General features: G+C 51.2%; 1 protein-coding gene, 1 long non-coding RNA gene and 1 pseudogene across 6 annotated transcripts in view; 1 reads left to right on the top strand and 2 right to left on the bottom strand.

Annotated features, from left to right (window-relative positions):
* LOC142908245 (uncharacterized) overlaps positions 1 to 28,397 on the bottom strand; it is a 55,699-nt gene extending 27,302 nt beyond the window's left edge. For all 5 annotated transcript variants that reach the window (XM_076058632.1, XM_076058635.1, XM_076058633.1 and 2 more), the window contains exons 1-5: positions 28,136 to 28,397; positions 22,129 to 22,194; positions 20,730 to 20,835; positions 17,856 to 17,981; positions 13,355 to 13,459 (exon numbers count right to left, since the gene is read on the bottom strand). In XM_076058632.1, the coding sequence (XP_075914747.1) occupies positions 13,355 to 13,459; positions 17,856 to 17,981; positions 20,730 to 20,835; positions 22,129 to 22,194; positions 28,136 to 28,360 (628 nt within the window). In that variant the 5' untranslated portion in view covers positions 28,361 to 28,397. The remainder of the gene's footprint in view (positions 1 to 13,354; positions 13,460 to 17,855; positions 17,982 to 20,729; positions 20,836 to 22,128; positions 22,195 to 28,135) is intronic.
* An 18,497-nt stretch (positions 28,398 to 46,894) lies between these two features.
* On the bottom strand, positions 46,895 to 118,759 carry LOC142908249 (splicing regulator ARVCF-like; annotated as a pseudogene).
* Positions 85,240 to 86,730, top strand: LOC142908251 (uncharacterized). The gene is made up of 3 exons (XR_012931661.1): positions 85,240 to 85,496; positions 85,661 to 85,754; positions 86,659 to 86,730. It is a non-coding gene; the product is annotated as an uncharacterized LOC142908251 (long non-coding RNA).
* Positions 118,760 to 130,000: the final 11,241 nt, after the last annotated feature.

Below are 130,000 nucleotides of genomic sequence, written 5' to 3'. Positions count from 1 at the left end.
CACACCAACACGTAACAACACACACACACCAACACACACCTACACACAGACACACACACACCAACACATAACAACACACACACACCAACACACACACCTACACACACACCTACACACACACAGGTACTCGTCATCAACTCGCGCACCTACACACAGACACACACACACCAACACATAACAACACACACACACCAACACATAACAACACACACACCAACACACACACCTACACACACACCAACACGTAACAACACACACACACCAACACACACCTACACACAGACACACACACACCAACACATAACAACACACACACCAACACACACGACACACACACCAACACATAACAACACACACACCAACACACCTACAAACAGACACACACACACCAACACATAACAACACACACACCAACACACACACCTACACACACCAACACATAACAACACACACACCAACACACACACCAACACATAACAACACACACACACCAACACACACACCTACACACAAGACACACACACCAACACATAACAACACACACACCAACACACACACCTACACACAGACACACACACACCAACACATAACAACACACACACACACCAACACACACACACCTACACACACACCTACACACAGACACACACACACCAACACATAACAACACACACACACACCAACACACACACCTACACACACAGGTACTCGTCATCAACTCGCACACCAACACACAACAACAACAACCGCCATTCGCCACTAAGTGGCGGTGACGTCACCACGACGCTTGTGCCAGGCTATGTGCACCCTGAGGCCACGTGAAGTGTCGAACGCCCGCTGGCAGGAGGTCACGGGGCAGACCCAGGTGCCACGGGTCGACTGACTGAGATGACTGGCTGGTGCACCACCTGTGCCCCCTACTGTGCCAACCTGCTGTGCTTTAGCCACCCGGCGCTCCGCTCGTTGTTGTGAGCGTCGCTCCTCCGCCCTCCGTTGTTGTTGGAGGGCGACTGCCTCCAACTGCCCAGTAGCATCCTTCACGAGCCTCCTCCACAGAGGCCGATCTTGACACCGCTGGTACCAGTCATCGGCAAGTCCACTCAGCTCCACGTCCTCCTGTACCACATCACTCCATCTCTTCTCTAGCCCGTGCCGCGCCCGCTTAGCCCCCTCAATCCGGCCAAACAAAAGCTGTTTCGGCATGCGGTGGCTGGGCATGCGGGCTACATGACCCAGCCATCGCAGCCTTGCCTGCCGGAGGAGCTCACCGATGGGACCCTGCCCAGATCTTTCAAGGATTTGTGAGCTCCTCACACAATCCAGTCTGGTTAAACCCAGGATGGATCGTAGGCAGGCCACACACACACAGGTACTCGTCATCAACTCGCACACCTACACACAGACACACACACACCAACACATAACAACACACACACCTACACACAGACACACACACACCAACACATAACAAAACACACACCAACACACACACACACCAACACACACACACCAACACATAACAACACACACACCAACACACACACCAACACACACACACAGGTATTCGTCATCAACTCGCACACCTACACACACACACACCAACACATAACAACACACACACCAACACACACACACCAACACACACACACACACACAGGTACTCGTCATCAACTCGCACACCTACACACAGACACACACACCAACACATAACAACACACACACCTACACACAGACACACACACACCAACACATAACAAAACACACACAGGTACTCGTCATCAACTCGCACACCTACACACACACACACACCAACACATAACAACACACACACCAACACACACACCAACACACACACACAGGTATTCGTCATCAACTCGCACACCTACACACACACACACCAACACATAACAACACACACACCAACACACACACACCAACACACACACACACAGGTACTCGTCATCAACTCGCACACCTACACACAGACACACACACCAACACATAACAACACACACACCAACACACACCTACACACAGACACACACACACACCAACACGTAACAACACACACACACCAACACACACACCTACACACACACACAGGTACTCGTCATCAACTCGCACACCTACACACAGACACACACACCAACACATAACAACACACACACCTACACACACACATCAACACATAACAACACACACACACCAACACACACACCTACACACAGACACACACACCAACACATAACAACACACACACCTACACACACAACAACACACACACACCAACACACACACCTACACACAGACACACACACCAACACATAACAACACACAACACAACAACCGCCATTCGCCACTAAGTGGCGGTCCAGTAGTCCAGACTGTTGTTATGATGTCATATAGGGCAGTCTGTGCACAAACGCCACCCTCCCTCAGCATTTTGCTTGGGAGATCATCTGTGCCCGCTGCCTTTCCTGGTCTCAGACTCCAGATCGCCTTCAGTACTTCCTCAACAGATGGCACCTCAGCCAGCCACTCACAGGGGGTGACTTCTTCCAATATTTGAGGCACCGCAGCCTCAGCAGGGTCATCCTCACTTTGTGCCACGATGTTTTCCTGGCTGAGGGGTTTCCCAGCCCTCAGGACCTCACAGAAATGCTCAGCAAATCTGCAAACCTGTTCCTGGGGGTCGGAGATTGGAACACCGTTTTTTCCCCTAATGATGGTAATAGGTGTGGCGCTGGAGGTTACTTTTTTGATGGAGTCAAATAGAGGCTTGTGATCGCGGGCCACTGAGGCAGACTCCATCTCCTCAGCGACCCACGACCACCACCCATCCTTGCAGCGCCTCACGGCTCTCCGAACCTCCGAGCGAAGGCTGCGGTAAGCCTCCTCATTCTCTGACGTGGGATTCTGTAGCCGATGACAGTGGGCCTGTCGCTTTTTCTCAACTATTCTGAAAACCTCCTCTGTCAAACAGGGTCTCTGTGGAGGTCTGGACCGCGTACCCAAAGCAGCCAATGCAGCTGCATGAGTGACAGTCCTAAACCTCGCCCATTTACCCTCGACATAAGGAGGAGTGGGGGACGATGCCAACCCCAGCCGCAGGCGATGATGAAATTCTCGCTTGCAACTTTCATCAGATAACTGAGACCAGGCCACTTTATGTTGGAATGGGGTCCTGGGTGTACACCCACCACCGGAGCGGAAGAATGGCAGACGCATCTTACAGATGACAAGTCGATGGTCAGAGGGCAGATCAGCTCCACGGTAGGGCCTGGTGTCAAGGACATGGGCTCGCATCCGCTGGTCCATCACTATGTAGTCCAACAGATGTTCTTGCTTGGACCCGGCATGCATCCATGATGTTGTGTGGATGCGCCGATGCCGGAACAGCGTGTTGGTAATTACAAGCCCATGGGCTGCACAAAAATCTAGCAGCCTCCTACCGTTGTTATTGAGCTGATCTGGCCCATGCCCTCCAAACACTCCAGACCAGGTGCCAGCATCATGACCAACTCGGGCATTGAAGTCACCCAACAAGATGACTCTATCCCGAGAGGCCACTTTAGCCAGCACCTATGACAGGAGGTCATAGAAGGCATCTGACTCATCGGCTTTGCCTGCATCCCTCCACGAATGTTCGTCTTCGGTGGGGGCATAAGTAACCACGCCCACCACTCCTTGCCTCCGATTGATGGGAAGGCGAGCCCAAAGTAGCCTGGGGCTTACAGGTTCCCACACTTCACTGCCACGCTCCCACGTCCCCTTCATTCTTTTGTTTATAAGAACAGCCACACCCTGTTATTTGGCAGTCTGCTGCCCCGAGTAGAGGACTGTCCACCCCTCATGGTGGCAGGAACCAGAACCGGTCCACCGGACCTCCTGAATGCCACAGAGATCCAGGCGGTACCGGTCCAGCTCCTGACAGAGGAGTGGCAGCCTCTCCTCCGCAGTGAGCGTTCGAACATTCCACGTGGCCACACGTAGTGGTTTTTCGTTGTTTCTGGAGGAGCCCCGAGGGTAGAGATTCAATCTCCTGGCTCCGCCAATTGGGGTTTGGCCAGGAGACGTCATAGACGCCTGTCCCCCCGGGGCCTCCGGCACAAGCTTATTAGTTAGATATTTTAGACGTGGTTTAGTGGTAAATTTTTGAAGGTGGAGGGGTTACCAGCCCCCCGCACCCGTCCAGAGCCCCCGTTTAGCCCCTGTGGTGGTCACAGATGCCATGAGGGGAGGAGCCAATCGGAATTGGACCTCCCCCCACAGCACTGTCCACGACAGAGTTGCCCGTCCGGCACCGTGAGGAGGTAGGGGGTTGTTTTGCCAGACTACACACACATACACTACTACACACACACACTACTACACCACACTACACACACAGACACACACAACACTACTACACCACACTACACTACTACACCACACTACTACACCACACTACACTACTACACACACACTACTACACCACACTACTACACACACACTACTACACTACTACACACACACACTACTACACTACTACACACACACACTACTACACTACTACACACACACTACTCTATTACACACACACTACTACACCACTACCCCACACTACTACACACACTATTACACCACACACACTACGACACACACACTACTACACCACACACACCACTACACACACACACACCACTACACACACACACTACTACACCACACACACTACTACACACACACTACTACACACACACTACTACACACACACTACACTACTACACACACACTACTACACCACACATGGACAGCTGACACCCACAACTGCGGTGTGGCAGTGCCCCCTAGTGGCTGCGTGGGGTCAGGGATCACCAAAGACTTCATCTTGTGTGGTGAGTCTATGGGTCTCTGTGCGGTGAGTCTATGGGTCTCTGTGTGGTGAGTCTATGGGTCTCTGTGTGGTGAGTCTATGGGTCTCTGTGTGGTGAGTCTGTGGGTCTCTATGTGGTGAGTCTATGGGTCTCTGTGTGGTGAGTCTATGGGTCTCTGTGTGGTGAGTCTATGGGTCTCTGTGTGAGTTTATGGGTCTCTGTGTGGTGAGTCTATGGGTCTCTGTGTGGTGAGTCTATGGGTCTCTGTGTGCTGAGTCTATGGGTCTCTGTGTGCTGAGTCTATGGGTCTCTGTGTGGTGAGTCTATGAGTCTCTGTGTGCTGAGTCTATGGGTCTCTGTGTGCTGAGTCTATGGGTCTCTGTGTGAGTCTATGGGTCTCTGTGTGCTGAGTCTGTGGGTCTCTGTGTGGTGAGTCTATGTGTCTCTGTGTGGTGAGTCTATGGGTCTCTGTGTGCTGAGTCTATGGGTCTCTGTGCGATGAGTCTATGGGTCTCTGTGTGGTGAGTCTGTGGGTCTCTATGTGGTGAGTCTATGGGTCTCTGTGTGGTGAGTCTATGGGTCTCTGTGTGGTGAGTCTATGGGGCTCTGTGTGGTGAGTCTATGGGTCTCTGTGTCGTGAGTCTATGGGTCTCTGTGTGGTGAGTCTATGGGTATCTGTGTGCTGAGTCTATGGGTCTCTGTGTGCTGAGTCTATGGGTCTCTGTGTGGTGAGTCTATGAGTCTCTGTGTGCTGAGTCTATGGGTCTCTGTGTGCTGAGTCTATGGGTCTGTGTGGTGAGTTTATGGGTCTCTGTGTGGTGAGTCTATGGGTCTCTGTGTGGTGAGTCTATGGGTCTCTGTGTGGTGAGTCTATGGGTCTCTGTGTGGTGAGTCTATGGGTCTCTGTGTGAGTCTATGGGTCTCTGTGTGGTGAGTCTATGGGTCTCTGTGTGGTGAGTCTATGGGTCTGTGTGGTGAGTCTATGAGTCTCTGTGTGGTGAGTCTATGGGTCTCTGTGTGGTGAGTCTATGGGTCTCTGTGTGGTGAGTCTATGGGTCTCTGTGTGAGTTTATGGGTCTCTGTGTGGTGAGTCTATGGGTCTCTGTGTGGTGAGTCTATGGGTCTCTGTGTGCTGAGTCTATGGGTCTCTGTGTGCTGAGTCTATGGGTCTCTGTGTGAGTCTATGGGTATCTGTGTGCTGAGTCTATGGGTCTCTGTGTGCTGAGTCTATGGGTCTCTGTGTGGTGAGTCTATGAGTCTCTGTGTGCTGAGTCTATGGGTCTCTGTGTGCTGAGTCTATGGGTCTGGGTGGTGAGTTTATGGGTCTCTGTGTGGTGAGTCTATGGGTCTCTGTGTGGTGAGTCTATGGGTCTCTGTGTGGTGAGTCTATGGGTCTCTGTGTGGTGAGTCTATGGGTCTCTGTGTGAGTCTATGGGTCTCTGTGTGGTGAGTCTATGGGTCTCTGTGTGGTGAGTCTATGGGTCTGTGTGGTGAGTCTATGAGTCTCTGTGTGGTGAGTCTATGGGTCTCTGTGTGGTGAGTCTATGGGTCTCTGTGTGGTGAGTCTATGGGTCTCTGTGTGAGTTTATGGGTCTCTGTGTGGTGAGTCTATGGGTCTCTGTGTGGTGAGTCTATGGGTCTCTGTGTGCTGAGTCTATGGGTCTCTGTGTGCTGAGTCTATGGGTCTCTGTGTGGTGAGTCTATGAGTCTCTGTGTGCTGAGTCTATGGGTCTCTGTGTGCTGAGTCTATGGGTCTGTGTGGTGAGTTTATGGGTCTCTGTGTGGTGAGTCTATGGGTCTCTGTGTGAGTCTATGGGTCTCTGTGTGCTGAGTCTGTGGGTCTCTGTGTGGTGAGTCTATGTGTCTCTGTGTGGTGAGTCTATGGGTCTCTGTGTGCTGAGTCTATGGGTCTCTGTGTGGTGAGTCTATGAGTCTCTGTGTGCTGAGTCTATGGGTCTCTGTGTGCTGAGTCTATGGGTCTGTGTGGTGAGTTTATGGGTCTCTGTGTGGTGAGTCTATGGGTCTCTGTGTGAGTCTATGGGTCTCTGTGTGCTGAGTCTGTGGGTCTCTGTGTGGTGAGTCTATGTGTCTCTGTGTGGTGAGTCTATGGGTCTCTGTGTGGTGAGTCTATGGGTCTCTGTGTGGTGAGTCTATGGGTCTCTGTGTGGTGAGTCTATGAGTCTCTGTGTGCTGAGTCTATGGGTCTCTGTGTGCTGAGTCTATGGGTCTGTGTGGTGAGTTTATGGGTCTCTGTGTGAGTCTATGGGTCTCTGTGTGCTGAGTCTGTGGGTCTCTGTGTGGTGAGTCTATGTGTCTCTGTGTGGTGAGTCTATGGGTCTCTGTGTGCTGAGTCTATGGGTCTCTGTGCGGTGAGTCTATGGGTCTCTGTGTGGTGAGTCTGTGGGTCTCTATGTGGTGAGTCTATGGGTCTCTGTGTGGTGAGTCTATGGGTCTCTGTGTGGTGAGTCTATGGGTCTCTGTGTGGTGAGTCTATGGGTCTCTGTGTGGTGAGTCTATGGGTCTCTGTGTGGTGAGTCTATGGGTATCTGTGTGCTGAGTCTATGGGTCTCTGTGTGCTGAGTCTATGGGTCTCTGTGTGGTGAGTCTATGAGTCTCTGTGTGCTGAGTCTATGGGTCTCTGTGTGCTGAGTCTATGGGTCTGTGTGGTGAGTTTATGGGTCTCTGTGTGGTGAGTCTATGGGTCTCTGTGTGGTGAGTCTATGGGTCTCTGTGTGGTGAGTCTATGGGCATCTGTGTGGTGAGTCTATGGGTCTCTGTGTGAGTCTATGGGTCTCTGTGTGGTGAGTCTATGGGTCTCTGTGTGGTGAGTCTATGGGTCTCTGTGTGGTGAGTCTATGGGTCTGTGTGGTGAGTCTATGAGTCTCTGTGTGGTGAGTCTATGGGTCTCTGTGTGGTGAGTCTATGGGTCTCTGTGTGGTGAGTCTATGAGTCTCTGTGTGGTGAGTCTATGGGTCTCTGTGTGGTGAGTCTATGGGTCTCTGTGTGGTGAGTCTATGGGTCTCTGTGTGGTGAGTCTATGGGTCTCTGTGTGGTGAGTCTATGGGTATCTGTGTGCTGAGTCTATGGGTCTCTGTGTGGTGAGTCTATGGGTCTCTGTGTGGTGAGTCTATGGGTCTCTGTGTGGTGAGTCTATGGGTATCTGTGTGCTGAGTCTATGGGTCTCTGTGTGCTGAGTCTATGGGTCTGTGTGGTGAGTTTATGGGTCTCTGTGTGGTGAGTCTATGGGTCTCTGTGTGGTGAGTCTATGGGTCTCTGTGTGGTGAGTCTATGGGTCTCTGTGTGAGTCTATGGGTCTCTGTGTGGTGAGTCTATGGGTCTCTGTGTGGTGAGTCTATGGGTCTGTGTGGTGAGTCTATGAGTCCCTGTGTGGTGAGTCTATGGGTCTCTGTGTGGTGAGTCTATGGGTCTCTGTGTGGTGAGTCTATGAGTCTCTGTGTGGTGAGTCTATGGGTCTCTGTGTGGTGAGTCTATGAGTCTCTGTGTGGTGAGTCTATGAGTCTCTGTGCGTAAGTCTATGGGTCTCTGTGCATGAATCTATGGGTCTCTGTGTGGTGAGTCTATGGGTCTGTGTGGTGAGTCTATGGGTCTGTGTGGTGAGTCTATGGGTCTGTGTGGTGAGTCTATGGGTCTGTGTGGTGAGTCTATGGGTCTCTGTGTGGTGAGTCTATGGGTCTCTGTGTGGTGCGTCTATGGGTCTCTGTGTGGTGAGTCTATGGGTATCTGTGTGCTGAGTCTATGGGTCTCTGTGTGGTGAGTCTATGGGTCTCTGTGTGGTGAGTCTATGGGTCTCTGTGTGGTGAGTCTATGGGTATCTGTGTGCTGAGTCTATGGGTCTCTGTGTGCCGAGTCTATGGGTCTGTGTGGTGAGTTTATGGGTCTCTGTGTGGTGAGTCTATGGGTCTCTGTGTGGTGAGTCTATGGGTCTCTGTGTGGTGAGTCTATGGGTCTCTGTGTGAGTCTATGGGTCTCTGTGTGGTGAGTCTATGGGTCTCTGTGTGGTGAGTCTATGGGTCTGTGTGGTGAGTCTATGAGTCCCTGTGTGGTGAGTCTATGGGTCTCTGTGTGGTGAGTCTATGGGTCTCTGTGTGGTGAGTCTATGGGTCTGTGTGGTGAGTCTATGAGTCTCTGTGTGGTGAGTCTATGGGTCTCTGTGTGGTGAGTCTATGGGTCTCTGTGTGGTGAGTCTATGGGTCTCTGTGTGAGTTTATGGGTCTCTGTGTGGTGAGTCTATGGGTCTCTGTGTGCTGAGTCTATGGGTCTCTGTGTGCTGAGTCTATGGGTCTCTGTGTGAGTCTATGGGTATCTGTGTGCTGAGTCTATGGGTCTCTGTGTGCTGAGTCTATGGGTCTCTGTGTGGTGAGTCTATGAGTCTCTGTGTGCTGAGTCTATGGGTCTCTGTGTGCTGAGTCTATGGGTCTGTGTGGTGAGTTTATGGGTCTCTGTGTGGTGAGTCTATGGGTCTCTGTGTGGTGAGTCTATGGGTCTCTGTGTGGTGAGTCTATGGGTCTCTGTGTGGTGAGTCTATGGGTCTCTGTGTGAGTCTATGGGTCTCTGTGTGGTGAGTCTATGGGTCTCTGTGTGGTGAGTCTATGGGTCTGTGTGGTAAGTCTATGAGTCTCTGTGTGGTGAGTCTATGGGTCTCTGTGTGGTGAGTCTATGGGTCTCTGTGTGGTGAGTCTATGGGTCTCTGTGTGAGTTTATGGGTCTCTGTGTGGTGAGTCTATGGGTCTCTGTGTGGTGAGTCTATGGGTCTCTGTGTGCTGAGTCTATGGGTCTCTGTGTGCTGAGTCTATGGGTCTCTGTGTGGTGAGTCTATGAGTCTCGTTGTGCTGAGTCTATGGGTCTCTGTGTGCTGAGTCTATGGGTCTGTGTGGTGAGTTTATGGGTCTCTGTGTGGTGAGTCTATGTGTCTCTGTGTGGTGAGTCTATGTGTCTCTGTGTGGTGAGTCTATGGGTCTCTGTGTGCTGAGTCTATGGGTCTCTGTGTGCTGAGTCTATGGGTCTCTGTGTGAGTCTATGGGTATCTGTGTGCTGAGTCTATGGGTCTCTGTGTGCTGAGTCTATGGGTCTCTGTGTGGTGAGTCTATGAGTCTCTGTGTGCTGAGTCTATGGGTCTCTGTGTGCTGAGTCTATGGGTCTGTGTGGTGAGTTTATGGGTCTCTGTGTGGTGAGTCTATGGGTCTCTGTGTGGTGAGTCTATGGGTCTCTGTGTGGTGAGTCTATGGGTCTCTGTGTGGTGAGTCTATGGGTCTCTGTGTGAGTCTATGGGTCTCTGTGTGGTGAGTCTATGGGTCTCTGTGTGGTGAGTCTATGGGTCTGTGTGGTAAGTCTATGAGTCTCTGTGTGGTGAGTCTATGGGTCTCTGTGTGGTGAGTCTATGGGTCTCTGTGTGGTGAGTCTATGGGTCTCTGTGTGAGTTTATGGGTCTCTGTGTGGTGAGTCTATGGGTCTCTGTGTGGTGAGTCTATGGGTCTCTGTGTGCTGAGTCTATGGGTCTCTGTGTGCTGAGTCTATGGGTCTCTGTGTGGTGAGCCTATGAGTCTCGTTGTGCTGAGTCTATGGGTCTCTGTGTGCTGAGTCTATGGGTCTGTGTGGTGAGTTTATGGGTCTCTGTGTGGTGAGTCTATGGGTCTCTGTGTGAGTCTATGGGTCTCTGTGTGCTGAGTCTGTGGGTCTCTGTGTGGTGAGTCTATGTGTCTCTGTGTGGTGAGTCTATGGGTCTCTGTGTGCTGAGTCTATGGGTCTCTGTGCGGTGAGTCTATGGGTCTCTGTGTGGTGAGTCTGTGGGTCTCTATGTGGTGAGTCTATGGGTCTCTGTGTGGTGAGTCTATGGGTCTCTGTGTGGTGAGTCTATGGGTCTCTGTGTGGTGAGTCTATGAGTCTCTGTGTGCTGAGTCTATGGGTCTCTGTGTGCTGAGTCTATGGGTCTGTGTGGTGAGTTTATGGGTCTCTGTGTGAGTCTATGGGTCTCTGTGTGCTGAGTCTGTGGGTCTCTGTGTGGTGAGTCTATGTGTCTCTGTGTGGTGAGTCTATGGGTCTCTGTGTGCTGAGTCTATGGGTCTCTGTGCGGTGAGTCTATGGGTCTCTGTGTGGTGAGTCTGTGGGTCTCTATGTGGTGAGTCTATGGGTCTCTGTGTGGTGAGTCTATGGGTCTCTGTGTGGTGAGTCTATGGGTCTCTGTGTGGTGAGTCTATGGGTCTCTGTGTGGTGAGTCTATGGGTCTCTGTGTGGTGAGTCTATGGGTATCTGTGTGCTGAGTCTATGGGTCTCTGTGTGCTGAGTCTATGGGTCTCTGTGTGGTGAGTCTATGAGTCTCTGTGTGCTGAGTCTATGGGTCTCTGTGTGCTGAGTCTATGGGTCTGTGTGGTGAGTTTATGGGTCTCTGTGTGGTGAGTCTATGGGTCTCTGTGTGGTGAGTCTATGGGTCTCTGTGTGGTGAGTCTATGGGCATCTGTGTGGTGAGTCTATGGGTCTCTGTGTGAGTCTATGGGTCTCTGTGTTGTGAGTCTATGGGTCTCTGTGTGGTGAGTCTATGGGTCTCTGTGTGGTGAGTCTATGGGTCTGTGTGGTGAGTCTATGAGTCTCTGTGTGGTGAGTCTATGGGTCTCTGTGTGGTGAGTCTATGGGTCTCTGTGTGGTGAGTCTATGAGTCTCTGTGTGGTGAGTCTATGGGTCTCTGTGTGGTGAGTCTATGGGTCTCTGTGTGGTGAGTCTATGGGTCTCTGTGTGGTGAGTCTATGGGTCTCTGTGTGGTGAGTCTATGGGTATCTGTGTGCTGAGTCTATGGGTCTCTGTGTGGTGAGTCTATGGGTCTCTGTGTGGTGAGTCTATGGGTCTCTGTGTGGTGAGTCTATGGGTATCTGTGTGCTGAGTCTATGGGTCTCTGTGTGCTGAGTCTATGGGTCTGTGTGGTGAGTTTATGGGTCTCTGTGTGGTGAGTCTATGGGTCTCTGTGTGGTGAGTCTATGGGTCTCTGTGTGGTGAGTCTATGGGTCTCTGTGTGAGTCTATGGGTCTCTGTGTGGTGAGTCTATGGGTCTCTGTGTGGTGAGTCTATGGGTCTGTGTGGTGAGTCTATGAGTCCCTGTGTGGTGAGTCTATGGGTCTCTGTGTGGTGAGTCTATGGGTCTCTGTGTGGTGAGTCTATGAGTCTCTGTGTGGTGAGTCTATGGGTCTCTGTGTGGTGAGTCTATGAGTCTCTGTGTGGTGAGTCTGAGTCTCTGTGCGTAAGTCTATGGGTCTCTGTGCATGAATCTATGGGTCTCTGTGTGGTGAGTCTATGGGTCTGTGTGGTGAGTCTATGGGTCTGTGTGGTGAGTCTATGGGTCTGTGTGGTGAGTCTATGGGTCTGTGTGGTGAGTCTATGGGTCTCTGTGTGGTGCGTCTATGGGTCTCTGTGTGGTGAGTCTATGGGTATCTGTGTGCTGAGTCTATGGGTCTCTGTGTGGTGAGTCTATGGGTCTCTGTGTGGTGAGTCTATGGGTCTCTGTGTGGTGAGTCTATGGGTATCTGTGTGCTGAGTCTATGGGTCTCTGTGTGCTGAGTCTATGGGTCTGTGTGGTGAGTTTATGGGTCTCTGTGTGGTGAGTCTATGGGTCTCTGTGTGGTGAGTCTATGGGTCTCTGTGTGGTGAGTCTATGGGTCTCTGTGTGAGTCTATGGGTCTCTGTGTGGTGAGTCTATGGGTCTCTGTGTGGTGAGTCTATGGGTCTGTGTGGTGAGTCTATGAGTCCCTGTGTGGTGAGTCTATGGGTCTCTGTGTGGTGAGTCTATGGGTCTCTGTGTGGTGAGTCTATGAGTCTCTGTGTGGTGAGTCTATGGGTCTCTGTGTGGTGAGTCTATGAGTCTCTGTGTGGTGAGTCTATGAGTCTCTGTGCGTGAGTCTATGGGTCTCTGTGCATGAATCTATGGGTCTCTGTGTGGTGAGTCTATGGGTCTGTGTGGTGAGTCTATGGGTCTGTGTGGTGAGTCTATGGGTCTGTGTGGTGAGTCTATGGGTCTGTGTGGTGAGTCTATGGGTCTCTGTGTGGTGCGTCTATGGGTCTCTGTGTGGTGAGTCTATGGGTATCTGTGTGGTGAGTCTATGAGTCTCTGTGTGGTGAGTCTATGGGTCTCTGTGTGGTGAGTCTATGGGTCTCTGTGTGGTGAGTCTATGAGTCTCTGTGTGGTGAGTCTATGGGTCTCTGTGTGGTGAGTCTATGGGTCTCTGTGTGGTGAGTCTATGAGTCTCTGTGTGGTGAGTCTATGGGTCTCTGTGTGGTGAGTCTATGGGTCTCTGTGTGGTGAGTCTATGGGTCTCTGTGCATGAGTCTATGGGTCTCTGTGCATGAGTCTATGGGTCTCTGTGTGGTGAGTCTATGGGTCTGTGTGGTGAGTCTATGGGTCTCTGTGTGGTGAGTCTATGGGTCTCTGTGTGGTGAGTCTATGGGTCTCTGTCTGTTGGCTGGGTGTGGAGTCGAACCCAGGCCACCCCCCTCACCTCGCGGCTTCTCGGGGGCTTTGGGCAGCGGCTCGGAGTTTGTGGCCTGGCTCAGGCTGAGCAGCGCTCGCGACGCTGAGTCCTCGTCCAGCCACACCACGTTGCCTGAGCACAGGGCAAAGGCAGAGACAAAGCTCCCCCAGGTAGCCTCTAGCAGGGCTGTAGGGGCAAGTGCTGCTAGTAGCGAGTAGCAGCGGGGCCTATGAAGGCAGGCACTGTGGCACACACTGAGACTCCCACAGGGTTCAGTGTTAATCACTGAGACTCACAGAGCCAGACTAAGGCTCCCACAGGGTTCAGTGTTAATCACTGAGACTCACAGAGCCAGACTAAGGCTCCCACAGGGTTCAGTGTTAATCAATGAGACTCACAGAGCCAGAGTAAGGCTCCCACAGGGTTCAGTGTTAATCACTGAGACTCGCAGAGCCAGACGAAGACTCCCACAGGGTTCAGTGTTAATCAGTGAGACTCACAGAGCCAGACGAAGACTCCCACAGGGTTCAGTGTTAATCAGTGAGAATCACAGAGCCAGACTAAGGCTCCCACAGGGTTCAGTGTTAATCACTGAGACTCACAGAGCCAGACTAAGGCTCCCACAGGGTTCAGTGTTAATCACTGAGACTCACAGAGCCAGACTAAGGCTCCCACAGGGTTCAGTGTTAATCACTGAGACTCACAGAGCCAGACTAAGGCTCCCACAGGGTTCAGTGTTAATCACTGAGACTCACAGAGCCAGACTAAGACTCCCACAGGGTTCAGTGTTAATCACTGAGACTCACAGAGCCAGACTAAGGCTCCCACAGGATTCAGTGTTAATCACTGAGACTCACAGAGCCAGACTAAGGCTCCCACAGGGTTCAGTGTTAATCAGTGAGACTCACAGAGCCAGACTAAGGCTCCCACAGGGTTCAGTGTTAATCAGTGAGACTCACAGAGTCAGACTAAGGGTCCCACAGGGTTCAGTGTTAATCAGTGAGACTCACAGAGCCAGACTAAGACTCCCACAGGGTTCAGTGTTAATCAGTGAGACTCACAGAGCCAGACTAAGACACCCACAGGGTTCAGTGTTAATCACTGAGACTCACAGAGCCAGACTAAGGCTCCCACAGGGTTCAGTGTTAATCACTGAGACTCACAGAGCCAGACGAAGACTCCCACAGGGTTCAGTGTTAATCAGTGAGACTCACAGAGCCAGACTAAGACTCCCACAGGGTTCAGTGTTAATCACTGAGACTAACAGAGCCAGACGAAGACTCCCATAGGGTTCAGTGTTAATCATTGAGACTCACAGAACCAGACTGAGGCTCCCACAGGGTTCAGTGTTAATCACCGAGACTCACAGAGCCAGACTAAGGCTCCCACAGGATTCAGTGTTAATCACTGAGACTCACAGAGCCAGACTAAGGCTCCCACAGGGTTCAGTGTTAATCAGTGAGACTCACAGAGCCAGACTAAGGCTCCCACAGGGTTCAGTGTTAATCACTGAGACTAACAGAGCCAGACGAAGACTCCCATAGGGTTCAGTGTTAATTATTGAGACTCACAGAACCAGACTAAGGCTCCCACAGGGTTCAGTGTTAATCACTGAGACTCACAGAGCCAGACTAAGGCTCCCACAGGGTTCAGTGTTAATCACTGAGACTCACAGAGCCAGACTAAGGCTCCCACAGGGTTCAGTGTTAATCAGTGAGACTCACAGAGCCAGACTAAGGCTCCCACAGGGTTCAGTGTTAATCACTGAGACTCACAGAGCCAGACTAAGACTCCCAACAGGGTTCAGTGTTAATCACTGAGACTCACAGAGCCAGACTAAGGCTCCCAAATGGTTCAGTGTTAATCAGTGAGACTCACAGAGCCAGACTAAGGCTCCCACAGGGTTCAGTGTTAATCACTGAGACTCACAGAGCCAGACTAAGGCTCCCACAGGGTTCAGTGTTAATCACTGAGACTCACAGAGCCAGACTAAGACTCCCACAGGGTTCAGTGTTAATCAGAGAGACTCACAGAGGCAGACTAAGACTCCCACAGGGTTCAGTGTTAATCAGAGAGACTCACAGAGGCAGACTAAGACTCCCACAGGGTTCAGTGTTAATCACTGAGACTCACAGAGCCAGACTAAGGCTCCCACAGGGTTCAGTGTTAATCAGTGAGACTCACAGAGCCAGACTAAGACTCCCACAGGGTTCAGTGTTAATCACTGAGACTCACAGAGCCAGATTAAGACTCCCACAGGGTTCAGTGTTAATCAGAGAGACTCACAGAGCCAGACTAAGGCTCCCACAGGGTTCAGTGTTAATCACTGAGACTCACAGAGCCAGACTAAGGCTCCCACAGGGTTCAGTGTTAATCAGTGAGACTCACAGAGCCAGACTAAGACTCCCACAGGGTTCAGTGTTAATCACTGAGACTCACAGAGCCAGATTAAGACTCCCACAGGGTTCAGTGTTAATCAGAGAGACTCACAGAGCCAGACTAAGGCTCCCACAGGGTTCAGTGTTAATCAGTGAGACTCACAGAGCCAGACGAAGACTCCCACAGGGTTCAGTGTTAATCACTGAGACTCACAGAGCCAGACTAAGGCTCCCACAGGGTTCAGTGTTAGCCACTGAGACTCACAGAGCCAGATTAAGGCTCCCACAGGGTTCAGTGTTAATCACTGAGACTCACAGAGCCAGACTAAGGCTCCCACAGGGTTCAGTGTTAATCACTGAGACTCACAGAGCCAGACTAAGACTCCCACAGGGTTCAGTGTTAATCACTGAGACTCACAGAGCCAGGCTAAGGCTCCCACAGGGTTCAGTGTTAATCACTGAGACTCACAGAGCCAGACTAAGACTCCCACAGGGTTCAGTGTTAATCAGTGAGACTCACAGAGCCAGACTAAGGCTCCCACAGGGTTCAGTGTTAATCACTGAGACTCACAGAGCCAGACAGGCTCCCACAGGGTTCAGTGTTAATCACTGAGACTCACAGAGCCAGACTAAGGCTCCCACAGGGTTCAGTGTTAATCACTGAGACTCACAGAGCCAGACTAAGGCTCCCACAGGGTTCAGTGTTAATCAGTGAGAATCACAGAGCCAGACTAAGGCTCCCACAGGGTTCAGTGTTAATCACTGAGACTCACAGAGCCAGACTAAGGCTCCCACAGGGTTCAGTGTTAATCACTGAGACTAACAGAGCCAGACGAAGACTCCCACAGGGTTCAGTGTTAATCACTGAGACTCACAGAGCCAGACTAAGGCTCCCACAGGGTTCAGTGTTAATCACTGAGACTCACAGAGCCAGACTAAGGCTCCCACAGGGTTCAGTGTTAATCACTGAGACTCACAGAGCCAGACTAAGACTCCCACAGGGTTCAGTGTTAATCACTGAGACTCACAGAGCCAGACTAAGACTCCCACAGGGTTCAGTGTTAATCAGTGAGACTCACAGAGCCAGACTAAGGCTCCCACAGGGTTCAGTGTTAATCAGTGAGACTCACAGAGCCAGACTAAGGCTCCAACAGGGTTCAGTGTTAATCACTGAGACTAACAGAGCCAGACGAAGACTCCCATAGGGTTCAGTGTTAATCATTGAGACTCACAGAACCAGACTGAGGCTCCCACAGGGTTCAGTGTTAATCACTGAGACTCACAGAGCCAGACTAAGGCTCCCACAGGATTCAGTGTTAATCACTGAGACTCACAGAGCCAGACTAAGGCTCCCACAGGGTTCAGTGTTAATCAGTGAGACTCACAGAGCCAGACTAAGGCTCCCACAGGGTTCAGTGTTAATCAGTGAGACTCACAGAGTCAGACTAAGGGTCCCACAGGGTTCAGTGTTAATCAGTGAGACTCACAGAGCCAGACTAAGACTCCCACAGGGTTCAGTGTTAATCAGTGAGACTCACAGAGCCAGACTAAGACACCCACAGGGTTCAGTGTTAATCACTGAGACTCATAGAGCCAGACTAAGGCTCCCACAGGGTTCAGTGTTAATCACTGAGACTCACAGAGCCAGACGAAGACTCCCACAGGGTTCAGTGTTAATCAGTGAGACTCACAGAGCCAGACTAAGACTCCCACAGGGTTCAGTGTTAATCACTGAGACTAACAGAGCCAGACGAAGACTCCCATAGGGTTCAGTGTTAATCATTGAGACTCACAGAACCAGACTGAGGCTCCCACAGGGTCCAGTGTTAATCACCGAGACTCACAGAGCCAGACTAAGGCTCCCACAGGATTCAGTGTTAATCACTGAGACTCACAGAGCCAGACTAAGGCTCCCACAGGGTTCAGTGTTAATCAGTGAGACTCACAGAGCCAGACTAAGGCTCCCACAGGGTTCAGTGTTAATCACTGAGACTCACAGAGCCAGACGAAGACTCCCATAGGGTTCAGTGTTAATTATTGAGACTCACAGAACCAGACTAAGGCTCCCACAGGGTTCAGTGTTAATCACTGAGACTCACAGAGCCAGACTAAGGTTTCGAGGCCCCCCCCATCGCCCTCCTGTCACTCACAGGAGGAGTCGTTGATCCACTCAATGGAGGCTGGAGCGTAGTTCTGGAAGAGAGTGAAGATCTCTTCGGTGCTCATGTCGTCCACCCCGGCCAAGAACAGCGCATCCAGACGCACCTCCGGCACAGCTGGGAGGGAGGGGGAGAGGGAGGGAGACCAGTCCCATGGTTTTCTGGGTTACACGCACACCAGACCAGGTACTCATTTGCGGCTGAGTCAACCTAGGGGAGGCCCAGTACCGGTTGAGATAATCGTCACTGGTACAGCACACCAGGTGTGTGCTGGAGAGCCAAGCCACAGCATTGACAATCTGAGTACTGTGACGTGTCGCCAGCAACTACAACGAGCTGACGGAGCGAGTTGTAGTTGCTGGCTCTCCAACACACAACCGCTGTGCCGTATTTCCCTGCATCATAACACCACGGGGTCGGCCACTTTCTACAAACAAAACAAGACCCTGCGGGGTATGTGGAGGTGCGGGCAATCCCAAAAATATTGTACACGTGTGACATGTCATGACTCGTTTGATGTTTTCATGGTAGGACTATCCACTACGCAGCACTGACCTTTGACTAAAGCACTGCTGAATAAACCACTCACACTAAAATTGCACATTATCACGTTTTAAATTACTCGAATTGTTCGTACAATAAAACGACAATGTTGGAACAAGTGGGGGCACTTTGTTTACCGCTACGGGAGAGCTGGGGGGAGAGAGAGATGGGGTGGGGTGGGCGTCACCGTAGTGCCGCTATTGTTTGCGCAGTGCACAATCTACCAGCGCTAAAACTGTACCTATCTACCAGTGATGTGTCACTTATTTATTGGATATTTACTTCTGTTACTTATTTACATTTTAAAGTTCACTCGTTTCCCCGTTAGTTTGTTGTCTTTGTGCACGTTATGATTTTAATGTTAACAATTGATAGTGGAATGTATTACAAATGTAAACTTCGTATTAAGCTGCGGTAACGACATTAGAGATATGAATGCATGCGGGGTGTATGGAGGTGCGGGCGATCTGAATATTTGTTTTACACAAAACGCTATTTTTGCGGGGTATATGCGGGAAAATCCGGTACTAGTGACGAATTGGCACGTTCTGTTGACGTGACAACCCTTACCAGTTGGCTGTGTCGGGTGGTGGCGGGTTTAACGACACAACATTTATATATTTACGCGTTCTAACTAAGAAAAACCTCTATTATGGTAGCGCTAACCACTACACTACCGCTCCCCACGTATGCACAAACAACAACAACCGCCATTCGCCACAAAGTGGCGGTGACGTCACCACGACGCTTGTGCCAGGCTATGTGCCAGTTGAGGCCACGTGAAGTGTCCAACGCCCGCTGGCAGGAGGTCACGGGGCAGACCCAGCAGGTGCCACAGGTCGACTGACTGAGACGACTGGCTGGTGCACCACCTGTGCCCCCTACTGTGCCAACCTGCTGTGCTTTAGCCACCCGGCGCTCCGCTCGTTGTTGTGAGCGCCGCTCCTCTGCCCTCCATTGTTGCTGAATAAAAGCTGTTTAGGCATACGGTGGCTGGCCATGCGGTGGCTGGGCATGCGGGCTACATGACCCAGCCAATTGCAGCCTTGCCTGCTAGAGAAGCTCACCGATGCGACTTTTTCCAGATCTCTCAAGGAATTGTGAGCTCCTCACACAATCCAGCCTGCAGGTTAAACCCAGGGTGGATCATAGGCAGTGCCAGCCTGAACGATTCTAACCGGTAAAGATGTTCCATTAGGTGGGTCCACGTTTCACAAGCGTAGAGAAGGGAGGGAATGACCGTGGCCGAGAAGACTTGAAGCTTAGTGCGGAGCGACAGACCAGGTAGCTTCCACACAGCAACAGCGTTACGCAGCCGATGAAAAGATATTGCCGCTCCACTGATTCAGAGCAAGACCTCCCGTGTCAAATCGGTCATAAGCACACTGCCCAGGTTTGGGAAATTCTCCACTCTCAACCACAACTGCCCCATCACCGATTGGGAGTTGTGGGGGTGGAGTGTCCGATGGTACAAAATACCCAGGCAGGTGCTTAGTTTTGGTGGGGCTGATGGTAAGGCCCCATCTCTTAGTGGCACGCTCCAGTCTCAGCAGCAGCGCCTCCAACTCCTCCTCGGAGTGAGCAGCAATCACCAGATCATCAACATACATAACGTGGTTAACCAATAGGGAGCCATCCCTTGACCGCACCCGGGCATCGATCAGCCTCCTGTTGTACCAGATGGAGATTCCTTCAGTACAGCCATCGAAGGCATCACAAACTATATGGTCTAAATAATGTGGGAGCCAGAGGACATCCCTGTCGCACCCCAAGGTGAACACGGAATCGCTCCGACTCCCGGCCACGTAGTTTTACCCGGGCCCGCTCACCATCATGAAGGTCCTTAATGATCGTGAGCAGAGGGTCAGGGACTCCGAAAGCACGAAGAACAACCCAGAGCCCAGGCCTACTGATGGTATCATAGGCCTTGACCAGGTCAATAAAGCAGAGATGTAGGTCTTGTTGGAATTCCCTACACCTCTGCTCTAGCAGACGGACAGAAAATATGGCATCTGTGCAGGACCGCCCTTTCCTGAAACCTCATTGGGGCTCCGCAAGCCTCTCCTCAGTGCAAACACACACCAACACACACGCACACACACATGCACATGTACACACACGCACATGTACACACACATGCACATGTACACACACGCACATGTACACACACGCACATGTACACACGCACACACACACGCGCACACACACGCGTACACACACGCACACACACGCGCACACACACACGTGCACACACGCACATGTACACACACACACGCACACACACACGCACACACACACGCGCACACACGCACATGTACACACCTTTCCTCAGCGCGTCCTTGTCAATGACGACGGCGCTGTGAGGTGTCTCCTCGTCGCCACGGAAGTGAAACCTCTTCGCTCGCTGCTCCTTCCTCTCTACAGCCTCCTGTAGCACGCAGACACGCACAGACACACACACACACACACGCACAGACACACACACACACACAGACACACACACAGTCACACACACACAGACACACACACACAGACACACACACAGACACACAGACACACACATACACACACACAGTCACACACACAGACACACACACACACAGACACACACACACAGTCACACACACACACACAGACACACACACAGTCACACACACAGACACACACAAAGATCCCCTGTGTAGCCTTAACAGACTGTAGGGGCAAGTGCTGTTAGCGAGCACCTATGAAGGCCGGAACAGTACACGAGGGAGTGGGTGGCCAGCACCACGCCCGACCGCCTTTGTCTCCCCAGTGCTAGCGATGTTTACTGCACACCACACCAGGTACTCATTTGAGGCTGAGCCGACCTAGGAGAGGCCCAGGACCAGTTCAGATAATCGTCACCGGTGGTGTTGGCCGTGAGCGGCAATTGAACTCGGATATTTAATCTCAAAGGGCTGCGTCCTCATGATTCCCTCACCACTCCCCTAATCACCATCACCACTCCCCTAATCACCATCACCACCAAAACCATCACCACCACCAATACCATGACAAGCACTGCACCACCGCTCCCCACACACATAACAACAACAACCGCCATTTGCCACTAAGTGGCGGTGACGTCACCACGACGCTTGTGCCAGGCCATGTGCCATACACATGGACACACAGACTTTCACGAAGACAACCATTCACCCACTCACCCACCTGCTCATTCACTCATTCACCCACCCACCCATTCACTCACTGTTTCACCCATTCACTCATTTACCCTCTCACCCACTCACCCCCATTCAACCACTCACCCAATCAACCAACCACCCATTCACCCACTCACCCACCCATTAATTGACCCACCCATCCATTCCCTCACTCTTTCACACATTCACTCACCCAATCACCCACTCAACTACTCACCCATTCACTTAATCACCCACCCACCCATTCACCCACCCACCCACCCATTCACCCACCCACCCATTCACCGACCCACCCACCCACTCACCCACCCACCCACTCACTCACCCACCCACTCACCCATTCACTTAATCACCCACTCACCCATTCACTTAATCACCCACTCACCCATTCACCCACCCACCCATTCACCCACCCACCCACCCACTCACCCACTCACCCAATCACCCACTCACCCACTCACCCACCCACTCACCCAGCCACCCACTCACAATCCGGACGTGTCTTTAGATTACGAAGCTCTTTTCCACCCACCCACCTTGGACGTGACATCCACCCCAGTGATGAAAGTCCCGGACTTGTTCTCGTACTTGCGACTCGTATCCTGCCGTGGGGGGGGGGGGGGGGTGCAGGCGTGGTCACAGATACGGAGTGGTCACACGTGAGTGGGTGGGTGAGCGGGTGGGTGAGCGGGTGGGTGCGTGGATGACTGAGTGGGTGGGTGACTGAGTGGGTGGGTGAGTGGCTGGGTGAGTGGGTGGGCGGATGAGTGAGTGGGTGGGTGGATGAGTGGGTGGGTGAGTGGATAGGTGGGTGAGTGGCTGGGTGGGTAAGTTAGTGAGTGGGTGGGTGAGTGAGTGGCTAAGTGAGTGGGTGGGTGAGTGAGTGGGTGCGTAGGTGGGTGAGTGAGTGGGTGGGTGAGTGAGTGGGTGGGTGAGTGGGTGGTTGAGTGACTGTGTGTGACTGTGAGTGACTGTGTGTGAGTATTCTAGCGAGCGAGTGGGCTTGTGAGTGCAGTTCAGGTTTGCAGCAACAGCAGCATGAACAGGAAGAGCATGAACAGCAGCATCAACAACAGAAGCATCAACAACAAGCATCAACAGCAGAGGCATCACCAGAAGAAGCAGCATTATCGGTAACATCAGCATCATCAGCAGCCAGTAGTATAAGCAGCAGCATCATCAACCTTCTCAGTATGTCTCTGTGGGTGTCTGTGGGTCTCTGTGAGTGTCTATGAGTATGGGTCTCTATGGGTCTCTGTGGGGCTCTGAGTATGGGTCTCTATGAGTATGGGTCTCTGTGGGTCTCTGTGGGTTTGTATGAATATAGGTCTCTATGGGTCCCTATGAGTATGGGTCTCTGTGGGTCTCTGAGTATGGGTCTGTGGGCCTCTGTGGGTTTGTATGAGTCTCTATGGGTCACTGTGGGTCTCTATGAGCATGGGTCTATGTGGGTCTGTGGGTTTGTATAAATGTCTCTATGGGTCTCTATGAGTATGGGTCTCCATGGGTCTCTATGGGTCTCTGTATGGGTCTCTGTGAGTCTGTATGGGTCTCTGTCTCTGTGAGTATAGGTCTCGGTGGGTCTCTATGGGTCTCTGTGAGTCTCTGTGAGTATAGGTCTCTGTGGGTCTCTGTGAGTATGGGTCTCTGTGGGTCTCTGTGAGTCTCTGTGGGTCTCTGTGAGCATGGGTCTCTGTGGGTCTCTGTGGGTCTCTGAGTCTCTATGAGTCTCTGTGAGTCTCTGTGAGTCTTTGTGAGTATATGTCTCTGTGGGTCTCTGTGAGTCTCTGTGGGTCTCTGTGAGTCTCTGTGAGTATAGGTCTCTGTGGGTCTCTGTGGGTTTCTATGGGTCTCTGTAAGTCTCTGTGAGTATGGGTCTCTGTGAGTCTCTGTGAGTCTTTGTGAGTATGGGTCTCTGTGAGTCTCTCTGAATATGGGTCTCTGTGAGTCTCTGTGAGTATGGGTCTCTGTGAGTATGGGTCTCTGTGGGTCTCTATGGGTCTCTGAGTCTCTGTGAGTCTGTATGAGTCTCTGTGAGTCTCTATGAGTATGGGCCTATGAGTCTCTGTGAGTATAGGTCTCTGTAGGTCTCTGTGAGTCTCTGTGGGTCTCTGTGAGTCTGTATTGATTTCTGTGAGAATGGGTCTCTGTGGGTCTCTGTATGGGTCTCTGTGAGTCTCTGTGAGAATGGGTTTCTGTGGGTCTCTATGGGTCTCTGAGTCTCTGTGAGTCTGTATGAGTCTCTATGAGTATGGGCCTATGAGTCTCTGTGAGTATAGGTCTCTGTAGGTCTCTGTGAGTCTCTGTGGGTCTCTGTGAGTCTCTGTGAATCTGTGTCTCTGTGAGTATGAGTCTCTGTGTGTCTCTGTGAGTCTCTGTCTCTGTGAGTCTCTGTGAGTATAGGTCTCTGTGTGTCTCTGTGTGTCTCTGTGAGTCTCTGTGAGTATGGGTCTCTATGGGTCTCTGTGAGTCTCTGTGGGTCTCTATGAGTCTCTGTGAGTATAGGTCTCTATGGGTCTCTGTGAGTCTCTGTGAGTATAGGTCTCTATGGGTCTCTGTGAGTCTCTGTGGGTCTCTATGAGTCTCTGTGAGTATAGGTCTCTGTGGGTCTCTATGGGTTTCTGTGAGTCTCTGTGAGTATGGGTCTCTATGAGTCTCTACGAGTATGGGTCTCTGTGGGTCTCTATGAGTCTGCGTCTCTGTGGGTCTCTGTGAGTCTCTGTGTGTCTCTATAGGTCTCTGTGAGTCTCTGTGGGTCTCTGTGAGTCTCTGTGGGTCCCTGTGGGTCCCTGTGAGTCTCTGTGTGTCTCTGTGGGTCTCTGTGAGTCTCTGTGGGTCTCTCTGTCTCTGTGTGTCTCTGTGGGTCTCTGTGGGTCTCTGTGGGTCTCTGTGTGTCTCTGTGGGTCTCTCTGTGGGTCTCTCTGTGTCTCTATGGGTCTCTGTGAGTCTCTGTGAGTATAGGTCTCTATGGGTCTCTGTGAGTCTCTGTGAGTATAGGTCTCTGTGGGTCTCTATGGGTTTCTGTGAGTCTCTGTGAGTATGGGTCTCTGTGAGTCTCTACGAGTATGGGTCTCTGTGGGTCTCTATGAGTCTGCGTCTCTGTGGGTCTCTGTGAGTCTCTGTGAGTCTCTATGGGTCTCTATGAGTCTCTATGGGTCTCTATGAGTATAGGTCTCTGTGGGTCTCTATGGGTCTCTGTGAGTATAGGTCTCTGCGTGTCTCTGTGAGTATAGGTCTGTGATTCTCTGTGAGTATAGGTCTCTGTGGGTCTCTGTGAGTCTCTGTGGGTCTCTGTGGGTCTCTGTGAGTCTCTGTGAGTCTCGGTGGGTCTCTGTGAGTCTCCGTGGGTCCCTGTGAGTCTCTGTGTGTCTCAATGTGTCTCTGTGGGTCTCTGTGGGTCTCTGTGAGTCTCTGTGGGTCTCTCTGTCTCTGTGTGTCTCTGTGGGTCTCTGTGTGTCTCTGTGGGTGTCTCTCTGTGTCTCTGTGGGTCTCTGTGAGTCTCTGTGGGTCTCTGTGAGTCTCTGTGGGTCTCTATGAGTCTCTGTGAGTATAGGTCTCTATGGGTCTCTGAGTCTCTGTGAGTATAGGTCTCTATGGGTCTCTGTGAGTCTCTGTGGGTCTCTATGAGTCTCTGTGAGTATAGGTCTCTGTGGGTCTCTATGGGTTTCTGTGAGTCTCTGTGAGTATGGGTCTCTGTGAGTCTCTATGAGTATGGGTCTCTGTGGGTCTCTATGAGTCTGCGTCTCTGTGGGTCTCTGTGAGTCTCTGTGAGTCTCTATGGGTCTCTATGAGTCTCTATGGGTCTCTATGAGTATAGGTCTCTGTGGGTCTCTATGGGTCTCTGTGAGTATAGGTCTCTGCGTGTCTCTGTGAGTATAGGTCTCTGTGAGTCTCTGTGAGTATAGGTCTCTGTGGGTCTCTGTGAGTCTCTGTGGGTCTCTGTGGGTCTCTGTGAGTCTCTGTGGGTCTCTGTGAGTCTCTGTGGGTCCCTGTGAGTCTCTGTGTGTCTCAATGGGTCTCTGTGGGTCTCTGTGGGTCTCTGTGAGTCTCTCTGTGTCTGTGTGTCTCTGTGGGTCTGTGTGTCTCTGTGTCTCTGTGGGTCTCTGTGAGTCTCTGTGGGTCTCTCTGTGTCTCTGTGTGTCTCTGTGTGTCTCTGTGAGTATGGGTCTCTGTGAGTCTCTGTGGGTCTCTGTGGGTCTCTGTGTCTGTGAGTCTATGTGGGTCTCTCTGTGTCTCTGTGTGTCTCTGTGGGTCCCTGTGTGTCTCTGTGGGTCTCTGTGAGTCTCTGTGGGTCTCTGTGGGTCTCTCTGTGTCTCTGTGGGTCTCTGTGTCTCTGTGTGTCTCCATGAGTCTCTGTGAGTCTCTGTGGGTCCCTGTGAGTCTCTCTGTGTCTCTGTGAGTCTCTGTGTGTCTCTGTGGGTCTCTATGAGTCTCTGTGTGTCTCTGTGAGTATCTATGAGTCTATGAGTCTCTATAGGTCTCTGTGGGTCTCTATGGGTCTCTGTGAGTCTCTGTGTGTCTCTATGAGTATAGGTCTCTGTGTGTCTCTGTGAGTCTCTGTGAGTCTCTGTGGGTCTCCGTGGGTCTCTGTGAGTCTCTGTGTGTCTCTCTGTGTCTCTGTGGGTCTCTGTGGGTCTCTGTGGGTCTCCATGAGTCTCCGTGAGTCTCCGTGAGTCTCTGTGGGTCCCTGTGAGTCTCTATGGGTCTCTGTAGGTCTCTGTGGGTCTCTGTGTGTCTCTGTGAGTCTCTGTGTTTCTGTGGGTCTCTGTGAGTCTCTGTGAGTATAGGTCTCTGTGTGTCTCTGTGTGTCTCTGTGAGTCTCTGTGAGTCTGTGTGTCTCTGTGAGTCTGTGTGTCTCTGTGAGTATGAGTCTCTGTGTGTCTCTGTGTGTCTCTGTGGGTCTCTATGAGTCTCTGTGTGTCTCTGTGAGTATCTATGAGTCTATGAGTCTCTATAGGTCTCTGTGGGTCTCTATGGGTCTCTGTGAGTCTCTGTGTGTCTCTATGAGTATAGGTCTCTGTGTGTCTCTGTGAGTCTCTGTAGGTCTCTGTGGGTCTCTGTGAGTCTCTGTGTGTCTCTCTGTGTCTCTGTGTGTCTCTGTGGGTATCTGTGGGTCTCTGTGTCTCTGTGGGTCTCCATGAGTCTCCGTGAGTCTCTGTGGGTCCCTGTGAGTCTCTATGGGTCTCTGTGGGTCTCTGTGTGTCTCTGTGTCTCTGTGTGTCTCTGTGGGTCTCTGTGAGTCTCTGTGAGTCTCTGTGAGTATAGGTCTCTGTGTGTCTCTGTGAGTCTGTGTGTCTCTGTGAATCTGTGTGTCTCTGTATGAGTCTCTGTGTGTCTCTGTGAGTCTCTGTTTGTCTCTGTGAGTCTCTGTGAGTATAGGTCTCTGTGTGTCTCTGTGTGTCTCTGTGAGTCTCTGTGAGTCTGTGTCTCTGTGAGTCTGTGTGTCTCTGTGAGTATGAGTCTCTGTGTGTCTCTGTGAGTCTCTGTGTGTCTCTGTGAGTCTCTGTGTGTCTCTGTGTGTCTCTGTGAGTCTCTGTGTGCCTCTGTGTGCCTCTGCGTGTCTCTGTGAGTCTCTGTCTCTGTGAGTCTCTGTGTGTCTCTATGGGTCTCTGTGTGTCTCTGTGAGTCTCTGTGAGTATAGGTCTCTGTGAATCTCTGTCTCTATGGGTCTCTGTGTGTCTCTGTGAGTCTCTGTGAGTATAGGTCTCTGTGAGTCTCTGTGTGTCTCTATGGGTCTCTGTGTCTCTGTGTGTCTCTGTGAGTATAGGTCTCTGTGAGTCTCTGTGTCTCTATGGGTCTCTATAGGTCTCTGTGAGTATGTGTCTCTGTGTGTCTCTGTGTGTCTCTATGAGTCTCTGTGAGTCTCTGTGTGTCTCTATGAGTCTCTCTGTGGGTCTCTATAGGTCTCTGTGAGTATGTGTTTCTGTGTGTCTCTGTGAGTCTCTATGAGTCTCTATGTCTCTATGAGTCTCTGTGGGTCTCTCTGTGTCTCTGTGGGTCTCTGTGTGTCTCTGTGGGTCTCTCTGTGTATCTCTGTGAGTCTCTATGAGTCTCTGTGAGTCTCTATGGGTCTCTGTGTGTCTCTGTGAGTCTCTATGAGTCTCTGTGAGTCTCTGTGTCTCTATGAGTCTCTGTGAGTCTCTGTGTCTCTATGAGTCTCTGTGGGTCTCTCTGGGTCTCTCTGTGTCTCTGTGTGTCTCTGTGGGTCTCTCTGTGTCTCTGTGTGTCTCTGTGGGTCTCTGTGTGTCTCTGTGGGTCTCTGTGTGTCTCTGTGGGTCTCTAAGTGTCTCTATGAGTCTCTGTGACTGTCCACGTGAGAGCCACGCTCGCTCGCTGCACTAAAGACTCCACAGGGCAGCTCAGCGCTAGCGGTGCCCCCCCGTGGTGGCGCCAAGCGAAACAAACGAAGTCGCCGCGAGTGGCCTGAAGGAGGCCATCGCCTCCCTCCTCCTCCTCCATCGCCTCCCTCCTCCTCCATCGCCTCCCTCCTCCTCCTCCTCCATCGCCTCCCTCATCCTCCTCCTCCATCGCCTCCCTGCTCACCGGGAGGAGATTCGTGAGAGTTCTTCTCACGCACACAGACGCTGCTGTCGCCTCTGTGTTGTCCACCTCCTCCTCGCCGCCGTCGTCCGCCACCTCCTCCACGTCCATCGGCTCCTCTCCAGCAACTCCACCACCACCACCAACAACTCCAACATCAACAACAACTCCAACATCAACAACTCCGCCGCCTTCAACGACTGCCGCCATTATCCCAACGGCGGCCATCGCTGTTGGCGGAACCGGAAACTACGTGGGGGGGTAGGGGGTGAGGGATGAGGGGGATGGTGATGGTGGTGATGGCGGTGATGTCGGTGATGGCGGTGATGGTGGTGATGTTGGTGATGGTGGTGATGATGGTGGTGATGGTGGTGATGGTGATGGTGGTGATGGTGGTGATGATGTTGGTGATGGTGATGATGGTGATGATGGTGGTGATGGTGGTGATGTTGGTGATGGTGGTGATGGCGGTGATGGGGATGATGGGGATGATGGTGGTGATGGTGATGAAGGTGATGGTGGTGATGGTGATGATGGTGGTGATGGTGGTGGTGATGATGGTGGTGATGGTGATGTTGGTGATGGTGGTGATGGTGATGATGGTGGTGATGGTGATGATGCTGATGTTGGTGATGGTAGTGATGGTGGTGGTGATGGCGGTGATGGCGATGATGGCGGTGATGGTGATGATGGTGATGGTGATGTTGTGATGGTGGTGATGTTGTGATGGTGGTGATGTTGGTGATGGTGGTGATGTTGGTGATGGTGGTGATGGTAGTGATGTTGGTGATGGTGGTGATGTTGGTGATGGTGGTGATGTTGGTGATGGTGGTGATGGTGGTGATGTTGGTGATGGTGGTGATGTTGGTGATGGTGGTGATGGTGGTGATGTTGGTGATGGTGGTGATGTTGGTGATGGTGGTGATGGGGATGATGGTGGTGATGGTGATGTTGGTGGTGATGGTGATGATGTTGGTGATGGTGGTGATGGTGATGGTGGTGATGTTGGTGATGGCGGTGATGGCGGTGATGTTGGTGATGGTGGTGATGTTGGTGATGGTGGTGATGTTGGTGATGGTGGTGATGGGGATGATGGTGGTGATGGTGATGTTGGTGGTGATGGTGATGATGGTGGTGATGGTGGTGATGTTGGTGATGGCGGTGATGGGGATGATGGCGGGGATGGGGATGATGGTGGTGATGGTGGTGATGGTGGTGGTGATGGTGGTGATGGTGATGATGTTGGTGATGGTGGTGATGGTGATGATGTTGGTGATGGTGATGGTGGTGATGTTGGTGATGGTGATGTTGGTGATGGTGATGTTGTGATGGTGGTGATGTTGTGATGGTGGTGATGGTGGTGATGGTGGTGATGTTGGTGATGGTGGTGATGTTGGTGATGGTGGTGATGGTGGTGATGTTGGTGATGGTGGTGATGTTGGTGATGGTGGTGATGTTGGTGATGGTGGTGATGTTGGTGATGGTGGTGATGGTGGTGATGTTGGTGATGTTGGTGATGGTGGTGATGTTGGTGATGGTGGTGATGGTGGTGATGTTGGTGATGGTGGTGATGGGGATGATGGTGGTGATGGTGATGTTGGTGGTGATGGTGATGATGTTGGTGATGGTGGTGATGGTGGTGATGTTGGTGATGGTGGTGATGTTGGTGATGGCGGTGATGGGGATGATGGCGGGGATGGGGATGATGGTGGTGATGTTGGTGATGGTGGTGATGTTGGTGATGGTGGTGATGGTGGTGATGGTGATGATGGTGATGGTGGTGATGTTGGTGATGGTGGTGATGGTGGTGAAGGTGGTGATGGTGATGATGGTGATGGTGGTGATGGTGATGTTGGTGATGGTGGTGATGGTGATGTTGGTGATGGTGGTGATGGTGGTGATGGTGATGTTGGTCATGTTGGTGATGTTGGTGATGGTGGTGGTGGTGATGTTGGTGATGGCGGTGATGGGGATGATGGCGGTGATGGTGATGGTGGTGATGGTGGTGATGGTAATGATAGTGGAGGTGATGATGGTGGAGGTGATGATGGTGATGATGGTGGTGATGGTGGTGATGGTGATGATGGTGGTGATGGTGGTGATGGTGATGATGGTGGTGATGGTGGTGATGTTGGTAATGGTGGTGATGATGTTGATGGTGGTGATGGTAATGATAGTGGAGGTGATGATGGTGATGATGGTGGTGATGTTGCTAATGGTGGTGATGATGGTGATGGTGGTGATGGTAATGATAGTGGAGGTGATGATGGTGGAGGTGATGATGGTGGTGATGGTGGTGATGGTGATGGTGGTGATGGTGGTGATGATGATGGTGGTGATGGTGGTGATGGTGATGATGGTGGTGATGGTGGTGATGTTGGTAATGGTGGTGATGATGGTGATGGTGGTGATGGTAATGATAGTGGTGGTGATGATGGTGGAGGTGATGATGGTGATTATGGTGGTGGTGATGGTGATGATGGTGATGATGGTGATGGTGATGTTGGTGATGGTGGTGATGGTGATGATTGTGGTGATGGTGATGATGGTGATGGTCGTGATGGTGATGATGGTGGTGATGATGGTGGTGGTGATGGTGGTGATGGTGGTTATCTGGTGATGGTGATGATGGTGGTGATGGTGATGGTGGTGTTGGTCATGGTGATGGTCGTGATGATGATGGTGATGATGGTGATGGTGGTGATGGTGGTGGTGGTGATGGTGGCGGTGATGGTGATGATGGTGATTATGATGGTGGTGATGGTGATGATGGTGATGATGGTGGTGATGGTGATGGTGATGTTGGTGATGGTGATGATTGTGGTGATGGTGATGGTGGTGATGGTGATGGTGGTGATGGTGATGATGGTGATGGTGGTGATGGTGATGTTGGTGATGATGGTGATGGTGGTGATCTGCTGATGGTGGTGATGGTGATGGTGGTGATGGTGGTGATGGTGATGGTGGTGATGATGGTGATGGTGGTGATGGTGATGGTGGTGATGGTGTTGGTGATGATGATGGTGGTGATGGTGGTGGTGATGGTGGTGTAGAGGAGTAGAATGGGGAAGTGGCGTCACTTGTGCCGTCCAGGGCGATGACGTGACGTCAGGCGCTTGGGGCAGCAGAGTGACGTCACGGCTCCTCAAGGATTAAAAGGGGGACCCCGTGACGTAAGCGGGATCGTAGCGGGAGAGTTGGGGTCTGAGAAGGGTGCTACGGGGAGCCAGGGGCAAGGGGGTAGGGATAGGGGAGAGGTCGCAGTGCCAGGCTAGAGGTGGCTGTGCTCCTCGCTCGGCCGTGTTGGCTGATCCCACGGCCGGGGCAGAGGAGACAGCACGGGGCAGCCGGCTGTGTCGGGACCTAGCCCGGGACCTCTAACCTCTGGGGAGTTTTGATTTAAAGCTTTCGTGACTGCAGTAATTCATATTCTTAGTTTTTTCGGTAAAGTCACGTTGAAGAGAAACAACAGAATAACAAAATATATATATAAAACAATAAAAAAATTCTCACGACGTTTCGACCATAACTCAAACGGTCATCATCAGGTGTGTCGGGGAGTTGTTCACACCCCCCCCCCCCCTCCGTGTGTGTGTTGTTAAAGATTTGTAATAAAACCTTGGCGGAAGCCCCCTTACCTTACCTTAGCCTCCGAGTGAGTCGTCGGGAACCCCCCCCCTTCACAGCTGGTGTCAGGAGTGGTTAGGCTGCCGTCGCGATGCCTAAATCTGGCGGGCGGCGCTGAGAATCCACCGGCGACGTCGGGGAGGCTCCGGCTGCGACCCGGGGGGGGCAGTCCGTCGCCGTGGAGATGGACTCGGCGGGGCAGGTGGTGTCGGCGGCCGGGGGTCCCAGCGCACTACCACCACTACCACCACCACCACCACCGGCGGCGGCGATGCCGAGGGGCGGTCGCAGCTGCTCCTGCGGGTTCGATGGAGCAGCTCGCCGCCGCCCTTACCGGGGTGGGAGCGCCGCTTTGCCGCCCGCCAGTTTGGAAGTTGGCGCCGTGTTTTTTTTTCACGCGCCGCCGCCGGAGGTGGCGGCCGCGGCGGCCGTGTTGGTGGGGGAGCCGCAAGCGGACGTCACTGCCGCTGCGACGCCGGAAGCGGCGGCCATTGCCGCGGGCCTTGGCGCCCAAAATGAGGTGCGTGAACTTGCATTTGTTCTCTGTTCCGCGTGCTGCTCTTTCTGTCGCTCAGTGAAAATCCCAACATGCATTTCACCATGCTTTTTAGTGTCCGTACCGTGCCAGGGCGGGCAAGATGCAGTTTAACAAAAATAAATAAAACACGTGTCAATTTTGCCACGATAGGAAATATTTTCAGCGAATCGGCCGTCGGGGTAAGTGTTTAGCCCCGCAGCATTTGTTAAAGCAGGCAAACCACCGACTAATTTCCGAATTTTGCCACCTTAAGTAACTGGATAACTGGCTAAACAGGATTTTCCGTGCAACGCGGCCGCGCCACGCCGTGGTTGCAGGGTGGCCCGCGGGAGCCGGGGGGGCTTCCACTCCTCGCCGCACCGCGCGGCCAGGGGCTGCGCCGGTTACCCCACATCGTGCCGTTTGTCACGAAAGTGGGCGACTGGTTGGCCTTCCAGGACCGCTTCGACGCGGCATATTTGTCGGTCGGCTGGTCCGTGGACGAGGCGTCGGGGGCCCTTCCGACCGACCTGGACGAGAAGGCGATGCAGGTCCTCAAGTCCATTCCCTTCCCCCCTCGGCCGATAAGGCCACGCTTCCGACGGCGTACCTCCGGATGGCCGACGTACTCGGAACCGCCGTCCAGGGCACGCCAGAAGTTTTCGCTACGGCGACGGGAGGAGGGGGAATCTCCATCGGCTTTCCTGGCCTTGGCACAGGCCGCATACGCTGATATACAGGGCAGGGCGCTGGACCCGATGGCCCTGGGACGGCTACTCGACCTGGCACGTGAGCTGGGGATCGCTTTGTCCATAGCTAGCGATCGCCGGATCACGTCGTTGGCGGTGGGCCGAAAACATCGAGGCGCACCTCTCCCTCCGCCAACAGCCCCGGATGGCGGCGTGCGCGGGGATCCCCGCGCCAGAAGAGGCGGCCGCCTCTCAGGGTGTGGACACCCTGAGAGGCGGCCCTGGCGATGCCCGGTCGTCGCGGGAGGCGGGCGGGTGGTCGCCGTCCGGAGCGGCGGGGGCAGCCGGGACCTTCCCGCCCCGCGGGACACCGCCACGGTGACCTGCTTCCGCTGTGGTCAGCGGGGCCACATTGAGCCGGGGTGTAGGAATGCCCCGGGGGCCTTCAGCAAGGGGGCTCCAACTCCTCCCGGACCCTCATCGGCATCGAGCCCAGGGCCCCGGGCGAGTCGCGACGCATCGCCCGCGCGGCCGCCCCCCTCGCCTCGTGCGTCTAGCGGGGGTGTAGGGCCCGTCGTCAGGGGGTTGTCCTCGAGGGGTCGGGTGCACCACCATTGTCACCCACTGGATGGCCCTGGCTGACCCGCCACTGGAACGCGCTGGCGCATCGGATGGTGGCGGCAGCTGCCGGCTCCTCAGCGTTGGCGGGTTGCGTGCAGGGGGTGCGAGTTCGCCTCTTAGTGGATGCGGGGGGCGTCTGCCACCATTATTTCAGAGGCCGTTTTTCAAGCTCCTACCCCGCAGCGTCGGTCCGTTAGGGCCGGTTCGTGGGGCTTTGTGTCGCCGCGAACGGCAGCAGTTTGGGCACATTGGGCCACGTTATAGCGTCGGTTCGGGTGGACGAGATTGAGTTGGCCGGGCCTATTTTGGTCTCCAAGACCTTGGCAGTTCCATGCCTCTTGGGGACCGACTTTTTGTCTAGAATGCCCGTTCGAATCCTCGTTGACCAGGGCTGTGTGGAATTGCCGTCAGGGAGGCGGCTGCAATTCCTACAATCGCCTACCGTCCTGTCTGCCTTGGTTGCCAGTGTGCGGGCCTTGAATAGGGCGTCACAAATCTTGCTGCTACCCCTTAGGTTGTGCAGACCGCTCGAAGGGGGCTCCACGGAGACAGGCATCCTCCTGTCCCCGTCGAGTTACTTTTCAAGGACGATGGGATTGGCGGGCGCCTTGCCGGCCGTGTCGGGGGGCCAGGACCTTTTTCTACAGGTCCTCAATTCGGGGTCCACGCCGATCGTGATCCCGGCCGGTGCCGTCCTAGCGCACGCGACCCCGGCTCCCCCACCCGAGAGCGCTGCCCCGGATGGAGGAGTCGTGGCGGGCGTGATGCGCACGGGGGACTCCGACGCATCGTGGGTCGCCACGTTGTGCGACGAGGACGCCTCGTTGTCCACCGGGAAGAGTCGGCAACTCCGCGAACTCATCGAGAGGTTCACCGACGTGTTTAGCCAAAGTAAGTCTGATCTGGGTCGCACTACTCTTTTGGAACACCACGTAGATACGGGCGACTCAGCCCCTATTCGGCTTAATTCCCACCGCTTTAGCCCCGCGGAAAAGGAGCATGTCCGCTCGGCTGTCGACGAAATGTTGCCGGCGGACATCGTCTCCCCTTCCACTAGCCCCTGGTGGTGCCCCCATTGTGCTAGTCAAGAAACGGGACGGGAGTCTCCGGTTCTGCGTCGATTTCCGTAAATTGAACAAGATCTCGGTGGCTGACGCATATCCATTGCCTCGCACGGACGATTCCCTGGACGCCCTCTCGGGCGCGCGGTTCTTTTCGACTCTAGATTTGCTCTCCGGCTTCTGGCAATTGCCGCTGGACGAAGCCTCTAGACCCAAGACAGCGTTCCGCACGCCCCAGGGGCTGTTCGAGTTCAATCGGCTTCCTATGGGTCTTCATTCGGCCCCAGCCACCTTCCAGCGTCTCATGGAGATGGTCTCGGCGGGGCTGCAGTGGGAGTCTTGTTTAATCCACTTGGACGACGTTGTTGGGCGTACGTTTGACGAGCACTTGCAACGCCTCGAGGCTGCGTTCGTCAAAGTGCGCGCCGCGGGCTTGAAATTTAAACCCCAGAAATGCCACTTGCTACAACCATCGGTGACGTTATTTGGGACACATCGTTAGTGCGTCAGGTGTCGCCGCGGACACGGAGAAACCTGCTTGTGTCCGAGACGTGGCCGACTCCCGCATCCGTCGCGGAGGTGCGTAGCTTCGTCGACTTCGCATCGTGCTATCGCCGGTTTGTCCGCAATTTTGCGGCGACGATTGCAAAGCCGCTGCACCGCCCTCTCCGCCAAAGGCCAAAGGTTTTGCTGGGGCGCGGAGGAGGAGGAGGAGGAGGAGGCTGCTGTTGCGACGCTTCGCACGGCCTTGGCGGACGCGCCGCCCTTGGGGTACCCCGGTTTCTCGAAGCCCTTTCGGCTTGACACCGATGCCAGCGACACGGGCTTTGGGGCAGTCCTGGCCCAGGTGGTCGACGGGGTGGAGAGGGTGGTAGCCTACGGCAGTCCGGTTCTGTCTCCGACGGAACGGCGATACTGCGTGACTCGGAGGGAGCTTTTGGCCATAGTTTTTTTTTGTTCGATTGTGTAGGCCCTACTTGTACGGTAGGCGGTTTACAGTCCGAACCGACCACGCGGCCCTGCAATATTCGCTGAGGATTGGTCAGCCCTCATCTTGCTACGGGTAAACGACCATCTTGTCACAGGTAAACGGTCATCTTGCTACGGGTAAACGACCATCTTGTCACGGGTAAACGGCCATCTTGTCACGTGTAAACGGTCATCTTGCTACTGGTTAATGAACATCTTGTCACGGGTGAACGGCCATCTTACTACGGGTAAACAACCATCTTTGTCAAGGGTAAGCGGCCATTTTGCTCAGGGGAAACGACCATCTTTATAAGGGTAGAAGGCCATCTTGCTACGGGTAAACGGCCATTTTGCTACGGGGAAACGACCATCTTGTCAAGGGTAAACGGTCATCTTGCTACGGGTAAACGACCATCTTGCTAAGGGTAAACGGCCATCTTGCTACGGGTAAATGAACATCTTGTCACGGGTAAACGGCCATCTTGCTACGGGTAAACGACCATCTTGTCCAGGGTAAACGGCCATTTTGCTCAGGGGAAACGACCATCTTAACAAGGGAAAAGGCCATCTTGCTACGAGTAAACGGCGATTTGGCTAGGAGGAAACGACCATCTTGACAAGGGTAAACGGTCACCTTGTCACGGGTTAACGATCATCTTGCTGCGGATAAACGGCCATCTTACTACGGGTAAGCGGCCATCTTGTCACGGGTAAACGGCAATCTTGTCACGGGTTAACGGCCATTTTTCTAAGGGGAAATGACCATCTTGACAAGGGTAAAAGGCCATCTTGCTACGGGTAAACGACCATCTTGTCAAGGGTAAACGGCCATTTTTCTAAGGGAAACGACCATCTTGACAAGGGTAAAAGGCCATCTTGCTACGGGTAAACGGCCATTTAGGTGTGTCGACCGTTTGTGTTATGGTCGAAACGTCGTGAGAATTTGTATTGTTTTATATATTTTTTATTATTTTATTGTTTCCCTTCAACGTGACTTTACCGAAAGAACTAAGAATATGAATTACTGCAGTCACGAAAGCTTTAAATCAAAATTAAACGACCATCTTGTCACGGGTAAACGGTCATCTTGCTACGGGTAAATGAACAATTTGTCACGGGTAAATGGCCATCTTGCTACGGGTAAATGGCCCTTTTGTCAAGGGTAAACGGCCATCTTGTCACGGGTAAACGGTCATCTTGCTACGAGTGCACGGCCATCTTGTCACGGGTAAATGGCCATCTTGTCACGGGTAAACGACCATCTTGTCACGGGTAAACGGTTATCTTGCTACGGGTAAACAACCATCTTGACAAGGGTGAACGGTCATCTTGCTACGGGTAAATGAACATCTTGTCAAGGGTAAACGACCATCTTGCTACGGGTAAACGACTATCTTGTCAAGGGTAAACGGCCATCTTGTCACGGGTAAACGGTCATCTTGCTAAGGGGAAACGACCATCTTGATAAGGGTAAAAGGGCATCTTGCTACGGGTAAACGGCCATTTTGCTACGGGGAAACGACCATCTTGAAAAGGGTAAACGGTCATCTTGTCACGGATAAACAGTCATCTTGCTTACGGGTAAACGGCCATCTTGTCACGGGTAAATGGCCATCTTGAAACGGGTAAACGACCATCTTGTCAAGGGTAAACGGTCATCTTGCTACGTTTAAACAACCATCTTTTCACGGGTAAACGGTCATCTTGCTACGGGTAAATGAACATCTTGTTACAGGTAAACGGCCATCTTTCTACGGGTAAACGACCATCTTGTCAAGGGTAAACGGCCATCTTGCTACGGGTAAACGCCATCTAGTCACGGGTAAACGGCCATCTTGTCACGGGTAAACGACCATCTTGTCACGGGTAAACGGTCATCTGGCTACGGGTAAATGAACATCTTGTCACGGTAAAGTCACGTTGAAGAGAAACAACAAAATAACAAAATATATATAAAACAATAAAAAATTCTCACGACGTTTCGACCATAACTCAAACGGTCATCATCAGGTGTGTCGGTTTGCATAAATTTATTTTGAAAACGGCATATTTATTTATATATATAAAAATAACGTTTGCGTCACGCGCATATAAATAAATATGCCGTTTTCAAAATAAATTTATGCAAACCGACACACCTGATGATGACCGTTTGAGTTATGGTCGAAACGTCGTGAGAATTTTTTATTGTTTTATATATATTTTGTTATTTTGTTGTTTCTCTTCAACGTGACTTTACCGAAAAAACTAAGAATATGAATTACTGCAGTCACGAAAGCTTTAAATCAAAATCTTGTCACGGGTAAACGGCCATCTTGCTACGGGTAAATGAACATCTTGTCACGGGTAAACGGCCATCTTGTCACGGGTAAACGGTCATCTTGCTACGAGTACACGAGCATCTTGACAAGGGTAAACGGCCATATTGCTAAGGGGAAACGACCATCTTGACAAGGGTAAACGGCCATCTTGCTACGGGTATACGGCCATTTTGCTAGGAGGAAACGACCATCTTGACAAGGGTAAACGGTCACCTTGTCACGGGTTAACGGTCATCTTGCTGCGGGTAAACGGCCATCTTACTACGGGTAAACGGCAATCTTGCTTCGGGTAAACGGCCATTTTGCTACGGGGAAACGACCATCTTGACATAGGTAAACGGTCACCTTGTCACGGGTAAACGGTCATCTTGCTACGGGAAAACGACCATCTTGACAAGGGTGAACGGTCACCTTGTCACGGGTAAACGGTCATCTTGCTATGGCTAAACGGCCATCTTGTCACGGGTAAACGACCATCTTGTCACGGGTAAACGGTCATCTTGCTACGGGTAAATGAACATCTTGTCACGGGTAAACGGCCATCTTGTCACGGGTAAACGGTCATCTTGCTACGGGTAAATGAACATCTTGTCACGGGTGAACGGCCATCTTACTACGGGTAAACAACCATCTTTGTCAAGGGTAAGCGGCCATTTTGCTCAGGGGAAACGACCATCTTTATAAGGGTAGAAGGCCATCTTGCTACGGGTAAACGGCCATTTTGCTACGGGGAAACGACCATCTTGTCAAGGGTAAACGGTCATCTTGCTACGGGTAAACAACCATCTTGTCACGAATAAACGGCCATCTTGTTACGGGTAAATGAACATCTTGTTACGGGTAAACGGCCATCTTTCTACGGGTAAACGACCATCTTGTCAAGGGTAAACGGCCATCTTGCTACGGGTAAACGCCATCTTTTCACGGGTAAACGATCATCTTGCTACGGGTAAATGAACATCTTGTTGCGGGTAAACGTCCATCTTGTCACGGGTAAACGGTCATCTTGTCAAGGGTAAACGGCCATCTTGTCACGGGTAAACGACCATCTTGTCACGGGTAAACGGTCATCTTGCTACGGGTAAATGAACATCTTGTCACGGGTAAACGGCCATGTTGCTACGGGTAAATGAACATCTTGTCACGGGTAAACGGTCATCTTGCTACGAGTACACGAGCATCTTGACAAGGGTAAACGGCCATATTGCTAAGGGGAAACGACCATCTTTATAAGGGTAGAAGGCCATCTTGCTACGGGTAAACGGCCATTTTGCTACGGGGAAACGACCATCTTGACAAGGGTAAACGGTCATCTTGTCACGGGTAAATGGCCATCTTGCTATGGGTAAACGACCATCTTGCTACGGGTAAATGAACATCTTGTCACGGGTAAACGGCCATCTTGCTACAGGTAAACGGCCATTTGGCTAGGAGGAAACGACCATCTTGACAAGGGTAAACGGTCACCTTGTCACGGGTTAACGGTCATCTTGCTGCGGGTAAACGGCCATCTTGCTACGGGTAAACGACCATCTTATCACGGGTAAACGGCCATCTTGCTACGGGTAAATGAACATCTTGTCACGGGTAAACGGCCATCTTTCTACGGGTAAACGACCATCTTGCTACGGCTAAACGGCCATCTTGTCACGGGTAAACGGCCATCTTGTCAAGGGTAAATGGCCATCTTGCCACGGGTAAACGACCAAAGGAATCAGAATATTTATACTGCAGGAGGAATCCGATGTACAGTAGATTCAACTCCGACCCTGACGTTGCCTGCTACTGCTGCTGTCGACAGGAGGTCTGTGTCTCTCATCATCATCATTACGGTGGATATGAGATGTTAACTACCTCGCCTGGTATACAGGAGGTCTGTGTCTCTCATCATCATCATCACGGTGACTATGAGATGTTAACTACCTCGCCTGGTCTACAGGAGGTCTGTGTCTCTCATCATAATCACGGTGACTATGAGATGTTAACTACCTCGCCTGGTATACAGAAGGTCTGTGTCTCTCATCATCATCACGGTGGCTATGAGATGTTAACTACCTCGCCTGGTCTACAGGAGGTCTGTGTCGCTCTCATCATCACCACGGTGACTGAGATGTTAACTACCTCGCCTGGTATACAGGAGGTCTGTGTCTCTCATCATCATCATCATCACGGTGACTATGAGATGTTAATTACCTCGCCTGGTCTACAGGAGGTCTGTGTCTCTCATCACCACGGTGACTATGAGATGTTAACTACCTCGCCTGGTCTACAGGAGGTCTGTGTCTCCCTCATCATCACGGTGACTATGAGATGTTAACTACCTCGCCTGGTCTACAGGAGGTCTGTGTCTCTCATCACCACGGTGACTATGAGATGTTAACTACCTCGCCTGGTCTACAGGAGGTCAGTGTCTCTCATCATCATCACGGTGACTATGAGATGTTAACTACCTCGCCTGGTCTACAGGAGGTCTGTCTCTCTCTCATCATCATCACGGTGGCTATGAGATGTTAACTACCTCGCCTGGTCTACAGGAGGTCTGTGTCTCTCATCATCACGGTGGCTATGAGATGTTAACTACCTCGCCTGGTATACAGGAGGTCTGTGTCTCTCATCATCATCATCACCACGGTGGCTATGAGATGTTAACTACCTCACCTGGCCTACAGGAGGTCTGTGTCTCTCATCATCATCACGGTGACTATGAGATGTTAACTACCTCGCCTGGTATACAGGAGGTCTGTGTCTCTCATCATCATCATCACCACGGTGACTATGAGATGTTAACTACCTCACCTGGCCTACAGGAGGTCTGTGTCTCTCATCATCATCACGGTGGCTATGAGATGTTAGCTACCTCGCCTGGGCTACAGGCCGCCTTTGTCTCCCCAGTGGCGATGTTTTTACACCGCACCAGGTAATTATTTGAGGCTGAGTCGACCAAGGGGCCGTACATGAATGACGTCACGCGACTTTTGACCCCCCCCCCTCGTCACACGGCGTCACAAAAAGTCAGACCCCCCCTCAACTATGACGTCACAAAGCTCTGCCCCCCCCCACCCAAGAAAAATAAAACATGTTTACATGTTGAAATTAAAACACGCCTCAAATCGCTTTAAACTGTTGTCATTGTAGTGCGTATTTAACGTGGCGCTGCACACTCTGATGCTGCAGGAGTGGTCTTATAACAAATCTAAATCTATATACTTACTTTTTTCGGTAAAGTCACGTTGAAGAGAAACAACAAAATAATAAAATATATATAAAACAATAAAAAAATTCTCACGACGTTTCGACCATAACTCAAACGGTCATCTTCAGGTGAAGATGAAGATGACCGTTTGAGTTATGGTCGAAACGTCGTGAGATTTTTTTATTGTTTTATATATATTTTATTATTTTGTTGTTTCTCTTCAACGTGACTTTACCGAAAAAACGAAGAATATGAATTACTGCAGTCACGAAAGCTTTAAATAAAAATTTAAATCTAAATCTCTTTAAATTTGCACATTTTGACGTGACGTCACATTTCTCAAACCCCCCCTCGTCACGAATCTGCTTTGGTTCTTTCGGTAAAGTCACCACGTAGAATGAGAATAAAATAATAAATTGATAAAATAAAATAACACAATAATATTCTCACGACGCTTCGGCCACAACACAAGCGGCCTACCAGACAGTCTCGTCCCTTCACCTGATGAAGGCCGCTTGTGTTGTGGCCGAAACGTCGTGAGAATTTTCATTGTGTTATTTTATTTGATCAATTTATTATTTTATTCTCATTCTACGTGGTGGTGACTTTACCGAAAGAACCAAAGAAGATGAATCATTGCAGTCACGAAAGCTTTAAATCGAAATCGTCACGAATGTCGGACACACCCACCCCCCAACCCCCCAGGTGCGTGACGTCATTTATGGACGGCCCCAAGGGGAGTCCCGGGACCGGGCCAGGTAATCGTCACTGGCGGTGGTGGCCGTGAGCGGGAGTCGAACTCAGGTGGCCGGGTTCGCAGCGCTAACCACTACACCCACCGCTCCACACAGACTCACACAACAACAACAACCGCCATTCGCCACTAAGTGGCGGTGACGTCACCACGACGCTTGTGCCAGGCTATGTGCACCCTGAGGCCACGTGAAGTGTCGAACGCCCGCTGGCAGGAGGTCACGGGGCAGACCCAGGTGCCACGGGTCGACTGACTGAGATGACTGGCTGATGCACCACCTGTGCCCCCTACTGTGCCAACCTGCTGTGCTTTAGCCACCCGGCGCTCCGCTCGTTGTTGTGAGCGTCGCTCCTCCGCACTACGTTATTGTTGGAGTGCGACTGCCTCCAACTGCCCAGTAGCGTCCTTCATGAGCCTCCTCCACAGAGGCCGATCTTGACACCGCTGCTACCGGTCATCGGCAAGTCCACTCAGCTCCACGTCCTCCTGTACCACATCACTCCATCTCTTCTCTAGCCCGTGCCGTGCCCGTTTAGCCCCCTCGATCCGGCCGAACAAAAGCTGTTTCGGCATGCGGTGGCTGGGCATGCGGGCTACATGACCCAGCCAACGCAACCTTGCCTGCCGGAGGAGCTCACCGATGGGACCTTGTCCAGATCTTTCAAGGATTTGTGAGCTCCTCACACAATCCAGCCTGGTTAAACCCAGGATGGATCGTAGGCAGGCCAGCCTAAATGTTTCTAACCGGTGAAGATGTTCCATTAGGGGGGTCCACGTTTCGCAAGCGTAGAGAAGGGAGGGAATGACCGTGGCCGAGAAGACCTGAAGCTTAGTGCGGAGCGACAGACCAGGTAGCTTCCACACAGCGTTACGCAACCGATGAAAAGATATTGCCGCTCGACTGATTCGGAGTGAGACCTCTGCTGTCAAACCGGAGCCGGTCATGAGCACACTGCCCAGGTATGGGAAACTCTCCACTCTCTCCACAACTGCCCCATCACCGATTGGGAGTTGTGGGGGTGGAGTGTCCGATGGTACAAAATTCCTTGGCAGGTGCTTAGTTTTGGTGGGGATGATGGTTAGGCCCCACCTCTTAGTGGCAATCTCCAGGTTCAGCAGCAGCACCTCCAACTCCTCTGTGTGAGCCGCAATTACCAAATCATCGGCATACATAACGTGGTTGAGCAATAGGGAGCCATCCCTTGACCGCACCTCGGCATTGAACAGATGGAAATTCCTCCGGTACAGCCATCGAAGGCCTCACGAATAACGTGGTCGAAATAGATGTTAAATAATGTGGGAGCCAGAGGACATCCCTGTCGCACCCCAAGGTGTACAGGGAATGGCTCTGACTCCCGGCCACGTAGTTTTACCCGGGCCCGCTCACCATCATGAAGGTCCTTAATGAGCAGAGTCAGGGACTTTGAAAGCACCAAGAACAACCCAGAGCCCAGACCTACTGATGGTATCATAGGCCTTGACCAGGTCAATAAAGCAGAGATGTAGGTCTTGTTGGAATTCCCTACACCTCTGCTGTAGCAGACAGACATAAAATATGGCATCTGTGCAGGACCTCCCTTTCCTGACACCACCTTGGGGCTCCGCAAGCCTCTCCTCAGCGTGCCTGGCAAGGCGATGATCCAGGCGGTACCGGTCCAGCTCCCGACAGAGGAGTGGGCAGCCTCTCCTCCGTAGTGAGCGTTCGAACATTCCACGTGGCCACCCGCAGTGGTTTTTTGCTGTTTCTGGAGGAGCCCCGAGGGTAGAGATTCAGCCTCCTGGCTCCGCCAATTGGGGTTAGGCCAGGAGACGTCACAGACGCCTGTCCCCCCCGGGGCCTCCGGCACAAGCTTAGCCAGATAGTTTTTCGTGGTTTTCGTGCAAAGTAATGGAAGGGGGGAGGGGTTACCAGAGCCCCCTTTGGCTGCTACAAACGCCATCAAGGGGAATGGCCAATCTACATTTGCCCTCCCACCCCCATGGCATTGCTCACCACAGAGTTACCGTCCAGCACCACGAGGAGGTCGGGGGTTGTTTTGCCCATCACCACAACCACACCACCACTCACAAGCACAACAATAAATACTTGTCTCATCGAGGCGACAGAAACAACGGTTTATTTTGGAATTTGACTTTTGAGAAACTGTGATTATTGTAATCATTATTATTAAAAAAGCATCAATCACCAAAACCCACCAAATGCATCCCAGCCAACGCTCCCACCTCTCTCTCTCTCGATCTCTCTCTGGATCGACCATACTTCACCATGCCGGCCAATGGGGGTTGGTGGTGTAGGGGAGTAGGGAGGGGAGTGGGGAGGAGAGTCGGCAGTGAGTGGAGTGGGGAGTGAGGGAGCAGGGAGGAGAGAGTGGAGTGGAGAGTGGAGTGAGGGGGGTGAGTGAGGGGAGTGGAGTGAGGGGAGTGGAGTGAGGGGAGTGAGGGGAGAGTGGAGTGAGGGGAGTGGAGTGAGGGGAGTGAGTGAGGGGAGTGAGGGGAGTGAGTGAGGGGAGTGAGTGATGTGGTGAGTGTGGTGAGAGTGGTGAGTGTGGTGAGTGTGGTGAGTGAGTGGTGAGTGAGTGGAGTGGAGGCACCACCTCGCCTAGCGGGCCACGTCCCCCCCAGATTGTTTAGATGCAGACAGCAGCGTCCTGACGTGCACAGAATGGCGGGGGGGTGGTGGTGATGGTGGTGGTGATGGTGGTGGTGGTGATGGTGGTGATGGTGGTTGACGGTGCTGATGGTTGGTGGTGGTGATGGTGGTGATGGTGGTGATGGTGGTGATGGTGCTGCTGATGGTGGTGGTGCTGATGGTGGTGGTGCTGGTGGTGGTGCTGATGGTAATTGATGGTGGTGGTGCTGATGGTAATTGATGGTGGTGATGGTGCTGATGGTAATTGATGGTGATTGATGGTGGTGATGGTGCTGGTGGTGATTGATGGTGGTGGTGATGGTGGTGATGATGGTGATTGATGGTGCTGGTGGTGTTTGATGGTGTTGATGGTGGTGGTAATTGATGGTGGTAATTGATGGTGGTGATTGATGGTGGTGATTGATGGTGGTAATTGATGGTGGTGATTGATGGTGGTAATTGATGGTGGTGGATGGTGGTGATTGATGGTGATTGATGGTGGTAATTGGTGATGGTAATTGATGGTGGTGATTGGTGGTGGTGATTGGTGGTGGTGATTGATGGTGGTGATTGATGGTGGTAATCGATGGTGCTGATGGTGGTGATTGATGGTGCTGATGGTGGTGATGATTGATGGTGGTGATTGATGGTGATTGATGGTGCTGATGGTGGTAATTGATGGTGGTAATTGATGGTGCTGGTGGTGGTAATTGATGGTGGTAATTGATGGTGGTGATTGATGGTGATGGTGATTGATGGTGCTGATGGTGGTGGTAATTGATGGTGATTGATGGTGCTGATGGTGGTGGTAATTGATGGTGATTGATGGTGCTGATGGTGGTGATGATTGATGGTGATGGTGATTGATGGTGCTGATGGTGGTGATGATTGATGGTGGTGATGGTGCTGATGGTGGTGGTAATTGATGGTGATTGATGGTGCTGATGGTGGTGGTGATTGATGGTGATTGATGGTGCTGATGGTGATTGATGGTGGTGATTGATGGTGGTGATTGATGGTGATTGATGGTGCTGATGTTGGTAATTGATGGTGGTGATTGATGGTGGTAATTGATGGTGATGGTGATTGATGGTGCTGGTGGTGGTGATTGATGGTGGTAATTGATGGTGATGGTGATTGATGGTGCTGGTGGTGGTGATTGATGGTGGTAATTGATGGTGGTGATTGATATCCATCTCGCCTGGGGGGGGGGCGTGCATGGCGCAGACCGCGTCACGGGGTAACCAATCAGATCGGACTTGGTCTGTGACAAGGGGGGCACTGACAAGGGATTGACAGCTGTGGAGAGTGGAGAGTGGGAGAGAGAGTGGGTGGGTGGGTGAGAGAGTGGGTGAGAGTGGGTGGGTGAGAGTGAGTGGGTGAGAGTGAGTGGGTGAGTGGTTGGAGAGTGGAGAGTGAGTGTGAGAGTGAGTGGGTGGGTGAGAGTGAGTGGATGGGTGAGAGTGAGTGGGAGAGTGGTTGGAGAGTGGAGAGTGAGTGTGAGAGTGAGTGGGTGGGTGAGTGTGAGTGGGAGAGAGTGAGTGGGTGGGTGAGAGTGAGTGGGAGAGTGGTTGGAGAGTGGGAGAGAGTGAGTGGGTGAGAGAGAGTGGAGAGTGAGTGGGTGAGAGTGAGTGGGAGAGAGTGAGTGGGAGAGAGTGGGTGGAGAGTGGAGAGTGAGTGTGAGAGAGAGTGGAGAGTGAGTGAGAGTGAGTGGGTGGGTGAGAGTGAGAGAGTGAGTGGGTGAGAGTGAGTGGGTGGGTGAGAGTGAGAGAGTGAGTGGGTGAGAGTGAGAGAGTGAGTGGGCGAGAGTGAGTGGGTGAGAGTGAGTGGGTGAGAGTGAGTGAGTGGGTGAGAGTGAGTGGGTGAGAGTGAGTGAGTGGGACAGAGTGAGAGAGTGGAGAGTGAGAGAGTGGAGAGTGAGTGGGTGAGAGTGAGTGGAGAGTGAGTGGGTGAGAGTGAGTGAGTGGGACAGAGTGAGAGAGTGGAGAGTGAGTGGGTGAGAGTGAGTGGGAGAGAGTGAGTGGGTGAGAGTGAGTGGGTGAGAGTGAGTGGGTGAGAGTGAGTGGAGAGTGAGTGGGTGAGAGTGAGTGGGAGAGAGTGAGTGGGTGAGAGTGAGTGGGTGAGAGTTAGTGAGAGAGTGGAGAGTGAGTGAGTGGGTGGGTGAGAGTGAGAGAGAGTGGGTGAGAGTGAGTGAGTGGGTGAGAGTGAGTGAGAGAGTGGAGAGTGGGTGAGAGTGAGTGAGAGAGTGGAGAGTGTGAGAGAGAGACGGATAGAGCTGTCAACCCCTACGGGTTACTCCCTCGTCTTGTGCAGGGGAACTGGAGTCTACAGATCTACAGCGGACCCGTCAAGAGATGTGACCACCACCACCACCACCACGCTCAGTTTGGCGGTCGAAAAACAACCATTTTTTTATCTTAAACCGTTATCGTTGTGTTTATATATTGATAGAAAACAATCATCCGAAAAGAATCTGCCACCTCTCCCCCCACACAGACAGACACAGACAGAGACACAGACACACAGACAGGTACACAGACAGACACACAGAGACACAGACAGACACAGAGAGACAGAGAGACAGAGACACAGACAGAAACAGAGAGACACAGAGAGACACAGACACACAGACAGACACAGAGACAGAGAGAGACACAGACACAAACAGGCACACATACAGAGACACAGACACACAGACAGAGACGCACACAGACAGAGACACAGACACACAGACAGAGAGACAGAGACACAGACAGAGAGACAGAGAGAGACAGACACACACACAGAGAGAGACAGACACACACACAGAGACACAGAGACAGACACAGAGAGACAGAGAGGGACAGACACACACAGACAGAGACACAGACAGGGAGACAGACACACACACAGATAGAGACAGACACAGAGACACAGACACACACACAGACAGAGACACACACAGACAGGGAGACAGACAGACAAACCAAACCCCAACCCACCACCCAGCCACCCTCGGCAGGGTAGAATTATTATCATCATCACACGAAGCTCTAAAAAAATTGATACGTCCACGCATTACAAAATTATTAGTGTCCGGTGCGCACACGATCGAGACAGAGAGACACAGACAGAGCGGAGACAGCGAGAGAGAGACAGCGCGAGCGACTAAGCCACTAAAACCCGCAGCAACTAACTCGGCGTGCCCACCACCACCACCACGAACCCAGCAAAATCCACGACCCACCAAAACCCCCCCCACACGTTCAGCACCGAATGGTTCTCTCCGTGCCCACCCCCACCTCGTATGGTCCCGCGATTAGTACGGCCCTAACCCCCCCCCCCCCCGTGTATTTGTGGCGAGTGGTACAGCCCACACACAGATAGCACGAAACTCCCCCAACCACCACCACACACCCACGGTTCGTGTGGTTATTGGTACAGCCCAGATATGGATATCAAACCACCCCCCCCCCCCACGATTGTGTGGCTGGTGGTACAGTCCAAACACACGTGGATTTCACGAACACTCCTACCCCCCCCCCCCGTGGTTATGTGGCTAGTGGTACAGCCCAATGATATCAATACCACTCCCTCCTCCCCCCCGTGGTTGTGGCTATTGGTACAGCCCACACGCAGTGATATCAAAACAAAACCTACCCCCTACTACCCCCTGTGGTTGTGGCTAGTGGTGCATTCCACACACGTATATCACTAACACACCCCCCTCACCACAGTTTGTGTGGTCATTGGTACAGCCCATAACGGGATATCACTGCCACCCCTACTACCACGTGTGTGTCTATCAGTGTGTCTATCAGTGTGTGTCTATCAGTGCGTGTCTAGCAGTGTGTGTCTATCAGTGTGTCTATCACTGTGTGTCTATCAGTGTGTCTATCAGTGTGTGTCTATCAGTGCGTGCCTATCAGTGCGTGTCTATCAGTGTGTGTCTAGCAGTCCGTGTCTATCAGTGTGTGTCTAGCAGTGTGTGTCTATCAGTGCGTGTCTATCAGTGCGTGTCTATCAGTGCGTGTCTATCAGTGCGTGTCTATCAGTGTGTCTATCACTGTGTGTCTATCAGTGTGTCTATCAGTGCGTGTCTATCAGTGTGTGTCTAGCAGTACGTGTCTATCAGTGTGTGTCTATCAGTGTGTCTATCACTGTGTGTCTATCAGTGTGTGTCTATCAGTGCGTGTCTATCAGTGCGTGTCTATCAGTGTGTGTCTATCAGTGTGTGTCTATCAGTGCGTGTCTATCAGTGTGTGTCTATCAGTGTGTGTCTATCAGTGTGTGTCTATCAGTGTGTGTCTATCAGTGTGTGTATACAATCAGACGTGTAGACACAAACGGAGCCCCCACCACCACCACCGCCTGTGACGTCCGCGGGATGAACGGCGAACACGTGACCACACGTAGCTCGATGAGCCGAAGGGATTTCCCCTCTCCTCTCTCCCGTCCCCTCCCTGTCCCCTCCCTGTCCCTCCCTGTCCCTCCATGTCTCCTCACTACCCCTCACTGTCCCCTCCCTGTCCCTCCCTGTCCCTCACTACCCCTCACTACCCCTCACTACCCCTCCATGTCCCCCATGTCCCCTTCCTCTCCTCCTCCTCTCGATCCGCTCCGAGCTGCACTCCACCCCGGCGTTCTCCTCCCACCGAGGCCACTCCTCAGTATTTGCGGCCTGTGGTGGTTGTGGTGGTGGGAGACAAAGACAAAGATCCCCCGTGTAGCCTTGACAGACTGCAGGGGCAAGTGCTGCTAGCGAGCGGCGCCTGTGAAGGCGAGCGGCACCACGGGACACACAGAGGGGGTGGGTGGCCAGCACCACCACGCCCGGCCGCCTTTGTCTCTCCCCAGTGCCAGCGATGATCACTGCGCTACACCGGCGACTCTTTTGCGGCCGAGTGGACCTAGGGGAGGCCCAGGACCGGTTCAGAGAATCGCTGTCACTGTGGTTGGCCGCGAGCTGGAATTGAACTTGGGTGGCCGGGTTCATAGCGCAGCGTAGCACTCACCACTACACTACTGCTCACACACTCACATACACACTCACACACATACACACACTCACTCACACACTCACACACACTCACATACACACTCACATACACACTCACATACACACTCACACACACACTCACACACATACACACACGCACACACACTCACACACACACACACTCAGACACACACGCACACACACATACACTCACACTCACGCTCACGCACACACATACACATGCTCACACACTGACATACACACACACACAGACACTCACACACGTACACACACATATACACACACACACTCACATACACTCACACATACACGCACACACATATACACACACACATACACATGCACGCACACACATACACACACACGCACGCACACACAGACACACGCACGCACACACACGCGCACACTCACAGACACATACACACACAGACACAAACAGACGCACACACACACAGTTGGTGGGTGACGAGTCACTGTGATTGTGAAGGGGGAGGCGTTTCCTCGTTTGAAGCTGCTGCTGCTGCAGTGAATGCAACACTCTGGTCGAGTCTCAGATGCCGAGACGTTAACTACCTCGCCTGGTCTACAGGAGGTCTGTGTCTCTCATCATCACGGTGACTATGAGATGTTGACTACCTCGCCTGGTCTACAGGAGGTCTGTGTCTCTCATCATCACGGTGACTATGAGATGTTAACTCCCTCGCCTGGTCTACAGGAGGTCTGTGTCTCTCTCTCATCATCACCACGGTGACTATGAGATGTTAACTCCCTCGCCTGGTCTACAGGAGGTCTGTGTCTCTCATCATCACGGTGACTATGAGATGTTAACTCCCTCGCCTGGCACGCAGGAGGTCTGTGTCTCTCATCACCACGGTGACTATGAGATGTTAACTCCCTCGCCTGGTACACAGGAGGTCTGTGTCTCTCATCATCATCATCACCACGGTGACTGAGATGTTAACTCCCTCGCCTGGCACGCAGGAGGGCGTGGGTTCGATCTCGGACCATGGCGATGTCTATGTGGAGTCTGCTTCTCTCTCTAACATCATCATCACGGTGACTATGAGATGTTAACTACCTTGCCCGGTACACAGGAGGTCTGTGTCTCATCATCATCATCACCACGGTGGCTATGAGATGTTAACTACCTCGCCTGGTCTACAGGAGGTCTGTGTCTCTCATCATCACCACGGTGACTATGAGATGTTAACTACCTCGCCTGGTATACAGGAGGTCTGTGTCTCTCATCATCACAGTGACTATGAGATGTTAACTCCCTCGCCTGGCACACAGGAGGTCTGTGTCTCTCATCATCACAGTGACTATGAGATGTTAACTCCCTCGCCTGGTCTACAGGAGGTCTGTGTCTCTCATCATCACGGTGACTATGAGATGTTAACTCCCTCGCCTGGTCTACAGGAGGTCTGTGTCTCTCATCATCACGGTGGCTATGAGATGTTAACTACCTCGCCTGGCACACAGGAGGTCTGTGTCTCTCATCATCACGGTGACTATGAGATGTTAACTACCTCGCCTGGTACACAGGAGGTCTGTGTCTCTCATCATCACAGTGACTATGAGATGTTAACTCCCTCGCCTGGCACGCAGGAGGTCTGTGTCTCTCATCATCACGGTGACTATGAGATGTTAACTCCCTCGCCTGGCACGCAGGAGGGCGTGGGTTCGATCCCGGACCATGGCGATGTCTATGTGGAGTCTGCTTCTCTCTCTAACATCATGATCATCACCATGGTGACTATGAGATGTCAACTACCTCGCCTGGTCTACAGGAGGTCTGTGTCTCTCATCATCACCACGGTGGCTATGAGATGTTAACTACCTCGCCTGGTCTACAGGAGGTCTGTGTCTCTCTCTCATCATCATCATCGCGGTGACTGAGATGTTAACTACCTCGCCAGGTCTACAGGAGGTCTGTGTCTCTCCCTCATCATCACCATGGTGGCTATGAGATGTTGACAACCTCGTTATGGTCATGATTGAGCATGTGATAGTGGTGGAAATTGTGGCAGTGGTGTTGGTTGTGGCGGTGGTTGTTGTGGTAGTGGTGGTAGTTGTGGTAGTGGCCGTGGTTGTTGTGGTAGTGGCGGCGGTTGTTGTGGTAGTGGTTGTTGTGGTAGTGGTTGTTGTGGTAGTGGTAGTTGTAGTGGTGGTTGTTGTGGTAGTGGTTGTGGTAGTGGTTGTGGTGGTTGTTGTGGTGGTGGTGGTTGTGGTTGTTGGGGTAGTGGTTGTTGTGGTAGTGGTAGTTGTAGTGGTGGTTGTTGTGGTAGTGGTTGTGGTAGTGGTTGTGGTGGTTGTGGTTGCTGTGGTAGTGGTGGTGGTGGTTGTTGTGGTAGTGGTGGTTGTGGTTGTTGTGGTAGTGGTTGTGGTGGTTGTGGTGGTTGTGGTAGTGGTAGTGGTGGTTGTTGTGGTAGTGGTGGTGGTTGTTGTGGTGGTTGTTGTGGTAGTGGTAGTTGTAGTGGTGGTTGTTGTGGTAGTGGTGGTGGTTGTTGTGGTTGTTGTGGTGGTTGTGGTGGTTGTGGTAGTGGTTGTGGTAGTTGTGGTGGTTGTGGTAGTGGTTGTGGTAGTGGTTGTGGTGGTTGTAGTGGTAGTGGTGGTTGTGGTAGTGGTGGTTGTTGTGGTGGCAGTGGTGGTTGTTGTGGTGGTAGTTGTGGTGGTTGTGGTGGTGGTTGTGGTGGTTGTGGTGGTGGTTGTGGTAGTGGTGGTTGTTGTGGTAGTTGTGGTGGTAGTTGTGGTGGTTGTGGTGGTGGTTGTGGTGGTTGTTGTGGTAGTGGTAGTTGTAGTGGTGGTAGTTGTGGTAGTGGTTATGGTAGTTGTGGTAGTGGTGGTGGTAGTTGTGGTGGTTGTGGTGGTTGTAGTGGTGGTTGTTGTGGTAGTGGTGGTTGTGGTGGTGGTGGTGGTGGTAGTTGTGGTGGTTGTGGTGGTGGTGGTTGTGGTTGTTGTGGTAGTGGTTGTGGTGGTGGTAGTTGTGGTGGTTGTTGTGGTGGTTGTGGTAGTGGTTGTGGTGGTTGTGGCGACTCACCAGGGGCTAAGTCCTCCAGGGGGATCTCCTCCAGCTGCTCTCTGCTGCCACGTGGTTGCCCGTCAGCTACACAAAGACAAAGGTGCCCCAGGTAACCTTAACAAACTGTAGGGGGCAAGTGCTGTTAGTAGCGAGTAGCACCGCCAACAACAACAACCACCGCCATTCCCACTAAGTGGCGGTGACGTCACCTGTGCCAGGCTAGGTGCACGAGGAGGAGTTCACGGGACAGACCCAGCAGGTTCCATGGGCTGACTGCTGTGCCAGGCTAGGTGCACGAGGAGGTCACAGGACAGACCCTGCAGGTGCCATGGGTTGACTGCTGTGCCAGGCTAGGTGCATGACTGGTAGATGCGTTTTATCCGCCCGGCGCTCCGCTCGTTGTTGTGAGCGTCACTCCACAATAATACAATTACTATATTATGTAATAATTATTACATAATGATTACAATAATTACAGTTAATATAATCATATTAAAATAATGTTATTAATACTTAGTTATACAATTACTGTAATCATAATTATTATATTACAACAATTTTTTTTTATGTAATTGTATTATAATTATTACATAATATACCAGATTCCATAAATTATTTATGAATTAGCATATCATGATTATTTATTAATTTAATACAATTACAATAATTATAATTCGTATACTATAATACAATAATTGTCATAATTACAATAATCACAGTTAATAAACTCATAATCACATATTATAATAATTATATTATAATACAATGGCAATCATATAATAATTATATTATAATAAAACGCCAATAATTATAATATAATTATTACAAAACAATGCCAATCATTAGAAGATAATTATTATATTCATAAGTAGTCTTATGCAATGATTATCATTGTATTATAAAATAATTATTATAATACAATAACAATGGCAGTCATTATAATATAATTATATTATAAGATATTAATTATTATAATTGATTAATGTTCTATGATATATTACTTCTTATAATCAAAATATATTATTATAACATAATACTAACTCTTCTAATTTAATATAATTATATTACAATATAATTCAATTATATTATGATAATTCCGCGTACGGTAAAACCTTGGGATTGTGAGTGACTTGGCCTGCGAATGTTTTGCAAGAAGAAAATCTTTTTTTTGTTTAAATAATAAACATTAACTTGATAAACGAGTGAAGTCTTGGAATACGAGCAGCAGGTGGACTCTTTGCCCTGCCAAGCGACACGTCATCACGACTGATGTACCCGTTCTTTGCATTACAAACACACCCATGCTCGCAATCAAAAGGTTTCACCCTAACACGTCAAATATAATGACGTCTTGATTTTTAAGCTTTCGTGACTGCAGGAATTCACTCGTTGCTAAGGCAACGTCAACAAAATCAACAGCAGCAGCAGCAGCAGAGATCACGGCGTTTCCGTAGCAACAACACAGGCAACGGTCTTCAACGATCGCGTCACAATATCATGGCCGATCAGAGATTGTTCACCGTTTTTTTCGGGCAACTAAACCGAAAACCTCCGGCCACGAGACACCAAGTCTCCATCAGCCGCAACAACGCTTGTGGGTTCTCAATGCAAACTCTGATCCTCTCCGGATGCATTGTCCTTGAAGCCGATTTGGGTCCACACCCAGGGGAGGCTTTATCCTGAGCCTCCCCGGTCTCGTGTCAGGGCGCAGAGGACGCCAAGAGGCGCTGCGAAATCGACACCAAAATCAATCGCCGCATCGATACCCATCAATGGCGCGAGAGGCGTTGCCGTGCCGGCCACAACTCACACTTCTTAGCGGTCCCCATGAGTGGCAGGGTGGTGTCGTCATGGTTACCGGCCTTGCCCCGCCCCACGGTACCCACGCTGCTCCCGGCGTTGCCCTGGAAACGGGAGGGGGAGGAGTTAGGGGGTCGCCCCTCCCCCCCACCACCACCACCACCGCAAGACTGCCGGAGTGGAGCACCACCCACCCCATGCTGCTGCTGTTACCACTAACCCACTACAATACTAATATACTACTAATATACTACTATATACACTACTAATATACACTACTATATACTACACTATACTACTACTAATATACTACTACACTACTATATATACTACTATACTAATATACTACTATACTACTATACTAATACACCACTAACCCACTACAATACTAATATAATAATACACTACTATACTACTATATACACTATACTACTAATATACTACTACTAATACACTACTATACTAATACACCACTAACCCACTACAATACTAATATACTAATACACTACTATACTAATACAATACTAATATACTACTATACTAATACACTACTATACTAATACACTACTATACTAATACACTACTATACTAATACACTACTATACTAATACACCACTAACCCACTACAATACTAATATACTAATTTACTACTATACTAATACAATACTAATATACTACTATACTAATACACTACTATACTAATACACTACTATACTAATACACCACTAACCCACTACAATACTAATATACTAATTTACTACTATACTAATACAATACTAATATACTACTATACTAATACACTACTATACTAATACACTACTATACTAATACACCACTAACCCACTACAATACTAATATACTAATTTACTACTATACTAATACAATACTAATATACTACTATACTAATACACTACTATACTAATACACTACTATACTAATACACCACTAACCCACTACAATACTAATATACTAATTTACTACTATACTAATACAATACTAATATACTACTATACTAATACACTACTATACTAATACACTACTATACTAATACACTACTATACTAATACACTACTATACTAATACACCACTAACCCACTACAATACTAATATACTACTAATTTACTAATACACTACTATATACTACACTATACTACTACTATACTACTAATATACTACTACACTACTATATATACTACTATACTAATATACTACTAATATATATACTACTAATATACTACTATACTACTATATACTACACTATACTACTACTAATATACTACTATACTAATACACTACTATATACACTACTAATATACTACTATACTAATACACTACTATATACACTACTAATATACTACTATACTACTACACTACTATATATACTACTATACTACTACTAATATATACACTACTAATATACTACTATATATACTACACTACTAATACACTACTATATATACTACTAATATACTACTACAAATACACTACTATATACTACACTATACTACTAATATACTATACTACTAATATACTACTACACTACTAATATACTACTACACTACTATATATACTACTATACTAATATACTACTACTATACTAATATATTACTACTAATATATAAATACTACTAATATACTACTAATATACTACTACTTATACACTACTATACTAATACACTACTATATATACTACTATACTAATATACTACTAATGCACTACTAATATACTACAATACTAATACATTACTAACATACTACTATACTAATATACTACTACTAATATACTACCAATAAACTACTATACTAATACACTATATAATACTATACTAATATACTACTAATACACTACTACTAATATACTACTATACTAATACACCACTAACCCACTACAATACTAATATACTACCACTAATATACTACTATACTAATACACTACTATATACTACACCATACTACTACTACTATACTACTAATACACTACTATATACTACAACTAATATACTACTATACTACTACACTACTAATATACTACTATACTACTACACTACTAATATACTACTATACTACTACACTACTAATATACTACTATACTACTACACTACTAATATACTACTATACTACTACACTACTAATATACTACTATACTACTACACTACTAATATACTACTACACTACTATAAACACTACTAATATACTACTACTATACTAATACACTACTATATACACTACTAATATACTACTACCAATATACTACTACTAATATACTACTACTAATACACTACTATATACTACTACTAATATACTACTATACTACCACTACACTACTAATATACTACCACTACACTACTAATATACTACTATACTACCACTACACTACTAATATACTACTACAATACTATATATACTACTACAATACTATATATACTACTAATACACTACTATACTAATACACTACTATATATACTACTATACTACTACTACACTACTAATATACTACTACTAATACACTACTATATACTACACTATACTACTACTAATATATTACTACACTACTATATATACTACTATACTAATACACTACTACTAATATACTACTACTATATACTACTACTAATATACTACTACTATACTACTACACTACTATATATACTACTATACTAATATACTACTACTAATATACTACTAATAAACTACTATACTAATACACTATATATATAATACTATACTAATATACTACTATATACTATACTACTACTAATATACTAATACAATACTAATATACTACACTACTACTGTACTACTACTAATACACTACTACACTAATACACCACTAACCCACTACAATACTAATATACTACTAATACACTACTACTAATATACTACTATATACACTACTAATATACCACTAATACACTACTAATACATAAAATAATATACTACTATACTAATACACTACTATATATACTACTATACTAATATACTACTAATATACTACACTACTACTAATATACTACTAATATACTACGCTACTACTAATATACTACACTACTATATATACTACTATACTACTACTACACTACTAATATACTACAAATATACTACTACTACTAATATACTACTAAATACACTAATATACAACTAATATTATACTAATACACTACATTACTACTAGTATACTACTAATATACTACTAATGCACTACTACTAATATACTACTAATACACTACTACTAATATACTACTAATAGACTACACTACTAATATACTACTAATACGCTACTACTAATATACTACTACTACGCTACTACTAATATACTACTACTACACTACTATTATACTACTACTACACTACTATATATAAAACTAATATAGTACACTACTAATATACTACTAATACACTACTACCACACTACTAATATACTACTACACTACTAATACACTACTAATATACTACTATAATACTACTACTATACTACACTACTACTAATATACTACTATATACTACACTATACTACTACTATAGTACTACTATACTACCACACTTCTAATATACTACTAATATACTACTAATACACTACTAATATACTACTAATATACTACACTACTATATATACTACACTACTATATATACTACTATACTACTACACTACTACTACACTACAAATATACTACAAATATACTACACTACTACCACACTACTACTAAATATACAAATATACTACTACACTACTAATATACTACACTACTATATATACTACTAATATACTACTACTACACTACTACTATACTACTACACTACTAATACACTACTACAACACTACTAATATACTACAAATACACTACACTACTACTATATATACTACTAATATACTACTACACTACTAATATACTACACTACTATATATACTACTAATATACTACTACACTACTAATATACTACTACACTACTAATATACTACTACACTACTAATATACTACTACAACACTACTAATACACTACTACTGCACTAATATACTACTACTACACTACTAATATACTACTACACTACTAATACTACACTACTAATATACTACTACACTAACACACCACTACTATACTACTACTATACTACTACTACACTACTATATATACTACTAATATACTACACTACTAATACACTACTACTAATATACTACTAATATACTAGACTACTCTATATACTACTACACTACTACTACACTACTAATATACTACTACACTACTACTACACTACTAATATACTACACTACTATATATACTACTAATACACTACTAATATACTACACTACTATATATACTACTAATACACTACCAATATACTAATACACTACTAATATACTACTAATACACTACACTACTAATATACTACTAATATACTACAAATATACTACACTACTACCACACTACTACTAAATATACAAATATACTACTACACTACTAATATACTACACTACTATATATACTACTAATATACTACTACACTACTAATATACTACTACACTACTAATATACTACTACACTACTAATATACTACTACAACACTACTAATACACTACTACTGCACTAATATACTACTACTACACTACTAATATACTACTACACTACTAATACACCACTACTACACTACTAATATACTACTACACTAACACACCACTACTATACTACTACTATACTACTACTACACTACTATATATACTACTAATATACTACACTACTAATACACTACTACTAATATACTACTAATATACTAGACTACTATATATACTACTACACTACTACTACACTACTAATATACTACACTACTATATATACTACTAATACACTACTAATATACTACACTACTATATATACTACTAATACACTACCAATATACTAATACACTACTAATATACTACTAATACACTACACTACTAATATACTACTAATATACTACACAACTACTAATATACAACACAACTACTAATACACTACTAATACACTACTGATATACTACTAATATACAACTTACCCACCACACTACCAATATACTACACTACTACTGTACTACTACTACACTGCTACTACATGACTAATATACTACTAATACACTACAACTACACTACTACTATACTACTAATATACTACACTACTACTATACTACTAATATACTACACTACTACTATACTACTAATATACTACACTACTATATTACTACTACACTACTAATATACTAATATACTACACTACTAATATACTACTAATATACTACACTACTACCACTAGTAGTAGTGTGTAGTAGTTGTAGTATGTGTAGTCTAGTAGTAGGTATTAGTTGTAGTATGTAGTAGTATAGTAGTGTGTAGTAGTAATAGTAGTAGTATAGGTAGTATTACTAATACACTACACTACTAATATACTACTAATATACTACACAACTACTAATATACTACTACATACACTACTAATATACCACTAATACACTACAGATACACTACTAATATACTACTATACCATTACACCACTAATATACTACTATACTAATATACTACTACTAATACACTACTATATACACTACTAATATACTACTATACTACTAATATACTACACTACTACTATACTACTAATATACTACACTACTAACATACTACACTACTAACATACTACTAATATACTACACTACTAAAATACTGCTATATACTACACTACTACACTACTAATATACTACTAATACACAACTCTACTACTACTATGTATACTACTAATATACTACACTACTAATATACTACTAATACACTACTAATATACTACACAACTACTAATACACAACTAATATACTACTAATATAAACCTAACCCACTACACTACTAATATACTACTAATATACCACACTACTAATATACTACTACTACACTACTAATACACTACACTACTACTAAACTACTACTACTAATATACTACACTACTACTATACTACTAATACACTACTAATATACTAATACACTACTAATATACTACACTGCTACTACACTACTACTACTATACTACACCACTAATATACTACTAATACACTACACTACTAATATACTACTAATACACTACACTACTAATATACTACACTACTAATACACGACACTACTACTAATATACTACACTACTACTATAGTACTAATATAGTACTAATATACTACTAATACACTACACTACTACTAGTATACTAATACACTACACTACTACTAATATACTACTAATACACTACTACTAATATACTACTAATACACTACTACTAATACACTACTACTAATATACTACACTACTACTAAGATACTACTAATACACTACACTACTACTAATATACTACTAATACACTACACTACTACTAATATACTACTAATACATCACACTACTACTAATATACTACTAATACACTACACTACTACTAATATACTAATAGTATACTACTAATATACTACTACCAGACTACTGCTGCTACTCACACCACTCCTCCTGCTACCACAAATACCACAACTACCACAACTACCACTACTACCACAACTACCACTCCTGCTACCACACCTACCACACCTACCACTCCTGCTACCACAACTACCACGCCTCCTGCTACCACAACTACCACAACTACCACTCTTCCTGCTACCACAACTACCACTACTCCTGCTACCACACCTACCACAACTACCACAACTACCACTACTACCACAACTACCACTCCTACTACAACTACCACGACTACCACAACTACCACTCCTCCTGCTACCACAACTACCACTACTACCACAACTACCACTCCTACTACAACTACCACTACTACCACTCCTACTACAACTACCACTACTACCACAACTACCACAACTACCACTCCTCCTGCTGGCGGCTGTGGTGTTGGCCGTGGTGTTGGCCGTGGTGTTGGCCGTGGTGGTGGTGGTGGTGGCCGTGTTAGTGGCCGTGTTAGTGGTCGTGGTGGTGGCCGTGGTGGTGGTGGCCGTGGCTGTGGTGGCCGTGGTGTTAGTGGTCGTGGTGGTGGCCGTGGTGGTGGTGGCCGTGGCCGTGGTGGTGGTGGTGGTGGTGGCCGTGGTGGTGGTGGTGGTGGCCGTGGTGGTGGTGGCCGTGGTGGTGGTGGCCGTGGTGGTGGCCGTGGTGGTGGCCGCGGTGGTGGCCGTGGTGGTGGTGGCCGTGGTGGTGGTGGTGGTCGTGGTGGTGTTGGCATGCCTGGAAGTGCATCTTGGTCCAGCCGTCTTTCTTGTAGCGGCTGTGCATCTCACGGTGAGACCACAGCGCTGTGAGCAGGGCAGACGCAGCACGCAGCTCACGACTCGTAGACGTCCTGAAACACACACAAACACACACACACACACAGACACACACAGAGACACACACACACACAGACACACACAGACACACACATCTCACGGTGAGACCACAGCGCTGACGCAGCACGCAGCTCACGACTCGTAGACGTCCTGAAACACACAGAGACAGACACACACAGACACACACACACAGACACACACACATACACACACAGACACACGGAGCACACACAGAGACACACACAGACAACAACAACAACCGCCATTCGCCGCTAAGTGGCGGTAACGTCACCACGACGCTTGTGCCAGGCTATGTGCACCCTGAGGCCACGTGAAGTGTCGAACACCCGCTGGCAGGAGGTCACGGGGCAGACCCAGGTGCCACGGGTCGACTGACTGAGATGACTGGCTGATGCACCACCTGTGCCCCCTACTGTGCCAACCTGCTGTGCTTTAGCCACCGGGCGCTCAGCTCGTTGTTCTGAGCGTCGCTCCTCCCGCCCTCCGTTGTTGTTGGAGGGCGACTGCCTCCAACTGCCCAGTAGCGTCCTTCACGAGCCTCCTCCACAGAGGCCGATCTTGACACCGCTGGTACCAGTCATCGGCAAGTCCACTCAGCTCCACGTCCTCCTGTACCACATCACTCCATCTCTTCTCTAGCCCGTGCCGCGCCCGCTTAGCCCCCTCAATTCGGCCGAACAAAAGCTGTTTCGGCATGCGGTGGCTGGGCATGCGGGCTACATGACCCAGCCAACGCAGCCTTGCCCGCCGGAGGAGCTCACCGATGGGACCTTGCCCAGATCTTTCAAGGATTTGTGAGCTCCTCACAAAATCCAGTCTGGTTAAACCCAGGATGGGAGTTAGGCAGGCCAGCCTAAATGTTTCTAACCGGCGTAGATGTTCCATTAGGGGGGTCCACGTTTCGCAAGCGTAGAGAAGGGAGGGAATGACCGTGGCCGAGAAGACCTGAAGCTTAGTGCGGAGCGCCAGACCAGGTAGCTTCCACACAGCGTTACGCAACCGATGAAAAGATATTGCCGCTCGACTGATTCGGAGTGAGACCTCTGCTGTTAAACTGGAGCCAGTCATAAGCACACTGCCCAGGTATGGGAAACTCTCCACTCTCTCCACAACTGCCCCATCACCGATTGGGAATTGTGGGGGTGGAGTGTCCGATGGTACAAAATACCCAGGCAGGTGCTTAGTTTTGGTGGGGCTGATGGTAAGGCCCCACCTCTTAGTGGCACGCTCCAGTCTCAGCAGCAGCGTCTCCAACTCCTCCTCTGACTGAGCAGCTATTACCAAATCATCAGCATACATAACGTGGTTGAGCAATAGGGAGCCATCCCTTGACCGCACCCGGGCATCGATCAGCCTCCCATTATATCTGTACCATATGGAGATTCCCCCGGTACAACTATTGAAGGCTTCATGAACTACGTGGTCAAAATCGATGTTAAATAATGTGGGAGCCAGAAGACATCCCTGTCGCACCCCAAGGTGTACAGGGAATGGCTCTGACTCCCGGCCACGTAGTTTTACCCGGGCCCGCTCACCATCATGAAGGTCCTTAATGATCGTGAGCAGAGGGTCAGGTACTCCAAAAGCACGAAGAACGACCCAGAGCCCAGACCTACTGATGGTATCATAGGCCTTCACCAGGTCAATAAAGCAGAGATGTAGGTCTTGTTGGAATTCCCTACACCTCTGCTGTAGCAGACGGACAGAAAATATGGCATCTGTGCAGGACCGCCCTTTCCTGAAACCGCATTGGGGCTCCGCAAGCCTCTCCTCAGCGTGCCTGGCAAGGCGATGCTGAATAATCCTTGCCAGGACCTTTCCCGGCACACTGAGGAGTGAGATGCCCCTGTAGTTGTTACAGTCTGTGCGGTCCCCCTTCTTAAAAAGGGGGACCACCAGGGCATCCTTCCAATCCTGCGGAACCCGTCCAGTGGTCCAGACTGTTGTTATGATGTCATATAGGGCAGTCTGTGCACAAATGCCACCCTCCCTCAGCATTTCGCTTGGGAGTTCATCTCTGCCCGCTGCCTTTCCTGGTCTCAGACTCCGGATCGCCTTCAATACTTCCTCAGCAGATGGCACCTCAGCCAGCCACTCACAGGGGGTGACTTCATCCAATATTTGAGGCACCGCAGCCTCAGCAGGGTCATCCTCACTTTGTGCCACGATGTTTTCCTGGCTGAGGGATTTTCCCTCCCCCAGGACCTCACAGAAATGCTCAGCAAATCTGCGAACCTGTTCCTGGGGGTCGGAAATTGGATCACCGTTTTTTCCCCTAATGATAGTAATAGGTGTGGCGCTGCAGGTTACTTTTTTGATGGAGTTAAATAGAGATTTGTGATCACGGGCCACTGAGGCAGACTCCATCTCCTCAGCAACCCGCGACCACCACCCATCCTTGCAGCGCCTCACGGCTCTCTGAACCTCCGAGCGAAGGCTGCGGTAAGCCTCCTCATTCTCTGACGTGGGATTCTGTAGCCGATGACAGTGGGCCTGTCGCTTTTTCTCAACCATCCTGAACAACTCCTCTGTCATCCAGGGTGTCTGGGGAGGTCTGGACCGCGTACCCAAAGCAGCCATTGCAGCTGCATGAGTCACAGTCCTAAACCTCGCCCATTTACCCTCGACATCAGGAGGAGTCGGGGACGATGCCAATCCCAGCCGCAAGCGATGATGAAATTCTCGCTTGCAACTTTCATCAGATAAGTGAGACCAGGCCACTTTAGGTTGGAATGGGGTCCTGGGTGTACACCCACCACCGGAGTGGAAGAATGGCAGGCGCATCTTACAGATGACTAGTCGATGGTCAGAGGGCAGATCAGCTCCACGGTAGGTCCTGGTGTCAAGGACATGGGCTCGCATTCGCTGGTCCGTCACTATGTAGTCCAGCAGATGTTCTTGCTTGGACCCGGCATGCATCCATGATGTTGTGTGGATGCGCCGATGCCGGAACAGCGTGTTGGTAATTACAAGCCCATGGGCTGCACAAAAATCTAGCAGCCTCCTACCGTTGTTATTGAGCTGATCTGGCCCATGCCCTCCAATCACTCCAGACCAGGTGCCAGTATCATGACCAACTCGGGCATTGAAGTCACCCAACATGATGACTCTATCCCGAGGGGCCACTTTAGCCAGCACCTGTGACAGGAGGTCATAGAAGGCATCTGACTCATCGGCTTTGCCTGCATCCCTCCACGGATGTTCATCTTCGGTGGGGGCATAAGTAACCACGACCACCATTCCTCGCCTCCGGTTGATGGGAAGGCGAGCCCAAAGTAGCCTGGGGCTTACAGCTTCCCACACCTCACCGCCACGCTCCCACGCCCCCTTCATTCTTTTGTTCAAAAGAAGACCCACACCCTGTTGTTTGGCAGTCTGCTGCCCCGAGTAGAGGACTGTCCACCCCTCATGGTGGCAGGAGCCAGAGCCGGTCCACCGGACCTCCTGAATGCCGCATAGATCCAGGCGGTACCGGTGCAGCTCCCGACAGAGGAGTGGCAGCCTCTCCTCTGCAGTGAGCGTTCGAACATTCCACGTGGCCACCCGTAGTGGCTTTTCGTTGTTTCTGGAGTAGCCCCGAGGGTAGGTATTCAATCTCCTGGCTCCGCCAATTGGGGTTTGGCCAGGAGACGTCATAGACGCCTGGCCCCCCGGGGCCTCCGGCACAAGCTTATTAGTTACATATTTCAGTTTAATTCGTGGTTTTGTGGTAATTAATTGAAGGTGGAGGGGTTACCAGCCCCTCGCACCCGTCCAGAGCCCCCGTTTAGCCCCTGTGGTGGACACATACACCATGAGGGGAGGAGCCAATCAAAATTGGATCTCCCCCCACAGCGCTGTCCACGACAGAGTTGCCCGTCCGGCACACAGACACACACACACAGACACACACACACAGACACACACACACATACACACACACACACAGACACACACACACATACACACACACACACATACAGACACACACACACACACAGACACACACACACAAACACACACGCACACAAACACACACAGACACACACACACACACAGACATACACACACAGACACACACACACACAGACACACACACACAGACACACACACACACAGACACACACATCTACACCACCCACCGGGATGCGCTGATGGAGACCGCCCGCTCGATGCCCCCGGCGCTCTGAAGGTGCCGGGCGTTGTCCACGCTGCCCGTGGCGAGCTCGGCCAGGGCCCCCAGCAGGGCGGCGACGCCGTCCTCGCCCACGGGGCCCAGCGGGACGCTCGCCGACGACGCGGGGGGGGGCGCCCCCCCGACCCCCGCCTCCGGCGACACCTCGGGCAGCCTCTGCACCAGGTTCCTGGTGCCGTGGGTCCCTGGCGCAGAAACGTGGGGGGAGGGCCGTCAGCTAACCGCTGCAGCTACTGCTGCCGCTGCTCCTGCTGCTGCTGCTGCTACTGCTGCCGCTGCTACTGCTGCTGCTGCTGCTGCTACTGCTGCTGCTGCTACTACTACTGCTGCTGCTGCTGCTACTGCTGCTACTACTACTGCTGCTGCTGCTGCTGCTACTGCTGCTGCTGCTACTACTACTGCTGCTGCTGCTGCTGCCGCCGCTGCTGCCGCTGCTGCCGCCGTTCTTGTTGTGTGGGAGACGTCAGTGTTGCAGCCTCAACGTCTCCCACCCCCCCCCGTGTCTCTCTCCCCCCCCCCGTGTCTCTCCCCCCCCCCGTGTCTCTCTCCCCGTGCCTCTCCCCCCCCCGTGTCTCTCCCCCCCGTGTCTCTCCCCCCCCCCGTGTCTCTCCCCCGTGTCTCTCCCCCCCCCGTGTCTCTCCCCCGTGTACTCTCCCCCCCCGTGTCTCTCCCCCCCGTGTCTCTCCCTCGTGTCTCTCCCCCCCCGTGTCTCTCCCCCCGTGTCTCTCCCCCGTGTCTCTCCCCCGTGTCTCTCTCCCCGTCTCTCCCCCCGTGTCTCTCCCCCGTGTCTCTCTCCCCGTCTCTCCCCCCGTGTCTCTCCCCCGTGTCTCTCACCCCCCGCGTCTCCCCCCCCCTGTGTCTCTCCCCCCGCCTCTCCCCCCGTGTCTCTCCCCCACCATAACGACCCCTCCACCACCCCCAGACCTATGAGAGCCTTGTTCTTGGGGTCGCGAGCGAGTCCACGCAGAGCGTGGGCGGACGCGCAGACCACTCGCTCGCGCTCGCTCCTCAGCTGCTCCACCAGCCGCGGCAGCCCCTCCTCCTTGCGCACCACCGCACGGGCCACCTCCGCCCACTGCCAACGACGACGGTGTCAACCACACACACACACACACAGTCACACACACACACAGACAGTCACACACACACACACACAGACACACACACACACACAGAGTCACACACACACACAGACAGACACACGCACACACGCAGACAGACACACGCACACACGCAGACACACACAGACACACAGAGTCACACACACACACACAGACACACAACACACACACAGACACACACACACACGCAGACACGCACACACACACACGCAGACAGAGTCACACAACAGACACGCAGACACGCAGACACACACACACGCAGACACACACACACGCAGACAGAGTCACACACACGCAGACACACACACACACAGACACACACACACGCAGAGTCACACACACGCAGACACACACACACACAGACACACACACACGCAGACAGAGTCACACGCACGCAGACACACGCACGCAGACACACACACCCAGACACACACAGACACACACACACAGACACACACACGCAGACACGCTCACACACACACACGCACACACGCAGACACGCAGACACACACAGACACGTGCACACGCAGACACGTGCACACGCAGACACACACACGTATGCACATGCGTATACATGCACACACATGTACACACACACATGCACAGATAGACACACATACACGCAAAGATCACCCGTATAGCCTTGAAAGACTGTAGGGGCAAGTGCTGTTAGCGAGTAGCAGAGCCTGTGAAGGCCGGCACGGCACACGAGGGGGTGGGTGGCCAGACACACACACAGCACACACACACACACAAACACACACACACATATAGATACACACACCACACACATACAGACACAGGCACACAGACAGAGTCACACACACAGACACACGCAGAGACACAGACAGACAGATAGATAGATACACACACCACACACAGACACAGTCACTCACAGAGACACACGCAGAGACACACACAGACATAGATAGATACACACACCACACACACACACAGACACAGTCACACACAGACACACGCAGAGACACACATACAGATAGATATACACACACCACATACACACAGACACAGTCACACACAGACAGATAGATAGATACACACACCACATACACACACAGACAGATAGATAGATACACACACAGACACAGGCGCACACACACACAGACAGATAGATAGATGCACACACCACATACACACAGACACACACACACACAGACAGATAGATAGATGCACACACCACATACACACAGACACAGTCACACACAGACACAAACGCAGACAGATAGATACACACAGACACACACACACAGACACAGACCCCCACGCGTGAGGGTGGGTGGCAGTGCGAGCTCGCGACAGTACCTGTCCGTCACCGCTAGCGAGGGTGTAGATGGCGCTGGTGGCCGCCTCCAGCGTGATTGGGTTCCTCGACTGCTTCAGCAGAGACACGAAGGGGCGGAGTGCTTCGGGCTGGTACAGCAACTCCCACCCTATACACACACACACACACATTATATACTACACTATACACTACACACACATTATACATTATACACTATACACTACACTATACACTACACTCTCAGAGACACGTAGGGGCGGAGTGCTTCGGGCTGGTACAGCAACTCCCACCCTATACACACACACACATTATACATTATACACTACACACTACATTATACACTACACTATACATTATACACTACACACCACATTATACACTACATTAGACACTACATTATACACTACATTATACACTACATTATACACTACACTCTCAGAGACACGTAGGGGCGGAGTGCTTCGGGCTGGTACAGCAACTCCCACCCTATACACACACACATTATACATTATACACTACACACAAACATACATTATACACTATACACTACATTATACACTACATTATACACTACACTCTCAGAGACACGAAGGGGCGGAGTGCTTCGGGCTGGTACAGCAACTCCCACCCTATACACACACACACACACATTATATACTATACACTACACACCACATTATACATTATACACTACACACCACATTATACATTATACACTACATTATACACTATACACTACATTATACACTACACTCTCAGAGACACGTAGGGGCGGAGTGCTTCGGGCTGGTACAGCAACTCCCACCCTATACACACACACATTATACATTATACATTATACACTACATTATACATTATACACTACACACTACATTATACACTACACACCACATTATACACTATACTCTCAGAGACACGTTGGGGCGGAGTGCTTCGGGCTGGTACAGCAACTCCCACCCTATACACACACACACACACATTATATACTATACACTACACACATACATTATACACTACACACTACATTATACACTACACACCACATTATACACTACACACCACATTATACACTACACACTACACTATACACTACACACTACATTATACATTATACACTACATTATACACTACACTCTCAGAGACACGTTGGGGCGGAGTGCTTCGGGCTGGTACAGCAACTCCCACCCTATACACACACACACACACATTATATACTATACACTACACACCACATTATACACTACACACACATTATACATTATACACTACACTATACACTACACACACATTATATACTATACACTACACACCACATTATACACTATACTCTCAGAGACACGAAGGGGCGGAGTGCTTCGGGCTGGTACAGCAACTCCCACCCTATACACACACACATTATACATTATACACTACACACTACATTATACACTACACACTACATTATACACTACACACACACACATTATACATTATACACTACAGACACATTATACTCTACACACTACATTATACACTACACACACACATTATACATTATACACTACACACACATTATACTCTACACACTACATTATACACTACACACACACATTATACATTATACACTACACACACATTATACCCTACTTACACACTACACTATACACTATACTCTTAGAGACACATAGGGGCGGAGTACCTCGGGCTGCTACAGCAACTCCCACCCTACACACACATTATACAAACACATTATACACTAAACACACTACACTACACACTATATTATACGAACACATTATACACTACACACACTACACACACTATACACTACACTCACTATACACTACATTATACGAACACATTATACACTACACACACTATACACTACACTCACTATACACTACATTATACGAACACATTATACACTACACACACTATACACTACACTCACTAACTACACACACTATACACCACACTCACTATACACTACATTATACGAACACATTATACACTACACACACTATACACTACACTCACTAACTACACACACTATACACTACATTATACGAACACATTATACACTACACACACTATACACTACACACACTATACACTACACTCACTAACTACACACACTATACACTACACTCACTACATTATACTCCCCTCTCCTGAGTCTCAGTGACTCAGGGCACGGGAGGAGAGGGGAGGGAGCTCACCTCTGACAGGCTCCTTGCGAGGAGGGATGTCCACTTCATCGCCATCAGTACCCCCTTGTTGCCTGGGAAGGGAACCATCACACACACACACACTACCATCACTCACACACACTACCATCACACACACACACTACCATCACTCACACTCACACACACTACCATCACACACACTCACACACACTACCATCACTCACACACTACCATCACACACACACTACCATCACACACACACTACCATCACACACACACACTACCATCACACACACACAAACTACCATCACACACACTACCATCACTCACACACACTACCATCACACACACACACTACCATCACTAAAACACACACTACCATCACACACACTACCATCACTAAAACACACACTACCATCACACACACTACCATCACTCACACACACACACACACTACCATCACTCACACACACTACCGTCACACACACACACTACCATCACACACACACACACTACCATCACACACACACACACTACCATCACACACACACACTACCATCACACACACACACTACCATCACACACACACACACTACCATCACACACACACTACCATCACACACACACTACCATCACTCACACACACTACCATCACACACACACACACACTACCATCACTCACACACTCACACTACCATCACACACACACACACACCAGCTAAGGCCCCGCACACAGCTGCCGTCGCTCTGTGTTCACAAGCCACGTGGCCATCAACAAATGATAGCAGCTCAACCACGTGGCTGATATCATCATCGTCGTCATCATCGTCGTCATCATCGTCACGTGGACATTGACAGCAGCAGCAGCAGCAGCCAAAGACTCTGACCGAGCGTGGCGACGTCGACTCTGAACGTGGAGGGGACAAACGGAGGAGGAGCCGGAGACAAAATCCACGCAGCGACCACCACGGGGAGAGAGACGCAGACTGCACAGAGACAGCAGCAGCAGCAGCAGGGTCGGGGTGGAACCCACGACCTCCTGTAGACCAGGCGAGGTAGTTAACATCTCATAGTCACCGTGGTGATGATGATGAGAGAGAGACACAGACCTCCTGTAGACCAGGCGAGGTAGCTAACATCTCATAGTCACCGTGGTGATGATGATGATGAGAGACACAGACCTCCTGTAGACCAGGCGAGGTAGCTAACATCTCATAGTCACCGTGGTGATGATGATGATGAGAGACACAGACCTCCTGTAGACCAGGCGAGGAAGTTAACATCTCATAGTCACCGTGGTGATGATGATGATGAGAGACACAGACCTCCTGTAGACCAGGCGAGGTAGCTAACATCTCATAGTCACCGTGGTGATGATGAGAGAGACACAGACCTCCTGTAGACCAGGCGAGGTAGCTAACATCTCATAGTCACCGTGGTGATGATGAGAGAGACACAGACCTCCTGTAGACCAGGCGAGGTAGCTAACATCTCATAGCCACCGTGATGATGAGAGACACAGACCTCCTGTAGACCAGGCGAGGTAGCTAACATCTCAGTCACCGTGATGATGATGAGAGACACAGACCTCCTGTAGACCAGGCGAGGTAGTTAACATCTCATAGCCACCGTGATGATGAGAGAGACACAGACCTCCTGTAGACCAGGCGAGGTAGCTAACATCTCATAGTCACCGTGGTGATGATGATGATGAGAGACACAGACCTCCTGTAGACCAGGCGAGGTAGTTAACATCTCATAGTCACCGTGGTGATGATGATGATGAGAGACACAGACCTCCTGTAGACCAGGCGAGGTAGCTAACATCTCATAGTCACCGTGGTGATGATGAGAGAGACACAGACCTCCTGTAGACCAGGCGAGGTAGCTAACATCTCATAGTCACCGTGGTGATGATGAGAGAGACACAGACCTCCTGTAGACCAGGCGAGGTAGCTAACATCTCATAGCCACCGTGATGATGAGAGAGACACAGACCTCCTGTAGACCAGGCGAGGTAGCTAACATCTCAGTCACCGTGATGATGATGAGAGACACAGACCTCCTGTATACCAGGCGAGGTAGTTAACATCTCATAGCCACCGTGATGATGAGAGAGACACAGACCTCCTGTAGACCAGGCGAGGTAGCTAACATCTCATAGCCACCGTGGTGATGATGAGAGAGACACAGACCTCCTGCAGACCAGGCGAGGTAGCTAACATCTCATAGCCACCGTGATGATGAGAGAGACACAGACCTCCTGTAGACCAGGCGAGGTAGCTAACATCTCATAGCCACCGTGGTGATGATGAGAGACACAGACCTCCTGTAGACCAGGCGAGGTAGCTAACATCTCATAGCTATCACTGGGCTCTGTGCTGTTAGTAGCGAGTAGCAGCAGCAGTGCCTATGAAGGCCGGCACGGCTCACAGAGCCAGACTAAGGCTCCCACAGGGTTCAGTGTTAATCACTGAGACTCACAGAGCCAGGCTAAGGCTCACACACGGTTCAGTGTTAATCAGTGAGACTCATAGAGCCAGACTAAGACTCCCACAGGGTTCAGTGTTAATCACTGAGACTCACAGAGCCAGACTAAGGCTCACACAGGGTTCAGTGTTAATCACTGAGACTCACAGAGCCAGACTAAGGCTCCCACAGGGTTCAGTGTTAATCACTGAGACTCACAGAGCCAGACTTATGCTCCCACAGGGTTTGATATTAATCACTGAGACTCACAGAGCCAGACTAAGGCTCCCACAGGGTTCAGTGTTAATCACTGAGACTCACAGAGCCAGACTTAGGCTCCCACAGGGTTCAGTGTTAATCACTGAGACTCACAGAGCCAGGCTAAGGCTCACACACGGTTCAGTGTTAATCACTGAGACTCACAGAGCCAGACTAAGGCTCCCACAGGGTTCAGTGTTAATCACTGAGACTCACAGAGCCAGACTAAGGCTCCCACAGGGTTCAGTGTTAATCACTGAGACCCACAGAGCCAGACTTATGCTCCCACAGGGTTTGATATTAATCACTGAGACTCACAGAGCCAGACTAAGGCTCCCACAGGGTTCAGTGTTAATCACTGAGACTCACAGAGCCAGACTTAGGCTCCCACAGGGTTCAGTGTTAATCACTGAGACTCACAGAGCCAGGCTAAGGCTCACACACGGTTCAGTGTTAATCAGTGAGACTCATAGAGCCAGACTAAGACTCCCACAGGGTTCAGTGTTAATCACTGAGACTCACAGAGCCAGACTAAGACTCCCTTAAAGTTCAGGTTTAATCACTGAGACTCACAGAGCCAGACGAAGACTCCCACAGGGTTCAGTGTTAATCAGTGAGACTCATAGAGCCAGACTAAGACTCACACAGGGTTCAGTGTTAATCACTGAGACTCACAGAGCCAGACTAAGGCTCACACAGGGTTCAGTGTTAATCACTGAGACTCACAGAGCCAGACTAAGGCTCCCACAGGGTTCAGTATTAATCACTGAGACTCACAGAGCCAGACCAAAGACTCCCACAGGGTTCAGTGTTAATCACTGAGACTCACAGAGCCAGACTAAGGCTCCCACAGGGTTCAGTGTTAATCACTGAGACTCACAGAGCCAGACTAAGGCTCCCACAGGGTTCAGTGTTAAATCACTGAGACTCACAGACCCAGACTAAGACTCCCACAGGGTTCAGTGTTAATCACTGAGACTCACAGAGCCAGACTAAGGCTCCCACAGGGTTCAGTGTTAATCACTGAGACTCACAGAGCCAGACTAAGACTCCCTTAGGGTTCAGTTTTAATCACTGAGACTCACAGAGCCAGACGAAGACTCCCACAGGGTTCAGTGTTAATCAGTGAGACTCATAGAGCCAGACTAAGACTCACACAGGGTTCAGTGTTAATCACTGAGACTCACAGAGCCAGACTAAGGCTCACACAGGGTTCAGTGTTAATCACTGAGACTCACAGAGCCAGACTAAGGCTCCCACAGGGTTCAGTGTTAATCACTGAGACTCACAGAGCCAGACTTATGCTCCCACAGGGTTTGATATTAATCACTGAGACTCACAGAGCCAGACTAAGGCTCCCACAGGGTTCAGTGTTAATCACTGAGACTCACAGAGCCAGACTTAGGCTCCCTCAGGGTTCAGTGTTAATCACTGAGACTCACAGAGCCAGGCTAAGGCTCACACACGGTTCAGTGTTAATCAGTGAGACTCAGAGCCAGACTAAGACTCCCACAGGGTTCAGTGTTAATCACTGAGACTCACAGAGCCAGACTAAGGCTCACACAGGGTTCAGTGTTAATCAGTGAGACTCACAAAGGCAGACTAAGGCTCCCACAGGGTTCAGTGTTAATCACTGAGACTCAGAGCCAGACTAAGACTCCCTTAAAGTTCAGGTTTAATCACTGAGACTCACAGAGCCAGACGAAGACTCCCACAGGGTTCAGTGTTAATCAGTGAGACTCATAGAGCCAGACTAAAACTCACACAGGGTTCAGTGTTAATCACTGAGACTCACAGAGCCAGACTAAGGCTCACACAGGGTTCAGTGTTAATCACTGAGACTCACAGAGCCAGACTAAGGCTCCCACAGGGTTCAGTGTTAATCACTGAGACTCACAGAGCCAGACCAAAGACTCCCACAGGGTTCAGTGTTAATCACTGAGACTCACAGAGCCAGACTAAGGCTCCCACAGGGTTCAGTGTTAATCACTGAGACTCACAGAGCCAGACTAAGGCTCCCACAGGGTTCAGTGTTAAATCACTGAGACTCACAGACCCAGACTAAGACTCCCACAGGGTTCAGTGTTAATCACTGAGACTCAAAGAGCCAGACTAAGGCTCCCACAGGGTTCAGTGTTAATCACTGAGACTCACAGAGCCAGACTAAGACTCCCACAGGGTTCAGTGTAAATCACTGAGACTCACAGAGCCAGGCTAAGGCTCCCACAGGGTTCAGTGTTAATCACTGAGACTCACAGAGCCAGACTAAGACTCCCTTAGGGTTCAGTTTTAATCACTGAGACTCACAAAGCCAGACGAAGACTCCCACAGGGTTCAGTGTTAATCAGTGAGACTCATAGAGCCAGACTAAGACTCACACAGGGTTCAGTGTTAATCACTGAGACTCACAGAGCCAGACTAAGGCTCACACAGGGTTCAGTGTTAATCACTGAGACTCACAGAGCCAGACTAAGGCTCCCACAGGGTTCAGTGTTAATCACTGAGACTCACAGAGCCAGACCAAAGACTCCCACAGGGTTCAGTGTTAATCACTGAGACTCATAGAGCCAGACTAAGACTCACACAGGGTTCAGTGTTAATCACTGAGACTCACAGAGCCAGACTAAGGCTCCCACAGGGTTCAGTGTTAATCACTGAGACTCACAGAGCCAGACCAAAGACTCCCATAGGGTTCAGTGTTAATCACTGAGACTCACAGAGCCAGACTAAGGCTCCCACAGGGTTCAGTGTTAATCACTGAGACTCACAGAGCCAGACTAAGGCTCCCACAGGGTTCAGTGTTAATCACTGAGACTCACAGAGCCAGACTAAGGCTCCCACAGGGTTCAGTGTTAATCACTGAGACTCACAGAACCAGACTAAGACTCCCACAGGGTTCAGTGTTAATCAGAGAGACTCACAGAGCCAGACTAAGGCTCCCACAGGGTTCAGTGTTAATCACTGAGACTCACAGAGCCAGACGAAGGCTCCCACAGGGTTCAGTGGGTTGAGGGTGCTGCATGGCGTACCTGATGAGAACCAGGCGTCTGGAAGAGCAGCAGGAGGAGGTAGAGGAGGTAGAGGAGGTAGAGGAGGAGGAGGAGGAGGAGGTGCAAGGAGGTGCAAAGAGGTGGGGAGAGAGCAGGAGGAGAAAAACGATGACGGAACACAGAGGTCAGAGGTCGGCACCTCCTGTAGGTGTGGTTCTGCAGGTGTGGTTCTGTAGGTGTGGTTCTGTATGTGTGGTTCTGTAGGTGTGGTTCTGTAGGTGTGGTTCTGTAGGTGTGGTTCTGTAGGTGTGGTTCTGTAGGTGTGGTTCTAAATGGGCGGTGTGGTTCTGTAGGTGTGGTTCTGTATGGGCTGTGTGGTTCTGTAGGTGTGGTTCTGTAGGTGTGGTTCTGCAGGTGTGGTTCTGTATGGGCTGTGTGGTTCTGCAGGTGTGGTTCTGTAGGTGTGGTTCTGTAGGTGTGGTTCTGTAGGTGTGGTTCTGTAGGTGTGGTTCTGTAGGTGTGGTTCTGTAGGTGTGGTTCTGTAGGTGTGGTTCTGTAGGTGTGGTTCTGTATGGGTGGTTCTGTATGGGTGGTGTGGTTCTGTAGGGGTGGTTCTGTAGGTGTGAGTCTGTAGGTGTGGTTCTGTATGGGCTGTGTGGTTCTGTAGGTGTGGTTCTGTAGGGGTGGTTCTGTAGGTGTGGTTCTGTACGTGTGGTTCTGTAGGTGTGGTTCTGTAGGTGTGGTTCTGTAGGTGTGGTTCTGTATGGGCTGTGTGGTTCTGTAGGTGTGGTTCTGTAGGTGTGGTTCTGTATGGAATGTGTGGTTCTGCAGGTGTGGTTCTGTAGGTGTGGTTCTGTAGGTGTGGTTCTGTAGGCGTGGTTCTGTAGGTGTGGTTCTGTATGGGCTGTGTGGTTCTGTAGGGGTGGTTCTGTAGGTGTGGTTCTGTAGGTGTGGTTCTGTAGGTGTGGTTCTGTAGGTGTGGTTCTGTAGGTGTGGTTCTGTATGGGCTGTGTGGTTCTGTAGGTGTGGTTCTGTAGGTGTGGTTCTATAGGTGTGGTGCGGTGTGGTTCTGTAGGTGTGGATCTGTAGGTGTGGTTCTGTAGGTGTGGTTCTGTATGTGCGGTGTGGTTCTGTAGGTGTGGTTCTGTATGGGCGGTGTGGTTCTGTAGGTGTGGTTCTGTAGGTGTGGTTCTGTATGGGTGGTTCTGTATGGGTGGTTCTGTATGGGCTGTGTGGTTCTGTAGGTGTGGTTCTGTAGGGGTGGTTCTGTAGGTGTGGTTCTGTAGGTGTGGTTCTGTATGGGTGGTTCTGTATGGGCGGTGTGGTTCTGTAGGTGTCGTTCTGTAGGTGTGGTTCTGTAGGTGTGGTACTGTAGGTGTGGTTCTGTAGGTGTGGTTCTGTATGGGTGGTTCTGTATGGGTGGTGTGGTTCTGTAGGGGTGGTTCTGTAGGTGTGAGTCTGTAGGTGTGGTTCTGTATGGGCTGAGTGGTTCTGTAGGTGTGGTTCTGTATGGGCTGTGTGGTTCTGCAGGTGTGGTTCTGCAGGTGTGGTTCTGCAGGTGTGGTTCTGTAGGTGTGGTTCTGTAGGTGTGGTTCTGTAGGTGTGGTTCTGTATGGGCTGTGTGGTTCTGTAGGTGTGGTTCTGTAGGTGTGGTTCTGTAGGTGTGGTTTTGTATGGGCTGTGTGGTTCTGTAGGTGTGGTTCTGTAGGTGTGGTTCTGTAGGTGTAGTTCTGTATGTGTGGTTCTGTAGGTGTGGTTCTGTATGGGCGGTGTGGTTGTGTAGGTGTGGTTCTGTATGGGCTGTGTGGTTCTGTAGGTGTAGTTCTGTATGTGTGGTTCTGTATGTGTAGTTCTGTATGTGTGGTTCTGTAGGTGTGGTTCTGTAGGTGTGGTTCTTTAGGTGTGGTTCTGTAGGTGTGGTTCTGTAGGTGTGTTTCTGTAGGTGTGGTTCTGTAGGTGTGGTTCTGTAGGTGTGGTTCTGTAGGTGTGGTTCTGTATGGGCTGTGTGGTTCTGTAGGTGTGGTTCTGTAGGTGTGGTTCTGTAGGTGTGGTTCTGTAGGCGTGGTTCTGTATGGGCTGTGTGATTCTGTAGGTGTGGTTCTGTAGGTGTGGTTCTGTAGGCGTGGTTCTGTAGGTGTGGTTCTGTATGGGCTGTGTGGTTCTGTAGGGGTGGTTCTGTAGGTGTGGTTCTGTAGGTGTGGTTCTGTAGGTGTGGTTCTGTAGGTGTGGTTCTGTATGGGCTGTGTGGTTCTGTAGGTGTGGTTCTGTAGGTGTGGTTCTGTAGGTGTGGTTCTGTAGGTGTGGTGCGGTGTGGTTCTGTAGGTGTGGTTCTGTATGGGCTGTGTGGTTCTGTATGTGTGGTTCTGTATGTGTGGTTCTGTAGGTGTGGTTCTGTAGGTGTGGTTCTGTAGGTGTGGTTTTGTAGGTGTGGTTATGTAGGTGTGGTTATGTAGGTGTGGTTCTGTAGGTGTGGTTCTGTAGGTGTGGTTCTGTAGGTGTGGTTCTGTAGGTGTGGTTCTGTATGGGCTGTGTGGTTCTGTATGTGTAGTTCTGTATGTGTGGTTCTGTATGTGTAGTTCTGTATGTGTGGTTCTGTAGGTGTGGTTCTGTAGGTGTGGTTCTTTAGGTGTGGTTCTGTAGGTGTGGTTCTGTAGGTGTGGTTCTATAGGTGTGGTTCTGTAGGTGTGGTTCTGTATGGGCTGTGTGGTTCTGTAGGTGTGGTTCTGTAGGTGTGGTTCTGTAGGTGTGGTTCTGTAAGTGTGGTTCTGTATGGGCTGTGTGGTTCTGTAGGTGTGGTTCTGTAGGTGTGGTTCTGTAGGTGTGGTTCTGTATGGGCTGTGTGGTTCTGTAGGTGTGGTTCTGTAGGTGTGGTTCTGTAGGTGTGGTTCTGTAGGTGTGGTTCTGTAGGTGTGGTTCTGTAGGTGTGGTTCTGTAGGTGTGGTTCTGTATGGGCTGTGTGGTTCTGTAGGTGTGGTTCTGTAGGTGTGGTGCGGTGTGGTTCTGTAGGTGTGGTTCTGTAGGTGTGGTTCTGTATGGGCTGTGTGGTTCTGTAGGTGTGGTTCTGTAGGTGTGGTGCGGTGTGGTTCTGTAGGTGTGGTTCTGTAGGTGTGGTTCTGTATGGGCTGTGTGGTTCTGTATGTGTGGTTCTGTATGTGTGGTTCTGTAGGTGTGGTTCTGTAGGTGTGGTTCTGTAGGTGTGGTTCTGTAGGTGTGGTTCTGTAGGTGTGGTTCTGTAGGTGCGGTTCTGTAGGTGCGGTGTGGTTCTGTAGGTGTGGTTCTGTAGGTGTGGTTCTGTAGGTGCGGTGTGGTTCTGTAGGTGTGGTTCTGTATGGGTGGTGTGGTTCTGTATGGGCGGTGTGGTTCGGTAGGTGTGGTTCTGTAGGTGTGGTTCTGTAGGTGTGGTTCTGTATGGGTGGTTCTGTATGGGTGGTTCTGTATGGGCTGTGTGGTTCTGTAGGTGTGGTTCTGTAGGGGTGGTTCTGTAGGTGTGGTTCTGTAGGTGTGGTTCTGCAGGTGTGGTTCTGTATGGGTGGTTCTGTATGGGTGGTGTGGTTCTGTAGGGGTGGTTCTGTAGGTGTGAGTCTGTAGGTGTGGTTCTGTATGGGCTGTGTGGTTCTGTAGGTGTGGTTCTGTAGGGGTGGTTCTGTAGGTGTGGTTCTGTAGGTGTGGTTCTGTAGGTGTGGTTCTGTATGGGCTGTGTGGTTCTGTAGGTGTGGTTCTGTAGGTGTGGTTCTGTAGGTGTGGTTCTGTAGGTGTGGTTCTGTATGGGCTGTGTGGTTCTGTATGGGCTGTGTGGTTCTGTAGGTGTGGTTCTGTATGGAATGTGTGGTTCTGCAGGTGTGGTTCTGTAGGTGTGGTTCTGTAGGTGTGGTTCTGTAGGTGTGGTTCTGTAGGTGTGGTTCTGTAGGTGTGGTTCTGTAGGTGTGGTTCTGTATGGGCTGTGTGGTTCTGTAGGTGTGGTTCTGTAGGTGTGGTTCTGTAGGTGTGGTTCTGTAGGTGTGGTTCTGTAAGTGTGGTTCTGTATGGGCTGTGTGGTTCTGTAGGTGTGGTTCTGTAGGTGTGGTTCTGTAGGCGTGGTTCTGTAGGTGTGGTTCTGTATGGGCTGTGTGGTTCTGTAGGGGTGGTTCTGTAGGTGTGGTTCTGTAGGTGTGGTTCTGTAGGTGTGGTTCTGTAGGTGTGGTTCTGTAGGTGTGGTTCTGTATGGGCTGTGTGGTTCTGTAGGTGTGGTTCTGTAGGTGTGGTGCGGTGTGGTTCTGTAGGTGTGGTTCTGTATGGGCTGTGTGGTTCTGTATGTGTGGTTCTGTAGGTGTGGTTCTGTAGGTGTGGTTCTGTAGGTGTGGTTCTGTAGGTGTGGTTCTGTATGTGCGGTGTGGTTCTGTAGGTGTGGTTCTGTAGGTGTGGTTCTGTAGGTGTGGTTCTGTATGGGCGGTGTGGTTCTGTAGGTGTGGTTCTGTAGGTGTTGTTCTGTAGGTGTGGTTCTGTAGGTGTGGTTCTGTAGGTGTGGTTCTGTAGGTGTGGTGTGGTTCTGTAGGTGTGGTTCTGTAGGGGTGGTTCTGTAGGTGTGGTTCTGTAGGTGTGGTTCTGTATATGCGGTGTGGTTCTGTAGGTGTGGTTCTGTAGGTGTGGTTCTGCAGGTGTGGTTCTGTAGGTGTGGTTCTGTATGGGCTGTGTGGTTCTGTAGGTGTGGTTCTGTAGGTGTGGTTCTGTAGGTGTGGTTCTGTATGGGCTGTGTGGTTCTGTAGGTGTGGTTCTGTAGGTGTGGTTCTGTAGGTGTGGTTCTGTAGGTGTGGTTCTGTATGGGCTGTGTGGTTCTGTAGGTGTGGTTCTGCAGGTGTGGTTCTGTACGTGTGGTTCTGTAGGTTTGGTTCTATATGGGCGGTGTGGTTCTGTAGGTGTGGTTCTGTAGGTGTGGTTCTGTACGTGTGGTTCTGTAGGTGTGGTTCTATATGGGCGGTGTGGTTCTGTAGGTGTGGCTCTGTAGGTGTGGTTCTGCAGGTGTGGTTCTGTAGGTGTGGTTCTGTAGGTGTGGTTCTGCAGGTGTGGTTCTGTATGTGTGGTTCTGTAGGTGTGGTTCTGTACGTGTGGTTCTGTAGGTGTGGTTCTGTAGGTGTGGTTCTGCAGGTGTGGTTCTGTATGGGCTGTGTGGTTCTGTAGGTGTGGTTCTGTACGTGTGGTTCTGTAGGTGTGGTTCTATATGGGCGGTGTGGTTCTGTAGGTGTGGCTCTGTAGGTGTGGTTCTATATGGGCGGTGTGGTTCTGTAGGTGTGGTTCTGCAGGTGTGGTTCTGTAGGTGTGGTTCTGTAGGTGTGGTTCTGTATGGGCTGTGTGGTTCTGTAGGTGTGGTTCTGCAGGTGTGGTTCTGTAGGTGTGGTTCTGTATGTGCGGTGTGGTTCTGTAGGTGTGGTTCTGTAGGTGTGGTTCTGCAGGTGTGGTTCTGTAGGTGTGGTTCTGTATGGGCTGTGTGGTTCTGTAGGTGTGGTTCTGTAGGTGTGGTTCTGTAGGTATGGTTCTGTAGGTATGGTTCTGTAGGTGTGGTTCTGTAGGTGTGGTTCTGTATGGGATGTGTGGTTATGTAGGTGTGGTTCTGTAGGTGTGGTTCTGTAGGTGTGGTTCTGTATGGGATGTGTGGTTATGTAGGTGTGGTTCTGTAGGTGTGGTTCTGTAGGTGTGGTTCTGTAGGTGTGGTTCTGTAGGTGTGGTTCTGCAGGTGTGGTTCTGCAGGTGTGGTTCTGCAGGTGTGGTTCTGCAGGTGTGGTTCTGTAGGTGTGGTTCTGTAGGTGTGGTTCTGTAGGTGTGGTTCTGTAGGTGTGGTTCTGTATGGGCTGTGTGGTTCTGTAGGTGTGGTTCTGCAGGTGTGGTTCTGTACGTGTGGTTCTGTAGGTGTGGTTCTATATGGGCGGTGTGGTTCTGTAGGTGTGGTTCTGTAGGTGTGGTTCTGTACGTGTGGTTCTGTAGGTGTGGTTCTATATGGGCGGTGTGGTTCTGTAGGTGTGGCTCTGTAGGTGTGGTTCTGTAGGTGTGGTTCTGTACGTGTGGTTCTGTAGGTGTGGTTCTGTACGTGTGGTTCTGTAGGTGTGGTTCTATATGGGCGGTGTGGTTCTGTAGGTGTGGCTCTGTAGGTGTGGTTCTGTAGGTGTGGTTCTGTACGTGTGGTTCTGTAGGTGTGGTTCTATATGGGCGGTGTGGTTCTGTAGGTGTGGTTCTGTAGGTGTGGTTCTGTAGGTGTGGTTCTGTAGGTGTGGTTCTGTATGGGCTGTGTGGTTCTGTAGGTGTGGTTCTGCAGGTGTGGTTCTGTACGTGTGGTTCTGTAGGTTTGGTTCTATATGGGCGGTGTGGTTCTGTAGGTGTGGTTCTGTAGGTGTGGTTCTGTACGTGTGGTTCTGTAGGTGTGGTTCTGTAGGTGTGGTTCTATATGGGCGGTGTGGTTCTGTAGGTGTGGCTCTGTAGGTGTGGTTCTGCAGGTGTGGTTCTGTAGGTGTGGTTCTGTAGGTGTGGTTCTGCAGGTGTGGTTCTGTATGGGCTGTGTGGTTCTGTAGGTGTGGTTCTGTACGTGTGGTTCTGTAGGTGTGGTTCTGTAGGTGTGGTTCTGCAGGTGTGGTTCTGTATGGGCTGTGTGGTTCTGTAGGTGTGGTTCTGTACGTGTGGTTCTGTAGGTGTGGTTCTGTAGGTGTGGTTCTATATGGGCGGTGTGGTTCTGTAGGTGTGGCTCTGTAGGTGTGGTTCTGCAGGTGTGGTTCTATATGGGCGGTGTGGTTCTGTAGGTGTGGTTCTGCAGGTGTGGTTCTGTAGGTGTGGTTCTGTATGGGCTGTGTGGTTCTGTAGGTGTGGTTCTGCAGGTGTGGTTCTGTAGGTGTGGTTCTGTATGTGCGGTGTGGTTCTGTAGGTGTGGTTCTGTAGGTGTGGTTCTGCAGGTGTGGTTCTGTAGGTGTGGTTCTGTATGGGCTGTGTGGTTCTGTAGGTGTGGTTCTGTAGGTGTGGTTCTGTAGGTGTGGTTCTGTAGGTATGGTTCTGTAGGTGTGGTTCTGTAGGTGTGGTTCTGTATGGGATGTGTGGTTATGTAGGTGTGGTTCTGTAGGTGTGGTTCTGTAGGTGTGGTTCTGTATGGGATGTGTGGTTATGTAGGTGTGGTTCTGTAGGTGTGGTTCTGTAGGTGTGGTTCTGTAGGTGTGGTTCTGCAGGTGTGGTTCTGCAGGTGTGGTTCTGCAGGTGTGGTTCTGTAGGTGTGGTTCTGTAGGTGTGGTTCTGTAGGTGTGGTTCTGTAGGTGTGGTTCTGTATGGGCTGTGTGGTTCTGTAGGTGTGGTTCTGCAGGTGTGGTTCTGTAGGTGTGGTTCTGTATGGGCTGTGTGGTTCTGCAGGTGTGGTTCTGTAGGTGTGGTTCTGTACGTGTGGTTCTGTAGGTGTGGTTCTATATGGGCGGTGTGGTTCTGTAGGTGTGGTTCTGTAGGTGTGGTTCTGTAGGTGTGGTTCTGTACGTGTGGTTCTGTAGGTGTGGTTCTATATGGGCGGTGTGGTTCTGTAGGTGTGGCTCTGTAGGTGTGGTTCTGTAGGTGTGGTTCTGTACGTGTGGTTCTGTAGGTGTGGTTCTGTACGTGTGGTTCTGTAGGTGTGGTTCTATATGGGCGGTGTGGTTCTGTAGGTGTGGCTCTGTAGGTGTGGTTCTGTAGGTGTGGTTCTGTACGTGTGGTTCTGTAGGTGTGGTTCTATATGGGCGGTGTGGTTCTGTAGGTGTGGTTCTGTAGGTGTGGTTCTGTAGGTGTGGTTCTGTATGGGCTGTGTGGTTCTGTAGGTGTGGTTCTGTAGGTGTGGTTCTGCAGGTGTGGTTCTGTATGGGCTGTGTGGTTCTGTAGGTGTGGTTCTGTAGGTGTGGTTCTGTAGGTATGGTTCTGTAGGTGTGGTTCTGTAGGTGTGGTTCTGTAGGTGTGGTTCTGTAGGTGTGGTTCTGTAGGTGTGGTTCTGTAGGTATGGTTCTGTAGGTATGGTTCTGTAGGTGTGGTTCTGTAGGTGTGGTTCTGTAGGTGTGGTTCTGTATGGGATGTGTGGTTATGTAGGTGTGGTTCTGTAGGTGTGGTTCTGTAGGTGTGGTTCTGTAGGTGTGGTTCTGTATGGGCTGTGTGGTTCTGTAGGTGTGGTTCTGTAGGTGTGGTTCTATATGGGCGGTGTGGTTCTGTAGGTGTGGTTCTGTAGGTGTGGTTCTGTAGGTATGGTTCTGTAGGTGTGGTTCTGTAGGTGTGGTTCTGTATGGGATGTGTGGTTATGTAGGTGTGGTTCTGTAGGTGTGGTTCTGTAGGTGTGGTTCTGTATGGGATGTGTGGTTATGTAGGTGTGGTTCTGTAGGTGTGGTTTTGTATGGGCTGTGTGGTTCTGTAGGTGTGGTTCTGTAGGTGTGGTTCTGTATGGGCTGTGTGGTTCTGTAGGTGTGGTTCTGTAGGTGTGGTTCTGTAGGTGTGGTTCTATATGGGCTGTGTGGTTCTGTAGGTGTGGTTCTGTAGGTGTGGTTCTGTAGGTGTGGTTCTATAGGTGTGGTTCTGTATGGGTGGTTCTATATGGGTGGTGTGGTTCTGCAGGTGTGGTTCTGTAGGTGTGGTTCTGTAGGTGTGGTTCTGTATGGGCTGTGTGGTTCTGTAGGTGTGGTTCTGCAGGTGTGGTTCTGTACGTGTGGTTCTGTAGGTGTGGTTCTATATGGGCGGTGTGGTTCTGTAGGTGTGGTTCTGTAGGTGTGGTTCTGTAGGTGTGGTTCTGTACGTGTGGTTCTGTAGGTGTGGTTCTATATGGGCGGTGTGGTTCTGTAGGTGTGGCTCTGTAGGTGTGGTTCTGTAGGTGTGGTTCTGTACGTGTGGTTCTGTAGGTGTGGTTCTGTACGTGTGGTTCTGTAGGTGTGGTTCTATATGGGCGGTGTGGTTCTGTAGGTGTGGCTCTGTAGGTGTGGTTCTGTAGGTGTGGTTCTGTACGTGTGGTTCTGTAGGTGTGGTTCTATATGGGCGGTGTGGTTCTGTAGGTGTGGTTCTGTAGGTGTGGTTCTGTAGGTGTGGTTCTGTATGGGCTGTGTGGTTCTGTAGGTGTGGTTCTGTAGGTGTGGTTCTGCAGGTGTGGTTCTGTATGGGCTGTGTGGTTCTGTAGGTGTGGTTCTGTAGGTGTGGTTCTGTAGGTATGGTTCTGTAGGTGTGGTTCTGTAGGTGTGGTTCTGTAGGTGTGGTTCTGTAGGTGTGGTTCTGTAGGTGTGGTTCTGTAGGTATGGTTCTGTAGGTATGGTTCTGTAGGTGTGGTTCTGTAGGTGTGGTTCTGTATGGGATGTGTGGTTATGTAGGTGTGGTTCTGTAGGTGTGGTTCTGTAGGTGTGGTTCTGTAGGTGTGGTTCTGTATGGGCTGTGTGGTTCTGTAGGTGTGGTTCTGTAGGTGTGGTTCTATATGGGCGGTGTGGTTCTGTAGGTGTGGTTCTGTAGGTGTGGTTCTGTAGGTATGGTTCTGTAGGTGTGGTTCTGTAGGTGTGGTTCTGTAGGTGTGGTTCTGTATGGGATGTGTGGTTATGTAGGTGTGGTTCTGTAGGTGTGGTTCTGTATGGGATGTGTGGTTATGTAGGTGTGGTTCTGTAGGTGTGGTTTTGTATGGGCTGTGTGGTTCTGTAGGTGTGGTTCTGTAGGTGTGGTTCTGTAGGTGTGGTTCTATATGGGCTGTGTGGTTCTGTAGGTGTGGTTCTGTAGGTGTGGTTCTGTAGGTGTGGTTCTGTAGGTGTGGTTCTATAGGTGTGGTTCTGTATGGGTGGTTCTATATGGGTGGTGTGGTTCTGCAGGTGTGGTTCTGTAGGTGTGGTTCTGTAGGTGTGGTTCTGTATGGGCTGTGTGGTTCTGTAGGTGTGGTTCTGCAGGTGTGGTTCTGTACGTGTGGTTCTGTAGGTGTGGTTCTATATGGGCGGTGTGGTTCTGTAGGTGTGGTTCTGTAGGTGTGGTTCTGTAGGTGTGGTTCTGTACGTGTGGTTCTGTAGGTGTGGTTCTATATGGGCGGTGTGGTTCTGTAGGTGTGGCTCTGTAGGTGTGGTTCTGTAGGTGTGGTTCTGTACGTGTGGTTCTGTAGGTGTGGTTCTGTACGTGTGGTTCTGTAGGTGTGGTTCTATATGGGCGGTGTGGTTCTGTAGGTGTGGCTCTGTAGGTGTGGTTCTGTAGGTGTGGTTCTGTACGTGTGGTTCTGTAGGTGTGGTTCTATATGGGCGGTGTGGTTCTGTAGGTGTGGTTCTGTAGGTGTGGTTCTGTAGGTGTGGTTCTGTATGGGCTGTGTGGTTCTGTAGGTGTGGTTCTGTAGGTGTGGTTCTGCAGGTGTGGTTCTGTATGGGCTGTGTGGTTCTGTAGGTGTGGTTCTGTAGGTGTGGTTCTGTAGGTATGGTTCTGTAGGTGTGGTTCTGTAGGTGTGGTTCTGTAGGTGTGGTTCTGTAGGTGTGGTTCTGTAGGTGTGGTTCTGTAGGTATGGTTCTGTAGGTATGGTTCTGTAGGTGTGGTTCTGTAGGTGTGGTTCTGTAGGTGTGGTTCTGTATGGGATGTGTGGTTATGTAGGTGTGGTTCTGTAGGTGTGGTTCTGTAGGTGTGGTTCTGTAGGTGTGGTTCTGTATGGGCTGTGTGGTTCTGTAGGTGTGGTTCTGTAGGTGTGGTTCTATATGGGCGGTGTGGTTCTGTAGGTGTGGTTCTGTAGGTGTGGTTCTGTAGGTATGGTTCTGTAGGTGTGGTTCTGTAGGTGTGGTTCTGTAGGTGTGGTTCTGTAGGTGTGGTTCTGTATGGGATGTGTGGTTATGTAGGTGTGGTTCTGTAGGTGTGGTTCTGTAGGTGTGGTTCTGTATGGGATGTGTGGTTATGTAGGTGTGGTTCTGTAGGTGTGGTTTTGTATGGGCTGTGTGGTTCTGTAGGTGTGGTTCTGTAGGTGTGGTTCTGTATGGGCTGTGTGGTTCTGTAGGTGTGGTTCTGTAGGTGTGGTTCTGTAGGTGTGGTTCTATATGGGCTGTGTGGTTCTGTAGGTGTGGTTCTGTAGGTGTGGTTCTGTAGGTGTGGTTCTGTAGGTGTGGTTCTATAGGTGTGGTTCTGTATGGGTGGTTCTATATGGGTGGTGTGGTTCTGCAGGTGTGGTTCTGTAGGTGTGGTTCTGTAGGTGTGGTTCTATATGGGCGGTGTGGTTCTGTAGGTGTGGTTCTGTAGGTGTGGTTCTGTAGGTGTGGTTCTGTACGTGTGGTTCTGTAGGTGTGGTTCTATATGGGCGGTGTGGTTCTGTAGGTGTGGCTCTGTAGGTGTGGTTCTGTAGGTGTGGTTCTGTACGTGTGGTTCTGTAGGTGTGGTTCTGTACGTGTGGTTCTGTAGGTGTGGTTCTATATGGGCGGTGTGGTTCTGTAGGTGTGGCTCTGTAGGTGTGGTTCTGTAGGTGTGGTTCTGTACGTGTGGTTCTGTAGGTGTGGTTCTATATGGGCGGTGTGGTTCTGTAGGTGTGGTTCTGTAGGTGTGGTTCTGTAGGTGTGGTTCTGTATGGGCTGTGTGGTTCTGTAGGTGTGGTTCTGTAGGTGTGGTTCTGCAGGTGTGGTTCTGTATGGGCTGTGTGGTTCTGTAGGTGTGGTTCTGTAGGTGTGGTTCTGTAGGTATGGTTCTGTAGGTGTGGTTCTGTAGGTGTGGTTCTGTAGGTGTGGTTCTGTAGGTGTGGTTCTGTAGGTGTGGTTCTGTAGGTATGGTTCTGTAGGTATGGTTCTGTAGGTGTGGTTCTGTAGGTGTGGTTCTGTAGGTGTGGTTCTGTATGGGATGTGTGGTTATGTAGGTGTGGTTCTGTAGGTGTGGTTCTGTAGGTGTGGTTCTGTAGGTGTGGTTCTGTATGGGCTGTGTGGTTCTGTAGGTGTGGTTCTGTAGGTGTGGTTCTATATGGGCGGTGTGGTTCTGTAGGTGTGGTTCTGTAGGTGTGGTTCTGTAGGTATGGTTCTGTAGGTGTGGTTCTGTAGGTGTGGTTCTGTAGGTGTGGTTCTGTATGGGATGTGTGGTTATGTAGGTGTGGTTCTGTAGGTGTGGTTCTGTAGGTGTGGTTCTGTATGGGATGTGTGGTTATGTAGGTGTGGTTCTGTAGGTGTGGTTTTGTATGGGCTGTGTGGTTCTGTAGGTGTGGTTCTGTAGGTGTGGTTCTGTATGGGCTGTGTGGTTCTGTAGGTGTGGTTCTGTAGGTGTGGTTCTGTAGGTGTGGTTCTATATGGGCTGTGTGGTTCTGTAGGTGTGGTTCTGTAGGTGTGGTTCTGTAGGTGTGGTTCTGTAGGTGTGGTTCTATAGGTGTGGTTCTGTATGGGTGGTTCTATATGGGTGGTGTGGTTCTGCAGGTGTGGTTCTGTAGGTGTGGTTCTGTAGGTGTGGTTCTATATGGGCGGTGTGGTTCTGTAGGTGTGGTTCTGTAGGTGTGGTTCTGTAGGTGTGGTTCTGTAGGTGTGGTTCTGCAGGTGTGGTTCTGTAGGTGTGGTTCTGTAGGTGTGGTTCTGTAGGTGTGGTTCTGCAGCAGCGAGGTAGTCCACCTTTGTCCCGCTTGGCGAAGCAGCGAGTCTCAGCGCCGCGCCGACGCGGTGAGGAGGAGGAGGCCCCCTGGGCCACGGCCGCTCCCGCAGGGACGTCGCGGAAAATGTCGCAGCTCAGGTTGCGGAGGATGCACACACTGTTCTCTACAGCCTGTAAGTACAGCGTGTACACACACACACTGTTCTCTACAGCCTGTAAGTACACACACACAAACACTGTTCTCTACAGCCTGTAAGTACAGCGTGTACACACACACACTGTTCTCTACAGCCTGTAAGTACACACACACAAACACTGTTCTCTACAGCCTGTAAGTACAGCGTGTACACACACACACTGTTCTCTACAGCCTGTAAGTACACACACACAAACACTGTTCTCTACAGCCTGTAAGTACACACACACACACACTGTTCTCTACAGCCTGTAAGTACACACACACACACACTGTTCTCTACAGCCTGTAAGTACAGCGTGTACACACACACACACTGTTCTCTACAGCCTGTAAGTACACACACACTGTTCTCTACAGCCTGTAAGTACACACACACACACACTGTTCTCTACAGCCTGCAAATACAGCATGTACACACACACACTGTTCTCTACAGCCTGCAAATACAGCGTGTACACACACACACTGTTCTCTACAGCCTGTAAGTACACACACACAAACACACACACTGTTCTCTACAGCCTGTAAGTACAGCGTGTACACACACACACTGTTCTCTACAGCCTGCAAATACAGCGTGTACACACACACACTGTTCTCTACAGCCTGTAAGTACACACACACAAACACACACACTGTTCTCTACAGCCTGCAAATACAGCGTGTACACACACACACTGTTCTCTACAGCCTGTAAGTACACACACACAAACACACACACTGTTCTCTACAGCCTGCAAATACAGCATGTACACACACACACTGTTCTCTACAGCCTGTAAGTACACACACACAAACACCCACACTGTTCTCTACAGCCTGTAAGTACAGCGTGTACACACACACACACAAACACACTGTTCTCTACAGCCTGTAAGTACACACACACAAACACACTGTTCTCTACAGCCTACAAATACAGCGTACACACACTGTTCTCTACAGCCTGTAAGTACACACACTGTTCTCTACAGCCTACAAATACAGCGTGTACACACACACACTGTTCTCTACAGCCTGTAAGTACACACACACAAACACACACACTGTTCTCTACAGCCTGCAAATACAGCATGTACACACACACACTGTTCTCTACAGCCTGTAAGTACACACACACAAACACCCACACTGTTCTCTACAGCCTGTAAGTACAGCGTGTACACACACACACACAAACACACTGTTCTCTACAGCCTGTAAGTACACACACACAAACACACTGTTCTCTACAGCCTACAAATACAGCGTACACACACTGTTCTCTACAGCCTGTAAGTACACACACTGTTCTCTACAGCCTACAAATACAGCGTGTACACACACACTGTTATCTACAGCGTGTACACACACACACTGTTCTCTACAGCCTACAAATACAGCGTACACACACTGTTCTCTACAGCCTGTAAGTACACACACTGTTCTCTACAGCCTACAAATACAGCGTGTACACACACACTGTTCTCTACAGCGTGTACACACACACACTGTTCTCTACAGCCTACAAATACAGCGTACACACACTGTTCTCTACAGCCTACAAATACAGCGTGTACACACACACACAATGTTGTATACAGCCTGCAAATACACAAACACTGTTCTCTACAGCCTACAAATACAGCGTGTACACACACTGTTCTCTACAGCCTGTAAGTACACACACACTGTTCTCTACAGCCTACAAATACAGCGTACACACACACTGTTCTCTACAGCCTACAAATACAGCGTACACACACACTGTTCTCTACAGCCTGCAAATACAGCGTACACACACACTGTTCTCTACAGCCTACAAATACAGCGTACACACACACACAAACACACTGTTGTCTACAGCCTACAAATACAGCACACACACACACTGTTCTCTACAGCCTGTAAGTACAGCGTGTACACACACACACAAACACACTGTTCTCTACAGCCTGCAAATACAGCGTGTACACACACACACTGTTCTCTACAGCCTGTAAGTACAGCGTGTACACACACACACAATGTTCTCTACAGTGTACACACACTGTTCTCTACAGCCTGCAAATACAGCATACACACACACACAAACACACTGTTGTCTACAGCCTGCAAATACAGCGTGTACACACACACACTGTTCTCTACAGCCTGTAAGTACAGCGTGTACACACACACACAATGTTCTCTACAGTGTACACACACACTGTTCTCTACAGCCTGCAAATACACACACACACTGTTCTCTACAGCCTGCAAATACAGCATACACACACACACTGTTCTCTACAGCCTACAAATACAGCGTGTACACACTGTTGTCTACAGCCTACAAATACACACACACAATGTTGTATACAGCCTGCAAATACACACACACAATGTTGTATACAGCGTACACACACTGTTCTCTACAGCCTACAAATACACACACACACTGTTCTCTACAGCCTGCAAATACACACACACACACTGTTCTCTACAGCCTGTAAGTACAGCGTGTACACACTGTTGTCTACAGCGTACACACACACACTGTTGTCTACAGCCTACAAATACACACACACACTGTTCTCTACAGCCTACAAATACAGCGTACACACACACACACTGTTCTCTACAGCCTACAAATACAGCATACACACACTGTTCTCTACAGCCTACAAGTACAGCGTACACACACTGTTGTCTACAGCCTACAAATACAGCGTGTATACACACACACACTGTTCTCTACAGCCTACAAATACACACACACACACAGTTGTATACAGCCTGTAAATACACACACACACTGTTCTCTACAGCCTACAAATACACACACACACACTGTTCTCTACAGCCTGTAAATACACACACACACTGTTGTCTACAGCCTACAAATACAGCGTACACACTGTTGTATACAGCGTACACACACACACTGTTGTCTACAGCCTGCAAGTACACACACACACACTGTTCTCTACAGCCTACAAATACAGCGTGTACACACACACACTGTTGTATACAGCGTACACACACACTGTTCTCTACAGCCTGCAAATACACACACACACTGTTCTCTACAGCCTGTAAGTACAGCGTGTACACACACACTGTTGTCTACAGCCTGTAAGTACACACACACACTGTTGTATACAGCGTACACACACACACTGTTCTCTACAGCCTGCAAATACACACACACACACTGTTGTCTACAGCCTGTAAGTACACACACACACAAACACACTGTTGTCTACAGCCTGTAAGTACACACACACAAACACACTGTTGTCTACAGCGTACACACACACACACTGTTCTCTACAGCCTACAAATACACACACACACTGTTCTCTACAGCCTGTAAATACACACACACTGTTCTCTACAGCCTGTAAGTACACACACACTGTTCTCTACAGCCTGTAAGTACACACACACACACACACTGTTCTCTACAGCCTGCAAATACAGCATACACACACACACTGTTCTCTACAGCCTACAAATACAGCATACACACACTGTTCTCTACAGCCTACAAATACACACACACTGTTGTATACAGCCTGTAAGTACACACACACACACTGTTCTCTACAGCCTGCAAGTACACACACACACACACTGTTGTATACAGCCTGCAAGTACACACACACACACACACTGTTCTCTACAGCCTGCAAGTACACACACACACTGTTCTCTACAGCCTGCAAGTACAGCGTACACACACACACACTGTTCTCTACAGCCTGTAAATACACACACACACACTGTTCTCTACAGCCTGCAAGTACACACACACACACTGTTGTCTACAGCCTGTAAGTACACACACACACACTGTTGTCTACAGCCTGTAAGTACACACACACACTGTTCTCTACAGCCTGCAAATACACACACACACTGTTCTCTACAGCCTGTAAATACACACACACACTGTTCTCTACAGCCTGTAAATACAGCGTACACACTGTTGTATACAGCGTACACACACACACTGTTCTCTACAGCCTGCAAGTACACACACACACACTGTTGTCTACAGCCTGCAAGTACACACACACACACACTGTTCTCTACAGCCTGTAAGTACAGCGTACACACACACACACACTGTTGTATACAGCGTACACACACACACTGTTCTCTACAGCCTGCAAGTACACACACACACACTGTTGTCTACAGCCTGCAAGTACACACACACACACTGTTCTCTACAGCCTGCAAGTACAGCGTACACACACACACACACTGTTCTCTACAGCCTGCAAGTACACCACGGTGGTGGTGGTGATGGTGGTGGTGGTTGTCGTGGTGGTGGTGGTTGTGGTGGTGGTGATGGTTGTGATGGTGGTGGTGGTTGTGGTGGTGGTGATGGTTGTGGCGGTTGTGGTGGTGGTGGTTGTGGTGATGGTGGTGATGGTTGTGGTGGCGGTTGTGGTGGTGGTGGTTGTGGTGGTGGTGGTTGTGGTCACCACCTTGGTGTCCGTGTTGTGGTCCTCAAGTGCCGAGCAGACAAAGTGGAGCAGGGAGTCCACCAGCCCCTCGCACTGACGCATGCGCAACCGCACGTCCGCCCCGGCCGAGCTGACGTTCCTGCAACGTTCACGCAACGTCCACACGCGACGTTCACGCAACGTTCACGCAACGTTCACACGCAACGTTCACGCAACGTCCACACGCAACGTTCACGCAACGTTCACACGCAACGTTCCTGCAACGTTCACGCAACGTTCACACGCAACGTTCACACGCAACGTTCACACGCAACGTTCACACGCAACGTTCACGCGCAACGTTCACGCGCAACGTTCACACGCAACGTTCACGCAACGTTCACACGCAACGTTCACGCAACGTTCACGCAACGTTCACACGCAACGTTCACACGCAACGTTCACGCAACGTTCACACGCAACGTTCACGCAACGTTCACGCAACGTTCACACGCAACGTTCACACGCAACGTTCACACGCAACGTTCACGCAACGTCCACACGCAACGTTCACACGCAACGTTCACACGCAACGTTCACGCAACGTTCACGCAACGTCCACACGCAACGTTCACACGCAACGTTCACACGCAACGTTCACACGCAACGTTCACGCAACGTTCACGCAACGTTCACGCGCAACGTCCACACGCAACGTTCACGCAACGTCCACGCGCAACGTCCACACGCAACGTTCACACGCAACGTCCACACGCAACGTTCACGCAACGTTCACACGCAACGTTCACACGCAACGTTCCTGCAACGTTCACGCAACGTCCACACGCAACGTTCACGCAACGTTCACGCAACGTCCACACGCAACGTCCACACGCAACGTCCACACGCAACGTTCACACGCAACGTTCACACGCAACGTTCACACGCAACGTTCACACGCAACGTTCACGCAACGTCCACACGCAACGTCCACACGCAACGTTCACACGCAACGTTCACACGCAACGTTCACACGCAACGTTCACACGCAACGTTCACACGCAACGTTCACGCAACGTCCACACGCAACGTCCACACGCAACGTTCACGCAACGTCCACACGCAACGTTCACGCAACGTTCACACGCAACGTTCACACGCAACGTTCACACGCAACGTTCACACGCAACGTTCACGCAACGTTCACACGCAACGTCCACACGCAACGTTCACACGCAACGTTCACACGCAACGTTCACACGCAACGTTCACGCAACGTTCACACGCAACGTTCACACGCAACGTTCACACGCAACGTTCACACGCAACGTTCACACGCAACGTTCACACGCAACGTTCACACGCAACGTTCACACGCAACGTTCACACGCAACGTTCACACGCAACGTTCACACGCAACGTTCACACGCAACGTTCACACGCAACGTTCACACGCAACGTTCACACGCAACGTCCACACGCAACGTTCACGCAACGTTCACACGCAACGTTCACACGCAACGTTCACACGCAACGTTCACACGCAACGTTCACGCAACGTTCACACGCAACGTTCACACGCAACGTTCACACGCAACGTTCACGCAACGTTCACGCAACGTTCACACGCAACGTTCACGCAACGTCCACACGCAACGTTCACACGCAACGTTCACGCAACGTTCACGCAACGTCCACACGCAACGTTCACGCAACGTTCACACGCAACGTTCACGCAACGTTCACACGCAACGTTCACACGCAACGTTCACACGCAACGTTCACACGCAACGTTCACACGCAACGTTCACACGCAACGTTCACACGCAACGTTCACACGCAACGTTCACACGCAACGTTCACACGCAACGTTCACACGCAACGTTCACACGCAACGTTCACACGCAACGTTCACGCAACGTTCACACGCAACGTTCACACGCAACGTTCACACGCAACGTTCACACGCAACGTTCACACGCAACGTTCACACGCAACGTTCACACGCAACGTTCACGCAACGTTCACACGCAACGTTCACACGCAACGTTCACGCAACGTTCACACGCGACGTTCACACGCAACGTCCACACGCAACGTTCACACGCAACGTTCACGCAACGTTCACACGCAACGTTCACGCAACGTTCACACGCAACGTTCACGCAACGTTCACACGCAACGTTCACACGCAACGTTCACGCAACGTTCACACGCAACGTTCACACGCAACGTTCACACGCAACGTTCACACGCAACGTTCACACGCAACGTTCACACGCAACGTTCACACGCAACGTTCACACGCAACGTTCACACGCAACGTTCACACGCAACGTTCACACGCAACGTTCACGCAACGTTCACACGCAACGTTCACACGCAACGTTCACACGCAACGTTCACACGCAACGTCCACACGCAACGTTCACACGCAACGTTCACACGCAACGTTCACACGCAACGTTCACGCAACGTTCACACGCAACGTTCACACGCAACGTTCACACGCAACGTTCACACGCAACGTTCACACGCAACGTTCACACGCAACGTTCACACGCAACGTTCACACGCAACGTTCACACGCAACGTCCACACGCAACGTTCACACGCAACGTTCACACGCAACGTCCACACGCAACGTTCACGCAACGTTCACGCAACGGCCGTGAGTGGCCGCGTGTACACCTGGCTGCGTGTGTGGCTGTGTGTGTGGCTGTGTGTGTGTGTGGCTGTGTGTGGCTGTGTGTGTGTGTCTGTGTGTGCGTGTGTGGCTGTGTGTGTGGCTGTGTGTGGCTGCGTGTGTGGCTGTGTGTGTGGCTGTGTGTGTGGCTGCGTGTGTGTCTGTGTGTGTGTGTCTGTGTGTGTGTGTATGTCTGTGTGTGTGTGGCTGCTTGTGTGTGTGTGGGTGTGTGTCTGTGTGTGGCTGTGTGTGTGTGTCTGCGTGTGTGTCTGTGTCTGGCTGCGTGTGTCTGCGTGTGTCTGCGTGCGCAGCTGCGTGTGTGTCTGCGTGCGTGGCTGTGTGTGTGTCTGTGTGTGTATGTCTGCGAAACGTGGACCCCCCTAATGGAACATCTTCGCCGGTTAGAAACATTTAGGCTGGCCTGCCTACGATCCATCCTGGGTTTAACCAGACTGGATTGTGTGAGGAGCTCACAAATCCTTGAAAGATCTGGGCAGGGTCCCATCGGTGAGCTCCTCCGGCAGGCAAGGCTGCGATGGCTGGGTCATGTAGCCCGCATGCCCAGCCACCGCATGCCGAAACAGCTTTTGTTTGGCCGGATTGAGGGGGCTAAGTGGGCGCGGCACGGGCTAGAGAAGAGATGGAGTGATGTGGTACAGGAGGACGTGGAGCTGAGTGGACTTGCCGATGACTGGTACCAGCGGTGTCAAGATCGGCCTCTGTGGAGGAGGCTCGTGAAGGACGCTACTGGGCAGTTGGAGGCAGTCGCCCTCCAACAACAACGGAGGGCGGAGGAGCGACGCTCACAACAGCGAGCGGAGCGCCGGGTGGCTAAAGCACAGCAGGTTGGCACAGTAGGGGGCACAGGTGGTGCATCAGCCAGTCATCTCAGTCAGTCGACCCATGGCACCTGGGTCTGCCCCGTGACCTCCTGCCAGCGGGCGTTCGACACTTCACGTGGCCTCAGGGTGCACATAGCCTGGCACAAGCGTCGTGGTGACGTCACCGCCACTTAGTGGCGAATGGCGGTTGTTGTTGTTGTTGTTGTTGTGTGTGTGTATGTGTGTGTCTGTGTGTGTGTGTCTGTGTGTCTGTGTCTGGCTGCGTGTGTGTCTTTGTGTGTCTGCGTGCGCAGCTGCGTGTGTGGCTGCGTGTGCGTGTGTGTGTCTGCGTGTGTCTGCGTGTGTGTGTCTGCGTGTGTGTGTGTGCCCTTTCCAGGAAAGGGTGGTCCTGCACAGATGCCATATTTTCTGTCCGTCTGCTACAGCAGAGGTGTAGGGAATTCCAGCAAGACCTACATCTCTGCTTTATTGACCTGGTCAAGGCCTATGATACCATCAGTAGGCCTGGGCTCTGGGTTGTTCTTCGTGCTTTTGGAGTACCTGACCCTCTGCTCACGATCATTAAAAACCTTCATGATGGTGAGCGGGCCCGGGTAAAACTACGTGGCCGGGAGTCAGAGCCATTCCTGTACACCTTGGGGTGCGACAGGGATGTCCTCTGGCTCCCACATTATTTAACATCTATTTTGACCACGTAGTTCGTGAAGCCTTCAATAGCTGTACCGGGGGAATCTCCATTTGGTACAGATATAATGGGAGGCTGATCGATGCCCGGGTGCGGTCAAGGGATGGCTCGCTATTGCTCAACCACGTTATGTATGCCGATGATTTGGTAATAGCTGCTCATTCAGAGGAGGAGTTGGAGGCGCTGCTGCTGAGACTGGAGCGTGCCACTAAGAGGTGGGGCCTTACCATCAGCCCCACCAAAACTAAGCACCTGCCTTGGGTATTTTGTACCATCGGACACTCCACCCCCACAACTCCCAATCGGTGATGGGGCAGTTGTGGAGAGAGTGGAGAGTTTCCCATACCTGGGCAGTGTGCTTATGACCAGCTCCAGTTTAACAGCAGAGGTTTCACTCCGAATCAGTCGAGCGACAATATCTTTTCATCGGTTGCGTAATGCTGTGTGGAAGCTACCTGGTCTGTCGATCCGCACTAAGCTTCAGGTCTTCTCGGCCACGGTCATTCCCTCCCTTCTCTACGCTTGTGAAACGTGGACCCCCCTAATGGAACATCTTCGCCGGTTAGAAACATTTAGGCTGGCCTGCCTACGATCCATCCTGGGTTTAACCAGACTGGATTGTGTGAGGAGCTCACAAATCCTCGAAAGATCTGGACAAAGTCCCATCGGTGAGCTCCTCCGGCAGGCAAGGCTGCGTTGGCTGGGTCACGTAGCCCGCATGCCCAGCCACAGCATGCCGAAACAGCTTTTGTTCAACCGGATCGAGGGGGCTAAACGGGCGCGGCACGGGCTAGAGAAGAGATGGAGTGACGTGGTACAGGAGGACGTGGAGCTGAGTGGACTTGCCGATGACCGGTACCAGCGGTGTCAAGATCGGCCTCTGTGGAGGAGGCTCGTGAAGGACGCTACTGGGCAGTTGGAGGCAGTCGCCCTCCAACAACAACGGAGGGCGGAGGAGCGACGCTCACAACAACGAGCGGAGCGCCGGGTGGCTAAAGCACAGCAGGTTGGCAGAGTAGGGGGCACAGGTGGTGCATCAGCCAGTCATCTCGGTCAGTCGACCCGTGGCACCTGGGTCTGCCCCGTGACCTCCTGCCAGCGGGCGTTCGACACTTCACGTGATAGCCTCAAGGTGCATGGCCTGGCACAAGCGTCGTGGTGACGTCACCGCCACTTAGTGGCGAATGGCGGTTGTTGTTGTTGTCTGTGTGTGTGTCTGTGTGTGTGTGTCTGCGTGTGTGTGTATCTGTGTGTGTGTATCTGCGCGTGTGTTTGTGTGTGTCTGCGTGTGCGAGTCTGAGTGTGTGTGTCTGCGTGTGTGTGTGTGTCTGCGTGTGTGTTTGTGTGTGTGCGTGTGTGTGTGTGTGGCGTACCTGAGGCACCCGGTGGTGTTGCGGAAGGCGTTGGAGGGCGAGGTTGGCGAGGGCTGCGAGGCGCCGGGGCTGGCGTGCCAGCCGCTCTCAGGCCCGACCACACGCTCCACCAGCACGCCCAGACCACGCTCCACCAGCGCCTTCTTCAGCGGCTCGTGGGACGACAGGTTCCAGAGCGTGCCTGGGTGGGGGTCACCACTGAGGTCACCACTGAGGTCATCACTGAGGTCATCTCTGGGGTCACCACTGAGGTCATCACCGGGGTCACCTCTGGGGTCATCACTGGGGTCATCACGACAGGTTCCAGAGCGTGCCTGGGTGGGGGTCATCACTGAGGTCATCACTGAGGTCATCTCTGGGGTCACCACCGGGGTCACCTCTGGGGTCACCACCGGGGTCACCACTGGGGTCACCACCGGGGTCACCACGACAGGTTCCAGAGCGTGCCTGGGTGGGGGTCACCACTGAGGTCACCACTGAGGTCATCTCTGGGGTCACCACCGGGGTCACCTCTGGGGTCACCTCTGGGGTCACCACGACAGGTTCCAGAGCGTGCCTGGGTGGGGGTCACCACTGAGGTCATCACTGAGGTCATCACTGAGGTCATCTCTGGGGTCACCACTGAGGTCATCACCGGGGTCACCACCGGGGTCATCTCTGAGGTCATCACCGAGGTCATCTCTGGGGTCACCACGACAGGTTCCAGAGCGTGCCTGGGTGGGGGTCACCACTGAGGTCATCACTGAGGTCATCTCTGGGGTCATCACCGAGGTCATCTCTGGGGTCACCTCTGGGGTCACCTCTGGGGTCATCACGACAGGTTCCAGAGCATGCCTGGGTGGGGGTCACCACTGAGGTCATCTCCAGGGTCATCTCTGGGGTCACCACCGGGGTCACCTCTGGGGTCACCACCGGGGTCACCTCTGGGGTCACCACCGGGGGTAACCTCTGGGGTCACCTCTGGGGTCATCACGACAGGTTCCAGAGCGTGCCTGGGTGGGGGTCACCACTGAGGTCATCACTGAGGTCATCACTGGGGTCATCACTGGGGTCATCACTGGGGTCATCACTGGGGTCACCACCGGGGTCACCACCGGGGTCACCTCTGGGGTCACCACCGGGGTCATCACTGAGGTCACCTCTGGGGTCACCACGACAGGTTCCAGAGCATCCCTGGGTGGGGGTCATTACTGAGGTCATCACTGAGGTCATCACTGAGGTCATCTCTGGGGTCACCACCGGGGTCACCTCTGGGGTCACCTCTGGGGTCATCACGACAGGTTCCAGAGCGTCCCTGGGTGGGGGTCATCGCTGAGGTCATCACCGGGGGCACCACCGGGGTCATCACTGGGGTCATCACTGGGGTCATCACTGAGGTCATCACCGGGGGCACCACCGGGGTCATCACTGGGGTCATCACCGAGGTCATCACTGAGGTCATCACTGGGGTCACCACCGGGGTCATCACTGGGGTCATCACTGAGGTCATCTCTGGGGTCATCACTGGGGTCACCACCGGGGTCATCACTGGGGTCATCACTGGGGTCATCTCTGGGGTCACCACGACAGGTTCCAGAGCATCCCTGGGGGTGGTGATCTGCTGGTGACCTGGTGGTGACCTGGTGGTGACCTGGTGGTGACCTGGTGGTGACCTGGTCGTGACCTGGTCGTGAACTAGTCGTGACCTGCTGGTGACCTGCTGGTGACCTGCTGGTGACCTGCTAGTGACCTGCTGGTGACCTGGTCGTGACCTGGTCGTGACCTGCTGGTGACCTGCTGGTGACCTGCTGGTGACCTGCTGGTGACCTGCTGGTGACCTGCTGGTGACCTGCTGGTGACCTGGTCGTGACCTGGTCGTGACCTGCTGGTGACCTGCTGGTGACCTGCTGGTGACCTGCTGGTGACCTGCTGGTGACCTGCTAGTGACCTGCTGGTGACCTGGTCGTGACCTGGTCGTGACCTGCTGGTGACCTGCTGGTGACCTGGCGGTGAGTGCAGCAGGCTAATGAGACCGGTGGCGAGCACGGGGGGTGAGTGAGTGGTGAGTGGTGGTGAGCGGTGAGCGAGTGGTGGTGGTGAGCGAGTGGTGGTGGTGAGTGGTGGTGGTGAGTGATGGTGGTGAGCGACTGGTGGTGGTGAGTGGTGGTGATGAGTGGTGGTGGCGAGTGGTGGTGAGCGAGTGGTGGTGGTGAGTGAAGGGTGAGCGAGTGGTGGTGGTGGTGAGTGAGTGGTGAGTGGTGAGCGAGTGGTGGTGGTGAGTGAAGGGTGAGCGAATGGTGGTGGTGGTGAGTGGTGAGTGAGTGGTGAGTGGTACCGGTGACCACGTCCACGATGGCCGGGTTGTGTGTGCGCTGCAGCAGGCCGATGAGGGCCGTGATGATGGTGAGTGGTGGTGGTGAGTGGTGGTGGTGAGCGGTGGTGGTGAGTGGTGGTGGTGAGTGGTGGCGGTGAGCGAGTGGTGGTGAGTGGTGGTGAGCGAGGGGTGAGTGGTACCGGTGACCACGTCCACGATGGCCGGGTTGTGTGTGCGCTGCAGCAGGCCGATGAGGGCCGTGATCCCGTCGGAGTCTTTCACCGCCAGCTTGTTCTGGACGTCGCGCCCGTAGCTGATGTTCCGCAGGGCCCCACACGCACTGCGCTGCACCTGGGTGGCGGGGACGGGGGCACGGGGGGGTTAGGACACACACACAGACACACAGACACACACACAGACAGACACAGACACACACACACAGACACACAGACACACACACACACACAGACAGACACAGACACACACACACAGACACACAGACACACAGACACACACACACAGACAGACACAGACACACACACACACACACAGATACACACACACACAGCCACACACACACACAGATACACACACAGCCACACACACACACACAGACACACACACACAGAAACACACACACACACACGCACACAGACAGACACAGAGACACACACACAGACATAACCACACACACAGACATAACCACACACAGCCACACACACACACAGACAGCCACACACAGCCACACACACACACAGAGACACACAGACAGCCACACACAGCCACACACACACAGCCACACACACACAGCCACACACAGCCACACACACACACACAGAGATACACAGCCACACACACACACATACACACAGACACACAGCCACACACACACACAGCCACACACACAGAGACACACACACAGCCACACACGCAGCCACACACACAGAGACACACACACACACAGAGACACACAGCCACACACAGCGCCACACACACACAGAGACACACACAGAGACACACGTGAACCCCACTAACCCCACCTTACCCACCACCACCACCACCCCCCACCACCACCCCCCACCACCACCCCCCACCACCACCCCCACCCCCCACCACCACCACCCCCACCACCACCACCACCCCCCACCCCCACCACCACCACCACCCCCACCCACCACCACCACACCCCACCCCACCTCTTCGTCGACGTCGTCCAGCAGAGCCACGAGGGCCCTCACTCCGCGGGCCTCCCGCACGGCGGCCTTGGCGCGCTCGTTCTCGTAGCAGGCGTGCTGCAGGTAAGCCGCCGCGTTGGCCCTCACGGCCGAGGCCACGTCGCCCCGCAGCAGGGCCACCACCTCGCCCGCCCCGGGCTGCGGCTGGGCGTAGCCCCCGCCAGAGGCGTAGCCCAGGCGGTCGAGGCTGGCCAGGCTGCCGTGTTCGGAGCGGCCCGGCGGAGGGTAGAACGGGCGGCCTTGGTCGGCCAGGGAGTTGAGCTCGTCACATGACCTGGGGCGATGGTGGGTGGTGGAGGTGGAGGGATGGGGGTGGAGGTGGAGTAGGGGCGAGTGTGTAATGGAACATCTTCGCCGGTTAGAGACATTCAGGCTGGCCCTGCCTACGATCCATCCTGGGTTTAACCTGCAGGCTGGATTGTGTGAGGAGCTCACAAATCTTTGAAAGGTCTGGGCAGGGTCCCATCGGTGAGCTCCTCCGGCGGGCAAGGCTGCGTTGGCTGGGTCATGTAGCCCGCATGCCCAGCCACCGCATGCCGAAACAGCTTTTGTTTGGCCGGATTGAGGGGGCTAAGCGGGCGCGGCACGGGCTAGAGAAGAGATGGAGTGATGTGGTACAGGAGGACGTGGAGCTGAGTGGACTTGCCGATGACCGGTACCAGCGGTGTCAAGATCGGCCTCTGTGGAGGAGGCTCGTGAAGGATGCTACTGGGCAGTTGGAGGCAGTCGCCCTCCAACAACAACGGAGGGCGGAGGAGCGACGCTCACAACAACGAGCGGAGCGCCGGGTGGCTAAAGCACAGCAGGTTGGCACAGTAGGGGGCACAGGTGGTGCATCAGCAAGTCATCTCAGTCATCTCAGTCAGTCGACCCATGGCACCTGGGTCTGCCCCGTGACCTCCTGCCAGTGGGCGTTCGACACTTCACGTGGCCTCAAGGTGCACATGGCCTGGCACAAGCGTCGTGGTGATGTCACCGCCACTTAAAGGCGAATGGCGGTTGTTGTTGTTGTTGTGTGTAGTGAGTGAGTAGTGAGTGAGTAGTGAGTGTGTAGTGAGTGTGTAGTGAGTGAGTGTGAGTGTGAGAGTGAGTGAGTGTGTGAGAGTGAGTGTGTGAGAGTGAGTGTGTGAGAGTGTGTGAGAGTGATTGAGAGTGAGTGTGTGAGAGTGATTGTGTGAGTGTGTGTGTGTGAGAGTGTGAGTGTGTGTGTGAGAGTGAGTGTGTGAGGGTGAGTGTGTGAGAGTGTGTGAGTGTGTAGTGTGTGAGAGTGAGTGTGTGAGAGTGAGTAGTGTGTGAGTAGTGTGTGTGAGTGTGTGAGTCGTGTGAGTGAGTGTGAGTAGTGTGTGTGCAGTGAGTGAGTGTGTGAGTCGTGTGAGTGAGTGTGAGTAGTGTGTGTGAGTGTGTGAGTCGTGTGAGTGAGTGTGAGTAGTGTGTGTGCAGTGAGTGAGTGTGTGAGTCGTGTGAGTGAGTGTGAGTAGTGTGTGTGCAGTGAGTGAGTGTGTGAGTAGTGAGTGTGTGTGACAGTGAGTGTGTGAGAGTGAGTGTGAGTGAGAGTGATTGTGAGTGAGAGTGATTGTGTGAGAGTGATTGAGAGTGAGTGTGTGAGAGTGTGTGTGAGAGTGAGTGTGTGAGAGTGTGTGAGTGTGAGTAGTGAGTGTGTGAGAGTGAGTAGTGTGTGTGAGTAGTGTGTGTGAGTGTGTGTGTGAGTAGTGTGTGTGAGTGTGTGTGTGTGAGAGTGTGTGTGAGAGTGTGTGTGAGTGTGAGTAGTGTGTGTGCAGTGAGTGAGTGTGAGTAGTGTGTGTGCAGTGAGTGAGTGTGTGAGTAGTGTGAATGAGTGTGTAGTGCGTGTGAGTAGTGAGTGTGTGTGTGAGAGTGAGTAGTGAGTGAGTGTGTGAGGGTGAGTGTGAGTGAGAGTGAGTGTGTGAGAGTGAGTAGTGTGTGTGTGTAGTGCGTGTGAGTAGTGAGTGTGCTAGTAGTGTGTGTGAGTATGTGTGTGTGAGAGTGTGTGTGAGAGTGTGTGAGTGAGTGTGAGTATGTGTCGTGAGTGTGTGTAGTGAGTGTGAGTAGCGAGTGTGCTAGTAGTGTGTACTGAGTGTGTGTGTGAGAGTGTGTGAGAGTGTGAGTGTGTGTCGTGAGTGTGTGTAGTGAGTGTGAGTAGCGAGTGTGCTAGTAGTGTGTACTGAGTGTGTGTGTGAGAGTGTGTGAGAGTGTGAGTGTGTGTCGTGAGTGTGTGTAGTGAGTGTGAGTAGCGAGTGTGCTAGTAGTGTGTACTGAGTGTGTGTGTGTGAGAGTGTGTGTGAGAGTGTGTGTCGTGAGTGTGTGTAGTGAGTGTGAGTAGTGAGTGTGCTAGTAGTGTGTGTGAGTGTGTGTGAGAGTGTGTGTGAGAGTGTGTGAGTGTGAGTCGTGAGTGTGTGTAGTGAGTGAGTAGCGAGTGTGCTAGTAGTGTGTGTGAGTGTGTGTGAGTGTGTGTGAGTGTGTGTGAGAGTGTGTGAGAGTGAGTGAGTGTGAGTAGTGTGTGTGAGAGTGAGGTGCGTGTGAGTAGTGAGTGTGAGTCATGAGTGTGTGTAGTGAGTGTGAGTAGCGAGTGTGCTAGGAGTGTGTACTGAGTGTGTGTGTGAGTGTGTGTGAAAGTGTGTGAGTGAGTGTGAGTAGTGAGTGTGAGTGTGTGTAGTGAGTGTGTGTCGTGAGTGTGTATAGTGAGTGTGAGTAGCGAGTGTGCTAGTAGTGTGCTAGGAGTGTGTGTGAGTGTGTGTGTGAGTGTGTGTGAGTAGCGAGTGTGCTAGGAGTGTGTACTGAGTGTGTGTGTGAGTGTGTGTCGTGAGTGTGTGTAGTGAGTGTGAGTAGCGAGTGTGAGTAGCGAGTGTGAGTAGCGAGTGTGCTAGGAGTGTGTACTGAGTGTGTGTGAGTGTGTGTAGTGAGTGTGAGTAGCGAGTGTGCTAGGAGTGTGTACTGAGTGTGTGTGTGTGAGAGTGTGTGTGAGAGTGTGTGTGAGAGTGTGTGAGAGTGAGTGTGCTAGTAGTGTGTGTGAGTGTGTGTGAGAGTGTGTGTGAGAGTGTGAGTGTGTGTCGTGAGTGTGTGTAGTGAGTGAGTAGCGAGTGTGCTAGGAGTGTGTACTGAGTGTGTGAGAGTGTGTGTGTGTGAGAGAGTGGAGTGTGTGTCGTGAGTGTGTGTAGTGCGTGTGAGTAGCGAGTGTGTGAGAGTGAGTGTGTGTGTGAGAGTGAGTGTGAGTAGTGTGTGTGAGTGTGTGTAGTGCGTGTGAGTAGCGAGTGTGAGTAGCGAGTGTGCTAGGAGTGTGTACTGAGTGTGTGTGTGAGTGTGTGTCGTGAGTGTGTGTAGTGAGTGTGAGTAGCGAGTGTGAGTAGCGAGTGTGAGTAGCGAGTGTGCTAGGAGTGTGTACTGAGTGTGTGTGAGTGTGTGTAGTGAGTGTGAGTAGCGAGTGTGCTAGGAGTGTGCTAGGAGTGTGCTAGGAGTGTGCTAGGAGTGTGTACTGAGTGTGTGTGTGAGTGTGTGTGTGCTAGGAGTGTGTACTGAGTGTGAGTAGTGTGTGTGAGTGTGTGTAGTGAGTGAGTAGCGAGTGTGAGTAGCGAGTGTGAGTAGCGAGTGTGCTAGGAGTGTGTACTGAGTGTGAGTGTGTGTGAGAGTGTGTGTGAGAGTGTGTGAGAGTGAGTGTGAGTAGTGAGTGTGCTAGTAGTGTGAGTGTGTGTGAGAGTGTGTGTGACAGTGTGTGTGTGAGTAGCGAGTGTGAGTAGCGAGTGTGCTAGGAGTGTGTGTGAGTGTGTGTGAGTGTGAGAGAGTGAGTAGTGAGTGAGTGTGAGTAGCGAGTGTGCTAGGAGTGTGTGTGAGTGTGTGTGAGTGTGAGAGAGTGAGTAGTGAGTGAGTGTGAGTAGCGAGTGTGCTAGGAGTGTGTACTGAGTGTGTGTGAGTGTGTGTAGTGAGTGTGAGTAGCGAGTGTGCTAGGAGTGTGCTAGGAGTGTGTACTGAGTGTGCGCGAGGTCCCCACCGGCGCATGGCTGGGCCCGCCATGTCCCCACCACCGCCTCCTCCTCCTCCTGCTGCTGCTGCGTAACGCCTCTGGTGCTCTCCCAAGCGCCGTTCGTCCAGCGTGGCGTAGCCTGGGGGGCCGAAGCCGGCACCCCCGGGGGGAGCCGCCCGCACGTAAACATCCACCCCCCCCCTGCCATAGTCTAAACAACAACAACACCACCACCGTGTAAGCATCAGCAACTACATCAACCACCACCACCACCACCACGTAAACATCAACCACATCAGCCATAACTACGTAAACAACAACAACCATCAAGTAAACATCCACCCCCCCCCTGCCATAGTCTAAACAACAACAACAACACCACCGTGTAAGCATCAGCAACTACATCAACCACCACCACCATGTAAACATCAACCACATCAGCCATAACTACGTACACAACAACAACCATCAAGTAAACATCCACCCCTCCCCTGCCATAGTCTAAACAACAACAACAACACCACCACCGTGTAAGCATCAGCAACTACATCAACCACCACCACCACCACGTAAACATCAACCACATCAGCCATAACTACCTAAACAACAACAACAACCATCAAGTAAACATCCACCCCTCACCTTCCGTAGTCTAAACAACAACAACAACAACACCACCACCACCGTGTAAGCATCAGCAACTACATCAACCACCACCACCACGTAAACATCAACCACATCAGACATAACTATGTAAACAACAACAACAACCATCAAGTAAACATCCACCCCTCCCCTGCCATAGTCTAAACAACAACAACAACAACACCACCGTGTAAGCATCAGCAACTACATCAACCACCACCACCACGTAAACATCAACCACATCAGCCATAACTACGTACACAACAACAACAACAACCATCAAGTAAACATCCACCCCTCCCCTGCCATAGTCTAAACAACAACAACACCACCACCGTGTAAGCATCAGCAACTACATCAACCACATCAGCCATAACTACGTAAACAACAACAACAACCATCAAGTAAACATCCACCCCCCCCCTGCCATAGTCTAAACAACAACAACAACACCACCGTGTAAGCATCAGCAACTACATCAACCACCACCACCACCACCACGTAAACATCAACCACATCAGCCATAACTACCTAAACAACAACAACAACAACCATCAAGTAAACATCCACCCCCCCCCCTGCCATAGTCTAAACAACAACAACAACACCACCACCACCGTGTAAGCATCAGCAACTACATCAACCACCACCACCACGTAAACATCAACCACATCAGACATAACTACGTAAACAACAACAACCATCAAGTAAACATCCACCCCTCCCCTGCCATAGTCTAAACAACAACAACACCACCACCGTGTAAGCATCAGCAACTACATCAACCACCACCACCATGTAAACATCAACCACATCAGCCTAAACTACGTACACAACAACAACAACCATCAAGTAAACATCCACCCCTCCCCTGCCATAGTCTAAACAACAACAACACCACCACCGTGTAAGCATCAGCAACTACATCAACCACCACCACCACCACGTAAACATCAACCACATCAGCCATAACTACGTACACAACAACAACCATCAAGTAAACATCCACCCCTCCCCTGCCGTAGTCTAAACAACAACAACAACACCACCGTGTAAGCATCAGCAACTACATCAACCACCACCACCACCACGTAAACATCAACCACATCAGCCATAACTACCTAAACAACAACAACAACCACCATCATCAAGTAAACATCCACCCCTCCCCTGCCATAGTCTAAACAACAACAACACCACCACCGTGTAAGCATCAGCAACTACATCAACCACCACCACCACCACCACGTAAACATCAACCACATCAGACATAACTACGTACACAACAACAACCATCAAGTAAACATCCACCCCTCCCCTGACGTAGTCTAAACAACAACAACAACAACACCACCACCGTGTAAGCATCAGCAACTACATCAACCACCACCACCACCACGTAAACATCAACCACATCAGCCATAACTACGTACACAACAACAACAACCATCAAGTAAACATCCACCCCTCCCCCCTGACGTAGTCTAAACAACAACAACAACAACACCACCACCGTGTAAGCATCAGCAACTACATCAACCACCACCACCACCACCACGTAAACATCAACCACATCAGACATAACTACGTACACAACAACAACCATCAAGTAAACATCCACCCCTCCCCTGACGTAGTCTAAACAACAACAACAACAACAACACCACCGTGTAAGCATCAGCAACTACATCAACCACCACCACGTAAACATCAACCACATCAGCCATAACTACGTACACAACAACAACAACCATCAAGTAAACATCCACCCCTCCCCTGCCATAGTCTAAACAACAACACCACCACCACCGTGTAAGCATCAGCAACTACATCAACCACCACCACCACCACCACGTAAACATCAACCACATCAGACATAACTACGTAAACAACAACAACAACAACCATCAAGTAAACATCCACCCCTCCCCTGCCGTAGTCTAAACAACAACAACAACACCACCGTGTAAGCATCAGCAACTACATCAACCAACACCACCACGTAAACATCAACCACATCAGCCATAACTACGTAAACAACAACAACAACAACCACCACACAAACATCATCAACCATCACCATGTATACATCAACAACACTACCACAAACATCATCAACCATCACCACGTAAACAACAACACTACCACACAAACATCATCAACCATCACCACGTAAACAACAACACCACCACCACACAAACATCATCAACCATCACCACGTAAACAACAACACTACCACACAAACATCATCAACCATCACCACGTAAACAACAACACCACCACCACCACACAAACATCATCAACCATCACCACGTAAACAACAACACCACCACCACACAAACATCATCAACCATCACCACGTAAACAACAACAACACTACCACAAACATCATCAACCATCACCACGTAAACAACAACACTACCACACAAACATCATCAACCATCACTATGTATACATCAACAACACTACCACATAAACATCATCAACCATCACCATGTATACATCAACAACATCACCACGTAAACACAACACAGGCTACACGGAAGATCTATGTCTTTGTGTGTGTACCCGTGTGTGTGCGTGTGTGTACCGGTGTGTGTGCGTGTGTGTACCGGTGTGTGTACCCGTGTGTGTGTGTGTGTACCCGTGTGTGTGTGTGTGTGTACCCGTGTGTGTGTGTGTGTACCCGTGTGTGTGTGTGTACCCGTGTGTGTGCGCGTGTGTGTAACCGTCTGTGTGTGTACCCGTATGTGTGTGTGTACCCGTGTGTGTGTGTGTACCCGTGTGTGTGTGTGTGTACCCGTGTGTGTGTGTACCCGTGTGTGTGTGTACCCGTGTGTGTGTGTACCCGCGTGTGTGTGCCCGTGTGTGTGTGTGTACCCGCGTGTGTGTGCCCGTGTGTGTGTGTGTACCCGTGTGTGTGTGTGTGTATATACCCGTGTGTGTGTGTACCCGTGTGTGTGTGTATATACCCGTGTGTGTGTGTACCCGTGTGTGTGTGTGTGTATATACCCGTGTGTGTGTGTACCCGTGTGTGTGTGTGTGTGCGTGTACCCGCGTGTGTGTGCGTGTACCCGCGTGTGTGTGTGTGTGTACCCGTGTGTGTAGTGTGCGTGTACCCGTCTCTACGCTTGCGAAACGTGGACCCCCCTAATGGAACATCTTCGCCGGTTAGAAACATTTAGGCTGGCCCTGCCTACGATCCATCCGGGGACCGTGCTGTCTGGAGGACAGCGTTGGAGTGAAGACAGCCAAGCCCAGGTCACGACCTCCAAGCTTGTTGTCGAGGCATCTTTTGAGGAAGGCCGGCGTCTCTCTCGACGAGCTTTGACTTCTTGTCCCGTTGTCTGTTGAAAGCTCTAGCAGATAGGTGAAAGCCCTCCCCGGAGAGGTCATCAATTCTAGATTTGAAGCTTTCGTGACTGCAAGGATCCATACTCTTCGGTTCTATTCGGTAAAGGCACGTGGGTCAAAAATAAAAAAATAAATCACGACGTTTCGGCCACAACACAAGAGGCCTTCATCAGGTGTGTTGTGGCCGAAACGTGATTTTTGTTATTTTATTTTTTACCTACTACGTGACTTTACCGAATAGAACCAAAGAGTATGGATCCTTGCAGTCACGAAATCTTCAAATCTAGAATGGATCCATCCTGGGTTTAACCTGCACGCTGGATTGTGTGAGGAGCTCACAAATTCTTGAAAGATCTGGGCAAGGTCCCATCGGTGAGCTCCTCCGGCAGGCAAGGCTGCGTTGGCTGGGTCATGTAGCCCGCATGCCCAGCCACCGCATGCCGAAACAGCTTTTGTTCGGCCGGATCGAGGGGGCTAAACGGGCGCGGCACGGGCTAGAGAAGAGATGGAGTGATGAGGTACAGGAGGACGTGGAGCTGAGTGGACTTGCCGATGACCGGTAGCAGCGGTGTCAAGATCGGCCTCTGTGGAGGAGGCTCGTGAAGGACGCTACTGGGCAGTTGGAGGCAGTCGCACTCCAACAACAACGGAGGACGGAGGAGCGACGCTCACAACAACGAGCGGAGCGCCGGGTGGCTAAAGCACAGCAGGTTGGCACAGTAGGGGGCACAGGTGGTGCATCAGCCAGTCATCTCAGTCATCTCAGTCAGTCGACCCGTGGCACCTGGGTCTGCCCCGTGACCTCCTGCCAGCGGGCGTTCGACACTTCACGTGGTAGCCTCATGGTGCACATAGCCTGGCACAAGCGTCGTGGTGACGTCACCGCCACTTAGTGGCAAATGGCGGTTGTTGTTGTCTGTGTGTGTCTGTGTGTCTGTGTGTGTGTCTGTGTGTGTGTGACTGTGTGTGTGTGTCTGTGAGTGTGTCTGTGAGTGTGTCTGTGAGTGTGTCTGTGAGTGTGTATGTGTGTGTCTGTGTGTGTCTCTGTGTGTGTGTGACTGTGTGTGTGTGTCTGTGTGTGTGTGTCTGTGTGTGTGTCTGTGTGTGTGTGTCTCTGTGTGTGTGTCTCTGTGTGTGTGTCTCTGTGTGTGTGTCTCTGTGTGTGTGTCTCTGTGTGTGTGACTGTGTGTGTGTGACTGTGTGTGTGTGTGTCTGTGTGTGTGTGACTGTGTCTGTGTGTGTGTGTGTCTGTGAGTGTGTCTGTGAGTGTGTATGTGTGTGTATCTGTGTGTGACTGTATCTGTGTGTGACTGTGTCTGTGTGTCTGTGTGTGTGTGTGTCTGTGTGTGTCTGTGTGTGTCTGTGTGTGTGTGTCTGTGTGTGTGTCTGTGTGTGTGTGTGCGTGTATCTGTGTGTAACTGTGTCTGTGTGTCTGTGTGTGTGTGTCTGTGAGTGTGTCTGTGAGTGTGTATGTGTGTGTATCTGTGTCTGTGTGTCTGTGTGTGTGTCTGTGTGTGTGTGTCTGTGTGTGTGTCTGTGTGTGTGTGTCTGTGTGTGTCTGTGTGTGTCTGTGTGTGTGTGTCTGTGTGTGTGTCTGTGTGTGTGTGTGCGTGTATCTGTGTGTGACTGTGTCTGTGTGTCTGTGTGTGTGTGTCTGTGAGTGTGTCTGTGAGTGTGTATGTGTGTGTATCTGTGTCTGTGTGTCTGTGTGTGTGTCTGTGTGTGTGTGTATCTGTGTGTGTGTGTATCTGTGTGTCTGTGTGTGTGTGTGTGTCTGTGTGTGTGTGTGTATCTGTGTGTGTGTGTGTATCTGTGTGTGTGTGTGTGTGTCTGTGTGTCTGTGTGTGTGTGTCTGTGTGTCTGTGTGTGTCTGTGTGTGTGTCTGTGTGTGTGTGTCTGTGTGTGTGTGTCTGTGTGTCTGTCTGTGTGTCTGTCTGTGTGTGTGTCTGTGTGTGTGTCTGTGTGTGTGTCTGTGTGTGTGTCTGTCTGTGTCTGTATGTGTGTGTGTCTGTATGTGTGTGTCTGTGTCTGTGTGTGTGTGTGTGTCTGTGTGTGTGTGTCTGTGTCTGTGTGTCTGTGTGTGTGTCTGTGTGTGTGTCTGTGTGTGTGTGTGTCTGTGTGTGTGTGTGTGTGTGTCTGTGTGTGTGTGTGCGTACCCCCCACCACCCCCCCCACGCCCCGCACACCGCTGTAGTCGTCCATGTGCGGTGCCGCTGGGAGGAAGCGAGGGTCCCGCTGAGCGCCTCTCGACAGGCTGTAGTAGGCCCGGTCCCCGTCACCGCCACCACCACCGCCACCGCCGCCACCGCGACGTGGATCCACGGTGCGGCTGCCAACGGCGGCGAGGTGGGCCGAGCCGTTGCCGTTGGAGCCGGCCCCAACGTAGTAGAGGTCAGCGCCTCCACCGCCTCCGCCGCCACCACCACCAGCGATGATGGCGGCGTCCTCGTGCAGGAACGGGCGTCCACCAGACTGCCCGACAGAAATGTCAGAAGCGTTGTTAATGTTTTACTATTGTTAATAATAGCGGTGTTATTATTTTACTATTGTTAATAATAACGGTGTTATTATTTTACTATTGTTAATAATAACGGTGTTATTATTTTACTATTATTAATAATAACGGTGTTAATGTTTTACTATTATTAATAATAGCGGTGTTATTATTTTACTATTATTAATAATAACGGTGTTAATGTTTTACTATTGTTAATAATAGCGGAGTTATTATTTTACTATTATTAATAATAACGGTGTTAATATTTTAGTATTATTAATAATAACGGTGTTATTATTTTACTATTATTAATAATAACGGTGTTATTTTTTAGTATTATTAATAATAGCGGTGTTATTATTTTACTATTATTAATAATAACGGTGTTATTATTTTACTATTATTAATAATAACGGTGTTATTATTTTACTATTGTTAATAATAACGGTGTTATTATTTTACTATTATTAATAACGGTGTTAATGTTTTACTATTATTAATAATAACGGTGTTATTATTTTAGCATTATTAATAACGGTGTTAATGTTTTACTATTATTAATAATAACGGTGTTATTATTTTAGCATTATTAATAATAACGGTGTTATTATTTTACTATTATTAATAATAGCGGTGTTATTATTTTACTATTATTAATAATAACGGTGTTAATATTTTACTATTATTAATAACGGTGTTATTATTTTACTATTATTAGTAACGGTGTTATTATTTTAGTATTAATAATAACGGTGTTATTATTTTACTATTAATAATAACGGTGTTATTATTTTAGTATTGTTAATAATAACGGTGTTATTATTTTACTATTCTTAATAATAACGGTGTTATTATTTTACTATTGTGAATAACGGTGTTATTATTTTACTATTGTTAATAATAACGGTGTTAATATTTTAGTATTATTAATAAGTGTTATTATTTTAGTATTATTAATAATAACGGTGTTATTATTTTACTATTATTAATAATAACGGTGTTATTATTGTATTATTACTAATAACGGTGTTATTATTTTATTATTAATAATAACGGTGTTAGTATTTTAGTACTGGCAGCGATATTATTTAATTCTTATTAATAACGCTATTATTCTTATTATAAATAACGGTGTTATATTATTATTATAAAGAATGGTGTTATTATTTAATAATTATTAATACAATAATAACACGCCGTCTCACTCACATGGTCTCACCCACACTCTCACACATTCACACCCACACTCTCACATGGTCTCACCCACACTCTCACATGGTCTCACCCACACTCTCACATGGTCTCACCCACACTCTCACATGGTCTCACCCACACTCTCACATGGTCTCACCCACACTCTCACATGGTCTCACTCACTCTCACATGGTCTCACTCACTCTCACATGGTCTCACCCACACTCTCACATGGTCTCACCCACACTCTCACATGGTCTCACCCACACTCTCACATGGTCTCACTCACTCTCACATGGTCTCACTCACTCTCACATGGTCTCACCCACACTCTCACATGGTCTCACTCACCCTCACATGGTCTCACTCACTCTGACATGGTCTCATTCACTCTCACATGGTCTCACTCACACCCTCACATGGTCTCACTCACCCTCACTCACCCATTCACCCTCACTCACCCTCACCCACTCACCCTCACTCACCCACACTCACCCACACTCACCCACTCACTCACTCACTCACCCACTCACACACCCACACTCACACACACCCACACTCTCACTCACCCACACACCCACTCACTCACCCACACACTCACTCTCACCCTCACACCCACACTCACTCACACGCTCACTCTCTCCCACACCCACACCCACACGCTCTCCCACCCACCCACGCTCTCCCACCCACCCACGCTCTCCCACCCACACTCTCACTCACACCCACACTCTCACTCCCACCCACACTCTCTCTCTCACCCACACTCTCACTCTCACACCCACACACTCACTCTCACACCCACACACGCTCTCACACCCACCCACGCTCTCCCACCCACACACGCTCTCCCACCCACACACGCTCTCCCACCCACACTCTCACTCCCACCCACACTCTCACTCCCACCCACACTCTCACTCCCACCCACACTCTCACTCTCACCCACACTCTCACTCCCACCCACACTCTCACTCCCACCCACACTCTCACTCCCACCCACACTCTCTCTCTCACCCACACTCTCTCTCTCTCACCCACACCCTCTCTCACCCACACACTCTCTCACCCACACACTCTCACACCCACACTCTCTCACCCACACACTCTCACCCACACTCTCTCACCCACACTCTCTCTCTCACCCACACTCTCACTCTCACCCACACTCTCTCACCCACACACTCTCACCCACACACTCTCACCCACACACTCTCACCCACACACTCTCACCCACACTCTCTCTCTCACCCACACTCACTCTCACCCACACTCACTCTCACCCACACACTCTCTCACCCACACACTCTCTCACCCACACTCTCTCACCCACACTCTCTCACCCACACTCTCTCTCACACCCACACTCTCTCTCTCACCCACACTCTCTCTCACCCACACTCTCTCTCTCACCCACACTCTCTCTCACCCACACTCTCTCTCACCCACACTCTCTCTCACCCACACTCCCTCTCACCCACACTCTCTCTCTCACCCACACTCTCTCTCACACCCACACTCTCTCTCACCCACACTCTCTCTCTCACACCCACACTCTCTCTCACACCCACACTCTCTCTCACCCACACTCTCTCTCACCCACACTCTCTCTCACCCACACACTCTCTCACCCACACACTCTCTCACCCACACACTCTCTCACCCACACTCTCTCTCACACCCACACTCTCTCTCACCCACACTCCCTCTCACCCACACTCTCTCTCTCACCCACACACTCTCTCACCCACACTCTCTCTCACCCACACTCTCTCTCACACCCACACTCTCTCTCACCCACTCTCTCTCACCCACACTCTCTCTCACCCACACTCTCTCTCACCCACACTCTCTCTCACCCACACTCTCACTCTCACCCACACTCTCTCTCACCCACACTCTCTCACTCACCCACACTCTCTCTCACCCACACTCTCTCTCACCCACACACTCTCTCACCCACACACACTCTCACCCCCCCACTCTCTCACCCACACTCTCTCTCACCAACACTCTCTCTCACCCACACTCTCTCTCACCCACACACTCTCTCACCCACACACACTCTCACCCCCCCACTCTCTCACCCACACACTCTCTCACCCACACTCTCTCTCACCAACACTCTCTCTCACCCACACTCTCTCTCACCCACACTCTCTCACTCACCCACACTCTCTCTCACCCACACTCTCTCTCACCCACACTCTCTCTCACCCACACTCTCTCTCACCCACACTCTCTCTCACCCACACTCTCTCTCACCCCCACACTCTCTCACCCCCCCACTCTCACCCCCCCACCCTCACCCCCCCACTCTCACCCCCCAACCTCACCCCCCCACTCTCACCCCCACACTCTCTCACCCCCCCACTCTCACCCTGAGTGCGGTGCCATTGGCAGAGAAGTGCGGTGCTTGGCCAGAGTGGTAGGAGGCAAGGTCACTGTCCTGTGACAGAGAGAGCACAAGCAGCGTGGGGGTGAGCGTGGGGGTGAGCGTGGGGGTGAGCGTGTGAGTCTAGGGGTGAGTCTAGGGGTGAGTCTAGGGGTGAGTCTAGGGGTGAGCGTGAGGGTGAGCGTGGGGGTGAGCGTGGGGGTGAGCGTGGGGGTGAGCGTGGGGGTGAGCGTGTGAGTCTAGGGGTGAGTCTAGGGGTGAGTCTAGGGGTGAGCGTGAGGGTGAGCGTGGGGGTGAGCGTGGGGGTGAGCGTGGGGGTGAGCGTGGGGGTGAGCGTGTGAGTGTAGGGGTGAGCGTGTGAGTCTAGGGGTGAGCGTGAGTCTAGGGGTGAGCGTGTGAGTCTAGGGGTGAGTGTAGGGGTGAGCGTGTGAGTCTAGGGGTGAGCGTGAGTCTAGGGGTGAGCGTGTGAGTCTAGGGGTGAGTGTAGGGGTGAGCGTGTGAGTGTAGGGGTGAGCGTGTGGGTGAGCGTAGGGGTGAGCGTGTGGGCAAGTGTGCGTGTAGGTGAGCGTGTGAGCGAGTGTAGGGGTGAGTGAGTGTAGGGGTGAGTGAGTGTAGGGGTGAGTGAGTGTAGGGGTGAGCGAGTGTATGGTTGAGTGAGTGTAGGGGTGAGTGAGTGTAGGGGGTGAGTGAGCGAGCGTAGGGGTGATTGAGTGTAGGGGGTGAGTGAGCGAGTGTAGGGGTGAGCAAGTGTATGGGTGAGCGAGTGTAGGGGTGAGCGAGTGTAGGGGTGAGCGAGTGTAGGGGTGAGTGAGTGTAGGGGTGAGCGAGTGTAGGGGTGAGCGAGTGTAGGGGTGAGCGAGTGTAGGGGTGAGCGAGTGTAGGGGTGAGCGAGTGGTAGGGGCGAGCAAGTGTAGGGGCGAGCAAGTGTAGGGGCGAGCGAGTGTAGGGGCGAGCGAGTGTAGGGGTGAGTGTAGGGGTGAGTGTATGGGTGAGTGAGTGTAGGGGTGAGTGAGTGTAGGGGTGAGTGAGTATAGGGGTGAGTGAGTGTAGGGGTGAGTGAGTGTAGGGGTGAGTGAGTGTAGGGGTGAGCGTATGGGTGAGTGTATGGGTGAGCGAGTGTAGGGGTGAGTGAGTGTAGGGGCGAGTGAGTGTATGGGTGAGTGAGTGTAGGGGTGAGCGAGTGTAGGGGTGAGTGTAGGGGCGAGCAAGTGTAGGGGCGAGCAAGTGTAGGGGCGAGCGAGTGTAGGGGCGAGCGAGTGTAGGGGTGAGTGTAGGGGTGAGTGTATGGGTGAGTGAGTGTAGGGGTGAGTGAGTGTAGGGGTGAGTGAGTGTAGGGGTGAGCGTATGGGTGAGTGTATGGGTGAGCGAGTGTAGGGGTGAGCGAGTGTAGGGGCGAGCGAGTGTAGGGGTGAGTGAGCGAGTGTAGGGGTGAGTGTAGGGGTGAGTGAGTGTAGGGGTTAGTGAGTGTATGGGTGAGCGAGTGTAGGGGTGAGTGAGTGTATGGGTGAGCGAGTGTAGGGGTGAGCGAGTGTATGGGTGAGCGAGTGTAGGGGTGAGCGAGTGTAGGGGCGAGCGAGTGTAGGGGTGAGCGAGTGTAGGGTGAGCGAGAGTAGGGGTGAGTGAGTGTAGGGGTGAGTGTAGGGGTGAGTGAGTGAGTGTAGGGGTGAGTGAGTGTAGGGGTGAGTGAGTGTAGGGGTGAGTGAGTGTAGGGGTGAGTGTAGGGGTGAGTGAGTGAGTGTAGGGGTGAGTGAGTGTAGGGGTGAGCGAGTGTAGGGGTAAGCGAGTGTAGGGGCGGGTGAGTGTAGGGGTAAGCGAGTGTAGGGGTGAGTGAGAGTAGGGGTGAGTGAGTGAGTGTAGGGGTGAGTGAGTGTAGGGGTGAGTGAGTGTAGGGGTGAGTGTAGGGGTGAGTGAGTGTAGGGGTGAGTGAGAGTAGGGGTGAGTGAGTGAGTGTAGGGGTGAGTGAGTGTAGGGGTGAGCGAGTGTAGGGGTGAGCGAGTGTAGGGGTGAGTGTAGGGGTGAGTGAGTGTAGGGGTGAGTGTAGGGGTGAGTGTAGGGGTGAGTGTAGGGGTGAGTGTAGGGGTGAGCAGCTCACGTTGGTGGTGGTATAGGAGGCTACGTGTCTCTGCTCCTCCTCCAGCTCCATGGTGAGCCGTTTAAACTGAGCCTCCTGCTCCTTGACGGAGGCCAGGAGGCTCGACTCGGTGCTCTGCTCGCGGTCAAAGTCTCCCTCCTCCAGCATGGCGGCAGCCCCCACCCCCCTGCTGCCGGGCCACGGAGAGAGACACAGAGAGAGAGACCCACAGACTCACCACACAGAGAGTACCATAGACTCACCACAGAGAGAGTACCATAGACTCACCACAGAGACCCATAGACTCACCACAGAGACCCATAGACTCACCACAGAGAGTACCACAGACTCACCACACAGAGAGTACCATAGACTCACCACACAGAGAGTACCATAGACTCACCACAGAGACCCATAGACTCACCACAGAGAGTACCACAGACTCACCACACAGAGAGTACCATAGACTCACCACACAGAGAGTACCATAGACTCACCACACAGAGAGTACCATAGACTCACCACACAGAGAGTACCATAGACTCACCACACAGAGAGTACCATAGACTCACCACACAGAGAGTACCATAGACTCACCACACAGAGAGTACCATAGACTCACCACAGAGAGTACCATAGACTCACCACAGAGAGAGTACCATAGAGACCCATAGACTCACCACACAGAGAGTACCATAGACTCACCACACAGAGAGTACCATAGAGACCCATAGACTCACCACAGAGTACCATAGACTCACCACACAGACCCACAGACTCATCACACAGAGAGTACCATAGAGACCCATAGACTCACCACAGAGACCCATAGACTCACCACAGAGAGTACCATAGAGACCCATAGACTCACCACAGAGAGTACCAGAGACCCATAGCCTCACCACAGAGACCCATAGACTCACCACAGAGAGTACCATAGAGACCCATAGACTCACCACACAGAGACCCACAGAGACCCACAGACTCACTACACAGAGACCCATAGACTCACCACACAGAGACCCATAGACTCACCACACAGAGTCCCATAGACTCACCACACAGAGACCCACAGACTCAGCACACAGAGACCCATAGACTCACCACACAGACCCATAGACTCACCACACAGAGACCCACAGACTCACCACACAGAGACCCATAGACTCACCACAGAGAGTACCATAGACTCACCACACAGAGACCCATAGACTCACCACACAGAGACCCACAGAGACCCACAGACTCACTACACAGAGACCCATAGACTCACTACACAGAGAGCACCATAGAGACCCATAGACTCACCACAGAGAGTACCATAGAGACCCATAGACTCACCACAGAGACCCATAGACTCACCACACAGAGACCCACAGAGACCCACAGACTCACTACACAGAGACCCATAGACTCACCACACAGAGAGTACCATAGAGACCCATAGACTCACCACAGAGAGTACCATAGAGACCCATAGACTCACCACAGAGAGTACCATCGGTTCACCACACAGAGACCCATAGACTCACCACACAGACCCATAGACTCACCACACAGACCCATAGACTCACCACACAGAGACCCACAGACTCACCACACAGAGACCCATAGAGACCCATAGACTCACCACAGAGAGTACCATAGACTCACCACACAGAGACCCACAGAGACCCACAGACTCACGACACAGACCCATAGACTCACCACACAGAGACCCATAGACTCAGCACACAGAGACCCATAGACTCACCACACAGAGACCCATAGACTCACCACACAGAGACCCACAGACTCAGCACACAGAGACCCACAGACTCAGCACACAGAGACCCACAGACTCAGCACACAGAGACCCATAGACTCACCACACAGAGACCCACAGACTCACCACACAGACCCACAGACTCAGCACACAGAGACCCATAGACTCACCACACAGAGACCCACAGAGACCCATAGACTCAGCACACAGAGACCCATAGACTCACCACAGAGAGGACCATAGACTCAGCACACAGAGACCCACAGACTCACCACACAGAGACCCATAGACTCACCACACAGAGACCCATAGACTCACCATACAGAGACCCACAGACTCACCACACAGACCCACAGACTCACCACACAGAGACCCATAGACTCACCACAGAGATCCACAGACTCACCACACAGACCCACAGACTCACCACACAGACCCACAGACTCACCACACAGAGACCCATCGACTCACACAGGGACCTCCTCTGCTGACACACAGATAAAGCTCCCCCGTGTAGCATTAACAGACTGTAGGGGCAAGTGCTGTTAGCAAGTAGCACTTATGAACGGCACACGAGGGGGTGGGTGGCCAGCACCACGCCAGGCCGCCTTTGTCTCCCCAGTGACGATGTTTACTACACACCGCTACACCAGGTACTCATTTGAGGCCGAGTCGACCTGGGGGGGGCCCAGAACCGGTTCAGAAAATCGTCACCGGCGGTGTTGGCCGTGAGCGGGAATCGAACCCGGGTGGCCAGGTTCGTAGTGCAGCGTAGCGCTAACCACTGAACCACCGCTCCACACACTCACGGACACACATAGTTACCTTATCACTCACACACCCATACAACACCCTTATATAGTCACAGAGACCAACAATACCTCCTGACAGCCTCACACCAGGCTGTCAAGGCAAGTGCTGCGCTTTGCGAGCAGCAGCAGCAGCAGCTATGAAGGCCGGTACAGCATGGCACACGAGGGGGTGGGTGGCCAGACACACACACACAGACACACACACAGATAGACACACACACACAGACACACACACACAGATAGACACACACACACAGATAGACACACAGACAGACACACACACAGATAGACACACACACACAGATAGACACACAGACAGACACACACACAGACACACACACAGACAGATAGACACACACACACAGACACACACACACAGACACACAGATAGACACACACACACAGATAGACACACAGACAGACACACACACAGACACACACACACAGACACACACACAGACAGATAGACACACACACAGACACACACAGACACACACACACAGACACACAGATAGACACACACACACAGATAGACACACAGACAGACACACACACAGACACACACACAGACAGATAGACACACACACAGACACACACAGACACACACACACAGACACACAGATAGACACACAGATAGACACACACACAGATAGACACACACACAGATAGACACACACAGACACACAAACAGATAGACACACACAGACACACAAACAGATAGACACACACAGACACACAAACAGATACACACACAGACACACAAACAGATACACACACAGACACACAAACAGATAGACACACACAGACACACACACACACACACACAACAGATAGACACACAAACAGACACACAGATAGACACACACACAGACACACACACAGACACACACACAGACACACACACACAAAGACAGATCCCCCATGTAGCCTGTAACAGACTGTAGGGGCAAGTGCTGTTAGCGAGGAGCAGCACCTCTGAAGGCCGGCACGGCACACGAGGGGGTGGGTGACCAGCACCACGCCCGGCCGCCTTTGTCTCCCCAGTGCTAGCGATGTTTACTACACCGCTACACCAGCTACTCATTTGCGGCTGAGTCGACCCAGGGGAGGCCGAGAACCGGTTCAGAGAATCGTCACCGACGGTGTTGGCCATGAGCGAGAATCCAACTCGGGTCGCCGGGTTCGTAGCGCTAACCACTACACCCACTGCTCCCACACACTCAGACACACCAACACACACTCACTCACACATACACACAGGCCATGTCACACTCACCCACACCCCATCTCACCCAGCCACACACACACACTCACACACATCCACACACACACCCACTCACTCACTCACACACCCACACACACACCCACTGCTCCCACACACTTAGACACACACACCCACTCACTCACACACCAACACACACATACAGGCCATGTCACACTCACCCACACCCCATCTCACCCAGCCACACACACACTCACTCACACACCCACTCACACACACACCCACCCACTCACACAAACCCACAGGCCCTGTCACACACAATCACACACCCACTCACCCCGACACCCACTCACCCCGACACCCACCCACCGACACACCCACCCACACACCGACACTCCCACCCACCCACACACCGACACTCCCACCCACCCACACACCGACACTCCCACCCACCCACACACCGACACTCCCACCCACCCACACACCGACACTCCCACCCACACACACACTCCCACCCACCCACACCCACACACCGACACACCCACCCACACACATCCACATTCCCACCCACCCACACCCACACACCGACACACCCACCCACACACACCGACACACCCACCCACATCCACATTCCCACCCACCCACACCCACACACCGACACACCCACCCACACACACCGACACACCCACCCACACCCACCCACACCCACACCCACCCACACCCACACCCACCGACACTCCCACCCACACCCACACACCGACAGACCCACCCACACACACCGACACTCCCACCCACACACACCGACACACCCACCCACACACCGACACTCCCACCCACACCCCGACACACCCACCCACACGCCCAGTTCCGCTCCGTGTAATCTGCTGCAAGATAGCAGCAGCAGCAGCAGCGACTTTGAGCAAAGGTTGTGTGGAGAGGCGGCGTGGTGGTGGTGCGTGAGGTGGGGGGGAGGGGTGAGGTGGGGAGGAGGTGGGGGGGTGAGGTGGGGGGTGAGGTGGGGGGTGAGGTGGGGGGGGGAGGTGGGGGGAGGGGCTGGGCACCTGTTTACTGTACAGGGAGGGAGAAGTTGGCAAACAGAACCCTGAACCCGATGATGATAAACCACTACCACCACAACAACCACGACCACAACCACCACAACCACCACCACCACCACAACCACCACCACGACCACAACCACCACCACCACAACCACCACCACAACAACCACCACCACAACAACCACCACCACAACCACCACCACGTAACCACCCAAAGCGGTGGCAGTGATGGCGGTGATGGTGGCAGTGCCAGCGGTGAGTGGCGACGATGGCGGTGGTGACGGTAGTGGCAGTGGCGGTGCCGGCAGTGGCGGTGATGGTGACAGTGATGGTGACAGTGATGGTGGCAGTGATGGTGACAGTGGTAGTGGTGACAGTGGTAGTGGTGACAGTGGTAGTGGTGACAGTGATGGTGACAGTGATGGTGACAGTGGTAGTGGTGACAGTGGTGGTGACAGTGGTAGTGGTGGTGGTGACAGTGATGGTGACATTGGTAGTGGTGGTGGTGACAGTGACGAAGGTGAGTGGTAGTGGTGACAGTGACGATGATGACAGTGGTAGTGGTGGTGGTGACAGTGGTGGTGACAGTGATGGTGACAGTGATGGTGACAGTGATGGTGACAGTGGTAGTGGTGACAGTGGTGGTGACAGTGATGGTGACAGTGGTAGTGGTGGTGGTGACAGTAGTGACAGTGATGGTGACAGTGGTAGTGGTGGTGGTGACAGTAGTGACAGTGATGGTGACAGTGGTAGTGGTGGTGGTGACAGTGGTGGTGACAGTGGCGGTGGCACCGCTTCCATCCCAATGGTCAGGGCCCCCCCACCCACCCACAGCCCCCCCCCACCCACAGCCCCCTCCCACCCACAGCCCCCTCCCACCCACAGCCCCCTCCCACCCACCGGAGGAGTTGGAGACGCTGCTGCTGAGACTGGAGCGTGCCACTAAGAGGTGGGGCCTACCATCAGCCCCACCAAAACTAAGCACCTGCCTGGGTATTTTGTACCATCGGACACTCCACCCCCACAATTCCCAATCGGTGATGGGGCAGTTATGGAGAGAGTGGAAGAGTTTCCCATACCTGGGCAGTGTGCTTATGACTGGCTCCAGTTTAACAGCAGAGGTCTCACTCCGAATCAGTCGAGCGGCAATATCTTTTCATCGGTTGCGTAACGCTGTGTGGAAGCTACCTGGTCTGTCGCTCCGCACTAAGCTTCAGGTCTTCTCGGCCACGGTCATTCCCTCCCTTCTCTACGCTTGTGAAACGTGGACCCCCCTAATCGGAACATCTTCGCCGGTTATAAACATCCAGGCCGGCCCTGCCTACGATCCATCCCGGGTTTAACCTGCAGGCTGGATTTTGTGAGGAGCTCACAAATCCTTGAGAGATCTGAACACAGTCCCATCGGTGAGCTCCTCCAGCAGGCAAGGCTGCGTTAGCTGGGTCACGTAGCCTGCATGCCCAGCCACCGCATGCCCAGCCACCCTATGCCCAAACAGCTTCTGTTTGGCCGGATAGAGGGAGCTAAATGGGCATAACACGTCAACACAGCTGAGGGGCGAATGCTCGCTTAAGAGTGAATGAGCAAGTGGGTGAATGAGTGAATGAGCGAGTGAGTGAGTGGGTGAGTGGGTGAGTGAGCGAATCAGTGGGTGGATGAGTGAATCGGTGGGTGGATGAGTGAATCGATGGGTGGGTGAGCGAGTTGGTGGGTAAGTGAATGAGCGGGTGGGTGGGTGAGTGAATGAGCGGGTGGGTGGGTGAGTGAATGAGCGGGTGGGTGGGTGAGTGAATGAGCGGGTGGGTGGGTGAGTGAATGAGCGGGTGGGTGGGTGAGTGAATGAGCGGGTGGGTGGGTGAGTGAATGAGCGGGTGGGTGGGTGAGTGAATGAGCGGGTGGGTGGGTGAGTGAATGAGCGGGTGGGTGGGTGAGTGAATGAGCGGGTGGGTGGGTGAGTGAATGAGCGGGTGGGTGGGTGAGTGAATGAGCGGGTGGGTGGGTGAGTGAATGAGCGGGTGGGTGGGTGGGTGAGTGAATGAGCGGGTGGGTGGGTGAGTGAATGAGCGGGTGGGTGGGTGAGTGAATGAGCGGATGGGTGAGTGAATGAGCGGGTGGGTAAGTGAATGAGTGGGTGGGTGAGTGAATGAGCGGGTGGGTGAGTGAGTGGGTGAGTGAGCAAATCAGCAGGTGGATGAGTGAATGAGCGGGTGGGTGAGCGAGTGGGCGAGTGAGTGAATCAGCGGGTGGGGGAGTGTGTGAGTGAATCAGTGGGTGGGTGAATCGGTGGGTGGGTGAGCGAGCTGGTGAGTGAATTAGCAGGTGGGTGAGTGAATGAGCGGGTAGGTGAGCGAGTGGGCGAGTGAGCGAATCAGCGGGTGGGGGAGTGTGTGAGTGAATCGGTGGGTGGGTGAATCGGTGGGTGTGTGAGCGAGTTGGCGAGTCAATTAGCGGGTGGGTGAGTGAGTGAATGCGTGGGTGGGTGAGCGAGTGGGCGAGTCGATGAGCGGGCAAAGGAAATTATTGTTCTGTTTACTTACAAATGTTCGCCAAAACATCACTGCACTGTACGCGGGGGGGGGGGGGGGCGCACTGTACACGGCGGGTGTTTACGCCCCCCCCTCCATCCCGGATATCCTCAGCCCCCGACGCCGCTGTTTGTTCCTCCTGATACGGGCCATTATGAACCCCCAGAGACAGCCCGCGAGAGAGAGACACTCAGGTCATGAACCAAACATGTTAACGGGACTGCTGGCTCAGTGCGTCTCTCCGACGCGGCCGTGACGAAGCTGACACGGCCGAACTTGACACGGCCACTGTGAACCCCCTGAGAGAGAGAGACACCCAGACCCAGGGCTAGAAACCCAGACTCTCAGTGTCTCTGACACGGCCACTGTGAACCCCCTGAGAGAGAGACACCCAGACCCAGGGCTTGAACCCAGACTCTCTGTCTCTGACACGGCCACTGTGAACCCCCTGAGAGAGACACCCAGACCCAGGGCTAGTACCCAGACTCTCAGTGTCTCTCACACGGCCACTGTGAACCCCCTGAGAGAGACACCCACACCCAGCGCTAGAACCCAGACTCTCAGTGTCTCTGACACGGCCACTGTGAACCCCCTGAGAGAGAGAACACCCAGACCCAGGGCTTGAACCCAGGACTCTGTGTCTCTCACACGGCCACTGTGAACCCCCTGAGAGAGACACCCACACCCAGCGCTAGAACCCAGACTCTCAGTGTCTCTGACACGACCATTGTGAACCCCCTGAGAGAAACACCCAGACCCAGGGCTAGAACCCAGACCCTCCGTGTCTCTGACACGGCCACTGTGAACCCCCTGAGAGAGAGAGACACCCAGACCCAGGACTAGAATCCAGACTCTCAGTGTCTCTGACACGGCCTCTGTGAACCCCCTTAGAAGAGACACCCAGACCCAGGGCTTGAACCCAGAGTCTCAGTGTCTCTGACACGGCCACTGTGAACCCCCTGAGAGAGACACCCAGACCCAGGGCTGGAACCCAGACTCTCAGTGTCTCTGACACGGCCACTGTGAACCCCCTGAGAGAGAGAGACACCCAGAGCCAGGGCTAGAACCCAGACTCTCAGTGTCTCTGACACGGCCACTGTGAACCCCCTGAGAGAGAGAGACACCCAGACCCAGGGCTTGAACCCAGACTCTCAGTGTCTCTGACACGGCCATTGTGAACCCCCTGAGAGACAGAGACTCACCCAGACCCAGAACTAGAACCCAGACTCGCAGTGTCTCTGACACGGCCACTGTGAACCCCCTGAGAGAGACACCCAGACCCAGGGCTAGAACCCAGACTCTCAGTGTCTCTGACACGGCCACTGTGAACCCCCTGAGAGAGACACCCAGACCCAGGGCTAGAACCCAGACTCTCAGTGTCTCTGACACGGCCACTGTGAACCCCCTGAGAGAGACACCCAGACCCAGGGCTTGAACCCAGACCCTCAGTGTCTCTGACACGGCCACTGTGAACCCCCTGAGAGAGACACCCAGACCCAGGGCTTGAACCCAGACTCTCAGTGTCTCTGACACGGCCACTGTGAACCCCCTGAGAGAGACACCCAGACCCAGGGCTTGAACCCAGACTCTCAGTGTCTCTGACACGGCCACTGTGAACCCCCTGAGAGAGAGACACCCAGACCCAGGGCTAGAACCCAGACCCTCAGTGTCTCTGACACGGCCACTGTGAACCCCCTGAGAGAGACACCCAGGACTAGAACCCAGACTCTCAGTGTCTCTGACAAGGCCACTGTGAACCCCCTGAGAGAGAGACACCCAGACCCAGGGCTTGAACCCAGACTCCTCAGTGTCTCTGACACGGCCACTGTGAACCCCCTGAGAGAGACACCCAGACCCAGGGCTAGAACCCAGACTCTCAGTGTCTCTGACACGGCCACTGTGAACCCCCTGAGAGAGACACTCAGACCCAGGGCTAGAACCCAGACTCTCAGTGTCTCTGACACGGCCACTGTGAACCCCCTGAGAGAGAGAGACACCCAGACCCAGGGCTAGTACCCAGACTCTCTGTGTCTCTGACACGGCCACTGTGAACCCCCTGAGAGAGAGACACCCAGACCCAGGATCTCGCTCTCACCCGGGGGCGGTCATTTCACTGCCCTGGTCTCACACGCGGGGTTAAAGTCGCTCAACGGAGTCTTAACTCATACAGAGACAAAGCTCCCCCAGGTAGCCTCTAGCAGGGCTGTAGGGGCAAGTGCTGCTAGTAGCTAGTAGCACCACCTATGATGTACACACAGAGACAAAGCTCCCCCAGGTAGCCTCCAGCAGGGCTGTAGGGGCAAGTGCTGCTAGTAGCTAGTAGCACCACCTATGATGTACACACACAGACAAAGCTCCCCCAGGTAGCCTCTAGCAGGGCTGTAGGGGCAAGTGCTGCTCGTAGCGAGTAGCACCACCTATGATGTACACACAGACAAAGCTCCCCCAGGTAGCCTCCAGCAGGGCTGTAGGGGCAAGTGCTGCTAGTAGCGAGTAGCACCACCTATGATGTACACACAGACAAAGCTCCCCCCAGGTAGCCTCTAGCAGGGCTGTAGGGGCAAGTGCTGCTAGTGGCGAGTAGCACCACCTATGATGCACACACAGACAAAGCTCCCCCAGGTAGCCTCTAGCAGGGCTGTAGGGGCAAGTGCTGCTCGTGGCGAGTAGCACCACCTATGAAGGCTACCGGCACTGTGGCACAGAGGGGGTGGGTGGCCAGCACCACCACGCCCGGCCGCCTTTGTCTCCCTAGTAGCGATGTTTACTCCACACTGCTACACCAGGTACTCATTTGAGGCTGAGTCGACCTTGGGGAGGCCCAGGGCCCATTCAGATCATCGCTGTCACTGCTGGTGATGGCCGTGAGCGGGAATCGAACTCTGTTTGCAGGGTTCGTAACGCAAACCACTGCACTACCGCTCCACACACACACGTACGCACACATCCGTACACACGCGTAGGCACGCACGCACACACACACCGACCCACACACACACGCACCGACCCACACACACACACACGCACACACACACACACCGACCCACACACAGACACCGACCCGCACACACACACACGCACGCACACACGCACACACACACACACACAGACACCGACCCACACACACACCGACCCACACACACACCGACCCACACACACACCGCCCCACACACACACCGCCCCACACACACACACACCGACACACACAGACACCGATCCACACACACAGACACCGCCCACACACACACACAGACACCGACCCACACACACACACACAGACACCGACCCACACACACACACACAGACACCGACCCACACACACACACCGACCCACACACACACACACCGACTCACACACACACACAGACACCGACCCACACACACACACAGACACCGACCCACACACACACACGCACACACACAGACACCGACACACAACACACACGCACCGACCCACACACACACGCACACACACACACCGACCCACACACACACACAGACACCGACCCACACACGCACACACACACACAGACACCGACCCACACACAGACACACACCTAACCATGTGCGTTCCGACCCGCACACACCACTGGCACGCAACGCCGGTGTAGGGGGAGGCGATAGTTCAGTAGAGTAATCACCACCATCACCACCATCACCACAATCACCACCATCACCACCCCGCACCTCCGATTGGCACGGTTGGTTACGTACGGTGTGAAAGAAGTTCAACATACAGAGACTCACCCAGTCCCGCTCACCCTCCCACTCACCCTCCCACTCACCCTCCCGCTCACCTTCCTGCTCACCCGCCAACTCATCCACCCGCCCAATCACTCGCCCTCCCACTCACCTAACCCACTCACCCTCTCACCCTGCCACTCACCCTGCCACTCACCCTGCCACTCACCCTCCCACTCACCCTCCCACTCACCCTCCCACTCACCCTCCCACTCACCCTCCCACTCACCCTCCCACTAACCCTCCACTTAACCCTCCCCACTAACCCACCCACTCACCCTCCAAACTCACCCTCCTCACTCACTCCTCCCACTCACCCTCCCACTCACCCCCCCACTCACCCCTCCCACTCACCCTCC

The sequence above is a fragment of the Petromyzon marinus genome (genome assembly GCF_048934315.1).
Source record: "Petromyzon marinus isolate PM22_M1 ecotype Great Lakes invasive population chromosome 77 unlocalized genomic scaffold, UKy_Petmar_22M1.pri1.0 chr77_unloc.4, whole genome shotgun sequence".
Lineage (NCBI taxonomy): Eukaryota > Metazoa > Chordata > Hyperoartia > Petromyzontiformes > Petromyzontidae > Petromyzon > Petromyzon marinus.
This window is presented reverse-complemented; position numbering and strand designations above follow the sequence as displayed.